The sequence below is a fragment of the Abramis brama genome (assembly GCF_963993115.1).
Source record: "Abramis brama genome assembly, chromosome: 10".
Taxonomy (NCBI): Eukaryota; Metazoa; Chordata; class Actinopteri; order Cypriniformes; family Leuciscidae; genus Abramis; species Abramis brama.
Window position 1 is genome coordinate 25636121 of NC_139972.1, and position 121975 is coordinate 25758095.

General features: G+C 37.4%; 8 protein-coding genes across 10 annotated transcripts; 4 read left to right on the plus strand and 4 right to left on the minus strand.

Moving 5' to 3' along the window:
* The first annotated feature begins 13681 nt into the window (after positions 1–13681).
* Positions 13682–17663, plus strand: hdac12 (histone deacetylase 12). Its single transcript, XM_084127188.1, has 8 exons — positions 13682–14004; positions 14127–14270; positions 14365–14524; positions 15195–15391; positions 16419–16569; positions 16718–16834; positions 16940–17082; positions 17500–17663. The coding sequence occupies exons 1-8, from the start codon at positions 13876–13878 to the stop codon at positions 17521–17523; spliced, it is 1065 nt and encodes a 354-aa protein (XP_083983314.1). The 5' UTR covers positions 13682–13875; the 3' UTR covers positions 17524–17663.
* Positions 17664–18479: 816 nt separating this feature from the next.
* trmt9b (tRNA methyltransferase 9B) lies at positions 18480–31681 on the minus strand. The gene is made up of 4 exons (XM_084127187.1): positions 31442–31681; positions 24601–24791; positions 24005–24178; positions 18480–20145 (listed from the first exon to the last, which is right to left on the minus strand). The coding sequence occupies exons 2-4, from the start codon at positions 24752–24754 to the stop codon at positions 19187–19189; spliced, it is 1287 nt and encodes a 428-aa protein (XP_083983313.1). The 5' UTR covers positions 24755–24791; positions 31442–31681; the 3' UTR covers positions 18480–19186.
* Positions 31682–34931: 3250 nt separating this feature from the next.
* Positions 34932–80930, minus strand: pds5b (PDS5 cohesin associated factor B). Its single transcript, XM_084126992.1, has 34 exons — positions 80627–80930; positions 68992–69118; positions 68152–68355; positions 67671–67757; positions 67481–67578; positions 64356–64482; positions 63341–63421; positions 62624–62764; positions 59589–59704; positions 59382–59476; positions 58865–59010; positions 57480–57631; positions 51605–51718; positions 49674–49755; positions 49516–49564; positions 49251–49390; positions 49039–49154; positions 48854–48959; positions 48015–48175; positions 47652–47775; positions 47317–47475; positions 45966–46034; positions 45563–45699; positions 44493–44616; positions 43466–43670; positions 42704–42818; positions 42306–42438; positions 41975–42094; positions 41447–41509; positions 41220–41362; positions 39499–39966; positions 36409–36507; positions 36210–36318; positions 34932–35746 (listed from the first exon to the last, which is right to left on the minus strand). The coding sequence occupies exons 2-34, from the start codon at positions 69097–69099 to the stop codon at positions 35711–35713; spliced, it is 4227 nt and encodes a 1408-aa protein (XP_083983118.1). The 5' UTR covers positions 69100–69118; positions 80627–80930; the 3' UTR covers positions 34932–35710.
* Positions 80931–81671: 741 nt separating this feature from the next.
* Positions 81672–87757, minus strand: n4bp2l2 (NEDD4 binding protein 2-like 2). 2 transcript variants are annotated; one of them, XM_084127191.1, is made up of 7 exons: positions 87635–87757; positions 87437–87507; positions 86343–87322; positions 86009–86133; positions 83108–83196; positions 82808–82884; positions 81672–82474 (listed from the first exon to the last, which is right to left on the minus strand). In XM_084127191.1, exons 3-7 carry the CDS (start codon positions 87320–87322, stop codon positions 82351–82353), a joined length of 1395 nt encoding a protein of 464 aa, XP_083983317.1. In that variant the 5' UTR covers positions 87437–87507; positions 87635–87757; the 3' UTR covers positions 81672–82350. The 2 variants fall into 2 exon arrangements, with proteins under 2 accessions (XP_083983317.1, XP_083983316.1); XM_084127190.1 differs by lacking the exon at positions 87437–87507 and having other exon boundaries at positions 87635–87750.
* A 1264-nt stretch (positions 87758–89021) lies between these two features.
* Positions 89022–92887, minus strand: mmp13b (matrix metallopeptidase 13b). Its single transcript, XM_084125551.1, has 10 exons — positions 92632–92887; positions 92307–92545; positions 92074–92222; positions 91845–91970; positions 91114–91269; positions 90910–91030; positions 90657–90790; positions 90089–90248; positions 89907–90010; positions 89022–89809 (listed from the first exon to the last, which is right to left on the minus strand). Exons 1-10 carry the CDS (start codon positions 92725–92727, stop codon positions 89709–89711), a joined length of 1386 nt encoding a protein of 461 aa, XP_083981677.1. The 5' UTR covers positions 92728–92887; the 3' UTR covers positions 89022–89708.
* Positions 92888–97300: 4413 nt separating this feature from the next.
* Positions 97301–108113, plus strand: inpp5ka (inositol polyphosphate-5-phosphatase Ka). Its single transcript, XM_084125550.1, has 13 exons — positions 97301–97434; positions 97704–97787; positions 99799–99903; positions 100020–100128; positions 102236–102352; positions 102450–102625; positions 102823–102934; positions 103081–103190; positions 105330–105558; positions 105657–105794; positions 105969–106052; positions 106139–106243; positions 106971–108113. The coding sequence occupies exons 2-13, from the start codon at positions 97714–97716 to the stop codon at positions 107049–107051; spliced, it is 1440 nt and encodes a 479-aa protein (XP_083981676.1). The 5' UTR covers positions 97301–97434; positions 97704–97713; the 3' UTR covers positions 107052–108113.
* Positions 108114–108378: 265 nt separating this feature from the next.
* tekt1 (tektin 1) lies at positions 108379–117007 on the plus strand. Its single transcript, XM_084125552.1, has 8 exons — positions 108379–108462; positions 109050–109243; positions 109451–109616; positions 110211–110339; positions 114521–114658; positions 114801–115026; positions 116381–116577; positions 116686–117007. The coding sequence occupies exons 2-8, from the start codon at positions 109054–109056 to the stop codon at positions 116843–116845; spliced, it is 1206 nt and encodes a 401-aa protein (XP_083981678.1). The 5' UTR covers positions 108379–108462; positions 109050–109053; the 3' UTR covers positions 116846–117007.
* Positions 117008–118197: 1190 nt separating this feature from the next.
* LOC311090733 (sialic acid-binding Ig-like lectin 10) lies at positions 118198–120540 on the plus strand. Of its 2 annotated transcripts, none has more exons than XM_084126221.1 (7): positions 118198–118269; positions 118419–118479; positions 118747–119079; positions 119190–119480; positions 119578–119856; positions 120002–120092; positions 120198–120540. In XM_084126221.1, exons 2-7 carry the CDS (start codon positions 118425–118427, stop codon positions 120307–120309), a joined length of 1161 nt encoding a protein of 386 aa, XP_083982347.1. In that variant the 5' UTR covers positions 118198–118269; positions 118419–118424; the 3' UTR covers positions 120310–120540. The 2 variants fall into 2 exon arrangements, with proteins under 2 accessions (XP_083982347.1, XP_083982346.1); XM_084126220.1 differs by having other exon boundaries at positions 118213–118269; positions 120201–120540.
* The last annotated feature ends 1435 nt before the right edge of the window (positions 120541–121975 follow it).

A 121975-nucleotide genomic window follows, 5' to 3' on the forward strand; every position in this document is an offset into this window, starting at 1 on the left:
AAAATTCATGTGGAGTTTTTATATTTATAACATATGATACAGTTAAGCAACATCACACGACCAAGAGTGCTGAATATCACGATTGAAAATATGACATTGATTTAATGACAGTTCAATAAACAAGAAATTCATATTAAGTCACTTACATTTTAGATGCTATATGTTCTATTTCGATGACAACGCAGTGCTGAAGTGCCAACTAGTCTCTGCCTATGGAGGATCCCTTTACCACTCTACAGATAAAGCGTTGTCGGGAAAATTCGTTTCGCGTACCTAAACCGAAGTGACAAAATAAAATAAAATTCTGTATCAAAATTTATAAGGAAAGACCAGTACTTTGTTTAGGCTTGGTTTGTAGGGAATTACAAACCTGCGCACATATATTCAAACGCACATACCTATAGAACCAATTCTTAATGTCCATGTGAACGCCATCAGCGTTTTTCACAGGTTCGCGTTTAAAGTCTGTGTAGAGAGAATGGTGTCATCTTAGAGGCCCCTAATTTAATAACAAATGATCGTTGCGACGGAAGCGAATCAATCAAAACTATCTTTATCTGGAAAATAACTTTATTAAAGAATAAAGCCAAAACAATCTCTGTTACCTTAAATTGTACGCTTATCTCTGTAAAGCTGCTTTGAAACAATCTACATTGTTAAAAGCGCTATATAAATGAAGATGACTTGACTTGACTTGACTTGAATCTTTGACTCAACCGATTCGTTCAAAATGCTGAATCATTCAGTAAAGAAAACACAGTTATGTGTTCCTGTGAGAGGCTTTATGGTTCTGCTGTGATCTTTGTTTGGAACTATTTTCACTGCTGAAATAGAACATATAGCATCTAAAATGTAAGTGACTTAATATGAATTTCTTGTTTATTGAACTGTCATTAAATCAGTGTCATATTTTCAATCGTGATATTCAGCACTCTTGGTCGTGTGATGTTGCTTAACTGTATCATATGTTATAAATATAAAAACTCCACATGAATTTTTTTCCGCTGTAAGTTCATGGAGTTTCTTTGTGTGAGATGCCCTCATTTGTTTTCATTTCTCCTCATGATGCGCAAGCCTCAAAAGCACAACCTTGTTACAGCCAGACAGTACAGCGGCTCTTTGCGGATTGGTTGGCAGTCCGAAAGTTGGCAGATATTTTTTTACCGATAATAGTTGACAAATTTAATTACATTTTAAATGAACAAATATTGTAAGTAAACAACAATAGCCCAAGTTTAGAAAAACATTTATTATTAAGACCTTAAAAAATATTTCTGCATAAATTTTTAGTCTCACATCATTTACTTGAATGTATTTGACATGAAAATGAATTGTTGCTCATTGTGACGACTTCTTATGACATATTTTCATGTGAGTCAGAAGGCTTTTTTTATGTCTCTTAAGCTCTTCTCTCACTGAGTACAGAAGTACGGCTTCTCTCCAGTGTGAACTCGCTCGTGATCTTTCAGGTTTCCAGACAGAGTGAAACTCTTGTCACAATATGAGCACTTGTAAGGTTTTTCTCCAGTGTGAACTCGCTCGTGATCTTTCAGGGTTCCAGACTGAGTGAAACTCTTGTCACAATATGAGCACTTGTAAGGTTTTTCTCCAGTGTGAACTCGCTCGTGATCTTTCAGGTTTCCAGACAGAGTGAAACTCTTGTCACAATATGAGCACTTGTAAGGTTTTTCTCCAGTGTGAACTCGCTCGTGATCTTTCAGGTTTCCAGACAGAGTGAAACTCTTGTCACAATATGAGCACTTGTAAGGTTTTTCTCCAGTGTGAACTCGCTCGTGATCTTTCAGGTGTCCAGACATAGTGAAACTCTTGTCACAATATGAGCACTTGTAAGGTTTTTCTCCAGTGTGAACTCGCTCGTGATCTTTCAGGGTTCCAGACATAGTGAAACTCTTGTCACAATACGAGCACTTGTAAGGTTTTTCTCCAGTGTGAACTCGCTCGTGTGATTTCAGGGTTCCAGACTGAGTGAAACTCTTGTCACAATACGAGCACTTGTAAGGTTTTTCTCCAGTGTGAACTCGCTCGTGATCTTTCAGGTGTCCAGACATAGTGAAACTCTTGTCACAATATGAGCACTTGTAAGGTTTTTCTCCAGTGTGAACTCGCTCGTGATCTTTCAGGGTTCCAGACATAGTGAAACTCTTGTCACAATATGAGCACTTGTAAGGTTTTTCTCCAGTGTGAACTCGCTCGTGATCTTTCAGGTGTCCAGACTGAATGAAACTCTTGTCACAATATGAGCACTTGTAAGGTTTTTCTCCAGTGTGAACTCGCTCGTGTGATTTCAGGTTTCCAGACAGAGTGAAACTCTCGTCACAATATGAGCACTTGTAAGGTTTTTCTCCAGTGTGAACTCGCTCGTGATCTTTCAGGTTTCCAGACAGAGTGAAACTCTTGTCACAATATGAGCACTTGTAAGGTTTTTCTCCAGTGTGAACTCGCTCGTGTGATTTCAGGTTTCCAGACAGAGTGAAACTCTCGTCACAATATGAGCACTTGTAAGGTTTTTCTCCAGTGTGAACTCGCTCGTGATCTTTCAGGTGTCCAGACTGAATGAAACTCTCGTCACAATATGAGCACTTGTAAGGTTTTTCTCCAGTGTGAACTCGCTCGTGTGATTTCAGGTTTCCAGACAGAGTGAAACTCTTGTCACAATATGAGCACTTGTAAGGTTTTTCTCCAGTGTGAACTCGCTCGTGATCTTTCAGGTTTCCAGACAGAGTGAAACTCTTGTCACAATATGAGCACTTGTAAGGTTTTTCTCCAGTGTGAACTCGCTCGTGATCTTTCAGGTGTCCAGACTGAATGAAACTCTCGTCACAATATGAGCACTTGTAAGGTTTTTCTCCAGTGTGAACTCGCTCGTGTGATTTCAGGTTTCCAGACAGAGTGAAACTCTTGTCACAATATGAGCACTTGTAAGGTTTTTCTCCAGTGTGAACTCGCTCGTGATCTTTCAGGTTTCCAGACTGAGTGAAACTCTTGTCACAATATGAGCACTTGTAAGGTTTTTCTCCAGTGTGAACTCGCTCGTGATCTTTCAGGGTTCCAGACTGAGTGAAACTCTTGTCACAATATGAGCACTTGTAAGGTTTTTCTCCAGTGTGAACTCGCTCGTGATCTTTCAGGTTTCCAGACAGAGTGAAACTCTTGTCACAATATGAGCACTTGTAAGGTTTTTCTCCAGTGTGAACTCGCTCGTGATCTTTCAGGGTTCCAGACTGAGTGAAACTCTTGTCACAATACGAGCACTTGTAAGGTTTTTCTCCAGTGTGAACTCGCTCATGATCTTTCAGGTGTCCAGACATAGTGAAACTCTTGTCACAATATGAGCACTTGTAAGGTTTTTCTCCAGTGTGAACTCGCTCGTGTGATTTCAGGGTTCCAGACATAGTGAAACTCTTGTCACAATATGAGCACTTGTAAGGTTTTTCTCCAGTGTGAACTCGCTCGTGATCTTTCAGGGTTCCAGACTGAGTGAAACTCTTGTCACAATATGAGCACTTGTAAGGTTTTTCTCCAGTGTGAACTCGCTTGTGATCTTTCAGGTGTCCAGACTGAGTGAAACTCTTGTCACAATATGAGCACTTGTAAGGTTTTTCTCCAGTGTGAATTCTCATGTGTGTCTTAAGGTTTCCTTTATTTGTGAAACTCTTTCCACACTGAGTGCATGTGTGCGTCTTTTTGGCTTTTGTTCTCTGAATTTTAAAGTTATGATGTTCCTCCTCCACTTCATTCAGTTCTTGTCTTTGCTCTTTCACTCCCACCTGGTCTAAAATACACAGAAATACAGTTAGAATCAGTTCAAGTGAACCCTGATTTAATATCAGAAAGCAAAAGAGAAGAGGTATAAGATATTTTATGTGGCAAAGTTTTGTTCTGTCATTCACTTGTTAATATAGTTAAAATATGTTTGACAACTGCTATATACAAGGTTATGATTTAGATGCATTTCATCATTTATCATCCATATACTGCTTATTAATTCACATCTACCAAAGCAGTTAACAATGAAGAATCAAGAATGGACACCAACCTATTTGTTCCTCAGTATCTTCATGTTCTATTCTGGATGGTTCTGGATCACTCATGTCTTCAATCTCCTCTTTAATAAACTCCATCTTTAACAGTCACACAGATTTCAGTTGCTACTCCTGGAGTTTGAAACTGAAATTTCACTTCAGTTCTTGTCTTGGCTCTTTCACTTCTACTGGGTCTGAAATATATTAAAACATTAAGTTGTTAGAATGAGTTCTGGAGGATAAATGTGAATTTTCAAGTGAACCCTGATTTAATAACAGCAAACAAGTGAGATCTGTTTATCAAATATCATTTTTGATGTACCAAAGGTTAGATTTGCCATCCTCTTGTTAAAGGGATAGTTCACCAAAAACTGAAAATTACCTCATGATTTACTCACCCTCAAGTCATCCTAGGTGTATATGACTTTCTTCTTTCAGACGAATACATTCTGAGTTATAATAAAAAAAATATCCTGGCTCTTTCAAGCTTTATAATGGAAGTGAATGGCCATTTCTGTTTCTAAGATGACAGAAACTGTTCTGCCTTTAATGTTAAAACAGAGTCAGACAAAGATGGAGAGACTCAAGAAGTGACAACATGTAGAATGAAAAAGGACGTCTCTAAATGGTTAGTTGATGAATTTATGTTGCTGATGTGGAGTTAACTATCTTCAAATAGCATATTCTGTCATGGTAATCTATAAATCGCTCGTATAGGAACTGTTTTAAGATGCACACAGAGTGACTTTCTATTGCATGTGAAAAGATGGATGCTAAAGTTTGAGCTGACTCACAAATGTACAACAACTTTTCCTCTTCTCAACATGGACTGCGTGTTCCCGGGGGCGGGGTTTATGTACATTTTAGGGTTGGTGATGTCACTAACCCTGGAGGAATGTCATGTAGTCCCCTACCAGCCATTTGTTGTAGTCCTTTAATTTCTTTAACCCTCTGGGCTTCTTCGGGCTAAAATGACCGAAAACTTGTACGTTTTGAATTGTTTAATTTTTTTGCTTCATCGGAATGGGATGACACTTGGTGACTTTTGTTGTATTAGCTATGTGAACACAAAAATATCGGATATGTTAAAGGGTCGTAAAAAAAATAGTCACACTTGGCTTCTTCTCGTCCTAAAATGACCGCCATATGAAATGAATGGGAAATGCGAAAAAATACGAAAACTCAGAGAAACTTTTGGTGGTACAAACTACAAATCAGCCACTGTGCAGAAAAAAAGTGCACAGCAATGAAGGGGTGACACTCTAAAACATCAAGGGCCCTATCTTGCACCCAGCGCAATTGACTTTGTACACCGACGCATGTATCATTCCTATTTTGCACCCGCGCAAAGCGGACTTTTCCCTCCACAGACGCACGTCGGTTAACTAAGAAATACACTTGCGCTCCTCGGGGCGGTTCAGCACAAAGAGTAGGCGTGTTCCGGCGCAAACGTTCCCTCATGCTATTTTACAGGTTTAGAAAACAATTCCGCCACTGACCGAAAAAAAAACTGTTTAAAGTCAGTGGCGCGTTGCACATGTTATTCATATGCTATTTTAAGGGCGCATGCTTGGCCTTAATCAATGTAGCGTGTGCTTTAAGTGTCACAAGCATACACTTTGATTCTCTCAGCTACACACAGACGCAGCAGTTATAATTTTTGCAAATCATACATTATTACGATCGATAGATAGATAGATAGATAGATAGATAGATAGATAGATAGACAGTTTATTATAAAAGCATACATCTAGCTTACACATTTACCCAAATTATCATACGCCTGTTTAACCGAAGTTAATTTGGGTGTGTTTCTCCATCCACAACGTCCCTGACGAGAACGTCCTCGGCTGTGAACCGCTCCTCACGTGCGCCAGGCAAATCCGCCGTTACAATAGGAATCCGCTTTAGAACAAGCGCGTCTGCTCTTAAAGGGAATGTGAGATGACGCTCTGATTGGTTTATTTCACGTTACGCCCAAACCACACCTATGAATAATGAAGCTACTTCAGACCAACCCATTTTAGATTTGCGTCGGGCGCAAGAGTCATTTATCCCGCCGGTATAATAGCAACAGCGCCCAAGACCCGCCCACAAAGTTACTTGCGTTTTGCGCTTGATACTTGAGTTTCAGATCGTTAAAATAGGGCCCCAAGAGTGCAAATAAGACACTCACCCCACACACACCCACACACACATACACACAGAGAAATGAACTGGTAAGACTGCAACAGCAAATTTTGCTCCAAACGATATAAAAACTATATAATCATAACTCCAAAACTATAGCAAGGAGAGTCAAAAGGTAGGTATCGTTTGAAAGAACACTTTTTAATTTTTTTTGAAAATATAAATTAGATTACATTTGGACATTGTCCTGCCGAGAAACTGCTGATAAAAGACAAAATATATATTTAATTTTTATTATGATTTTGCATATCTTTCTTATTTGTCATGGAATAACTCAGGAAGGAAATAAGGTAGGAGGAAAATTCTTTTTTGGTGAAGTCATGTAGGGGACATTTTAGCTGCATCTGGATAAAAAACAAATTTGGATAAAGGAATCAAAAGTTACAGCATTTGGAACAAAGATAGCCTTTTTGTACAGTCTTTGACGCCCCCTCATGGGCAATTGTTTCTCCATGAAGAATATCTTGTCATAAAAGCAATAGATTATGTTAATTTTGGGCTCATTTTAATTGTAATAATATGCTGTAAAAAATGAAGTGCCATTTTCAATGATCTGTGAATGTTTCATGAGATGTATGATGTTTTTGACACATTGCAGTACATATTTTATAGATTATGAGAAAAATAAATTCTATTTATCAGCAAATAACTCAGCAATACTTAGGATTTTTTCAAAGTGGCTACACTGTAAAGTTCAGACTCTAAGCTTTCAAATGACATCAACTTTGTGTTAATCAAGGCAATATTTTTGAAAAATATGATAATTAATATTTTCGCAGCCAGGTGGCGCCTGCTGGTGGTACACTCGGTTTTAGAGGGATTACGCAGCACTCGTTAGGATTTCATAAAATGTGATTAGATGCATTAAAAAGCTGAGATTCTAAGCTTTAAAATGATATATATTTTGTGTTGATTCCTTTCAGTGGTTGCTTAGTAATTAGATGTGTTTCTTTCCGAATGGAAATCAAACAAATAAAATAAATAAATAATATTAATTCTAATGAAAAAAAAATAGCTCATAAAAATTGTATAAATATTGCATAGTACCATAGAAACCTTTCAAAATTTTAAATAATAATCAAAAAATATTATTGAACAAAAATATATTACATTGGTTTTCCTGAAAAAAAAAAAGTTAAATTTTAAGGCTTCGTCCCTTTTAGACTGAGAAGAAGCCAAGTGTGACCTTAGGGTCACCTTAGTTCAAAGCAAAGGAAGATGTTTGCTTCTGGGCTTCTTCGTTTAGACCAAGCGTGCCGCACAAGCCCTGAAAAGTGAAGCCAAAACGTCTCGATCGCCCCCCGGTGACTGGTCCTAGTATAGGTCATAAGCCCCGCCTCCCCGTGTTATTCAACGGGACGTGAGACCAACTAAACAATTAAATTACACTTCAAATATCTTTTTTCCAAAGGTGGTTTCTTTCATTTGCTGTCGTTTTTATCACGCTGATGTAAGTTCAAGTGTCTGTTTCAAAAATAAGTTGTTTTTTAGTTAGTTACGTGATGCGGTGGTGTAACGTCATGACTGACAGCTGTGATTGACAGGTTCTCTGAGCGAAGTAGCCACTGAAGCACCAACGGACATTTTTTCGGGATCTTCGGAGGACTGAGGAGATTTGTATTTACTTTATTTTAACAAGCCTCTTGACGTACTGCAATCAATTTTTAAAAAAGTGTGCAGAATCCTCTCTCCCTGAGTGCATTCTGCGAGAGTGAGGGCGGAGTGTTGATTTCGCGGCTTTACTTCCTGCTCACTACTGCGCAGGTCTGGTCCCGAGATCGCTACTGCGCAGACTCAAGTTACAATATGTCAGCGCCATATCGGGACTCTGGCGGCTTCGGTTCTCATCAACGGAAGAGAGCGAAGGGGCGTCGTCCATCTTTTTTTACAGTCTATGGTTTAGACGAAGAAGCCCAGAAGCAAACATCTTCCTTTGCTTTGAACTTTGAGCGTTGTAACTTTGCAGATGTTGTTTATGCACAAACAGCAACATTTCACACTAACTAAAGTTATAAAAGTGAAATCATAACCACCCCTTTAAGAGGACCAAATCTGAGGTATGGTCATATTTTGGCTTTTTCAAAAGTCCTGAGTGAAACTTAATCGAGGATGGTCACTACAATAAACACTTCAAATCTGCCGAGTGCCGAGTCGTCTTGTGTGACCATCACCCACTGAACGCAAGGCAAGTTAACTTTGACCTCAAGGGGGGTTAACTAACAATAACCTAACCAAAATTACGTCTGGGAAATAATTGGGCACAAAATGTTGTTTTGAGTTGAAATATTTTATCTCACTCACTTGAAATAAACGTGAAGCTTCTGCGAAGAAATGTTCGCAGCAAGTGGCTTTGAGCCAAAGACAAACGATCAAGTTCAAACAAGACTAGAATGACAAGGGGTAATACTGTATATCATTGTACAGTACACTTATTACACCGATTTTTTTTTACCACATAATTACGGGGACAAATTGAACTGAGATTAATGTTTTAAATCTTACCTGTTTGTAAATACATTTTGTACAGCATGCAAAACAATCGTCCAAAAACTGAGACGCAAGACGGCAAGTTGTGAAACGAGAGAGCGCGTCCGTTGCGATACATGGATGTGCGCTGTGTTATAATGCGTTGCTATTGACGACGGTCATTATAAGGAAGAAAATGCCACAGAATATGATCTTGCTTTAAAAAGTGCATAGAGCTGCTAGTTGTATTTGTTGTTTGTTGATTTTCAAATATTGAACTGTTTTTAGTGTGAGCATCAGTTCTTTTTGAACACTTTAATCTCGTTTTAACAAAACCATGATAATATTGGTCACTATAATCGTGACATGAAATTTTCATACCGTCCCATCCCTATTCTGGAGGGACTGTTAAAGGGACCACACCTTATTTCCACTCATTACAGATTTCCCCTCAGCCAAAAAAAAAGGCTGCCCTCAGCCATACAGAGCAAAGGAAAACTTCTATTTAAAGGAACACGCCGACTTTTTGGGACTTTAGCTTATTCACCGTATCCCCCCAGAGTTAGATAAGTCCATACATACCTTTTTCATCTCTGTGCGTGCTGTAACTCTGTCTAATGCACCACCGCTAGCCTGGCTTAGCACAAAGACTGGAGGTCACAGCTAGGGGTGTCGCAATATACCGGTGTTGACGATAATCGTGATATTCAAAGCATGAAATATTGACATTGTGTTAATTTCAACCTGGTCTCACAGAATTCCGTGAAATGAACACGGCCCCTTAACTCAAAATCTGTGGCAGTTTCATGGAATCGCCGAAAATTCTGTGATGTGCCCACGTAAGTGATGCCTATGTAAGTCAATGACAGGCAGCATCCGTGGTCCATACACAGACTCCTTGTTCCAACACCTGCGCTCCCCCATTTGACGTTGTTTTATAATTTGGAAACGTATCGCTTTAAATATTCTGAGTTTACTTAAAGTACTTCACTTTAAATATTTAGTTTTAAAGTGATTTTAACTTGATATTGCATTGTTCTGTCGTCGTTTGATCGCTAGGATAACTTCTGGTCACCCTGTTCCGTGATGTTACCACGGAATATTCAGTGGTCGCCACAGATTATTTTGACACTTTAAGTAGGCTATTCAAGTTTCAAGTCTGTGATTGCAATGCAATGTAGCCCAATTAAACTGTGAACCTCTTATCTCCCCTGATCAGTTTGTATAGCCTTTTGCTTATTGTGAAATTCTGTGATGGCACCACGGATTCTTCCGTGGTGGACACATGGATAACCGGATCATTTGCGCTCCCCCAATTGACGTTGTGTTATAATTTGGCAGCGTACGGCTTTAAATACTCTGAGTTGTGGGTCACATTAATAGGGTTTAAAATATATAAAAAACTTAAATCAACCCTAAATGTATTCACAAAATAAATGGGCAGCTGTTTCTGCAACAAAACCACAAAATGAGCAAGTTTCATCAATATCAAAATATTTACAGATAGATGAATTAAACGTGTTGTTTGTATCTTTTAAAGGTATTGCAGAGGATTTTCTTTTTCCGGGTGGATCATCAAGACTATTGGTCCTCCTAGTTGTCAATCATTCTGGTGATATGTTTACGTAAGGCCGTCGTACGTGCTCGTCCCTATGTATTTTTCGCTTTCTTTCACTTTCGGGTGTATGTGTGTGGTGAGCTACGGTTTCAGCCATTCATTGAAGCTTGTCTCACCGGGTTTGTTCAAAATGTCTGAGGGTCGCAAGAGAAAAAGTGTCTACGAATTGTATGACAAGAAGAGAAAGGCCTCTGAAGAAAGAAACAATACCAGAGTGTTTTTGGGAGAATATTTCACACACTGGCGTGCGCTAAAAGCTCAGGTTGGGCTTCCCACTGATGCCTCAGTCGCGAAGTTTCTACTCGACAAGTAAAGGAAAGTAGGCTTGTATGAGCCATGCCAACAGCAACTTGTAAACAGAGCGTGCACGAGGAGAACTAGGCTCGTGCATGCTCTCTCGTGCACACGTTTAATAGACGTTCCCTCTCGGGAGCAGGTAGGTGTTGTGCATGTGCATTTTTTCAAAAAGTGGAGAGGGCGAATTTTAATTTCTAAAATTCGGGAAAATCCTCTGCTATACCTTTAAGTTGTTGCGCTTGTGATAACACGTCGTAGGTCACATGATAACGTCAACATGGCAGATGTCGGATTGCATTCATACTTAAAGGAGAACTCCTGTCAATTTTTAAAAAAAATTGTAAATTTGGAGTGCTGTCAATAACAACGACAAAAATCGGTGTTGCCTACACTGTGTTATCCTCTTTTTAAAATTTGCACCCTGTTGACTTCAATGGGGCAAGTTTTAAACCTGCTTTTAGCCTCTTAACATCCTTGATGTGTCATTACAAGTGCCCAGCCATGTGAGTGATTGCAAATTTTTAAAAAAGGATAACACGGTGTAGGCAACACCGATTTTTGTCGTTGTTCTCTGTATTGACAGCACTCCAAATTTACAAAAAAATGAGCTCAATGTTAAAATTGACCGGAGTTCTCCTTTAACGAGATATATATAGTAGGCTACCTACTCTTTTAGCGCTTGTTAACTAAGTAGCCTACTTATTGAAATTAAGTAGGCTACCTACTCATTGATTATGCGGTTTCGAACGCAGCAAGGTCTTCCTCAACATTAAACGCTAGAATGAGACGGTATAGGAAGTGTGCATGGCTACGTCATAAATGTTTCTGCCCCGGGGTCACCGCACGAAAATATTATTTGAACTTAATTTAAAAAAAAATACTTTGTATTACAAATCTTTATATTAACTGGCTTTCTATTAATACAGTACAGTGTATGATAACCGTAGGTGGTCTTCCAGTGGCTTACATTATGTCAGTTTAGTTTTAGTGCAGCAAAACAAAAGATAACATCTATACTTAATGTCCGAAACGTTATTGTTGTCTTACATTTCATAATAAACTCAGATGATCTCAGTACCGACTCGGTTTCCATTTGTTTATTTTCGTGAATTTAAATATGTGCAGAGAATTGTAAAAAGAATTGTAATGCCGCGAATTGTAAAAGAATTGTAATGCCGCGAGGATACATCCGATACGTCCTTCAAAACAGGCCAAATGAAGGACATGAAATGAAGGCTGCCTTCCAAGGATCCTTCAAATTGAGATGGCCTTTAGCAATGTTTGATGAAGTGGCAGCCGAGATTGCCTTGCTTCCTTTCCTCGGGTCTTAGCTCCACCCAGGGAAGGATACACCTGTGTATACACTCATGCCTCCTCAGGAAGCTTCCTCACTTCTCATTCACCTACACTTTTCTAGTTTAACAAAATAAAAAAATAAAACAATTGTTATAAATTTACCTTGGGAATTGAACTTTGAACTTAAATATACTAATTGTAATAACTGCAAACTAATTTATATTACAAAATGTAAGTTAAATTAATTGAAATTAAGTTCACAATACTTAATACACAATACAATACTTTAAAAGGGTCCTGCTTTTCCACTTTTTCAACTTTAGTTAGTGTGTAATGTTGTTGTTTGAGCATTCAAGCAAGGCTCAAAGTTAACTCCAAAGGGAGATATTTTATTTAACAGAATCCACTTTCCAAGAATTACAACGAAAGACTCGTTTGGACTACAACGTGATTTTACCGGATCTTATGAAGTCACAATGGTACTCATTTAAATAAACCCTGCCCACTGAATACAAAAAAAAGGGGACAAAGCCTGGTTGAGCTGCATTAGAGAAGTTGTCGCTGTCAAAGAGCCCCTGTTTTTTCACAACATTTCCAAAACTTATTGGTTTTACCTTCCTAAGGCTGACGAACTTAGAGTGGTTAAAACTTATTTTTAAACACTGTTCCTGAACACTTAAACCCAAACGTTTATCTTTGCGCTGCACATGTCATGGAGAACAGCTTGTTTTCTGTTGCTTTTCTGTAAGTGCTCGCTTTTGTAAGACGGTTCACTGTTTGTACTGTTCGATCACTGTTCGATTACTTTTTGTATTACCTTAGTTTTCTGACAAATATCACGATTAAATGGTGGATAACATCGTATCTATAATGTAGTATAAGAAAATGACAAAAAACATACCACTCTGAAATTTCCTGTGAAATCCCTGCTTGAAAAGTCTGTGTATTGAATCCGTTCTGCACAGTCCACAGTTAACATTGTCAGGATCTGAATCGGGCTCGAATTGGTTTGAAATTGATGCCATCCTTTACTCTAGAGAAGAACCCCACAGTTAGGGTAGGGTTTAGGGGTGGGGTCGGGTGAAGGGCATCATTTTCATTGCATGATTTATAAACACTCACCAGTTTGAAAACACCCAAAAATTTAGAAAAGCCCACTTTTGTTCTGCAGAGACCCCATAATCGTTATGAAGGGGCGGGACATTTCCTGAACGTGCGCTAATTGGTGCCAATCACAACACACTGGCCCAACTGACCAATCACAGCACATTTCATATTTCGGAAGGAGGGGCTTCATCGAAAGCGGCGTTTTCTAGACAGACTGGGGAGAGCTAAATTCTGTAATATTGTAAAATATGTGAAAAAATAATGCGTTTTTTGAACAAGCATGAAAACATTTTCTAGCACACCCCAAAATCAAAATCAAGACTTCATAAAAGGGCATAATAGGAACCCTTTAAGGCAACCAGTTTCCTATGATTTTTTTTAATAAATTCAGCATATCCAGATTTACAGACTAAGCCAGTACAAGACCCCATCCTGTCAGTACCATGTATTTAGGACACTTAAACTTGTGTTTGTTGTGCTCATTCTCTCCTTCAAGTGGACAATATCCTCTTGAATAAATGTAGAATAGAAAAAAAAGAAGAAAAAAAATGCACTATGACAAAATGACTCCACCACATTTGATGTCCTGTTTGTTGATGTCTCACTCCTCAACAGAGGGTGGCAGTAGCACACTTCCATTACAACAAGAAAAATGCAAGTGTCTAATACACACACACGTGACGGGCTGATGAGACTGTATTAATTTCTTACGTGCGTATCTTCAATAACATTCAGTCTGATTCAGAAAGCGTTTTAAAATGTCATGTATCTCTTGATCGTTATTTAATAGTTGCTGATTGTGTAACTGCACGCGATTTGCAAACAAACAGTTGTTACGTAGTAGATTGTAAGGCAGCAATGTTTCATTTATGTCAAAAATCAACTTATAGAGCAACTATTAAATGCAAACATGTGGTCCAAAATGAAACACTTCTGAAACGAAACCCAATGCATCGGGCATGGAGGAGGTCTTTCAACGCTGAACATGTAATGTTTCCTCGATATTATCACATTCAAACCCCCAGAGTGTAAAACTAGTCCAGACATCACATTTACTAACAGTCCATTGCAGTGAACTTCTGCAACTCATTTGCATCCGTTTTTCTCAGGTTTGCCTTGAATCAAGAGCACTTCCTTTAGTTCATCATGTCAAGTACATATGTGACCTCCCTGAAAACCACAGGTTTCCCATGGGAAAGTTCCCCAAAGTCCTGGAGAGTCTGTTCAGAGATCAAGTCATAACAGATAAACAGGTTGGAAATATTTAGTGAATCTGTAACTTGCATTAATACACATATTTTGAATATACTTGTGGAATATTAATAGGCTATTTGACCCATCTTGTAGGTGTGGGCTCCTAAGATTGCCTCCAAAGGGCTTCTGGGATGTGTGCATACTGAGGAGTACCTGTCCAACTTTATCGGTGGAAAAATCAGTGAGAAAGATCAGAGGCGGACTGGATTTCCTTGGAGTTCTGGTTTAGTTCAACGCTGCAGATATGAAACGGGTATGTCATTTAGTATGTGCTGAAACAGTGGAGTGAACCTCATTAATGTCAGGATCATTTTACCTCGAAATACAAATGTGTATATATTTTTGTATTATTTATATATTATTATAGCATTTATTAATATTTTGAATTAGGTTTTAGTTTAATCTAATATTTATATTTTATTTTTGCAGCTTTGTTTAACAGTTTTAATTTTGTTAACACTGATATATATATATATATATATATATATACATACGCACAATTCCCTAATATATATAGTTTTCCCTAAATACACATTACTATAAACACTTTTTTTAAACAAGCATATATTAAATTCATTACAAGAAATACTACTGTGACATACATTTAAAATTATACTTTACAAATTAACTTTAAAATGTAGTCATCTTGTAATATTTTTATTTTTTGCATTACAGTAGACCCTTTTTGTTATGAAAATAATGTCACAATGGAAGAAATCTTAATTTTCTTATGCAAAACACTTTTTCTTTTTGATTACGGGATGGAATATTGGACTTTTTTTGCACTATGTGTTGATTAATCAATTCATTCATTTTGTTATTGAGTACTGAAGTCGCTACTAGATTTGTAAAGCTACTGTATATTGATATCCAGTTGCCATCTCATCATGTAATGAATTTCTCTCATCTGAGATGTGGTCCAGGTGGCACTGTGCTGGCAGGAGAGATCGCCCTGCAGAGGGGACTGGCGTGCAGTACAGCCGGAGGGACCCATCATGCCTTCCCAGGCTACGGCGCAGGCTTCTGTCTGCTCAATGACTTGGCTGTGACCGCCAAACACTTGATGGGTGAGTCCGCATCCAAGAGGAAGATTCTCATCGTAGATCTGGATGTACATCAGGTACAAAATTTCTTTTAGTCACCATAAAATAAAATAAAAATTGACAATTCGTATTTTTATGGAATATTGCAGTATTTATTATAAATTATTTATCCGTACACTTTTTTTTTTTTCCATGTGCCCTCATGATCTTACAGTGACAGCTCTTCTCTGATTAATCGATTAAAATATCACAATCTCCATTAAAACATCTTATTCCTAAATGACAACGATTCAGTAATGACAACATCATACTGGAACATTCAAATCTGCATTGGCGCTGCCTCAGAGAAAACAGTTGTCAAGTTTAGGTATGAAACAGCTTCACAAACAGTCATTTCGGATAGGTTATAACAGAAGTACTGGGATAAAATTTCTAATTCGGATATAAACACTGATGTCTACAGTAGCGTAAAAATTGAGCAAATTGAGTAAATCACCTTTTGAAAGTAACATGGCGCTTTAATGATGGTGTCCATCACATCCTTACACCAGTAGGTGGTGACAAGTGAAACATTTATTTGTCATTGAATCATTCATTCAAAAGATTTGTTCAAAAACTTGAATGATTCATTTATGAGTGATTCATTCATTCAAACCGATTTTCTTTAAAAAAATTCATTCAAATTAATAAAACATTTTTAAATAGATTGCAGCAATTAACATTTTGTCAGAACCTCTAGTAAATTACATGTTATTTTGTTTGTTTGTTCAGAATCGTTATCTGTATTTGAAACCAAAATAATTGTGATTCTCAGTTTATCCAGAATCGTGCATATTCTCTGATGTGTTTACTGTCGGGGCAACCTGTCACTTACATCAGATCGACCAATAGAAAACAGCAGCAATCCAACCAACTAATCAATTCCTGATGGACAAAAATCAAGTCCCGCCTTACATTCTTTCTATTTTGAGAAGCCCTTTCCCTTAGATATATGTCACAATAGGGAAGGAATGTCTATAACAACTCCCATCCCAAAATCTTTTTTTGTGCTGACCAAAATGCTGTTGAATTATTGCAGATGTTTTCCTTTCCTGCGTTCACTAGGGTGATGGCACAGCATTCATCTTTAAGGACGAACCCAATGTTTTCACCTTCTCAGTGCATTGTGGGAAAAACTTTCCTTTGCGAAAGCAGCAGAGTGACCTAGATCTCAGTTTAGAAGATGGCACTGAAGACAAAGAGTATCTTTCCAAAGGTACTGTTTATTACACTCTGACTCGCTTTGCACCTACACAAAAACATAAGCAGATCAGTTTTGACTTTTGAATACATTTCAATACATTAACATAAATAAGCCTATCTGTGGTACTATGGTAAAATGCATTAAGTCATTTCCTGTACAGTCCAGGAACACCTCCCTTGGTTACTGGAGACATTCCACCCGGATCTGGTGCTGTTTGATTCTGGAGTGGATCCACACTGGGAGGATGAACTTGGAAGACTTCGTCTCACAGATGAAGGTCAATCATTCCACTCTATTGTGCACATACATCATATATCATAATAATCAAAGCAGTACTTTATGTAATTGACCCTTCAATGTCTGTGCATTTTACCCAACTTAGGCCTTTACCAGAGGGATCTTTATGTACTTCAGACAGTCATAAAAAAGGGCATCCCTGTGGCCACTGTCATTGGTGGAGGCTATTCAAGAGATATTGATCGACTGGCACGCAGGCACTCAATAATTCACAGAGCTGCTTCAAAGGTGAGCTCGCAGAATCCATAATGAAAGTAACATGGTATTTAACGGACCTGAGTGAAATGAACATGGATATTATTGGTGCCTTGTACCAATCTATATAGAGTGTTTATTCATATTATTTAACTTTGTTTGATCTATGGAGTATTTTAATTGTTTTATTATAGCTTGCTATAATTTTTTTTACAATTGTTTTTCTCTTGATTGTGAGAAAACAGTATGTTTTGCTATGATTTTTATGACTGTAATTGTTTTTGTTTTTTTGTTCTTTAAAAAAAAAAAAAACAGGGAAAAACGGCACATGCTATGCTATGTTGCCGTTTTTTTTGTTGATGTTATTATGAAACAGGTGCTTTCTATAATCAGCAGGATTGCACTGTCAGAGGTTTATATGCTTTTAATGGTTCACATTTCTGCTTTTAGGTTTGGAGAGAATATGGACTTTAACTCCAGGATGGAAATGGACTGTGGATGTTAAACAAACTGAGATCATTGGGTGCTGAGAGGGACCATATGAACATTTTGCTGTGCCAATGCTATTGGATGCAATAGATTTCATGAATAAAAACTAACATTTTTTTCAAAGATTTTCGCTAAATTATGTTGGTCCTCATTTAGTATATATATATATATATACACTGTAAAAACAAAACTATTTTATTGCAGGAATACATATAGAAATTTTACGTAACGCAACACTTTTTATGCGTTTTGGCCGTTCATTTACACGGCAACGGCGTTTTTGGCAGCTGAAAACGCAAACTTTTGAAAACTGGTTTCAAAGTGCAAGTCTTTGAAAACGGTCTCTGTAAACAACAAAAACGCGAATCTGTAAAAACTGACGTCCTGCACATGCGTATTACGTGTTAAATCTATAGTGTTTCATTGCCATCTAATGGCTTGGCAGCAGAATACAGCGTTTTTAGTCATTATTGCGGATCCGTGTGAACGAGGATTGTTTTGACAAACGTTTTGCATCTGTTCGTGGAAAAAAACGTATTTTTAATTGTTGTAAACATACCCTTAATTTGAGCCTGTGGGTCAGATAAAAACAGTGCTTTTATTATTTAATTTTTTTATAATAAAAATAATTCTTAATAATGCAGTTTCCTATAAGCTGTTTCATAAATTATTTTATAAAATACTTTTAAAATACCTTTTCACTAAAAAGTCATTCATTTTTGTGGGTCTGATTAAAACAAAAATGGTTTTATTATTGTTTTTTAAATCACTTTTAATACATGTATTTTCAAAAAAATAGTATTCTACAAAGTAGATAATTAGTTACTTTTATGAGTAATTACTTTTTTGGCTCATTATTATTAAGAAGAAGAATTAAAATATTTCAAGCAACTGTAAAAAATTACCACTCTTTTACTAAAAAGACAAAAGAAGCCAATAGGTCAGATAAAAACAAAATATACTGCATTTATTATATTTAAGTCAAAAATACACATAAAAATGGTTCAAGTTTAAAGGAAAATGAAAGACTTTTGTTGTGACATTGACATGGTCAAGTTACACAAACAAATACAAACACAATTCACAACAACACGGCACAAACATGTTTCAATTGTTCAAGTTTTCGAGATGGAAATACATGTGCAATCGATTAATAAGCAGCCAACTAGTTAAAATCTTGTTTAAAAGCTTCAGACCACAACACAACTGCTTCATGGTAATACTAACCACACAACACCTACACAGACAAACTCGCGAAGAGCGTTCATTAGAAAACTCTAGTTATGTGCTCACATTGTTTGGTTCAGAAAAATTATGTGCTATGCTTTCTGTTCCAGGCAGGCATTGCTTAAGACAGTTAACAGTGATACACCATTAAAATCAGTGCAAGTTAAGTAAATTATTTGTAACTTTAAACTGAATGCAACAAAACTAGACTAATGCCAAATTTAGTACAACTAGCTTTAGTGTTACATTATGGACCAACACTGGTCACATCAGGGCATCAATACCTCGCTTGTTATTGCCATTGATACTGAACAGCTAATATTTAATATTAGCTCTCTGGTCCAAATACTTAAAATCTCAAACTAAAATGTTAAAAGACATCAAAAAAGATATAAATTAAACCAGACCTTTAAAATGAGATTTAAACCTTCCAGACGTGGACCTTCTCAGCCACCACGCACCAGTTGGCATGGTCCAAGTATGTGTGCAGAACATGGAGCTCATCAACATGGTTTTGGATCAACTGCGTCAGTTCTCCTTCCCTGAATACATGGTAGTACCGCAGACAAGAGTCCTTCATCTGTTCGCTGCTCCGTCCATTCATCCCCTCAGTTTCCAGGAGAGACGCTGTGCTTTCCTGCCTTCGCAAGGGCTCTTGTAGGCTTGATTTTCCATCTAGCTCCTCGTGTCCTTCAAGATTCGACTGATCCCTCTGGTAGGACACCAAGTCGGGCAGTGGAACTGAGGAACAGTCATGGACAAGCTCCACAGGAACAGTCTCATTTCCATTTCCAACACTTCTGTTGTTGATTTTATGGACCCGTTCGTGAGCGTCTGAGATGAAGACGTCTTCTTCTAGACTGGTTCTGGAAGAGGAAGAAAAGAGGCTGGACATCTGCCTGAAGAGGCCTCTACTACTAGCTCGTCGGCTTCTGCTTTCCGTCGCTTCATCGACAGGAGTTTGTAAACTGCTGGAAGAGGAGCGGGACATGGCCAGGCTGCCGAAGTCCAGCACAGAATCCAAAGATCTGGAGAAGAACCAAAGCCTCGGTTGTTTCTGCTGACTGGGGCTGATCAAGTCGCCCTCGTCCACCATGGAGGATGTGCTTTTCACTTTCCTGTGCTTGTCGCTTGAAGCGCTGTCGTCGCTGATGCTTTGGGTTCCGTTGACTCGCTGTCTGGTTCGGCCGAGTGCTCTGAGAGCAGGAGATAAAGGTGGATTGGGGTTCCAGGGAACGAAGATGTCCTGCTTCTCAAACTTGCGCCTCTTCTGCTCCATGGCCCAAACGTAAATCATGATCCGCCCTCCCACACGCAGGGTGCGAGCCATCTCTTTTATTGCTCGGATACGCCGTTCTTTGGTGGACATGTGGTGGATGACTAAGCAATTGAAAGAAATTGTGGTTATACTTTATTTTTGATGGTCCACATTTTACTGACCATAGGTAACTTTGCAACTACATGTCAACTAACTCTCATTAGAGTATTAGTAGACTGCTAGGTTAGGTGTTAGTGTTTAGGTTAGTAGAATAAGTTGACATGTACAGTAGTCAACATTTGAAGTGTATCAAAACCTTTCATCAAAGTTATACATGAATTTTGAACAATACCCATTCTTGTCTTAGGACAACTTTGATTAACTTTTTTGATCCACTTCAAATGTTGGCTACTGTAGTTGCAAAGTTACTTCCAGTTGGTAGAATATCTGTTGGGGAAGCATCATAATAAAGAGTTGGCAGATATTAAGCAGACAGTCTATTAATCTCAAAATCACTAGACTGTATATCCATGACTTAAGAATATCATTTCGGTGACACTTTATTTTGATAGTCCACTTTAGACATTCTGCTATAAGTAACTTTGCAACTACATATCAACTAACTGTCATTAGAGTACCAGTAGACTGTCTGCTTAATATCTATTAACTCTTTATTATGATGCTCCCCCAACAGATATTCTACCAACAGGAAGTAACTTTGCAAATGTCAACTTATTCTACTAACCCAAACACTAACACCTAACTTAACCTAGCAGTCTACTAATACTCTGAGAGTTGGTTGACATATAGTTGCAAAGTTACTTATAGTAAAATGTCTAAAGTGGACCATCGAAATAAAGTGTTACCGAAATGGTATTCAGTAGGGATGGTAAGATTAACCGATTCGCATCGGTGCATCGGCATAAAAGCTAACGATGCGATGCATCGATTTAAATAAGTGTGCATCGGATAAGTTGGCATTTGTATCGCGATGCATCGTTTCTAACATATTTGCATCGGTAAAAAACGATTTATTCATTTATATTTATTAGTAGATGCGCTATACTTCTACTATTTAGAAAGTAAACAATCATTTGTGACCAATATTTTATTATGTAACTGCTGCGTCCACAACGAACGCGAATAGAGCGTCTGGAGCTAGTGGTTTCCATGTTAAAAAGACGCGTTGACGCGCGTCTGGTGGTCTTGCGGCGCGATAGACACGTTTAGCATGGCGCGATGGACGCGATTTCCCTCATTCGCGTCTCATCACCATCACTCAACTGTTGCTCAAGCGCGTTCTCTCATCACCACTGCTTCAGCTGCTTCGTGAATATGACGCATCACAACACTACGGAGTGCGAGGCGTGTCATGAGAGTCACCTACAACCTTAAAGTAGGATATATATATTTGCATTTGAATACAGTTATGAACGTTTATTTTTTATTATTGTTTGTTAAAACAACATTTCAGCTGAAAAAAAAAAACTTTTTTTTTGTGAAAACCAAATCTTTTGTTTGTGAAAGAGCCATTAAAAGTCAGGCACTTAAGCTACTTTATGATTTGCTGTATGTCTGATATTTATTTTAAAATAAATAAAAGTTAACTATCTATAATTGCATAGCATCATATTACATTGAATCGCATCACGCTGAATCGCATCAAAATCATATCGCACCGCATCGTAATAGTAGTGAATCGTATCGCATCGCATCGGTAGCTGCTTATATGTATCTTTAATGTATCGTATCGTTGGCTATGCATCGAGATGCGTATCGTATCGGCCTATATATGGAGATGCCCATCCCTAGTATTCAGAAGTCATTGATATCCAGTCTAGTTATTTCGAGAAAATTACATTTTGTTATTTTGTATTTCTAAATGCTTTTGGCATATATGCAATACATTTTGTGAAACAATGTGTTATTTAGTCGAGACATATTTATGTACTCTTTTTAAATAATGTACTGTATCTTATTAATGTATAATGTAACTGTTGGGTTTCACAAAGTAGATAATTAATTACTAGTCTGTTGGTATTACATTTTTGTCTCAGTATTTACTATTGTAATGAAGATGATTAATAATAAAATAATAACAACAATATATTTTAATTAAACTAATAAAATATTATTTTTTTTAAATTATTATAAATAGTGAAAAGGGTCATTATTTGTCAGTTTTATTTAAAAAACAAAAATATATTGATTCATTAAATCAATTCCGTCTTAAAATATAATTCAATTCATTTAAATTAATCATTTTATTATTATTATCATCATCATTATTTTTATAATTATTATAAATAGTGAAACAGTAATTATTTCAGAGTTCATTTTCAGTTAGATATCAATTTAAATATATAATTTATTATATCATTTATAATTTATTATAATTCAATATTAAATTATAATAAAGTCAATATAAAGTCAATATTGTCTCCATTTACAAATTCAATAATAATAAGCAGCAATATTGTGTTTTTATCAAATGCAACGCAAGTCAAAATATAAATTTACAAAAAAAAAAATTAAAAAGGAGAAATAAAGTAATAGAGGTTTGGAACATTACAGTGACTAAATAAATTTTGGGTGAACTAACAATTAAAAAAAAAAAAAGATAGAAGATAGTGCCTCTATGAAGAACATATCTCTGAAAAATGTAAAACCAAAATCAATGCAGAAAGCCCAGTTCATAGCAGTGGGCTGTTTCGTGTGTTTAGAATGGGCTTTCAGAGTGTTTAAACCATTATGAGACTCTGATATCACCAAATGGCCACATGAATCTTCTCTCTGGGGATTGAGAGAGGTTGCCAGGTGACCCAGCAGTAAAGCCTGACAACAAATACTCCCAGGCCTCTTCCAAGAACCACTGATCTCCTGTAGCCTAGTAACACCTCTTGTTTCCTCCACCTCATAAAGCTTAAATAAACCTATATAACTGCTCCATTTTGAGTTAATAGCAGCGTTACCAGCAGATTGAAATGAAATGGTTTGATCATGGAAATACTGGTGTGTTAATGAAATGTGCTCCTATGAACATACATCCTCATCGATCATTATGCTAATGATCCCAACTCAGATCTTATCAAGCTGTAATGTGCAGAAAATGTCTGCACTAGATGTTCCTTTTAAAGCAACATGACCTTTTACAGTTCCAGTACATTCTGCACTAAAATAAAACGGATCTGCATAAAAAAATATATTTTAATAAAATGTGAAATTTATAAAAGTTAGGAATGTAATAATTTTTACAATTACCAGACCTACTCTCAGAGTCTATGGCATGGGAGGCGGGCATGCTAACAAGGACACTAAAGACCGCAGCCGCTAGCATCAGTTGAGTCTCTTGAGGCCAGGGGAGTGAGGTTTACATGCACAGCTCTTACTGGCCTATGTACGTTACTCTGGGATGGGAATTGAGAACCATCTTTAAAAGGAAAAAAAATATGGAACTGAATGCTTCTCGCTGGTTGCACACAACAACAAAAATTTATTGAAGGTATTAAAGGGTTAGTTCACCCAAAATTTTTAATTCATAACTCATTTACTCACCTTCATGTCACTCCAAACCCATAAGACTTTTATTCGTTTTTAAAACAAAAATGAAGTTATTTTAATGAAATCTGGGAGATGACGCTTCAAAAAGTGACGCTACTTTGACGCTTCAAAAAGTTCATAAAGAGATCCATATGAATTTAGCGGTTTAGTTCAAATTTTCTGAAGAGACACGATCGCTTTATATGATGAAACAAATTGAATTTAGGTTTTTATTTACATATAAACATTTATCAACTCAAACATCAGTTGTGGTAAATGGAAGTTCAAGCATGTTCACTTGACGAGCGAGAACCAATGAGGTTCATTCTCGTGTTACGCAGCACGTTTGAGCTTCAGCAAGAACCAGTGAACTAAATCATTAAGTGGAATCAAAATAAGAACCCACCTGAATGTTTTAGGACATTAATGTTGATGCCTTACCTGCAATGGAGAGCACTGAGTCAAAACAGCCGTCTCTGTAGGGTAAACGCAGGCCATCGCTGAGCTGCACCTCGTGACCTTGACTCCATGCAGAGTCCACCAACGGACGACACACGTCACAGCCCAACTTGAAGATTTCCTCATTGATGTGCAGATATTTGCCATTTCCACATCCTGTAATAATTTTAAAAATAATCAGTGCATGTCATAAAATAATTCATAAAATTCATAAAATAGTTCCTCATGGATGATTAACTGGGCTGTTTTTCCAGTGTCGTACTGTAATAACTTTGGTGCTCATTCATCCTTATTAAACTTTAATATGAATAATTGCATTTCCTTTCAGGCAACGGTGAAGTAAAAGCTGTTGACAAAGTCTCTGTGATATAACGGGCCATTACTCACACAGAGTTTTTTTTTTTTTTTTTTCAAGCAAAAGAATAAAGACAAGATTAAATGGGTCTCTTTTAGCAGTAGGAGTGCAAATCATCAGATAAAACGTGACAATGGTCGTTTACAAAGCAAGCGGGGCTGTAAAATGCTTCTGAGAGTTTTAGTTCTCATTTAGAAAATAAAGATCAAACATGAAGCCTTACCGATGTCAGCCACGATGCTGCCGGGCTCCTGCTCTAACAGGAACTGTTTGACCTTGGGCCAAGCTTTGTAGCGGCTGTCGTTGAAGTAGGGTGCGATCCTCTCGTACACGCTGTGAACATGGTCTCTCTCCAGCTGGCTGGCAGCCTCGTCCATGCTGCTCTCTATTAAACCCCACCAAGCATCTTCACCACTTAGCCAGACAGAGACAGAAACAGAGAGGGAGGAGGCGAGACACATAATCAGACCTAAATATTGAGCCACCCTGGGTTTAATGGTTTAGTTCTGCAGCCATTTAAAAAAAAAAAAAAAAAGAAAGAAAATGAATCCAATATGCCACTTTGATTGGTTGCTTCTATACAGCAGCACAATCTTATATTTATATATACCTGGGTGAACAACATGAAAACTGTCAAGAATTGTTATATTTCACCACAAAAAAAAGAAAGAAATAGGGCCATAAAGATTTTTTTTCTTTTTGCATTGAGATAAATAACTATCTCATTATAAAAATTAAATTCTAAATGTAAAACAAATTATGATGTATTTGTTACCATTTCAATTATAAATGCAAAAAAACAGGAAATGGAACACTGGAAAAACAGCCCAGTGAATCATCCATGAGGAACTAGAAGGAAGGAAGGAAGGAAGGAAGGAAGGAAGGAAGGAAGGAAGGAAGGAAGGAAGGAAGGAAGGAAGGAAGGAAGGAAGGAAGGAAGGAAGGAAGGAAGGAAGGAAGGAAGGAAGGAAGGAAGGAAGGAAGGAAGGAAGGAAGGAAGGAAGGAATGGATGGATGGATGGATGGATGGATGGATGGATGGATGGATGGATGGATGGATGGATGGATGGATGGATGGATGGATGGATGTGGTTTTCTGATTTTGATACCAAGCAAGAGTCTGTGAAATTTGGCTGAAACTGAAATGTTTCTGATTAATTCTTTATTTTCCTCCTTTTCAAGTAAAATGGTTTTGCAAATTGTTGCCCTTCTGCCACTTCTTCACAGCAGCACATCTGTTACCAGATATCCAGTACAACAGCATCATGCTTCACAATCAACACATCATATCCCCACCTCCAAACACACACTACACCTCCCTCAACAAGGACCTCACAAACAAAGCTTTGAAGAAGAAAGAGTCAGAGATTTCTGTGCTTCTATCACATCCCGTAATTGAAATGCAGAGTGGACGCCTCTTTTCAAACCGCGTTGCCCCCTCTGATCTGTTTACAAAGCCTTGACTGTCATATAACCGATACTCCTGAAACTAAAAGCATCAGCTTTTCAGGTTTTGTTTATTCATTTATTGTCAAGCATGTGACATATGGCATCAGATGAATTTGAAAAAGGGATGTGCTCAGCTGTAAAAGTAGACTAATTGCCTTTCAGAAGTGAAGTAATGGACCAATAAAAGAACATTTCGAAGCAAATCCACATACAATGCCGATCTACTCTTCTGCATTTCAATTGGCAAGGTTCAGTCAATAATCACATGGTCAGGCCAGTAAATGAATGAGACCTTCATGTGGGCCGCCAGAAGGGTTAGGACATGTCTGCAAAGAACGAATGAAGGTTTTTATCCCATTTTCACAATTACAAAAATGACCAGAATCTATAAAGGGTGGTTTTTGATTGTGTAACAAAGCCATTGTGAATAAGTAATTCACCTTTTGAGATACTTTAACGAAAAAATGATTATCTTGTTATTTATAATGCCTCAGTGGTTTGGTGTAGTCTGATGAGTGTTATGTAAAAACAGAAAGGCTCTTCGGTTGAATCACAAACTGCCCTAAAGGGGAAACTCCACTGCTGAAATCACAGATGAGCCATAAGAGAACACAGCAGCATGTGGGCTGATCGTATGTGTGTGCGATTTGACAAGAGGGTGTGTGATTTGCTGACTGAAATAAGGAAATTAAAACAGAAATGGAAGAAAAATTAGCAAGCAAGAAGATGGTTATTTTTGGAAGTGTCTTGGCTTGCATAATGTATCTTTTAAAGCCATTATAAATTCACAATGCAATTTCGTAATGCATGTTGTGAACTTATTTCCTCCGGAAATAAGTCAGGCCTCAAGGCCTCAAGTCAGGCTAACATCACAAGTTCCTCATAATTTCATCATTCAAAGCGAGAAAAATCAAGTGCAACTCACAGAACCATCAAGACTTTCTCCTGAGACTGCATCCGGACACGCGGTCAACGGCATTGCATGTATTGTACATTTAACAAACTAAACAGAGGTTTAGTAGAAGTTGTAGACACCTTTGTTAAAAAAGATGTTTTGATATAAATAAAACTGATGGTTCTTTCAGGTCTTTTTATAGCTTCATTCACCTGTTCTGTTCCAGTTTCATTCACTTTCACTTTTCCATATCCAATGTATGCGTGATTTGTGTGTATGCGTTTGTTTAGATTAGTTATGTGTTCGGGATTTAGTTAATAAAACTTGTGTAAATTCAAACAAGTGTTGATTCTGGTCCCTGCTAGTAAATCAACTTCAATTTAATGATGTGATCACAGCTACATGCGAAGAAAGAGTTATTTTTATGTGGTCACGAAAAATATCCTTTCTGAAAGTTAATAGACGGTCGATTAATCTGTTTTTAATCTGATTAATCGATTGATCAATTGGACAAACAGATTCATTGAGCTAATTTGAATTAACCTTTTGAGCTAATTTGCTACACAAAATGTTCCCTATTATGCTTTTTCGGATATTACCTGTCATGTAATGTGTAATATAGCTGTTTGTTAATGTCAAAATCTTCCAAGTTTAAAAATATATATAAATGCTGAGGAAGCTCCTGAGCAGAAATCAGATATGGTAATGAGCGTTTCATTTCCGAGACATGCAGTAAGCGGTAGGCCGACTGGCCAGACTGGCCGACTGACTAGCAGAGTAGGCTTGTTTGAAGAGACCAAATCCTTGATTGAACCGTTTCAGACACTGAGAAAAGAGGTGATGCTGCAGTGTATATAATTAATAAATTAAAGTGTTTTTTTGACCTTGGATGCATCTAAACCTATTGTAGGAGATGTCCAAAAATACAATTAGAAGCCTTTAAAATAGCATAATAGGGGCACTTTAATAGAGCCCTTTTAGAAATGAAACAATAACTGAAAAAGGCTGCATTCACATAGATTCTCTCGCCATGGCAAAATATCCGCACGACAGTTGCTTTCTGAGCAGTCGTTTTAGACTCTCTGGCCTTGAGAGTCTTGTCAACAAGCAAGCAATATTAAAGGTCGTCCAGCACACGCTGCATCAAATAAAGAGATACTCGACGCCGACCTTAAATGTCACCTAACTGAAAGATGTCAACTAGTGTCGCTCCAACACACCTTTGGAAAATATCAAACCTCCATCAAAGCAAAACCGTTTCCGTGACTTTCTCAAACCCTTCCGTTCTGAGCATTATGATTTCACCTCTCTTAGGACCCTGCACCGTTGAGCACTCTGAGGGTCCCTCATTACGAGACTATTTTAAGATCACACCCGCTGACAGAAGGATGGGAGAGGAGCGTTACGGCGTCATCACCTCGCACAGACGAGACTTAGATTGCATCATATTGTCCCTTCAATTCATTAAAATGCTCAGCTCGACAGGCCTTGTTTAAGCAGCTGCAAGGGGGATGTTTTCAGCATACTGAACAGCAGCATCTAAATTTAGAAACAGGCAATACCCGCCTGACCACTATTCTCTTACAGAGAAACAGCGGGTCTGGCTCATGGAATGAACGATAAAGAGTTTTATTGTTCAATAATATATCCGCTGATAGATTTACTACTCCATGCAAGTTTCCCATAACTGATGATTTAGAACTTAAAAAGCTCTGTCAAGATAAATCTAAGCATTGCTTTTTCTTATAAGATAAGAACGCAATAGTATATTTTTAATATACAGCAGTGTAGTACGCCTGTAGATACTAGCCTGAGTGTGCATGTCATTGTCAAGCCTGAGTAAGATGTCAGGAGCTGAACATGACGAGGCTGAACGCAGCAATATTTCCCAACTGTTCAAAATAAAAATGCTAAATAGGGTGGCCATCTGTCCGGTTTTAGGTCGCACAGTCTGGTTTTAAAATACCATGTCCTTCTACCGGCACACCTTGAGCCGGACACTCATTTGTCCTCATAAGATCATCACTATTTAAAACTTTATTCAATGGTGTATAATTAATCAATTAAAATGTAATAATTTAAAACATAGACCAGGCTAATATATGTGACGTACATTTTAGACACAATATCGTCAAAACTGAGTGTTTTGCTCCAAAATAGTTTCAAACGGAGTCAGAGCAAAATGTTTGCATCTCTGATCAACACAGTTGTGTTTCATTGCTAAAATGAGTCAGTCAATGATTCAATGACCCAATCATAAAGATATTCACTTGCTTCGTTCCTGAATGAATCAGCTGTTTTGAAACAATCGGTTGAATTAATCATTCCCTGCGTCTCAATGTCAATACTGTCCATCCTAAACAGTATGTGAGATTAAAATAAGTGTGTCCCAAACAAGCGTGCCGCACAAGCCCTGAAAAGTGAAGCCAAAACGTCTCGATCGCCCCCTGGTGACTGGTCCTAGTATAGGTCATAAGCCCCGCCTCCCCGTGTTATTCAACGGGACGTGAGACCAACTAAACAATTAAATTACACTTCAAATATCTTTTTTCCAAAGGTGGTTTCTTTCATTTGCTGTCGTTTTTATCACGCTGATGTAAGTTCAAGTGTCTGTTTCAAAAATAAGTTGGTTTTTAGTTAGTTACGTGATGCTATAAAAATGGTGGTGTAACGTCATGATTGACAGCTGATTGACAGGTTCTCCGAGCGAAGTAGTCACTGAAGCACCAACGGACATTTTTTTCGGGATCTTCGGAGGACTGAGGAGATTGTATTTACTTTATTTTAACACGCCTCTTGTCGTACTGCAATCAATTTTTTAAAAAGTGTGCAGAATCCTCTCTCCCTGAGTGCATTCTGCGAGAGTGAGGGCGGAGCGTTGATTTCGTGGCTTTACTTCCTGCTCACTACTGCGCAGGTCTGGTCCCGAGATCGCTACTGCGCAGACTCAAGTTCCAAGATGTCAGCGCCATATCGGGACACTGGCGGCTTCAGTTCTCACCAATGGAAGAGAGCGAAGGGGCGTCGTCCATCTTTTTTTACAGTCTATGGTCCCAAAGCATAGTATGTTGAAAAGAGTATGCCAGAAGTACCCAGATGGCTATTTCCGGTGGATTTTCAAAGTGTGGATCCGTGCTCACTATAACAGCTAATATTGCCCACAACCCATTGCACTTTGGGGGAGGATTTGGTTCAGAACTACAAACACGAGTAAAAAGTGTTCAGAAAACTACAAAACATGGCAGATGTGCGAGAACGACGGTTAAGTAGAGAGGTTTAGATAAAGGAGTTTGAGTGACTAATAATCAACATTTAAGCTGATAAAAAAATATTTATTTAATGTTATCCGTGTTATATTTCAACTGCAACAACAACGTGAACTTTTATAAAGATCCGTTTGGCCAATAACTTTTAAATGATTTCCGCATGAAAGACCCGGGACAGCAGATCAACGTGCTTCTGCATTTCTCTCTAATACAGTAGGAAATTTAATTAAATGGAGGATTTTATCTTTGACAAGATGATTGACAGGTCAGTTTACGTGACAGGATCTAAGCGACAGAGAGCAACCGTTAAAGACGCTATTTTATGACATGATAGTATGTCCCAAAGCTTGTCTACTCTTTTGCTACACACTCTTTTCTTCACAAAAAGAGAACATACTTTTAGGGCGTAGTATAAGTAGGCCTAGGTGAATTGAGATGCAGCAAATTAATTAATGATTCACTTATTAAGAAAGTGACTTGTTGCCACCTACTGGCGGTTTTAGTTTAATATTTAAATTATAATAAATATTCTAATTGCATTTATTTATTTATTATTCATTTTACTAAGCACAAAAAAATATTTATTTCAGTAAAAAAAAAAAAATATCATGTTATATTTTTAAGTAAGTGGTGTAAAAATTACTCCGCGCAAAACGAACCATTGTGTTAAGTTTGGTGTGTTGCGGACCGGGTACCGTGGTCCGCTCTGTGGCAGAAAGTCCTGGGCCACTTTTTAGTCCCAGTCCACCCCTGCATATAACATGTACAGCAATCAGCAAATGTACATGATGTCATCAGTATTCTCAAAAGTGCTTGATTAACATAAGTGTGTGTGTGTGTGTGTGTGTGTGTGGCCTGGTAAACCCTACATTATGGGGACAAAATGTCCCCACAAAGCGAAATCCTTCTCCTTGTGGTGACATTTTTTGGTCCCCATGAGGAAAACAGCTTATAAATCATACTAAGTGATGTTTTTTGAAAATGTAAAAACTCAGCAAGTTTTCTGTGATGGGTAGGTTTAGTGTAAGGGGATATAATATACAGTTTCTACAGTATGAAAATCATTATGTCTATGGAAAGTCCCCATAAAACATGAAAACAAAACATGAGTGTGTGTTATGCGAGTGATGCACATATGTTTATACAATACACATGCGCACATATTAATGTACATGATCTCTCAGTTAAATAACAGGAAATCAGGTAAGTTACTTGATAATTCATTCATTCATTCATTCATGTTTGGGAATCATTATGATATGGACACATCATCATGTTGATTCCTGACGAACCTGTATGACTAAAGTTTAAACGCCAACAGAAGAGCTTCTTCAGGAAGGTAATTTTCAGGGATAAGGGATAACAATCAATGCATTTGTTCCAGTCGAAAGTTTTATCCAATGTATATTTGCAACGCAAGAATCAGAGCCGTACATTCTATGAATCAAACCTACCTTTCCCCTCTCAAGGCTGCAGTCGCAGAGACATCAAAACCGACGGGAGGTTGTTCCTGTAATTCGCCACATATTATTCACGTGAAAATAAAACACAATGGATAAAACATCGACACCCCACACAGACTGTGCAAACGACCGGCTCAGGGTGCACACTGAGGATGTGTTAATAAATACATGCTCACTACACTCGACCCCTAATCTGGAGTCATGTCCGATTCGCGAACAAATAGGAAATTCATATGAACCGGTTCTTTTTAATGATTCGGTTGAACCGATTCTCAAATGAATACATCTCTTACATGAAAAGTTCCTGATTTTTCGGGAAGTTACTGAATAAAGTGTGAATAAAATGGTTGACTGACTAAGTGGTTGATGCAAATTTTGGCACAATATTACTCAAAAAGGTTGGAAAAACACTTTTCAACACCAAACTGGAGCGCACAGATAGCCTACTAAACTAAAAGCTCAAACCCATTCAAAAACTTAGCCATACACAGAAGCATTTAACTATAAATGTCACTTGTGGGAATTCCGGGAACAATGTGATTAATCAACGAATTGGATAATTTCAACAAACCAAACGAATCGACTCGTTTAAATGAATCGAATATCGCTATGTACTACTAGACGGATGAGGGAATTTAATGAGAGCGCAGGGAACACAGGACTAGTGCGCGGCGTAATATCCCCCACTCCGATTGGTTAGCACAGTCACGTGACCCCAACACAACAATACACACTGTGACACATGGCAAACGATTGAGGCTAAGCAGGATTTTCATTTACTTAAGGATGATTCAGACTTTTACTACAGTGTGTTATGCGAGACAAAAGACAAGTGGTGTAAATAAATAATAGTTAAACAGCTAAAAAAAACTAACTGTGATTTGCAGGCTACATACTAAAAGCTGTAAAAGGAAGGATAGATAGATAGATAGATAGATAGATAGATAGATAGATAGATAGATAGATAGATAGATAGATAGATAGATAGATAGATAGATAGATAGATAGATAGATAGATAGATAGATAGGCAGGCAGGCAGGCAGGCAGGCAGGCAGACAGACAGACAGACAGACAGACAGACAGACAGATAGATAGATAGACAACTGCCAGTGTGTAAATGGCTGTTAAGAGCCTTTGCTTAAACCAACACTGAATTGTTTGTCTTATTTACTTAATTCTCATTTGCAGTTGGCAGCAAGTAGAGTTCTTCTTACATAGTGTGGGTGTATAAATGCATGCAAATGACAGCCCTGCACAAAGCTGTTATAATTGTACAAAAAGGCTTCATGTTGCTAAGTTAAATGCAGTCTAATAGATTTCCAGTTTTAAAGTACCGGTAAATGCCACACAGCAGCTGGTAAGCAGACGGTGGGTGCGTGAAAAACAATATTTGTTACCTCTTACAAAAACATGTTCTGAAACGGTTTGCTTTTAACCAAATGCTCAAAAAACTTGAAATGATATGTAAGCAGACTTACAGAGCAACGAAAAGGCAGTTGAAAGCATAAGGTTTATATCATTTGCATTTGAAAAGATGGATTTCGGATTGAAACAGGTTTTGCCTAATAAGAATTTACACCATGGACAGTGGCCTAAGTTTCAGTGGCCAAACAACTCAGTACCTGTACATTCTGTTTGACCTTATGATGTACTGTATGTCTTCATTTATTTGAATTGCCTCAGTCAATATATATATATTTTTTAATCTGGATCTTCTGGACAGATGTTCGCGCGTCACAACACACACAGCACGCCAGTTCTCTTTTGCATCTTATGGCGCTTGAATGGTTTAACCCTAAAACTGGCAATGTGATCTGGGTGTAACATAGTTTTTGTCGTCTTTTTTGGGGTGTAAGAATGATTTTTTCATCAAATCCTTTTATCATTTATCACAGCCTGGTCTGTCTTGAGTATGCTGGTCACATGATTTGTTTAAAACATTTTGTGATTAATTAGTCAGCCTGACCTAAATCCAACATGGCTGCCAGTGGTGCATGACATTCATATTTTGAGATAAGTTAATATTAATCTTACTTTTCTTTTGAAAAAATAATACTAACACTGCTAACATTAATTATGAACATTGTCTTAAGGTGCTGAAAAAGAAAATGTATAAAAATGTTGTTCATGTTGTTATTTAGCACGTTTTGAAATATGTTACACCTGAGTCACATTGCCACTTTTGGGTATAAAAAAGGGATTAACTTTGTATTCATTTTTGTAACAATCTTTGTATTCTGAGGTATTTTTTTTTTTTTACAAATTATAAAATGTACAGGTTAAACTGATACAGCCTGTCTGTCTTGAGTATGCTGGTCACATGATTTGCTTCAAGTTATCTGTGATCAATTAGTCAGCCTGACCTAAATCCAACATTTATTACCATTATACCCAATTTTTTTAAACCATTTTTATGGTAACGCAAGGTCCGATTTCAAAACGGTTGAATCTTGAGTTTGTAAGCTTTCCAATGATATATAATATGTCAACATTATATGAGTTGAAGTATAGGATATAATTGTTTTAAACATGCAATGGCAGTTACAGTTATAGATTCGGTCCTTTTTTTATACCCTGAAGAGGCAATGTGATCTGGGAGTCACAACTCATAAAATCCAAAATACATAACATTTTTCAAAAATTCTTTTGGATATGATTTCCAGATGATATAAAAAATGACATGAAATTATTTGTTGCTTATCATTTTCTACTCTTGCCAGTTTAAGGGTTAAAAGCACTTGAATGATGCCAAATAAATGATTGGCTGATCATAAATTTGGTTTACATGTGGACCATCCTCGGTCGGTCGCTCTCTCTCACTTCGTAGAACCCAGATAGCGTGATCTTATACTGTAAGGCCGTTCACACCAAGGACGATAACTATAATGATGAAGATATAGTTCTTAAAATCTTTATAAGTTTAAAAGAATAGCAGAGTCCACACCACAACTATAACGATAACTGGCACAGAGGATATGTATCGTTGGAATCACCATCAGAACTACTTTAACCAGCTTATGAATGATAAAAACATTGACAGCCAATCAGAATTCATCCTGCTTTAAAGAGCTCGAGCATTTTAAGACACAAACGACAAAACTGCAGCACGTGCTTATAATAAACAAAACGTTATCTTGTGTTGGTGTAGAGTAGACGCTAATATAGTTATGGTTATGTTATCCTTAAAGACGTTAATCACAATTAATTTATTCCATTGCCAGCCATAGTTTTGCATCTGAGTTGAAATCTAAAAGTACTCTAAGGAAAAAATTATAACTATATATTTACCAGATCATATTTTACTAAATATAGCCTACTTATACATTTTTTTTACAGTATGAAAAAAACATTTACATGAAAATATATAGCAATTGTATTTTAGAAAGATGATTCCTCAAAAGGGACTCATAATATTTTGAGGTCAGTGGCATACAAGTTTGCCTAAATGAACACTACATTACCAATAAACAAATACGCAAGTTATTTATACAGAATATTTTATTGGTTCAGCAGACTGAAAAACTGATTTTGGTGGTGGGGGAAAAATCTTCAATTGTTTCCCAACACGGCCAATATTAAAACCAATGCTCTGTACCATCTCCTCCCTGTTTCAAACACTGATAAAATCAATACTGGGCTGTAAAATGTAACAAATACATGAATTTAACATCAGACCAGTGTTTCTTTTATCTGCAGAGGCACATTTGCACATGCACAACCATATGCACACAAGAATTACACAAATGAGTAGGGTTAAAAAAAGGAAAGGATAAAATGACGAACAAATAATAAAAAAGGGACCTACAAAATGGTTATTCATGTAGCACAGTACAGAATGATATACAGAAGACACACAGGACACTTACAGTACTGCTAAAAGTTGTTCAGATTTTTTTTTCCTTTACTTGGACAGATCAGCTGGTGCAATATATTTAAAGCTGGAGGTAAAAGCTATACAAGTTGCCTCCCTAACCTTGGGTGGGTGGGGGGTGGGGGAGGGAGTAAGAGCCCAAAAACTATTTACACTTTCTCATAAGATTAAGATCACATGGTCGGCACACATAACAATGGAAAACGAACCACAAGGCATGGTGGATAGGTGGGGCAGAAGCGTACGGCAGAAAAAGACGGCAAAATACAGCTGAAGCAGATGCATGGCTCCAAAGTCCAAACTTTCCACAAGTTCACTCCTCTTTTTGGGACTTTTTCCTTAAGTATAGCAATCTCCAATCAATCTTGTGTTTTGTGTCTGTAAGCACTCATCTTCTGTCCCTTCTTCCAACCTTCCGTCGCACCTATAAAACATGTCATTAGTACATATTCTCAACAGTTTCAATGTTTCTGAATAATGAATTCCCATGACATTTATGGTCATTCATGACTACTAGATACACATTTCTGGAGCGTATTTCTACACAGAAATAATAGAGTTAAATAGTTATACATTTCAAGATTTCTGACCAATTAATTTATATGACCAAGTTATTCATGATAAATATCAGATTTATTATTTATTTTAATTGTCATTCAGATTTCTGGAGTGGATTTCTATGCGGAATTTATATATTTAAACAATTATTACATTTCTGGTACGAATCTCCAGTCTCCAAACCGAAGATCTTCCTAAGAAGATCATCCTAAGTGTTTTAAGGATAGACTTTTAAGATGTTTATCTTCCTTGCCTAGATACCTAAACGTTTTTAAATCAGCTAATTGGGCTTTCTATGATTGTGAGAATTCAAGCGAAAGGAAACTCACTTTAGGTGAGTCCATTGACTCATCCTCTTCCTCTTCACTCTGTTGGGCTGTGTCCATCTCCTCTTCAGACTCCTCTTCCTGGTTGGCGGCAGCTTTTGATCTCCCACCACTGAAACAGATTATATGAGTCGAATGAAAACCATGAAACAGACCTAGACACACATGTAGACTGAGCTTTTAGCAACATGGGTCTGTGTACCTGGCTTTCCTAGCTGCTGTCTGTGTCTTTGGAGGTCTTCCTCTCCTTTTCTGAGGTGTGGATTCCACAGAATCACTGGCGGCCTCTGATACCTCCGCTCTACGAAAAAAACATTTTAAACACATGTGTTAAAAAAGGGTTTGTGGGTATTCAGGAAGTTCCAGTAGCAGTTTTTCCTACATTATCCATAGTACAGACTCAATTTGGTATGCAGTTCATGAATACTATTTAGGGCTTATTTAGGACAGTGGCAGGGTGAGTTAATGCAAATATCTAATCAGAAAATCACATGGCAGCAAATCAATGCATTTAGGTATGTAGATCAAGACGATCTGCTGAAGTTCAAACTGAGCCTCAGAATGAGGAGGAAAAGTGACTTTAAAAGTGGCATTGTTGCTGGTGCCAGACGGGCTGGTCTAAGTATTTCAGAAACTGCTGATCCACTAGGATTTTCAGGCACAACCATCTCTAGGGTTTGCAGAGAATGGTCAGAAAAAGAGGAAATGTCCAGTGAGCGGCAGTGTGTGAAAATGCCTTGTTGATGCCAGAGGTCAGAGGAGAATGGCTAGACTGGTTCGAGCTGATAGAAAGGAAACAGTAACTCAAATAAGCACTCATTACAACCGTGCCGAGGTCTGCAAAAGACTCCTGTCAGCTGAGAACAGGAAACTGAGGCTACAATTCACACAGCCCACCAAAATTGGACAATAGAAGATTGAAAAAACGTTGCTTGGTCTAATTAATCTAAATTTTAAGCTAGGTGTACCTAATAAAGTGGCCACACACATATCAGTAAATAATGGTAACCTAAATAATATAAGAAAGTTGAATAAATAAATAAATACATTTGTTTTATATTTCCCCACAAAGATAAATGCGTCATCATAAATAGCACTCTGAGAGAGATTTGGGACACGAGCAGGACAGATACCATCTCTTGTCTAATATCTTCATGTCTTAAGACTCCATTTTTCTTCATTCTCCTGAAGTTCCAAAGCAAATGACACTTGTTGTAAAAGGTATGAAGAGTTAATTTTATCTTCCGCAGGTGAGAGACATTTAGCTATAGCCTATTTGATGTGCTGCCAGAGAAAGCAAAACTAAATCAGGGCTCCAGACTGCGACCAATTGGTCGCATTTTGCGACCATTTTTCCTGCCGGTGCGACCAAATATTTATTTAGGTCGCTCTGGCGCGACCATAACGTTGGCGAGCAGCGAATCCAAACAAAATGAAAGCGGAACGAAAATGCGCTACTCCTTTATGCTTCACGGACCGTTTATTAGTTCGGACCAATAATAGACAGCGCAGCGCCCCGAACTTGCCAGTCGCGGGCCGATCTCGATCACGCGACACTGTTACTAGAAGAAATCCATTGAATTCGCCTCAGAATTAATAACATAATCGCTGCGAGATCCAGTGAGAAACATTCCGATTCGCCGCAGAGTTCTCTGTTATAAACCATAGATATCAGATCAAACAGCGCTGACGTGAAAACCAGGAGAAACACTTATAGAAGGCTTTCAGTCCACAAATCAGCAACATTCACCATGGATTTAATGTAGTAACTGTAACCATAATGTGACAGAAATAGTCAAACACTTACAAGTACTAACTGTTACTCATCTTTTTCCAGCACTTCAAAACTATCATATATAAATGTTATTTTTAATGTGATGACCAACATATTTTTTGTTCATCCTTCAAAAATTTTCTTATTTAAACTCTTATTTACACACTTATTTAAAAATAATAAAATAAATAAATTACCATTGTAAACAGTAGGATGCTTATTGGCTATTTTCACTCCCTAATATATATTTTTTTTCACTCGGTTTGCTTTTTAATTAATATTAAGACATTATGAATGATAATAATTAAAGTTAATTTCATCTACACCCTAAATTAAGCTTAGTGCTTTATTGTCAGCCCCAGTGCTACCAGATATTTTTTTGTAGAACTCAGTGGCTCCGGTGCCGCTGCCCTCAGATGTTAGTCTGGAGCCCTGTGAACTAAAACTGCACATTGTAATATCTGTACGTTAAGTCTATTTATTATTAAATAATCTGTCAGTATTACAGTTATTTTGGGGGAAATTTGAATAATTGCATTGCAAGCTGATTTAAGGTGTGCCCCAAAATTTTCTGCTTGCACTCCTAAAATTTTCAGTAAGGGGCTACAGCGCTCCTAGTAAAAAAAGTTAGTCTGGAGCCCTGTAAATTACAGGGATGTGATATGTGCTACACAAATAAACTTGATGTGCCTTACCAAACAAGCACAAACTGTTAAACAGATTTTGATGTACAAGTAAAGGCCCGTTCACACCAAGAGCAATAAACATAAAGATAACTATATTAGCGTCCACACCAGCGGATGATATTGTTCTGTTTATTCTAAGCGTGTGCTGGTCTGTCACTTCCTCGAGCTTGTTACAGCAGGATGGATTCTGAATGGCTGTCAATGTTTTTATCATTCATCAGCTGGATAAAATCGTTCTGAAAGTAATTTCAACGATATTGTTTCTCTGTGCCATTATTGTTATAGATGTGGTGTGAACTCTGCTATTCTTTAATACTGAGAATGATTTTTAGAACTATATCTTAATCGTTATCTTTATAGTTATCGTTCTTGGTGTGAATGGTTTTTCTACTTGAAATTCGTGGAAAATTGCCAGATCACAAAACAGAATACAAAGCCGACAAATGGCTTAAAATGTATGGGCTCATGTGCCTCTCATTCAGCACGAATCCAAATGTTTCCATGGTCGCAACCTCTACTTTCTTTTGTAAACAAAGCTTTGTGCTTCCCTCGTGTTGTAATATTCATGTAAAACAGCATTCACATACAAAAAAAAAGGTGTTTTGTCGTACCATCGCTAGTTGCTTTGCAACATTCATGGAGCAACCAATAAAAACTTCCAATATTAGGTTGAAGTCTATATAAACCTTCAAGTCTTGTCAAAATTCTTCATGTCTTCTAAAGTCATGTGTTCCAAAGCCACTGACACTTGATTGTCATATACAGTATATATGATAAATGATAATAATAATAAGATGAAGAAGAACAGAAGTGCATGCAGGCAGCCACTCACCTTGGTTTCCGTCCTCGTCTGCCTTTGGGCTTCACCTCCATATTCTCACTGCCTGCGTCATCCTCTTCCTCCTCCTCTTCCTCTTGCTGCTCTTCCTCATTCTCCTCATCTACAGGTGGAGCAGCCTTCCTGCGACCCCTCCTGCCCTTGCTGGGTGTCTCGTCCTTTGCGGCTGCTGATTTGGGCGGCCGTCCTCGCCGTCCCTTCTTGGGTGGGCTGTTCTGTTCGTCTTCGGTCTCCATGGTCGGCTCTGCCATGCTGCTGTCCTCGCCCCACTGGTCCTCAGCATCATCAGTGCTCGTGTTGGCTGCTTTCTTCCGGCCCCGCTTGGGTTTGGACTCCTGGCCCTTGTCGTCTTGGCTGGCTGCTGCGCCTCGCTTGCGCCCCCTGCTGGGCTTTTCTGTCTCAGATGGGCTCTTCATTGAAATGTCTTCATTCTCACTGTGGTCCACTTCAGCCGAGTCCAGTCTGGAGTGAGAAAAGAAGTGCACATGTAGTGCGAGACAAGTTACTCTTTGAATTTTTTTTTATAAATCTCGTTAAAGGCCATGAAGCTACTAATTGAAGAATGTGAAGAAACCAATAATAAAAGACTCCAAGAATGACAAACTTCAAGGCATCTCTCATCAGTTAGTCTTGGTCACATTATAAAGACAGCTGCGAGTTTGGCCATTGTAAATCTAGAGGGACGGCATGAGTCATCTCAATGCCATTGAACAGTACATCCCCAGAGTGCTCTTTCAGTGTAGCACAGGTAAAAGGAAACAGCAATTATTGTGCCTTCGTGACGCAGACACATAAAACACACCATTCAAAAGAATCTCAATGACACCTATTCAATAACCCAGTAACTTGTAGACAGCCACCGCACACCTACCTTTCCTGCTTTCACTCGTGTGGATGCTGAAAGGCGGTATGATTACAAAGCACTGTGACCTCATTAGAGCTTGTTTAGTCCACAGCAGGATGTTAATACCACAGCCAGACTGCAGTATGACAATTTGTGTTAATAACATAAAATGGATTCAGATGAGGCTTGAGATCAAACTGCAGGCAGCTCAGTGTTTACAACGATATTACAGTTTTAAGAGAGGGAGTGTGTCAAATGTTATTTATAACGCTTGTGTATTTATGCACACCACCATTGGTTTTACAGGACATCTGGATCAAATTTATGCTACTGAACAGATCATGCAACAAATATGTCGTTTTTAGGAATGTGCTAAACTACATATTTTCAAAATCGCCGGTTAGATGTGTTGTTTCTTGCATTCAGAGCAAAAGCTATCTCTAGCCATGATATGGTGTTTTCCCCTACAACCTATAGTGAGGTCAGATTACAAACAAACTGCTTTTACATGGGTTGTTAATTAATTGGTTTAAACAAACTGCAGAGCGTTTGTACACTTCTCAAATATAAGGTAGACTACCCAGACATGGCGATGAACAGTATTTTTGAACCAAAAATTGTTTACTACAAAAAAAGTACATTAACTGTACTACTTTTGTGTAATCTGCATGCAAATGTAAACTGGAGAATCGTTTTTTGAATTGCTTCATCAAAAACAACACACTGAAAAAACGAACTTGATGAATGAGAACGAATGACACTTCCCATCTCTAGTAGAAAGGACGATCTTTCGTAATCCCGTGTGCTGCCTTGCCTTCCTCCTCAACACAAACACAATTAGCTCACATGTATGCGTGTTTGTGACACTAACCGTCCTTTACTGCGGCCGGGGGAGCTGGGGTTGGAGTTACTGCTGGCGTTGCTGATGGTCTCCATTCGTGAGAGTTTGGTCTGCAGTTTTCCTGTGGCGGACAGAGGCTTGTTCACGGCGCCCAGCACGTTTGCTGCCTTAGGCTGCGGAGAGAATCAGGCAGTCAATCTCACAGTCCTATAGGACTGAAGAAGGCTAAAAGCACAGAATAGAAGGCAAATATGTACCTTTCCTGGGGTGAAGAACGACTTCATCTCAGGAGGCAGATAGTTTTTTGTGTTACTGAAATTCTGAAAGGCAGCGAGGACATTGAAAGACAAAGTGAACGAGTGGGAGAAAAATCATTTTGAACAGACATTTTTTTTAAACTGATATAAAGTTTGTACCAGCAGCAGGTCTTCCACACTTGCTAACCAATCAAAAATTAATGACTTCTGACTAGATAAAGATGTTAAGCTTTTTTGTTCTTTTTTTTTTGAGATGCAAAAAAAGCTCAACAAGAACATTTATATACAGTACAGACGTTTCAATTACTCTAAGATTTCATACATTTCTGTGACTTTTCCACTCCAGGGTAGAAACGTGTATTGTTTATGGGAGATATGGGTTTAAATCCAGTCACAATCCTATACTGACATCCACTTTCCTAGCAAAAACATTCCCATAATACAAAATTTTTTAATAAAATAAAAATTCCCTAGTATTTCTACAACTAAGTCCTGCAGCAGTTCAACAGAAAAGCAGCAGTTAAGCACCTTGTCCGGTTGTGTGAAGTAGCGTGCAGGCAGTACAGGATCTTTAGGCGACTCGAGACTGTATGTGGTGCTCTTGGAGATGACGATGTTCATGGCTACATCACACACTGTGTACAGTTTCTGGAGGACAGTGTAAATAAAAACATTTATATAGGCATGAGCGATATAACGATATAAAATATTTATAATGACTATAGACATTTACAAGTTTTGTTAGTACTTCATAAATGTCCAGTTCTGAAAATAATTTACATTTCTAAGGTTTTCCCTGTTAGAACAACTTATGAATAGCCACATGAAAAAAGCAAAGCATCCTTCAAACAAGACGGACCTCATTAATCTTGGGATCATCCGGACACTGTCCATCTTTTGTCTGTTTTATGTTTTCCACCATTTTCCTGATAAACGCATGGCTGTTGTTTTCATTTTTGGCCATTAGGATTTCCAAAACAAACCATAAAGCCCTGAAGGGAAAGAGAAGATATGAAAGAGAAGATATATATGAGAGAGAGAGAGAGAGAGAGAGAGAGAGAGAGAGACATCATTTTCAAGATTAAAGGCAGATGGCAACTCTGGAACACCATTTATCAGTGTTTTCGGCAGCCAGCCAAACATCTAACAAGCTGCACATATTGGTAACAAATATCTCATCCAAAGCTTGAAATGACAACCTAATGAAGAGATAACCGTTCTCAGATTAAAGATGGAAGAGAGCTTGTGTGGACTCACTCTTTGATGTCTTTGAGCTGCTCAATGTCCTGGACTTTCACATAGTCTGGGTCATGGACCAAAAGGTGAATTGCATATGGCACCACATATTCCGGCAGGAGTGATATCAGCTTCTCTGCAGTACACACACACACACACACACACACACACACACACACACACACACACACACACACACACACACACACACACACACACACACACACACTATGTGAGTATTATAAAATCCTGGGCATTTTCCAGGTCCCTCAATATTTTACAATAGCATGGGTTTGTACTCTGGTTCATGAATATGAATTACAATTGGAAAAGGTTCACATTCTCAAAGGGTCTGAAACTAACAAATTAAAACAAAATGCTGACATGCAATGAATTAATTCCAAAAGCAACAGATGAAGAAACCAACACGACGGACTGGAAAATCCACCTGACAGGACAGACATAACAACAGAGTCTTTCTGCATAATGACCCTGATGAACAGTTCAGCAGAGCATCTCAAGATTTCAGTGTGCTGGACGTGTGAATATTAACTAATAAAGATCACTAGCACACAAACACACCACGTGTGTGCCTCTTTAATAAGGAATTTGATTCTGCTTCTGATTCCGGAATGATTCTTTTAGCTTTTAAAAGTGCCCTCACGCCCTCACCTCAAATAATAATTAATAATTGTAAATGAACCAAATACGTGATGCCGAATAAGAACAGTTTCTTGATTCTAGCTTTATCTTTAGAGCAGGATTTAGACGGACTGTCCTTACCGCTGACTGCTGCGTGCTGTTTCAGGTACTCCCTGCGCAAGTTGATGTTTTTGACCAGGCACTGACGGGCGTGCGCCCTGCGCTCCTTCACCGGGTCTTTGGCACACAACGTGAACACGGCCAGGTACTCGAGCGGCAGACGCAATCTGCACAGGCCTTTGTGCAGCTTCTGGGCGAAGGCCTGTCGCACCTGATAGCACTCGTCCTGAGAAAGACAAGCGCACTCATTAGTTCCTAATAAGTCATTTAGCTGATGCTTTTCATCAACAGTTTACAAAACACTCCAGGAACAATAACCTTGCAGCGACCTAGGGTTAAGTGCCACCACCAGGTTTGTGCAACGCTGTCCATTCCTGCAGGGTTTAACCTACAACGTTTTGTTTCCTGTACAGATCAACGTGAAATCAAAATGGACCCCCAATTAATTTCTTAATACACATATTTAGACTTGCTGTGAAAGACTGATTGGTTTCTTCCTCTGAAACCGCTTTATTTTTCTTCTGATGTCACTTTTTGGCTGTCAGTTAGCAATATTATCTAACAGCCTGCACATCCCTGCTTAAGCTTTGGTTTTGGTCAAAGATTTGGTCTGGCTCAATTTTAATATGAAACACCCACTTTCAACAATCCAATTAATTCCCACCCTGTTTTTTTCTGCTTGAACATCCAGTTGTACTCTGAAATAGTCATCCATCTTATAAAAGTAAAATGGATTGTGAATGAACATTCATACTGAGGCTACATCTGCAATAAGAGAGGCATTATTTGGAAGCTGACTTCTGATTTTAATGGTCGGTTTGCAGCCAACCGTTAAGTGACCCTTAGTGAGGCTTCCTCAAAGATATGTTTGTCAAAACCTGCACATCTGATAAGACTTCAAAGCGTGGCGGGTGACCAGGAATACAGTGAATCACTATAAAACCAACCAGCCTGTTAGTCAGAGCAGAGTAACCCATTAAAACAATGTTTTGATTTTTTGACACTGGACCAATATGCAGTCAGATAAGGAGCCGGCGATGGGTCTTACGTTGATGACGAGGGCGCAGAGCTGGTACTGCTCCAGGGTGATGATCTCATGGTAGCACGGCTCCTGAGCGAGACGAAGAATCGCACAGCCGGCTGCTAGCCGCAGACGAGACATGTCCGGCTTCCTGTACACCCACACACAGAAAGCCAGCACATAAAATCACTCCCACATCACAACATACAAATAAAAGAATCAGTAATGTTTTGCTATGTATGCCATCATTTTCCAGCCAAAGTGTTCATGAATTTACTGTGGTGTTGGAGTTTCCTATTAGAATGAAAGTATAATTTCCAGCCTTTTTGGTAAAGCACATGTAACAGACTGGGCTCCCCCAGTATTAGTGTGGGGGGGGGGAGACTCATTTTTTGTGTGCATACATTAAAAACAATACATTAAATTCTAAACAAAACCATACATTTTAACTTTTGACGATTTTATCTTACACTACTGTTCAAAAGTCAGTCAGTCAGATTTTTAAAAAGAAAAAAAAAAGTAAAAATTAAATAAATAAAAACCTGAAAGAAATTAATACTTTTATTCAGCAAGGATGCATTCAATTCATCAAAAGTGACAGCAAAGAAATGTATAATGTACAAACTGTTTATATGCTGTTTTTCTATTCACCAAAGAATGCTGAAAAATGTATAATGGTTTCCATAAAAATATTAAGCAGCACAATTGCTTTCAACATTGATAATAAGAAAAGTTTCTTGAGCCCAAAATCAGCACATTCGAATGATTTCTGAAGGATCATGTGACACTGAAGATCACATGAATACATTGTATATTAAAATATTTTAAAATGGAGAACAGTTATTTTAAATTCTAATAATTTCACTATTTTTGATCAAACAAATGCAGGCTTGGTGAGCATAAGACTTCTTTCAAAAACAACAAAAAAATCTTTTGAATGGTAGTGTTTATTTGTTGGATGTAAATGCTCTGTTTTTCAGTGCTCTTAAAACCATGAAATTTACCTATATATTTTTTTTTACATCACAGCTCATGGTAGTCACTAGTGAAGGGTTTGGAACTATGCATTTAGGGCATTGACTCAAAGTGCCACTCACCCCATCTTGCCCTGCTCCGTCAGATCGCCATCGCTGCTCAGGATAGCCGTCAGCATTCTCAGAGTGGAGTTGCCAGATTTACTCTGGTTGTTCTTCACGCCGAGCAGCCACCTGACCATCAGTTTCAGACCCTGAATCTGAAACGCACAAAGACAGAGGAACATTAAACTCATAATTTACTCGCTAGTAACTAGGATCTCCTGTGACTAAGTTTAGGTGTCATTTATTTCAAATATAAAGGTGAAAAAAAAAAAAACTAAAAGAAGAAAAGAACCTGTCTAGCCATATCTGTTGGGAATCAATGCAAAACAGGCTGAGATGTGATTTACTCTGGGAAAATGAATAATAAATGGTAAAAGACAAATCTTAGCTGAAGTTGTGATTTATTTACTGAGCGTCTCACCTTAGCCAATGTTTCAGGAGAGACTTCGTCATCTGGGACCCACAGCTTGGTGGTTTTCTTGCCAGCAATCTTTGCAGCAAACAGAAAATCTAGATCAGTATCAGATGCCTCAAAAACCAGAGCGTGTGGAGAACCCTTTATTGCTTGGTCTGAAAGTTTGCTAACAAGGTTACAACTAAAAATAAGCACACTGCTTGTAATAGAGGTGAGGAGACAAATGATGTGTCACACGTCTGTGTGTATTAAAGCACACGACTATGATTTAAAACTGCTGCAAAATTAAATAAATATGTGCATACAAGGTCAATCAAATGAGATCAGTAAACGGGTTCTCATCTGTTTGATACATTCTGAACTTTCTAAGGCATTTACTCTCATAATTATACTGGGTTGATTTGAGCCTTAAGCAAGCACACACCCATAAAATCACATTAATTAAATGAGTTTAAATTAGTTCATGCTACAGGCAAATAAACAACACATGCATATTTAATGCTGCTCTCTTGACCGGCTATGATATTCATTATCAGCAGTGCTTTCACGATCATGAAACTTTGGCTGATGATTCATTGTTATACAAATAATTGTGATAAACAATTTAAATGTCTAATGTTTTTGTTATTTTTTACCCATGTTAGTTCACGTTCATACTGACCTTAAGAACAGTCATTATTTATACTGAAGTTAGAACACACACAAAAAGATTTCCCTTGAAGCTTTATCAACAAATATTAACATTTAATCATTTAATCATATGAATATTCTATTTATTTTTGCCATATTTTTTCAGTAACATTTCAATCCAAAATATACGAAAAAGTACACAAACTATATTATAAATGTGCGTGTGTGTGTGTGTATATACAGTGTATATATAGTGTGTGTGTGTGTGTGTGTGTGTGTGTGTGTGTGTGTGTGTGTGTGTGTATATTTAATATTGGCATTATGATATTGGAATATATTGTTTTTTAAAATTGGAATATTCTACATTGGAACAGTAAAATATCCAAGTCAAAAATATATTTACTATAATTTATTTACTTTTAATTTATATCACATATATTCTATTTTTATAATTTATGCCCATCCTGTAATGGCCAGAAAATAGACAAATGTTTATTTACAAAAAAGAACTTTGGGTTCATAATGTATGTTACAGTGAAGCAATCCAGAGGCGTTTATACATCAAGTTTCTGAGTTCATTTTGAGTCCTCGCATTCTGCACTACTTCACCAGAAGGGGAGATATAAAAATGTGCATTTCTATGCAGTGCATCACACTGATTGCTGTGTCCTCTCATCAAAATTCAGGCTTTATTGCGGAAACAGTAATGAGCAGTGCAGTAATTTACCCGGTCGTTCATTAGCAGGTCTTTAACGATGAAATTGGCCACTAAAGATTTGAGCGGAGCTGCAAACTGTTCCGGGGCCAGCATGGCCAGGTGTCCCAGTGTCGTTAAAGGGGTGATGAGCTGTTCCATGTTGTCTGTGTCTAGACTCTTATACAGAGGCTGTGGCAGATAGAATTGGTTAGAGTGTCAGGCATCCAGGTAAAATTTTAAAGTGAACATGTGAAGGCCTCGGTCACGTTAGCCAAAAAGGAAAGTCATTTCAGAGGAACAGCAAAGTTACAAAAACATTATTCCAGATATATTTTAGACACCAAGACTATTCTTCACAATCTTACCTCAAATATCTGTGCAAAGTGTGTATCTCTGTTGGAGAACATGGCATGGATACAGTGGATGGCATATTTGGCCTGGCGTGGAGGACCCTTCTTTGCTTTCTGCTGCAGTACTGGTAACAGGACTCTAGGGGGCAAAAAGTAGTAAAACAGGCAGAAGTGAATGGCAACATCCACTTTATGGATGACTGTACAGCACAATAGAAAATGGTTTTCCAATTTCAAGTGGCAGAGCATCTCAGAAAATCACTAAATGAGAAACAGTCTTCAATAAATATAAGTATGATTAAAAGCAGCATCACTCTTCTAGAACGAAAGCCCAGATGTGCTCTTCTGAACAGGTCCATGAGACAGACTCAAACTTACGATTTAATGTGTGGGAAGCTCTCCTCCAGTTTGTTGCCAGTGTTTTTGAAGATCTGCAGTGCGGCCTCTGCAACCTTTTCATCGTCCATCTTCAGACAGCCCAGCAAAGACTCGAAGGTTTCGGCAGAGTGAAACGACACAGGGTGGGTGAAGGACAGGACCTGAGGGGCGTAAAGACACTTCAGTATAGCAATGAACACATACCAACAAACTAATAATAAAAAGAGTTTACATTCTATTAAATGTGTATATTAAAGGCTGAGTGATATTGTCTGCTGGCATTTTTTTGGGCCATTAAGAATTCTAAAGATGGTCTGTTTCTCATTTAAAATACAGTAGTAAAAATGCTATAGTATTGGCAAGTTTGACTCAGTACATGAATAGGTGAATCAAGTTTTAATCAATTAATTGAAACAGTTTGCACAGATTCATGGTAACGTTACCAGATGTATCAAAGTGATTTAATTTTTATATGTAACATTTTGAATCAAACAATAACTGTTTGGTTGAATTAATGGTTCATCTGAATCGGAGGAATAAAATAAAAAAATAGAATACAATAAAATAAAAATAAAATAGAAGACCATGGCGCTAGCACATAAATTGATAAAATGTACCCTTAAATTCAATGTAAATTGCTTTGGATAAAGAAGACACCAAATGAATTAAAAATAAAAATAAATAAATAAACCCAGTAGCTATACTGGAGCAACAAACTAACGAAACAATTTTGACTTAATCCAAATATTGACATGCATGTATGTTTCTGTGCTAATGGGATTTAACAGCAGCACGGACACAGTCCAATGCGGTAATGGGCCTAGTAGAGGTTTATTTACTTTCAGAAGCTCCAGGCCGGCTCTGATTGCTTGCTCAGTCGGGACTCCCTCATCTTCATCATCAGCAGTTCCTTCTATAGATTTGTTCACTTGTTTGATAAGTGCACTGCAGAAAGAGAGGAAGCAGTGAGACAGCGTGCAAATGATGGTACATTTATTCCCGGTATTTAAAAGTCTTAATGTACCTGATAGACTCTGTGTCGATATGAACGGGTGCTATCCTCTCCAATAAAAACTTCACCATCTCTAGGAAAGGGTTGCTGGGCTGTTTGGGGCTGCCCAGTTTTTTGGTGATTTCTTTCTGTGGAGTGCAAACACAGACACAAACTGAGACAACTTAAACTACAAAAGGTAAAAAAATTGATTTTTCTGCAAGGTGAAGAAATACGGTTCTTACCACGCAGACCTCGGCCTGCTTACACGAGCAGGATGGGCTCACGAGAGTCTCCAGCTGCTTTCTGATCTTCTCGTCCTCCTCAAGAACCTGAGCGAGCTTCTTCACGAAGTCCTGCGTCTTCCCCGGGTCTGGCAGGTTTTCTTTAACACAGAGATGGAGATGGAGAGATGTTTCCCCCTCAGTGAACGTTTTTCTTACACAAAAAGCTGATTGCATTTGACAGGAGATTAATCTAACAGCACTGCAGAGAACAAACACGACTTACTTGTGATAACCATGACCTTTGAGAACACGGCCTTGTTGTAAGAGTCAGACTGGGGGGGATAAAGGAATTCAAGAATGTTCAACCAGGAGTACAACATGTAATATAGAGAAATCAGAAAAGCTATAACCAAAACCAAACAACTGAGAGGAAAAACCAACTTTTGGCTGTTTAACAAGATCCAGAAGATCTTTGACATGGTGTCTCAGCATGTTCTGACACTTCCACATTTCATTCAGAGCTCTATAGGAGAGATAGACCACAACAACCACAATCAACATTCCATGCCTGCAAATACATCTTCATAAACTCTTTTCAGACCCACAAGCAGGGGCGGTTCTAGAGGCGGGGCCACAGGGGCCCTGGCCCCTGCTGAAATCTGATTGGCCCCTGATTGGCCCCCGTTCCTAGGGGTGGGGGGAAAATCGATTCTTAGATGCATCGCGATGCGGACGTGGACGATTCTGAATCGATTCACAAATGTCAAAAATCGATTTTCTAAAATAAAAAATATATTTTTTTTCCTAATAACTTAATATTGACGGAACGCAAAAGGCGGAACTCTAAAACGGACGTGCAGTGCGCGGACAGTCTGTGGCGCGCACATAACAGAGTCGCGCACATAACAGAAGCATGATGGCTGAGCGCCAAATTCGAACGGCACCCTCTTCGTTATAAGCTAAGAAAATTGGCAATTTCATTGTTACCTATTTAGTATTTTTTTTTGTATGAGAGCTGCTTTCTGTATTGTTTAGTTTTCATATCAATATGCTGTAAACCGATCTGTTATACGTACGTTATACACTGCCCTGCAATATGTGCAATGTCAGTCACAAAAAGTTACATTTTGACTGTGCTCTCTGCAGATGTTCATTCACTTTTTTTGTATTATAAGCTGTTTTTGATTGTGGTATACAGCAAACATTTCAAGTCATAACTATTATTTAGTTGTGAATAAGAGCGGCTTTGTATGTTACTAATTATTCAGAATATGCGTAAGTCCACAATCATTATGTTAGTATGAGAGCTGCTGGTACATAATCCTATATTTTTGAACGAAAACTGTTTGTGAATTTGCTACAGCAAAATGTTTTTTTTTTTTGTCTGAAGGATTATATTGCTCATTGGAATTTGGAAATAACAAGAGGATGTTGGTTAGAAGTTTATTATTAAATGCTAGAGATTCAGAATATGCTGAAGTTTGTATTAATTTACTACAAGTATGCTGCTAGTACAGGCACACATTTATTTTCCTGTTGGTCCTTTGCAATGTTGGGACATATGCTGGCAAATGTAACCTTACAGTTGACTTGCCAAATCACTTCCATTTGTTTTATTAATAAAATTAATATAGGAAGTATTGGAAGTAAGTTAGTTATGGGTCATCATAAATATTTGCTTGAAAAGTACCAAGTAGTAAAAAAAAAAAAAAAAAATCGTTAATAATCGATAATCGTTACCCTCTGAATCATAATCGAATCGTGAGGTGCCTAGAGATTCCCACCCATCAATCGTCGACAAGAAGAGCAACCGGAGAATTCTTCTCAACGATCACAGATGCAATTCCACCCCCGAACAATTAACAATAATTTACTGTTTATAAGCGACGACATGATTATGATTATGAAACTTAAAAGATGGAATTCAGAAAGAAGTGCATTGTGTCCTTTATGCACAGTATAAATAAATGAAAAAAAAAATCATTAAGAACTTTACTGGCTCATAATTTTTTATTAGAGCGTTTGAAAAAGGAATGACTGCCGAAATGTATTTGCACCGTACTGAATAAATTATTTTGTGTTCTTGAATGTACCCTGTATTTGGCCCCTGAATGTAACATGTGGCCCCTTAATGGCCCCTGTTACAGAAAAATCCTAGAACCGCCACTGCCCACAAGCACCTTATAAAATCCTATTTTCCATTAAAAACATCATGAAACAATTTTACTTCCATAACATGATGCATTTCTAAATTAAACAATGTTTATCAGAATGGGGCTTTTTGTTTGCAGGTTGCATGGTTCAAAATCATCGACTCAATTTCTGCACGAGCAGATGTTTTAGATGAATAAAACAAGAATTACTGCACCTACTTGACAGCATTTCCATCCAATGTGGCGTACAAGTAATATAGGCACTTCATTCGCTCTGTAGTCTCTAGATTGTGAGGCACGAGATATTGGGCGAAGATCCTCTCCACAAGCAACCTAGCGAAAAAATCAAATCAGATTGAATCTCTTATATGTCCTTTCATTTTTTTTCATTTACATTCTTTTGAGATTGCATATTTTCTTTGACATGTCATTACCCAAATTTAACTGAGCTTAGACAGCATTCAAGTGAGCTCAAATCTCAAATTGATGACCCAATCATAAAACGAAATTGCATTTGCAAGCAGTTGTCATCGCATGCTTTAATAATGCAATAACATTATAAACCAGCTCATCAGTGAGGAGTTCAAATGGGTAATCTGAAAAAGCTGCATGCAACACGCCATGAAAGCTTGAAAATGAAAAGTACTTTGGTTGCAGAGCACAAAAAACATCAACAAGGTCAGAAATGATTACAAGACGGGATAAGGAATCATGTTTCAAACAATGATCGCAAATTAACTCAGCATGTGCATTTAAATTTGAAAAGAAGTGAAACAAGTTGTGAGCCCGAACTGCGAGACCATCTCTGCATTTCATCCTGTGGCTCCATTCTTGGGTTTAAAGTGAAGAGAATCTGTGGTCATCTTTGGTGGATTTTTGCAGCCGATACAGACTACTGATTTCTTGTCATCATGATCAGCCAATACCGATAATTCAAGCTTTACATAAGTGACTTGTAAGCTCTCTGTTGACTAGCCCAATGAAGGCATTTTTAATGATTGCATGTCTTATTCAGCAAAGACATGTTAAATTGATCAAAATGGTAAAAGAAAACCATTTCTGTTTTGCTGTTCTAAATGCTGTTGTTTTCCATTCATCAAAGAATTCTGAATGTATTATGGTTTCAACAAAAAGGTAACGCTTTAGTTAAGGGTCCAATTCTCACCATTAACTAGGTGGTTATTAACATGCATATTACTAGGATATTGGCTGTTTATTAGTACTTTTAAAGCACATATTAATGTCTTTTTCTGCATGACCTTATTCTACATCCCTTAATCACACCCAAATACCTAAACTTAACAACTACCTTACTAGCTATTAATAAGCAGTAATTAGAAGTTTGAGGCAAAAGTTGTAGTTAATAGTTATAGTGAGAATTGGATCCTAAACTAACGTGTGAACAATGAAAATATTAAGCAAGCAACACATTTTCAACACTCATAATAATAATGTTTCTTGGGCACTGTGGGATTACAAATTTAAGAATCTGTTTAACATCTGCTGATTTTATATGTCCTTACATAACAAAACATGAAAAACGAAAGCAGAGTACCTTGAATTTAGCATTTAAGGTCGTCAGTCTGGTGCTTTGTCTCCATTTCTATGCACTGCCTCATACAATCTATATAAAACTACAATGTACACTGCCTTAGTTAGACTTGATGACTGCAGCTACCGACAGCTCGTCTTCTCAATAAAGAATCCTGCTGAAAATTCAACCAAGTCTCCTGGTCTTCGCTTCGAGTTTCCTACAGCACCAAATCAGCATATTAGAATGATTTCTGAAGGATCGAGTGATACTGACAACATTACTGGACTGTATTTTTCTATTAAATAAATGTAGCTTTGGTGAGCACAAGAGACTTCTCAAAAACATTGCAAAAATCTTACCAATGCCACATCTTCAAGATATAGATAAGTAGCTGATTAACCAAGATCAAGTTTGCAAGTATGATTTTCAATTCTCTTTGAACAATTATTTTGAATGGTATGGAAATAAAATCAATAAGCCCTTATTTTTCAGCAAAAGAGTTTATGAATATAGTAATATTACCATAGTAATATTATCTGTATAAATTTTAGCCATCACTGCAAATTAAAAATCTAATAATTTAACTGCTGTAACAATTTTACCAACTATAATTAAAACCCTTTATAAAAAGACAATGCATTAAAATCTGTAAAATATTCACATAACCCACAATGTGCAATATAACAGCTTTATAATGCATTATATAAACAGGCACCGAGCAATGCGTTACTGAATCTGTGTTAGCAAGCGTCTGTCTGGTGACATCACTATTCTTTCTTTATGACTGGCCTTGACTTCAGCTCTGCAGAATCACTCAACACAGGTTCAAGCTGAGGATTTTCACAGTCCTCTTGTTTGTAGCCAAAGCACACAGACTCTCAGAGGTCATTTTTCTATGTTCTCATTTGAGAAACATGCCCACTGACTGTCAATGAATCTAAAAGTCGCCTCAAGCCTTAAAACATGACTGGATATTTAATGTCGAGGACGTGCCACGGCATCAGTACCGTCGAAGAGGTTTCTCTGTAAACTGCACCATCTCAAATCCTCTGTCCACCAGTGGTCCTTAAATTCAAACAACTTGCAAAATATCTTATAAAGTTAAATTACCCAGCAGAGCTCCTTCATACAGGAGATCCAGCTTTATAACAAGCTCTTACTGTAGACTTGCTGACTTGGTATTACCAGTGTTACAAGGTGGTCGGCCATACACGATTACATTACTTGGCCACTGTGGCACCGCCCCCACTGTCTTTTTGCTTTTTTATAGAAATAAAAACCATTTAGTTCAGTTGTATAACAGACACTACAATTTTAAACTGAAAGCGCCTGCTCTGCTCCATACAGTAAGAACTGCAGAGTCAGATTTCACTTATGTGACGAGAGTAAGGAGAGATGACTGACAGGACAATGGCGGAGGATTTGGTGCGCAACATATCCTGAATGTCATTGACTAATATCTTGTAACATGTGTGGTCAGTAGTACCGCCGCTATACACAGAGTACGCGTGATCGCAAATTCAATAGCGAAAGTGAAAAGCGAGTGCGCATTCAAAACACCCCCTCCCCCGATGTTATCGGTAATTCCAGTGTTGTGTTGTCGCAAGTTTAAATTTCCTCACTGTGACATCCATATCATATATATATATACACATATACACACATATATACATATATATACACATATATATATATATATATATATATATATATATATATATATATATATATATATATATATATATATATATATATATATATATATATATATTAGGGGTGGAGCCGAACCCGAATACGGTATTCGGAAAGGCACAAATAATGTGTTTTTTACGAATACTTATTTCGAACAAATACTTAAAAAATATTTGTATTCGGGAACAAGAAAAACTTTATATCAAAAAGCTGCGTTTCCTCATGAGACATGGCGACCGGCGGCGCTGCTGATGTGGTGGATGTAAATCCACACATACGTCGTTCACATAGCGCGTTTTTTGCGCGTTCAGATTTCAAATGTAGGCGCGCGGCAAGCGCGCTCATAATAGAAGCGAGCGGCGCGCCTATGTCCATGGTTACATAGCAACGACAGACGTACGGGAGAGCAAGCGCTTGTGGAAAGGAGAAAGCGGTGCGAACTGCGCTCTCCATGATGACGAGGAAGTATCAGCAAATAATTAATTGTTTTCTAGCCCTTGCATTAGCTTTAGATATATTTATGGAGATGAGAAATGAAATAAAAAGCCGTCATTAATATCAGTCCATCAGAAAAGCAGTTCTAGGCTTATTCTTGGCTGGATAACTCTTAGCAGGTTTAAAAAGCCCTTTTAAAATTAAATATGAATGCAGTTTTGGATTAAATAAAAGTACAGTCAAGTCAAATAAAACACGTTTAATCTCCTGTATAGTTTGGTAACACTACAATAAGATACTATTCATTAACATTACTTAATGTGTTATCTAACATAAACACATTGAGTGAACAATATATTTTTACAACATTAATTAATGTTTGTGAATGTTATTTAATACAAACACTTGATTGGTCATGTTTGTTCACTTCATTCATTGTGCATTAAATAATGTTAACATAAATAATAATGTAAGTAATGCTAAAAATGTATTTTTAAATTAACCCCAAGGAGAATAATTGCAACAGTATATAACTATTGTTTATTGTTAGGTCATTTTATCTAATGTTATCTAACAAATGGAATCTTATTGTAAAGTGTTTTTAATACTACAGTTTCCATCTTTGTAACCGTGATATACACTTTAATATATGTAAATTTAATCTAAATTAAGCTTTGGTACCGAAATTGGTACCGAGAACTGTGGATTTTCACTGGTATTGGTAACGAATACTGAAATTTTGGCACCGTGACAACACTAGTAGCTCTGTTAGCTCGGTAATTTAGACAATAGGCTGTTGACAGAGTAACGTTAACGTAGGTAATGGCTGTTATGTTATTTTCTTTTTAATGACGTTCCTTGTTACATGTTCATTGCTGGATTTATAGAAAAACATCAACCAATATTGCATATCCATAATTATTATAATGGATATAATTAAAAAATATAACGTAAATTAGAAGTGTAACGCAAAAAACTGGATTTTTACACCTATTTTGAATTTTACTCGAATACAAATACAAATACAAATACTTTTCCCTCCTCAACAAATACAAATACAGATACAAATACCGGCTGCTTTGCACACCCCTAATATATATATATATATATATATATATATATATATATATATATATATATATATATATATATATATATATATATATATATATATATATATACATACACACACACACACACACACACACACACACACACACACACACATATATATATATATATATATATATACACACACATATACATATACATATATATATATATATATATATATATATATATATATATATATATATATATATATATATATATACACGCATATATATATACAGTGCGTATGCGGTGCGTATTTTTTCTGTACCCATTTTAACAGGTTAGAGCTTTCACACTGCATGCGGTTGCGGTCCATTTATCTGTTCCAGTTGCGGTGCGTATATAGGCTACAGCAGTGCAGAGACCGTTTCCGCACAGAGTCTATTTTTGCTGTGCTGCAAACGCTGAATTAAAGTGACAGCGCATGTTTCGTGGTCAAAATGAGCACAGATTGACATAAAAATGTAGTAATTTCACCATAAATGCGTTTAATTAAATAAGTGTATTTAATTTAATTCTACTATTTTCCACAGTCATCTTTTTACTTTAAGACCGGGGTAAAGCAAGGAAAACTACAATTTACCTCAACAAGGCGACATAATGAACAACACTTGTCTCATTCCTGGAGGTGGAAAAACAATTTCTTTGTGACCTGCAATTGTATTCTGTATTCTCAATAAAAGGCAAATTATTTATTATTTTTGTTGATTTATTTGAAACTTAATAGATATCATGTAAAAAATATCTAGTATTGAATTGTATTGAATTGTATTGAATTGTATTGAATCGTATCGAATCGTATCGCGGGGAATTCTGAAGTATCGAAAATAATCGAATCGTCTGCTTAAGAAATCGGTATCGTATCGAATCGTCATGAAGGCTCCGATTTACACCCCTACCGTCAAGTGTGCATGAGTGCGAGCACGAACATCAAGGTTCTGGCTGCAGTTCACTTATCGGTAACCGGTGTCTTTAATAACAAGGGTTTCTGAATTCTACATATAGCCCCTTTAAGATTTGGGCTATTTAAATAAGCATTGAGAACATTTCAATAGTCAAAATTTTCAATCAAAATCTGAGTCAATTACTTAGAGCAACAAACTATGATTTAAGGCTTAATTATTTACAATTACATTACCATAGATTACCATGTATATAATCCATCAAAGACCATTTTTGACCAAAGAAAATCGAGACTTATTTGCCAAGTACTGAATGGAAGCAGCATTCACCATTGACATAATATATAAACCACTTGAATTTAAAATAGCCATGGACATCATACTAATATTAAAAGACCTCCTGCTAATCTTTACTCACCGGTCGTCGATGCTGTTCTGGTAGTAAATATGGAGCAGTTTGTCTTTGATCCAGGAGATCTGCTTGGCTGCCTCTTTGCCGGCCTCCGCCTGTAATGCGTACTTCTTATAGATCTGAGCCAGGCCCATCATAGCCTCCTTACGGACCCGCCACTGCAAGATAACACACAACAAGAAACTCTACTCAGTGAGATTATTCTACTCCCGTGTAAAAATCATACCCTAGAGCCAGCAGCAATAAAAACACCTTGGTCAGCAGCCCCATTTAAGTCAGAAAATATATTTTACAGGGACAAGATGTTATTGTTTTTTATGCATTAAAAAAATAATAAAAAAATAAAATAAAAATAAAAAACTTTACATTTTACATTTAAAAAATAAATAAAATAAACTATAACAAGTCTCTTATGCTCACCAAGGTTGCATTTATTTGATCAAAAATACAATAAAACAGTATTATTGTGAACTATTAGTATCAAAATTAAGTGTTTTCTATTTTAATGTTTTTTTTTCAAATGTAATTTATTCCTGTGATGGCAAAGCTGAATTTTCAAAATCATTACTCATTATTCAGTGTCACATGACCATTCAGAAATCATTCTGATATGGTGCTCAAAAAACATTATCATCATCATCATCATCATCATCAAAACATTTACTGACCCCAAACTTTCGAACCATCTGGAATTCATAAAAGAATCTATAGCCAATTATGATTAAAAATTTTGTCTTGGTGGGCAGCTCACTACATTTTGGAACACGACTACAGTAAAACAGTAAAAATGAATACAATAAGAAAGAAATCATATTTAATCTAGCCTGTAGTCACATTTTGCCTCAGAGAAATTACTGCTTTTAAGGTTTTACCAAGTCATAAAAACATCCATTTAGCTACAGCTGAATCTAAATAGCCCGATATACCCATTCCTGCATATAAAGCCACAGCTTATGTATGGCAAGCTACAGAAGCAAACAAGGTGTAATAGGATGAGATGGAAATACGCCTTGACTACTGCGGTGTCATTTGTCCAGGAACACAGGGGGCTCTTCGATTAAATTTCTCCCTGAAAGCATTTTGAAAAGGCTGAGAAATGGTTATAGTCCAATTTATATCATTCCGTCCCCTCCAGCTCGGGTGGCTAAAGGAGACTGCTGATTAAATTATAGGGAGAAGAAATGGAGTGTGTCTGGAAAGAAACAAGAAGCTAATGTATTCCAGCTCGACTCTGCCCTGAATGCGAAGATGTCAAAGTCTCTGGTTCATTTGGGGTACTAATGGGAGAAAAGGCCCTCAGATATTATGCATGAAATAAAATGACCTCAGCACTAATAAAGACTGTTTAGGAGACAGCAAACAAACATGCACAAAGAGTGCGTGGCGCTTACCCGTTTATCTAGAGTCCTCTCCTTCACAAAGTTCAGCAGGTGATCGTTGACGAGAGCGAGGTCCTTTTTGGAGGCAGTCACAATGGACACAATGACGTCGTGTCGAATTGCCTCCTCTGGGTCATGTGACCTTACTTTCAAATACTCTGCAGAAGAAATAATTACATGCACAATTTGGTTTAATGTGCATTCACATAATTTTCCTTGCAAATTTAAGTGAAATTTTTAAATAATAAATTAACAAATATACACAAACATATATATATATTTTTAAAATATATTTAAAAAAAAACATTGCAAAACAAAACATTGTGTGATGCATTCAATATATTAAAAAAGATAGATAGAATTCAATATATTGTTAAATGTTTGCAGTGGATGGATTTCTTTTTTTTTTTTGTTATTATATTTTAATATAAATATGAATTAAAGGAGTTCCATTTCGGTTTCGTGTTGACTTTAATGCTCATTTGTGAAATAAAAGGGTTGTGAAAGTTAGTACGGGAACAGTTTGTACCAGTGAGATCTTTTGCCAGGTCTGGATGGTTCATCAAGCAATGGCTGGCAAACTTCACACATTCCAGTCGAACAGGGACGTGGATGTCATTAAACCTAAGGAAACATAGATGGTCAAAATCGTTCAGCTTCGTCTTGCTGTTGAAATGTTTATCAGTTTGTGTAGAGAAAGAAGCAGGTAATTGGATGTGTGGTGTGTGAGCTGTACCTCCCAAGGTAGCACTGCCAAAGAGGTTTGTTCTGTGAAGCGAGCTCTGAATCTTTCGCACCAAACATCTTAGCCAGGAGCTTCACAACTTGCAGGCGTTCATCGTTATCATTACTCTACAAAACAGACATGAGGATTTCCTGGTGATATAACTGCAGAAACAAGGCCCATGGCCATTAATTATAACACAAAACCCCCCAGAATAAACCCATTTAGCCTCGTCATCATTGTGCTTTGCATCAAAACAAAAGAATAAAAGCATGACGTCAAATACGGTACGTTGAACAACAAGCCCCTAACAGACCGAAAGCATTCATTCATACGCTAATCACAAACTCAACCTGCTTTTGTAAGTGTGTACAAGTTTAATAACATGACACAACACAATAGAAAGTAATCGCCTTCGCTAGTTTTTGAAAAATGCTGTGCTTTCAGGCCACGCTGGATTAAATCTCATGTGAAAGAAAATGAAAGAAAAGACCATTGACTTGGCTGAAGTGTAATCACGTTCACGCAGCATGTCAGCATCTTTTCACTCGGGAATGTCAAGTCCATATTAGATGTGGGTTTTATTGCTTAAAAGTTTCTATTAACTTCCAGTTAACTCACAAACAACTGAGCTGAATTTTCCATTTGTGAGAATAACACATTTATTCTCAGGTAAGCCACAGAAGGCAGAATTTATTTGGTCATTTAAACACTTCTCCATATGTCATCAGGTTTTGACCACAGTTAATACACACAAGGTTTTTGACCCCCACAGGCCACAAGAAAAGTTGTAAACAAGCTTCCGTGGTGTTGTGAGATGTTAATCATGAGCTATCAAAGATGTCCTAAAGGCTCAATTACAGGGCTACCATGCTCCAAAACTAGACCAATAAGCAGCCTGACATTAGAAGGGGAAAGAAAGATTTAGTAGTTCAACTTTGTCCTAATCTAACAAGACCTTCAATAAATAATACCCAATAATATAGTTTCTACTACTACTACTACTACTACTACTACTACTACTACTACTACTACTACTACTACTACTACTACTACTACTACTACTACTACATAATAAAAGTAAATATAACAAAAAGTAAATATAACAAAAACTTTAAATATCGTCATCGGTCGACAAGTTTTTCTGTTCGGCCGATGTGTTGGAAGCGGGACTTTTATTTTGACAGACCAGATGCAGGTCCAAGTGACCTGATCTGAGTTCAGCTTTACTGGACAGTAGGGCTGTCACTTTTGTGAAAAAATCCTGTTCGATTTTTGAGACATAAGTGTTCATTGAATCGATTGTAAAATCGATTTTCCATGTCTAAAGACATTTCCATTTTAAATGCCAAATATGGGCAAATCCACGGACAACTAACAGGCATTAGGACGAACGTAAAGAGGGCGCTTGAGACGCGCACAAGTGAGCAAATATTCCTGATGATTTATTGGCGTGAAGTTTCGTGCACAATGACAAACTGGAGTGCAACATTCTCGAAAAACAATAAGCAGAGTGGACTGCCATAACATCAATGAAAAACATTACTGCAGTCATCAACATGGCTGCGTTTACGATTAGAAATATCAAACAAATTTTGCCTACGTAGGCGATTGTAGACTGTAGCCCGAATCTGTATCTGTATGCATGAGACTGTCTGCATACCGGCAGAATTCACAGTTTTGTTGTAAAAAGAGACACATTATGCAGAAGTATTATTTGCTGTTATGCGTGTTTGTCAGAGCCTGCAGTTGCTGTGTGACGCGCATTCGCTGCGGGCGTATCGTGACGAGCTGGACGTGCTCCGAGAAAATACTGTTAAAATCGATTCCCTATTTTCGTTTTCGAAACTTGCGTTGGTTGGTCCGATCGACTGTGCAATCGATTTTCGAACGTAAAGTGACAGCCCTACTGGACAGGCATGATCGTCAAACTTTAAACCCTTGATTTCCAACTATGCTGTGCTATATTCAGTTGCCCACTATGTCATATTCCTGTTACTTTCATGGTGTGCTGTATGTAAAATTAGTTACAGCTTGTCTTAATTTGAAAAAACATGATTCATTGCGCACAAACTTGCCATATTAGGGTGTCCCCAGTTGGTTACAGTGATTACTTTCTTTTTATTCATATTAAAGAAAGAAAAAAGCAATTTGTGAAAAATACGGTAACACGATTACAGAATCAAGAAGTTGTCATCTAAAGTAAGTCTGTTTCATTTTTAGATTTATTTTTTAATATATTTTCAAATTATATGTTGTTAAATATTAATTCAAATAAATATAAATCGGCTTTATATCGTTCTAAGATCCTGCTCTAAGATATCGGCAATCAAAAAAAAAAAAAAATGTATCGGTCAAACACTATTTATTAGTACTTATAAAAGCACATATAAATAAATGCCTTATTCTGCATGTCCATATTCTACATCCCTTAATCCTACCCAATACCTAAACTTAACAACCGTACTAACTAATAAGCAGTAATAGTTTGAGGCAAAAGTCTTAGCTAATAATTAGTTAAAAGTGAGAATTGGACCCTAAACTAAAACGTGAACGTTTTTCCTGCTGTACCGAACTCATATCGAACATGACCCCAAAACCAAGGTACGTTCCAAAACGTGATTTATTTTCTGTTTACCATTAGACCCCTATCTAAATAAAACCACACACTGAGCCCAAAAAAGTTATTTTCAAATAGCTAATGCCAGTATCAAGAAATCAAAGGTGCCACTGGCTGATATAATGTATAAAAATTGTATCAATAAGCAAATTAATAATAATAATGAATGAAAACCAAAAATGGGGGAAAAAACACTTTTCTCTGCACACTATTTCGCTAAAATGTTTTGTAAACAGGAATTATACATTCATAATGGCTGTTGTTAGATTTTGGAACAGAGAAATAGATCTTTTGAAAAACTCAAAATGGCCAAATATCAGTCTAACAATTATACACAAGCAAAAAGACCTCAAGGCACAGACAGACAGTTGTATCGGAGATCCCCAAAAACAGCATAATGCCATGTATCGTTAAAAAGCCATCTTACCTTAAGCTTGAACTCCAGCTGTGGCAGGACGGACAGCAGTAGATGGCTGTCGATGTTGTAGAGCTCCAGGATTAGGTCAAAGACATGTTCCGACAGATCGCTGACTGAAGTCTTCCCCAGCATCAGCACCTGGTTAAAGAACTGAGACACCAAACTGCACATCACACACTCGCATCCATCAAAGTCTACCATGCTGCATTGGAGAACCCTTTAAAACTCACTGCATATCCGTCTGGCAGCAGCTCTTCACATGCTGTTGATTAGAGATTAGTTTGAGGAAGCTGGTATTAGATCAAAACAAAAAAGTAAGTGGCTTCATCTTTGGGCTGGAGGGGCCGTCTCCAACAGAGCGCAGATGTATGAAATAGAAAGAAAATTAGGTCTTTCTGATCTATTAGAGTTATTGAGAAGGATTCTCCTCTGGTAAGGACCTCCGCACTATCTCTGGCACTTTTAATGAGCACTGCAGGGAATAAGGTTCACAGCATAAGAGCGTTGCATGCTCCTGCGGGTGCTACTGATAAATGTGTTTAAGCTCAACACTCCGGTTAATGTTGCAAGCCTCAACATGGACGTTCATTAGGGATTATTCACGATTTAAATAAACGAGAAGAACTTACTCGCACCCTTGTAAGTCAGCATGATTTTGGCACAGCTGACAAGAGATAGGGTGTATGTTTTATGCAAAGTTAACTATTATAAATCACGTTTACTCACGTTGGTAATGTATGGCTCTATGGCCTGAGCGGTTCTCTTCAGCAAGGCTTTGGCCAGATCGTACGCTTGCTTATTGAGATTCTGCAAGACAAGATGAAGGAAATTAAAAATTAAGGTATGTGTGTGAATCTCATGAAACCTGTCAAGAACATGTCCTGGTCTTATTTTAAATAACATTAAATTAAAAAAATAATATTAATAAATTAAAAATACAATTCAAAATTACAGTAAAATAACTTGAAGATAATCAAATCAACATTGAAAATAATCATTTAGGGGTAAAGTGTGCTAATTGACATGGAAATTATTTAAAAAGCCTTATTTTCTTTACGTAAATATCATTATAAAATTAAAGATAGTTAAAACATGGTATAAAAACATTTAATTTAAATCATGCATTAAAATGTGTTACATTTAAATATGCACTAAACAAAAACAACATTAAGTTTACTTCAAACAAAACTAAACCCAAGGAGCTAAAGTTCTGCTAAAAGCTTCATTGTATTATCCACATTAAAATTCATTATGTAAAATTAAAATGTAACGTAAAGTACATGACTGTTCATAAGTAATGACTTTTTAAATGGCTTTGCAATGAACGCAACAAATTATGTAAATACATTAATACAGTATTATAGACATGCAATTATAGGCGCGTGTGTGTGTGTGTGTGTACTTGTACAACTATCTTTGTGAGGACCAGTTTGAGTTTTAGACCAGTGGAGTGAGGACAAAGAGAGTAAAGTGAGGACATTTTGGCTGGTCCTCACTTTCTGAGACCCCTTTAAAGGCCTGTTTGAGGGTCAAGACTTGGTTTTAGGGATAAGGTTATAATTAGGTTAAGGGTAGGTTTAGGGTAAGGGTTCGGGTTAGGCACTTGGTTGTGATGGGTAAGGTTAGGGTAAGCAGCTACAGATTGCATTGTGTCAATGAATGTCCTCATAAAGATATATGTACAAGAATGTGTTTGTGTGTCTTTTTTTTTATGAGAAACAAGTTTATTTGTTATCTGTACCTTGTGTGCTGGGACCAGGTTAACCAGAACAGTATCCAGGAGTTCCTGCGAGACAGAGTCGCCCTCGCAGACAATTGAGCTCATGAGATCCACCATATGCATGTGGACTTTCTGGTTGTGTCCATTGCTAAAAATAAATAAATAAATCATGGTAATATCAAGAACTGACCTAAAATCAGGTGCACCAGGCAATCAAAGTGAAGAAGCGCAAGATGGGAAGCAAGCGCAATGGGGCAGAGAAAACAGAAACACATCTAGGTTTTTCCATTTACACATGAGAGCAGAGCGCTGCAGTGTCCCGCTCATAGAGGACATTTCCGACTGAGTGAACATCAGTGGCTGAGATGAATCGCCCCATATGCAGCCTTTATAGCGCACATGCAATGAAGGGTTTCCACCTGGGATTCGCACGCATCATTGTCATCTGAACGAATGCAGGGAAATAATATCGCCGAGCAGGAGGCTGACAGTTCATTAGGACATAAAAAAATAGGCTGCAGCTTCACATTTGCATTTCAAACAGAAAACAGCAAAATAAGGAGGTGCTTTACTGAATTATGACAGTTGTTATTGAAAGATTCAACGTTGCACTCTCTAACCAAATGGCAGCACTATTACAGGATTACAAAAACTACTGGGTCATGTAATTATATATATATAAAAAAAATATAAAAAAAATTAAAAAAAAGCAAATATCACTCAAAACATCAAAAAGTTTCCCAGAAGTCTAAAATATCTTAATTTTCTAGGTAAAAAATATATGTTTGTAAGTGTGTTTGTTCATATGTCCATGCATTTTCATATTTAAATGAAATTTAATTTTTTTATTAATTTTCATTTTATGTAATATTCACCCTTAATGTTACCCCCAGATGATAATTTAGAGTCATCGTTGTGTTAAATGTGAAAAGCATCAAACAGACCATGATTTTTAGATAAATATATCCTTCGCTTTCGCTGCCTTTGATATCCCACAATCCTGTGCTTTCCATTCTGTGACAGTTCAGCTAAAAATTAAAGATGGCATCTGAAAGTTGCGGTTGGAGGTCAGTTTGTGTAAATGCACATTTATGACCAACGTTTTCCACTCTTGACGTCATTTCTAGCGATAAATTACTACTGTAGAAATTAAATATTTGCTTGGTTTTCCCCAAAGCTTGCTCCATTTTGCTGTGGATCATTCCACCGTTACGCTGCCTCCGAAGTCTGTCCGAAATCAGTTTCGTCAAAGTCCCTTTCAGGCAAGTCATTTCACTCGGTGGCCAGCTTTGATTTTTTGAGGATTCTGTGTTTTATGATTTAATACAAATTTAAATAAACTTTTAACAATTTAATCAAGCTTTTAAAATGCAATAAAAAAAAAATTTGTCAAATCAGATGCTGTATAAATTTAAAACATGGATGAAAAAATATCTGGGTTGTTTGATATTCCTTAGAAATAATAATATTATTACTTCGAGAAGTTAATTTTAGTATACAGTAGTGATATATTTCTGTTATTCTTAAATTTTATTTTGACGGTTTGTCATGAAGATCTTTCAGTTTTAGTTTCACTTTCAGTGTGTATTTGACGGTAGTTTTTCTCAAATGAAACGGTCAAAAGCTTCTGAAGTGACTCAAAGCAGCTCTGGAGATGAAGTTCATATGTTCATGTCCTCATATATTGAGACGGCAGACGCTGAAAGCACTGTGAGATTCACATGTGTGTGTGAGTTTGTGTATCAAGCGCCATTCATTCACACAGAGACAAGCAGAAATCACTTATTAGCGACATGAACTGTATGGCTGTTGTTGCATTTATTTCTGCTGTGTGATAGGCTATTAGATTAATCCATATCGTGTAAAAATGTCCAGAGCTTATTCGATCACATTCTCGATATGAAATCGTTTATCGCCCAGCCCTATTTTCCCAATTGGTGACTGGCTCTTTTTTAGAAGGCGGGACTTACCCCGCATTGGGCAGTGCACTTTCTCCCATTCAATACGAGTGCACTGTCTTTGTACATCTAAAGCAGTGATCTCAAACTCAATTCCTGGAGGGCCACAGCTCTGCACAGTTTAGCTCCAACCAGCTCCAACTCACACCTGCAAGGAAGTTTCTAGTAATCCTGAAGACCTTGATTAGCTGGATCAGGTGTGTTTGATTAGGGTTGGAGCAAAACTGTGCAGAGCTGTGGCCCTCCAGGAATTGAGTTTGAGATCACTGATCTAAAGTCTTCGGTTTTGTGAGGTACCTTTGTGCGCTGCCTACAAAGTTATTGCCTGAAAGGCAGTGAGGAAACAAGTCAGCTGCCTACATTTTCGGACACACCCACTGAGTCATTCATTCGATTAGTTCAAACAGCTGATTTATTCAGGAATAAATGGCGCTTTTCCATTACCAGTACCAGCTCGGCTCGACTCGACTCGACTAGACTCGCCTCGCCTCGGCTTGGCTCGCTTTTCGCTCCGTTTTCCATTGCAGATAGTACCTCCAAAATAGTACCTGGTCGTCATAGCGACGCCGCAGGAAACTGCCGTGACTTAATCTTTTACGCGAGACGCGCGAGACACTCGCTACCCACACACACAGGACAATGGAGGAAATCGAGTGTATGCTGTTTTTGGATGTTTTTGTTTTTGCTGTTTTTTATTCAGGATACTCCGTCTGGCGCGTGCAATGATGGCGCAGTGAATAGTGACGATTCTCTCTGACCAATCAGCAGTCTGCCGTGTTTTCACGTCACATTTTAGTATCGCCTCAGCTCGCTTAGAACCTCGCCGGAGGTGGTACGAAAAAAAGTACCTGGAAGCAGGTACAGGTACAACTTTTACACAGTGGAAAACCAAACAGAGCCGAGTCGAGTCGAGCCGAGGCGAGCCAAGGCGAGCCAAGGCGAGCTGGTACTGTGCAAGTAAATGGCTCTCTTTATAAATGGGCCATTAAATCATTGGTTCACCCAATTCTTCAAAACATGGATTCATTCAGAATTTAAACACCGCTGTGTGTTACTCGGAGATGCACAATTGTTCAGCATGTATGTGTATATATACACACACTCAACAAAGAAAATGACAAAATACTAAGATATAATTTTCTTACTATATTGAATGCTTCAATGGTTAGATGTAAACAACAGACTCACTTGATCACTTGAAACAGTGTTCTGTAGAGCTGAGTAAAGATCTCATTACTGTCCTCCAATTCAAAGCAGATGTTGTAGGACTTCACCCAAGCGATGTTCTAGGGAGCCAGAGGGGGAAAGACAAGGTCAGATACTGGTTGAAAAACCATTGTAAGTCCTTGCTTCAGAGTACATTAATTAGGTGCCATACCTCCAGAAGATAAAAATATCGATTAAACTGGGCACTCTTAGTGTCCTCCAACCCTTTCAGCTGTCGAGTTATGAACATGAAAATATCCTGAGTGGAAAAGAAGATAATATTAATATTTTAAGCACCTGCAAAGGCAAGACTTCACAATGCATGAGAGACCGCAGTGTTATTTTAGTATTTTCTGCAGAACAACTCGATCCCTTGCTGTCTTTTGTTTAAGGTGAAGAAAAAGACACATGCACACACATAAATATCACCCTCAAAATTTCCATGTATTTTTAATGTATGCCAAATTACAATCTAACAGTTCTTTCCCAAAATAAACCAGAAATCACAAAAGAGTATTAGACTTGTCATGTGATCTCACCATGGCAACCACCATGGAGGGAAATTAAAATGCAATCATAGATATAAACATTTATAGTTCTTCACTGATATATACAATAACTAACATGGTATTCAATAGACTGAGTTTTCCAACCTTAAGTTTATCAGGTGATGTGTACGGTGCTTCGGGGGCGTAGATGCGAAATATATCTGCAAGACAGCAGGCCACGAGCAGTCTGACATCTTTGTCTGGGTGTTTGAGGAAAAAATCTGAGGCGAGATGCAAGGCCAAGTTCAGATAGAGCTCCTTCTCCTCCTCCGAGTCCTGGTCCATATCCATGAAGGTTTTCACCACCATCTGAGGTCGAAAAACACCATAGAGCCATGTGTCAACCACGCACCCAACTAACAGTGTGATGTAAGACACTCTAATGGGGAACACACTTTCACTTGGCAGTCCTACTTCAAAATAGACATAAGTGACAAAGCCACAGAGGGAGGAAACTGCATCTACAAGCTGTAAAAAAAGGCTTGAAATACGAGCATAAAAATGCTAATTTCATTGTGTCTGATAAAACTACAGCTGAGGTTTCCGTTTGTGTATCTGTGTTAAGTGCCCTGTAGAGAGCATTGCAGGTTTCTATTTACAACTGTTTTTTGCAGCCTTGAGCTTTATAGCCAAATCACAGGCATGTCTGTTGAGCATGTGAGTTAGTGACTAACTAACTAACTGAAGTAAAAAGGGGTGGGGTAGTTAAAAAATAGAAAAAAGGAAAAAAGAATCGTTAGTTCCAGCCCTTGCAAGTTAATGTTACAAACGGTTTCTGCAGTTTTTTTTTATTTTTATACATGTACATCCATTGTATATCTAACTGAAGAGTGGTGCAGATATGCTTTAGTACCCATTATTCATTGTAATTACATGGGGAAACATATATTTTCACCACTAATCATACACTCTTTCCACTTTGATGAATGACAGATTGTTCCTCACCTTCAGTCTCCGAACCATCTCCTCCTTGGAGATCTTATCGGAGATCTCCTTCACCCCCGGCGGGTAGGTGATTTTGCCGTCCGTGGCTCGATTCTTGGAGTGAGCCATGCTCTCCAATCAGTGATTGCTGAGAAAGAGAGAGAGGAAAAAAAAGACATGAATATGAACACTTATAAATGAACAGGGAATTAACATTGATTACTCTTTTGGAAAATGTGCTATTAAAGAAATGATCTAATGGATTCTGTATAAATCCTGGATCTCCCCCCAAAAAAAGTTAAGGCAAAATCTTTTTTTCTTTTTTTTTTAGAAACTTGGGAGGATGCTGGCCAAAACCTCACCTCCTGTGGATGGTTAAATATTGATGACTCTAAAAAAAAAAATCCATTTTAGAAAGAGCAGTCTTCATGCATTTCACTGCCACATAGACATTTAAATTCAAAGAAATGCTACACTTTCAACTCAAGCTGATGTGCACAGAGGTTTTGCCGATTATCCAACTAAAACACTACACCCACATATCAACTTAACATCAAGCGTTCTAAATCTAAATAGACAAGTCAAAAATGCAAATGAATCTAACTGCATAAGTGAAGTGGTGTGCATGTTCTTCAGCTGTAAGAGATGTTATAAACAAGTTATAAACAGCACATTTAAGCCTACTGGCATAATGAAGAGTAAAGATTAGGCTAAATAAGGAAAGACACTAATCAAATGCTTCATCAAGTTTTTATCCAAGTAACAAGATGATGGAGAAAGATGCATCACTTGTAATTTTTTTAAAGGCAAATACTCTTTACTTTACATCACAACGATTAAAGGACAAATCCAGTGAAAAATGAACCTAGGGGTAAACACATGGTTACCGAGTCAATCGTTCCCTGCGATGCGTTTTCATGAAAATCGAATGTATAGAGTTTTATCTTTAAAAACAGATTAGCTCATAACACTAGTATATGGGGCACAGAGTAAGTAAAAGTAAATCGCTAGTTAATACCACTAACAAGGCTCAAAATAGCCTCACACTAACACGGTAGCATAATGAGGGTCCCTACATGCAAACCGAAGCATTGAGAACTGTTTTCCAAGATGACGCCTGTCTGTAAACGCGTAATGTACTGTCTTTATAAAGTATCTTCTTATTAAACTGTCTGTACACTTACAAAGTTCTCAATGCTTCGGTTTGCATGTAGGGACCCTCATTATGCTACCGTGTTAGTGTGAGGCTATTTTGAGCCTTGTTAGTGGTATTAACTAGCGATTTACTTTTACTTACTCTGTGCCCCATATACTAGTGTTATGAGCTAATCTGTTTTTAAAGATAAAACTCTATACCAGTGTTTCCCCTACCATTATATAAGGGGGGCGCCCCGCCCTCCTAACGGCTCCCCCCGCTCCCTTGAAGTCAAGTAAATTTGATTTGATTTTCTTTATAGCGCCAGATTACAATTTGTTATTTTATTAAAAAAACTAAATAGCCCTTAAGTAATATGTTATTTATCTTATTTCCACGATGGCATGTCTTTTCTGTCTGTGTTTGCGCGTTTACAATTATCCCAATGAGTGCGCAAGCGCGCACACTCACACACAAACAAACACTTGCGTCAAATACAGATGAGCACTAGCGGACAGAGCGCGCGGCGGGAAATATGTCGCTGAACTGAAGATGGCAACACTCGCTCTACTGCGAGTAGCAGCCGGAGTAGCTCTCCTGCTCCAAGTCTACGCCCGTTTCACACATATTTCGTTTGCAGTGCGTGTGCGGTGAGTATTTTTTTCCGTACCCATGTTTACAGAGCTTTCACACTGCACGCGGATGCAGTCCGTCGATGATCGATCCGTTCCAGTTGCGGTGCGTACACAGCAGTGCAGCGATCGTTTCCGCACCGAGTCTACTTTTGCCGTTTATATACTGTCTATGATTTCTGCTGTGCTGCAAACGCTGAATTAAAGTGACAGCGCATGTTTCGTGGTCAAAATGAACACAGATTGACCTGAAAATGTAGTAATTTCACCATAAGTGCGATTAATTAAATAAAATGTAGTAATCTCACCATAAATTTATTTAATTAAATACTACTTTTTTCACTTTAAGACCGGGGTAAAGCAAGGAAAACTACAATTTACCTCAACAAGGCGACATAATGACATTCGTGGAGGTGGAAAAATAAGTTCTTTGTGACATGCAAGATTTATTGTATTAAAATTTAAATGCAAAAGATTTTAATATAAATACATGGTTAAATATTTTACCACTTGCTTGAGCAACTTAATATATAATTATATAGAAGTAATGCATTGAATAATACATTGTTTAAATTGTGTTTAAACGTGAACGCGCGTTCACAGCAGTGCTGCGTCTGACAGGATTATTCTCTCCAATAAATGCATCATAGAAATAAAAACTTCTCACAAAAAAAGCCCATTTAAAATTTGTTTGTCATATAAATGTATTAACTAACATTAACGAACAATGAATGAGCAATATATTTGTTAGTATTTATAAATCTTTTTTTAGTTGTTAGTTAAAAAATAAAACTATTTAAGCTCTGGTCCATTAATATTAACAAATACTTCTATAAATTTAACAAAGGTTATTTGCAAAAGTCAATTTTAAAAAGATTTAAATATGTTTTTTTTATTTTTTTAAAGAGATATCTTATGTTAACATTTTTTTTTTACATTTGTGTTTTATGTTAACTTTTACAAAGTATTACCCTCCCAGACAACCAATTAATGTGACAGATAGATAGATAGATAGATAGATAGATAGATAGATAGATAGATAGATAGATAGATAGATAGATAGATAGATAGTGTCTGTGTCAATTTTCCCCAACCAACCAACACAACCAATTTTCACACCTATAGATTGTTTGTTTTGTTCCGAAAAAGGGACTAGGCCTAATTTGTTACAATGTTACAGTTTTTTCTTGGTACGGTTCGCTTTCACGAGGCAAACTTTCAAAGCATACCAAAATGTGTTCACGCAAGTCACATGCGAGAACAACTGACTCTTATTGATCAGAGTTTCCTCTGCGTCATCCATCAAGATGATTGACAAGTTCGCTTCCTGAGCTTATTGTGGCTCTATTTGTAATTGTCGAGACACGCAAACACTATATGAATGTAGCCGTCATTGCCGCTGTTAAATTATATACTAAATTCGTATTAATACTACAGCAAATTCAAACAGGCTCTCTCTGGATCTCCCAGCGCTGTCTAGAGGTTAACAGTGTCAAGACACATGCTGACAAAATACGAATGTTATAATGCAGCTAGAGCAGGAATCAAGGCTTTATCGGGACAGCATTCTCACACAGAGAAGCGCAATTACACAACATTTTAAGATGAAGAGGTGCTCTTTTGGTTTTCAACTGTGATAACTAATGTGCTCACTCACAGAATCAGACACTACTGCTATTTATATAGCACATTTCCCGTTATGAATTATAATACCATTTGTTTCGTTGGTCCATTAGGATTGCTTTCACACCTCAAGCAAAACGCCCCAGAGTTCGTTTGTAATCGTTCCAAGACCACCTCATACAAGCGGTGGTTTTGGTGTGGATCCGAGTGTGATTGCCATGTTCACATATGCCTAAACAAACCGAACCAAGGGAGAAAACGCACCAGGTTCCGAAACAAAAGCTCAGGTGTGAAAGCACCCTAAGAGAAAGGTTTTTGGGGGTAGGTCTAATAGTATTCAGAAATACTACAAACACAGTAAAGAAATCAAATGTAAAATAACACTGGATAGTTTTTTTAGTCCTGTATAAATCAACATTTAAAGGTGCTCTAAGCGATGTCACGCGTTTTTAGGCCAAAACATTTTTTGTCACATCCAGGAAACATCTCCTCACTATCCACTAGCTGCCTGTCCCCTGAATACACTGTAAAAAAACACGGTCTCTATAGACAGACCAGGCTCCACAAACGGCAAGAAAAACAAACTGGCCCAGCCTTGGTCACGAAACATAAGCAGTGTTCCAGCCAATAACCGACAAGAATGATTTGGGGGTGGGGTTGGGGGGTTTGTGCACGCTGTTTGTGCATGTCGTCACCGTCATTTGACGAGGCCTGGGGCCATAGTCGCCAAGCATACCAGTAAGTCTGGTATATACAGTCGAGCCGCCGCCAGGCTGTCCACGATGTCCACGAGCACATGGTAAAGTCGTGACCTGCACCACAATCGGCGCGTGTCTAAAGGAACGAGGCAGAAGCTCACGGCTCTGTGCGCATGCCCCCCGTCGCGGAGACCGTTCATCTCTGAGCGCGGATCTCAGCTTGCAGTCCAAGCCATGCAAGTTCACGGCTCATCTGGCTAAAAAAAGAAAGGCTCCAATCACTCCCTCCGGCCTCCTTGGTGATGCTGAGCATTTCTCTGAAGCGCAGAAGCGTGAAGGCTATGAGTCACGAATATTGCCCCATCGCGGTCTCTCTCTTTGTTGGCACCCTGTCCCGGGGGGCGGGCTGCTCAGCCGGATCTTCGCCGTAGGCAGTGGGCAAGACCGGGAATGTAGCGTCACGGACCACGGAAAGTGCCATCCTCGGCTGCCAAGCCTTCGTCCTACGGACCATCCAAAAGGAGGAGAGAGTTTGTTGGAGGCCCCGCCCCCAAGCGCCGTGTTCTGCATTATGTCCCCTCTGTTCCTGTAGGCGACATTTGCAATGTTGTGTGCTGTTTGTGTGAGCTCCACAATAAGAACACATATCCCTTCACACAAAGGGCTGTTTCCTCCTCATACACTCAACACTGTGGCACTCACCCTGCCCCGAGCAGTCCATGCCTATATTGGCCTCCCGATGGAAAAACGCGAGAGTGCCAATGTCCCCCTCCCGTGCATGACACCACTCGTGCCCGATCGGAAGCCAGCCTGGATGGGGCAGGGCTCCAGTCTAAAAATGGCGGCCATAGAACTATATATCATTTTCTAGACACGTTATTCCAGGCGTTTCACCTTGGCTACTGGGGATCATTCAAAACAGGTATTCTCTTCAGTCCAGACGCAGACCACCCTGCGTCAGATGTGGGTCCGTCACTGACTTTGCCTCAAAACCCCCCGGTCTGAGAATGGAAGTGCACAGCCGCTATTTCATTGTGCCCAAGAGGGATGGAGGACTCTGATACTGGACCCGTCTGATACTGGACCCGAGACCCATCAACCGAACACTTCACTAGTGCACGTTCAGGAGGAAAGACTCCTCTTAACGTGAGCTCACTCGTCGAGGTCTATCGCCTCTTCATGGGCCATGTATGCGCGTCTTTAGGATTGTATGTTTTGCAACCGGCTGATCTTCACAGAACAGTACTTTTGGTGAGTGATTATCTCAATTATCTCCTAGTCCTGAGTCTTGACTACGGGTTTGCGCAGTTGTTGCCGCTTCTGCCACTGTGCTTATGTATACTGATGTGTTTATGCAGTTATGTTGCCCTGTATCCTTCAGTGCAACTGGCTATTCTGATCTAACTACGTATCACAGTTGTCGTCGCTATGGCCGCTGATGCTGTGCTTATGTACTGATATGTGTATGCCATTATGTTGCCCTGTAGTCTTCAGTGCAACTGTCTATACTGATCTAACTGCATATATTCACAGTTGTCATCGCTGCGCCCAATGACGCGGTGCCTATGAGTAGTGGTCGACCGATATATCGCCAAGGCCGATATATCGGTCGATATTTGGCATTTTTGAAATATCGGCATTGGCCGATAAGTTTTTCTGATTGGCCGATGTGTTGAAAGCGGGACTTTTATTTTGACAGCGCTCCGGACTTTTATTTTGACGGGCGGCGCTGAGAGAACACCAGCGCCAGAAGAGAACGGCAACGGCAGCTCCTCAGATCAAACAGTGCTCACTCACATTCTCCGTCTTCATTAATTTACGATCTGTCAGTCATATCTAATACTTTGTTAGACAGAACTGGTAAACAAAGTAAGTAAATGGTAACTTATGCGAAGTAAGTAAAGTAAAGCGTTTGCTTTTATATTATTTGTAACAGAAAAGGCAAACAATCAGGCTAAAATACTTTCTCATTTGCCCTCAACATTCAGCAAATGCGCATCTACGTCATTTAAACAAATCTCCAAATATCTAATAAACATTTAAATTCACAAACCTTGCAGATTTAATTGAATCCAACTGTGATATCCTGTGAAGTGTGCATAAAGGCCTCATTATACTTCTGCGTCGGACCTACGCCGGAGCCTATACGCCGTAGGCAACGTGTTGGTTTTAATTTATACTTCTGCGTCGTTGTCCGCCTTGACGCGCACCTAGGGAGCATGTGAAACCCCGAGGGAGGGGTTCTGGCACACCAATCACAGCGTTTGCGTCCGCGTAGAATTGACGCGTTGTTACATTTTTGGAGAGGTGCACGTCAGGGTACGCCGTACGGTACGTGCGCTACACACAGCCTACGACGTAGCTACGGCGGCAGTTCGACGCAGAAGTATAAATAGGCCTTTACTGTCTGCGAGTGACGGTCCGTGCGAAGTGAGTGAATGCGAACAGAAGATCAGCTTCAGGAGACGCGATCGAAAAACTTTAAATCCTTCATTTTAAAATATGCTGATATATAACCAGTTGCCAACTGTGTCATATTCATATCGTTTTCACTGTGCTGTATGTAAAATTAGCGTTACCTTGTCTTTATTTGAAAAAATATGATTACCAGCACGAAATTACCAGAATACTGAGAGCCCTGTTACAGTGTTTACTTTATTTTTATTCACATATTCATATATTTCTAAACAATTACTTTGTGAAAAATACTGTAATAGGATTGCAAATTTAAGAAGTTGCCATCTAAAGTATAAAAGCATGTTTATTTTAAAAATTTGTTTTATAATTTATTTATAATTTATTAAATATTGATTAAAATAAATATATATAAAAATATTGGCTTTATATCGGCCATCGGCCACCCTGCTCTCCAAGATATCGGCATCGGCCATCAAAAAAACAATATCGGTCGACCACTACTTATGAGTTTATGCTGTTATGTTGCCCTGTATTCTTCAGTGCAATGGCTATTCTGATCTAATTACGTATATTCACAGTTGTTGTCGCTACGGCCGCTGACGCTGTGCTTATGTATGATATGTGATTATGCTGTTGTGTTGTTATGCTGCTCAGTATTGCTCAGTACAGCCTAAGATTCTAGGTGATATGCAATTCTGGTGTACTTGAGCTGAGCAGCTCATTGGTCTGGCCCTGCCTATCAGCTGTGAGCACTCCCAGAGGAGTGACGCTATTGGCTGTTGTTCTACTCTGTGATTGGTATAAATGGTGCCAGGATACTGGCGTTGACCCGGTAGTTCCCCCCCGTGTCGGATGTTTGGTGCTTCCTGCAGCACATACTGGAAAATAATGTGAGTGCACCCACGCTGAAGGAATACGTGGCAGTTACGGGCAATCGATCGGAAGGCATGCTCTAGTGGTCAGATTCTCAGGAGAGCGAGGAGATTATGTCCTTCACGGCCGCCTTCAGTGCCGCCGTGGGATCTAGCTCTAGTTTGAGGGCTCATTCTCTCCCGCCTTTCGAGCTCTTGGTTTCGAGTGCTATCAAGGAGCTCTCCCTGAAGAAAAAAAAAAAAAAAAAACCCAGCTCTGGTCCATGCCCTTGCTTCAGCTAAGCGCATTGAAGACTTAAACGTGTTCTCATGGACGGTGATATTATCCGTTTCAGACCGGCAACTGCAGTGTTACTCTCCGGCCGAGGCGGGGCTAGGTGCCTAAAGCACAGGATGTTTCTCTGCCCGCTTATCTGCTGAACTGTCATCAGCGCTGACGCGCAGAGCACTGTTTGCCCTGTCAGGGTTTTGCGGATGTATGTGAATCGCGCAGCCGCCTTCCTTCAGTCAGGCCAGCCTTTCATGTGCTTTGGTCGCTGTACTAAGGGAAAGACGTCAACAATCTCAAAACAGAGACTTTCTCACTGGATTGTGGACGCTGTCGCGCTGGCTTACGCGTGCCAGGGGAAGGTTGTCCCTAGGGCTGGGCGATAAATCGATATTATCGATTAACTCGAATGTGTAGTTTATGTCGATTTGTTTGAATGAAAATCGGTTTTCTCTTTAACATTCGCCGACGCTCCCTCTGGGCTCCCGTAGTTCCGAAAGGGCTCAGCCCTCCCCCCGTGCGTTTGCCACAGAGATACACAAACAACATAGCAAATGACCACGGCAGCACAAGCACACCCGCCAAAAAACAACCTACAATCTTACAAACATTTACAAGCTGAATCCACAGGGCTGCCAACTCTCACTCATTCAACCGTGAGACTCACGCAATTGTCTCTTTTTACACGCTCTCAGTCTCACGCCACACATCCATTTTCTCACGCAGAGAAAAATCGTGAAGCAAAGAGGACACTGACACCGACAGACAAGTACTATTGCAACGAAACAAATTCTCAGCTCTCAGATTCTGTCAATTTAATTACAAAATTCAAACAATAAACACCGTTTTGGCGCTTGTAAATGAGACGTGACAGATCTCTGACAGAGTTCAAACGGCACGTGAACGATCATCTGTTACTCTTTACTAGTTAATAGTAGGCTAAATAAACACAAATGATCAGTAGGTAATTTGAAAGTTAGGTAATACAGTTCAGCTTACCGAAATGAAATAAAATAGGTCGATCAGTGTTTTTCAACCGCGGAAAGAGGTCCATAAAACAGCTGGAGAACAATGTCACGTAGGCTAACGTTACATTCACCTCTGGAAAGCCATTTAATGACCATAACACATTAGTTGGACTTAAATAAGAGGGGAGTATTTTGCTAAATATGATAACTATATTACATATTTATTATATTTGTACCTATATCATTAAAATATTATAATGTTGTTATAAAAAACCTGCATTATATTTATGTTATTTTTAACCTTTAATAATAATACCAACTGACAGGGCTCTGTTTGTTTACAGCTTTAGGTGAGATTTTAATTTTTTACTTAAGACATAGCTTAAACATCTGACAAAGATACTCACAAAGACGGGCATTTGACTGTGTATTTGACTGTTCAAGCCCAGTAAGATAAATACTCGGCTACTCGCACACTGTATGAGCAGCAGCTTTATGTGTATAAAATTATTTTAACAAATTGTATAAAATTATTTTATTTACAATTTAAAACTATTTCTATTTACCCTAACCCTAACACGTGTCATGTTTGTGATTATCATTTGTCATGTAGCCATAGGATGACCAGACTTGCGATTTTTACATAATTTTATTAATTCAGATACAGAAGTAACATGTTTTTTGTGTATACCTTTATTTTGTCAGCAATCAGCATTGAAATCTCAATAGCCTTACTTAATTTTTTTTATTTTTGACGAGCTGCAGAGATTTTCAAGATGCTATATTTTCCTCATCCATGCATTTGAACCAAAACTTTATTATATTATTGAATTGTAGGCTACACATAATACAATTATTATTTATTAACAAGTGTCACTTCGTTAGACTATTTAGATAATTACTTAATCATCAATCAATATTCAGGTGCAGTTGTATTTTTTTAATAGACTGTAGATTGAAAAGTTTACTTTTAAACTAATAATGGGGTAATGGGAATATTATTTTTAAAATGTGAGATAACCATCTATTCCAAATTCATACTCTGTATAAATCTTGCTGCAATTAGCTGTCACTCTCACAACTTAAAAATTTGCATTAGAATAACTCAAATATCAAAGTTGTCACTTAATACAACCCCACATTTTATGAAGACTAAACATAACATTAAGGCAGCATGAACACTTACTTTAAGAAGAAACAACCGTTTTGTTACATTGTAAAGAATGCAATTTGATTTTTTCATCTTCAGATCAAAAAGAATAGCCATTTTAACTTGCAACTTTAAAAAATAAAAGGAACATAAAATTAAGATGTGTAATCATGAACCAAAAATATATTACAAAAATAAGGATGATGTTTGAGAGGTAATGCATCTTTTTCTTACCAAATACCAACAGTAATAAAAAATATATATATAAAGAATTTAATAATATGAATATAATAGGCTAGATTAATTAAATGTACCATTGAACATTACAGAGAAACGGTGCTTGAACACCATGAACACTGATGCTTTACATAAGCTAATTATGTCATGTAACCACATTTATTTACGTTAAGCCCTTTTTTCTATAAAAAAAAGCACTTCCAAACAAATTTTTTGCAATATTTGAAGCACTGATATAGAATTTATGCACTTAAAACTTTAATGGAAACTTGGCTATTGACAGTCAGAACCAGCTGGTATTAGGGGGAGGGGCATTCTCATTCTAGAAAGCATCTGATTGGACAAAAATATATACCAATATTTTGGTTACATTTTTTCCAGGAGAAAAAGACTACATTTAAAACGTGTTATATTAAATTTAAATCCGCTAAAAGACCATTTCAAATGTTTACATTAAAATGAAATCTGTTAAATTTCCATGAAATGGAAGTAGCGATAGATTTACACTCATGCTAAATACAACAACACAAAATTACAATACATGTATTTTTATTCTGCAATAATTGCTAGAATTTTGTGTCAAAAAATATGTATAATGTAATACTACAAATAATGTACACTAACACCATAGACTATTTAAATAAACAGTACGAATAAATTTGTAAAAATGCATAAGTGTTTTCCATTCCCAGTGCGAAGTTATAACAGCATAATTATGCAAGAAATTTATAATGCAAGCTGAAGTGAAAGTAGCTGTCCATTCTAAAGAAGGATCAAGACAGTGCAGGTGTTTCAAACTCCCTGCAAACACCAAACGCATTTCGCAACACCTCTATGCATGCAATTACTAAACAATGCAACACATTTAAAGACACAATTACAGCCTTACAATGATTTTGCATGCAAATAAGAGAGGCTTACACTCTGACAGCAGGTTGGCTTTCTCAGCTGATGTCTTTGTGCTCCTTCACTGCTTTTCTACAGCCACAACCAGAACAAAATACCGTTTTGACCACACATCAGCTGTCATTTCATTCCTTTGACAGTGGTTTATCCCGAGCAAACCCAGATAACAGCCCTAAGGGGGTGTTTACAGGCTAAAATTCATTGCACACCACTACAGATCCTCCGTTACTATCTAGATCCAGTGCATAACAGCGCGTCCGATCTCAACACGCAAAGGACTATATTAACCCATAACAAAAATGAATGCTAACTGCAGTAGTAGAATCTGAAATAGGTTCTGAATCAGATTTAAATAGAGGCTGAAGCGGTTTACGAGCAGCTAAGCTAAGCTAGCAGAGCTAAAACACAAACACACTCATATGCATGTAACGTTACACATACACGAGGCATCAGAAAAGTGCACGGCCCTCTTTTGCAATGAAAACGACCACGATAACACATGTTACACGTAAACCAACAACAACTGCCCTTGCCATTGGGATTTTGAGTTAAGAACGAACAGATTTGGGGGGAAAGACAGTGAGAGTCAGATGTCCTCGCATGGGTTAACAGAAGAATAGACAACCAACCGCCGAAAAGGGAAAAAGCACATACTAAAACAGCCACGAAATGACAATTCCCATTAACGGACTCCAATCGGCGGAGGTCGATTCCACTCGCGAGCGATTTAAATTTAAATAGTCGTTTACCTTTTTGGAAAAAGTGCGCGCTCCACTCGCTTCTCCCACAACTGTGATCCTCCTGTCGGCTTCAAAATGGCGCCAATTTGTCCCTATCTGCACCAGTCAGTGCAGCTCCGCTCAATACAGACCCTTCACTTCCCTCCTCCACTCGAGTTTACTTATTTAAGTGCATGACTGTTTTTTTTTTTTGTGTGTGGTAATATTGCGGTATTGGTTAGGAAAAACAAATAAACTGCTATAACAATAATGTAAATGGTCAGTGCATAAACGAGCGTTTATGTTGAGTCGCTTAGCAGGCTGGAGAGTGTGTGGTGTAACAGCGACATCTATAGGTCACGAGCAGGACGACAGTCAGTCTCCGCCTTCATTCACACACATTTATGACAGCTATGGATGCAATCAATGCAGTGTGCACCAGTGCTGCTATTGTTGACTAAACCCCAAAAAATGTTCCCCGTAATTGAAATAAAGCTGAAATATATATATATATATATATATCAATTTTATAATCAATTTTATATATATATATATCAATTATATATATATACATATATATGTGTGTGTGTGTGTGTGTGTGTGTGTGTGTGTGTGTGTGTGTGTGTGTGTGTGTGTGTGTGTGTGTGTGTGTGATGAATATATATCCATAACTGATACTGTATATAACTAATGAAAAGGACAAAAGCACATAACAAAAAGTCTAAAAACTAAGATTAAAACTGAAAATCTAAAATTGCTAAATACTGTAAAATACACTAGTAAGTGATTCTGCATTGAGTTACTGCCAAGGCCACATTTATAATATTTCGAGGTTTTACCATTTATTTTTCTGAAAGAGGTTTAAATGCTGCTTTGGGAACAGGAAAAAAAGTTTAAAAAAAAAAATATATATATATATATATATATATATATTATGAGTTATAAATAGATCAAATGAGTTTTAGGCTCAAAGCTGTGAGTAAATTAAATTATTTTTTAATCTTTTCATATTTTGAATAACCCCCATTATAAATGCCACATCTTATATTGAGTGGAAAAGCATGCAACAGCAATGTCCCTTGTGCATTCTTTAATTTAAAATGAATTATTGGCATCATATAAGAAAACAGCATTAATTTACAAAAATATCAAGCATTTAAGAAAAAGATATTTTGTTCAGTACATTAGCCATCAACAATGTACAGCACCATAAATTGCAAACCCTGAGATTAGATCAGTGTCTAGTAAGTAGATCGAGCTGCTGGTCTTTGGAAAAATAACAGAGAATGCTTAAAAATACATAGACTGTATGTACTGCTCCAAATTCATCATGTCACTACAGATTTTTTTTTTTTTTATTCTGCCTTGGAATGTATCTGAAAGCTCAGCACGAATTGTATGTGCCAGACTGCGTAAAAGGCAAAGGCTTTATCAGACTCTAATGGTCTTATCTTACCAATGGTCGACACTTATCAATGTGGTGATTTAGACGATTTACATTTCTATATTACAATGGGAAAAACTAGGACGGCAAAGAACATTTTCATATGCACACTAAGCTTAAGTACAGAAGAAAAGTGATACTATTTAAACAGGCATTCTGCATTGTTCTCAAAGTTCATTAAACCATTAAAACCACCACACATTCATTAAAACACCCTTAGCTGCATCAATATTAAAACGAAGAAAATAAACCTATTATATTCTAAAAGACCATATGAAAATGTTTGTCTTTCAATAATAGCGGTTCTCTGTTAATGGCCTTTGTTTTTATGGGGCGGCACCACAGAATTCATCACAATGTTAACGTTCATCGGCCACTCGAAACCATCCAGCATCTTGGCTATTGTTTCTCGAGGGACTCCGTGCTTGTTCCTCCTGTTGATTAAATTAATAGACAGGAAATTACCAGGTTATCCAAGCTCTATTAGACTGCTATACAAAGCCTGTCGTAAATTAAACAAATAAAAGAAAGTAACAATGTCTCTTAATCCAATCAAAGTCAGCTGGTATTATTCACGAGGATTTGAAAGATACTCACTGATCCTAGATTATAAAACATTTTATCCACTTAAACACAACTGAATTCCGAACCTCTGTACCGTAAGCCAAAACTTGATCCAAAGTCAATGGTCTTTCTCATTCAGTGAAAAAGAAAAAGTCACTGTGTTCCTGGTTTGACATGAGAATCAAAGCTATTATCAGACTTACTTTTCTAACTGGGCAGGATCATATTTCCAGCAGGTATCTGGCTCAAAAAAGTCCACTCTGTATCCGTTCTTTAAAGCCTGTGTGAAATAAAGGAAAATAATAAAAATGTGTTACTAAAGAGAATCCTCTTTAAGAATCATAACGTAATGTAATGCAAGATATCTGGATTCAAACATATGGAAATGTTTTTAAAGCGGTTGGTTGCATTTCAGACCATTTCCAGAGTCAGTTTAAAGCATAACTTGTGTTTTACAAAAGTATTTTTCACTCCAATCCCAGGCATTTCTGACACCAACTCACCAAATCAACATAAGGCTTCATCTCCCAGGCTTTAACATTAGTGTTGTCGATGATAACAGGTGAGCGGCCCTCCAACATCACCTGTTCAGCTTAGAAATGACAAAGACATACAAAAAAAAGGTTAAACTTCATGCTCTCTCTCAAAACATTAAATGCTCAAATTTGCGAAAGTTTCCATTCTTAAAATTGTCTGAATAATTTCGTAAACAGACAAATCTTACAAAAATGCCCTGGCCCCCCAAAAAATAAATTATATTTTGCATGAATATTATTATTATTATTTTTTTGCATTGTTACATTATTTTCATGACAATTAAGCTATTTAAATATAGAAATATAAATCCCTGCCTTTTCATAATTCAAATGGCATTATATGTATTTGTATATCATTGATGTTTGATAAATAAATAAAAACACTTATTCAATCTTTATTTAATCTTTGTTTTACTGTAATACAGTAAAAATGACTGTACTGCAAAAGTGAATCACCACTGAAAAGAATTACAAAAATAATAGTCCTAAAACTGATTTACTTTATCTAGTTTATTAAAACTTGATTTATTTATTTTGGGCTGAAATATGGACATATTTTCATAAAAGTTCATCAATTAATGTTAAAGGGGTGGCTGATTATGATTTCACTTTTCTAACTTTAGTTAGTGTGAAATGTTGCCGTTTGAGCATAAACAACATCTGCAAAGTTACAACACTGAAAGTTCAAAGCAAAGGAAGATATTGTAGCAAGTGTAAAGACTGTTTATGTTCAATATCTAGATGCATGTATTTTCTCTCATGTATTATGTGTTCTGGTTGTGTGGGGCTTTAAGGCTTTAAGTTTGGGACTGTGTGAGGCGAGAGCATCGGCCACACAGGTGCTCACGTTAATAAAAGAGCATTAAAACTGTTAAGTGAGTCTATCATTTTCTCCAGTGCTACAATATTTGCTTTTAAAGAAATTGCTTTTTAAGGACTACAACAAACGGCTGGTAGGGACTACGTCGCTTCTTCTTGAGTCTCTCCATCTTTATCTGACTCCGGTTTGAACATAAAAGGCTAAAAGTTTTAGAAATTTTCAGTGCATGTCTGTGTGAGGTAATCGAAGCTCCGCCCTCTGTGCCTGGAGCAGCAGCTCATTTGCATTTAAAGGGTTTTTGCTCACCCTCAAAAAGTGACAATTTGAACATGCTATATAAAAATATCTGTGGGGTATTTTGAGCTAAAACTTCACACACACACTCTGGGGACATCAAAGACTCATTTTACATCTTTTGAAAAGGGCATTTTACCACCCCTTTAAATAAACATGTAATATAATCACATGATAAAAAAAATAAAAAAATAAAAAAAATTATATATATACAGTGAGGAAAATTTTGAACAGTATTTGAACACCCTGCTATTTTGCAAGTTCTCCCACTTAGAAATCATGGAGGGGTCTGAAATTGTCATCATAGGTGCATGTCCACTGTGAGAGACATAATCTAAAAAAAAAAAATCCAGAAATCACAATGTATGATTTTTTAACTATTTATTTGTATGATACAGCTGCAAATAAGTATTTGAACACCTGAGAAAATCAATGTTAATATTTGGTTTTGGCCCACTCCTCCACACAGATCTTCTCTAGATCAGTCAGGTTTCTGGGCTGTCGCTGAGAAACACGGAGTTTGAGCTCCCTCCAAAGATTCTCTATTGGGTTTAGGTCTGGAGACTGGCTAGGCCACGCCAGAACCTTGATATGCTTCTTACAGAGCCACTCCTTGGTTATCCTGGCTGTGTGCTTCGGGTCATTGTCATGTTGGAAGACCCAGCCTCGACCCATCTTCAATGCTCTAACTGAGGGAAGGAGGTTGTTCCCCAAAATCTCACAATACATGGCCCCGGTCATCCTCTCCTTAATACAGTGCAGTCGCCCTGTCCCATGTGCAGAAAAACACCCCCAAAGCATGATGCTACCACCCCCATGCTTCACAGTAGGGATGGTGTTCTTGGGATGGTACTCATCATTCTTCTTCCTCCAAACACGTTTAGTGGAATTATGACCAAAAAGTTCTATTTTGGTCTCATCTGACCACATGACTTTCTCCCATGACTCCTCTGGATCATCCAAATGGTCATTGGCAAACTTAAGACGGGCCTTGACATGTGCTGGTTTAAGCAGGGGAACCTTCCGTGCCATGCATGATTTCAAACCATGACGTCTTAGTGTATTACCAACAGTAACCTTGGAAACGGTGGTCCCAGCTCTTTTCAGGTCATTGACCAGCTCCTCCCGTGTAGTTCTGGGCTGATTTCTCACCTTTCTTAGGATCATTGAGACCCCACGAGGTGAGATCTTGCATGGAGCCCCAGTCCGAGGGAGATTGACAGTCATGTTTAGCTTCTTCCATTTTCTAATGATTGCTCCAACAGTGGACCTTTTTTCACCAAGCTGCTTGGCAATTTCCCCGTAGCCCTTTCCAGCCTTGTGGAGGTGTACAATTTTGTCTCTAGTGTCTTTGGACAGCTCTTTGGTCTTGGCCATGTTAGTAGTTGGATTCTTACTGATTGTATGGGGTGGACAGGTGTCTTTATGCAGCTAACGACCTCAAACAGGTGCATCTGGATAATAAATGGAGTGGAGGTGGACATTTTAAAGGCAGACTAACAGGTCTTTGAGGGTCAGAATTCTAGCTGATAGACAGGTGTTCAAATACTTATTTGCAGCTGTATCATACAAATAAATAGTTAAAAAATCATATATTGTGATTTCTGGATTTTTTTTTTTAGATTATGTCTCTCACAGTGGACATGCACCTACGATGACAATTTCAGACCCCTCCATGATTTCCAAGTGGGAGAACTTGCAAAATAGCAGGGTGTTCAAATACTTATTTTCCTCACTGTATAGGCTTTCCTCACCTCTCTTCTGATTCCAGTCGTGTGCGTCCCCAAGAAGAGCAGAATCAAAAACATATCTGTTGTCTTGGAAAAAGTAGTCATCTGTGCTCAATATTACTCCATTGGGACCAGTGGACAGGAGCTCTCTAAAATACATGCAGTGTAACATTAAAAAAATCAGTTCTCTGCTTACCTAAACTAATCAAAACATATGTTACAATGTTAGCAGAACTTAACAAATCAATACAAGTATTATTTGTAATACGTCTTTAGTATTTAATCAAAAATTTGGCCATTGATTTGGTGTAGAAAAAAAACAATGACGTCTTTTCTCTACATATTTAGTTTTACTCACCTGGCCAAAGTGGATTTTCCAGATCCTGGGACTCCCCTCAACAAAATGAGCTCCAAATGTTGATATTGGTCTTTTTCACGATCGTGCTGCTGCCAGTGTGATAACGGTGTTTCATATCCCTCAGAGAATCTATGATCCTCCTGTGACTGGAAACTGCTACGTTCATGCCATCTGTTTGAAGCTAATGGTGGTCCTTCCCTTGGGCCCCAGCTGTTATTTTTGTTGTTCGTATGAAGACTGTGGAAGTTCTCCTGAGGTCTCATCTCTGGAGGATACATGATTGGACCTCCAGAGGTTGGGGGAGGGAAGAACTGAATCCTCTGGTCTGGAGGAACCCATGGTGGAGGTGGATACCTTGGCTCTGGATGTCCTCTTTCACCAAAGTCATCCGTATTCCATTGTAAGTGAGGTCTCCATCTCTTTGGATCTTTTTGGTTGCGTTCATGTGTATCCGGGTAAGGTCTGTAGGCTCTGCCATGATCAGTTACGACAACAGGACTGTCCTTCCTGTTTGGTAGGTTGCTTTCGGGCTTCCAGGATGCGTCGACCTTATCTACTTCCTCAAGCTCTTTGTAAAATTCACAAAGCTCCTGCTCGATACGAGGTTCAGGGCGACACGCAGGCCCAATAAATGCAGTACTAGTGACACCTAACCTTCTAACGACACGGTTTCTGTCTGTTTGGCTTGTACTCTCAATAGAACATGTGTTAACTTCTTTCACATTAGCGTCTGTTTGCATTTGTGTTGAAGGATCCAGTTTTCCCCCATTTGGATCGACATCCTGTTGTGTCTTGAAATAACTTTCAGCACGTAACGTTAAATAAGCAGATTTAGTGTGGTTAATCGTCTGATTATTGGATGATTTAGACACTGGAGTCACTCTGACATCTGAGTGAATTTGTGTTGTGGTTTTATATGGTTCCTCTACATTTCCACCATTAGGTGGAGAAGTAGATTTACTGGTGTTCACATCTGGCATCTGTGAAGAATAATAAAACTATTAATAAATAAAGACTTCACATAGTAAAGCAATATTGTGTACATTTATAGGTTCACTGATTATACAAAGATTAATAAATCAAAGCAGGCCAACCTTTTAAGCATCAGATCACAGATAACATAAGAATGTATAGACATATCTGTCTGCTTGACAACCATCTTTTACTAAAACAACACAGAAGCAGTTTCGATAGTCAGGTTCATGTTTATGACTATCATAGTCATGACTAAGTATTCTACGAATGATCTTTTCTGAAATCGATAATATTGCGCTGAAAAGCTTTAACGTTACCTGAAGTGTGGAAAAACGTGTAAGCACAAAGGTTAATTAAACGTTTTGGTTATCGACGTATATCTGATAGTACAGTAGAGGGAAGCCAGCCGCCTAGATACACTCAACAACACCACAAAGGGGAAATAAAAAGGTTTCAAAATAAAAGTCGTTAAAAAATAAAATAAAATAAAAAAATATTTAAAATGTACACATGTATGCAAACATATATTGTACCGTTAAAAGGTCTGTTGTTATATTGTTTTTTAATCTTACCCCAAACTTTTCAACGGTAGTGTGTGTGATATAAAATAATATAATATGGCTTATGTTGTAATTTATATTACGGTGCATGTTTCATTGTGGTAGGATTGGTTGGATATTGTCAACAAGAAGTAATTACAAATTTCCCTCAAAGCTGAAGTGTGCTCCTCCAGTTTTACCACAAAATGTGTCAGTCACCACTTCCTCTTCTGTGAAGAAATGTGAAGTTCGAGTCTACACAGCTAGCACTTTTTTGCAGCCTAACTTATTTAATTCATCATTGCCAAAACCATATTTTGTTTTGAAGGATGACCTATACAAAATACACATAAGGAAGTAGAATCTTCAGATCATCCTGTAGACTGCTGGTAAACCGCTGGAACTAAACCAAAACTGCATTTTGAGTAAGTTGAGTCAGTCCCCCTGCAGTCAATCATTTTATCCCCTAAAACTCATCTTTGATCACCAAAATGACACATAAACGTTTTCTCTTGAAAATAAATTTCTTCATGCCATAAAATAGCTTGAATGTAACACACCGCCTTATTTAGTACGGGTTTCTATGAAAATGCAGACTAGACCCGTCTACTCACTCACACCAGCTCAGAGATCCACTCCCTGATCACACGGTGATGTGATTGGTTACAAGTTAGTTTGTGACGTCTAAAACACCAGCGATAAGCTTTAAGCTGTTTGGAGTTAATGTGGTATAATTACAAACGCATGATAAAATATGCTATTTTATCTCTTTTTAATAACGTTTTAAATGCAGAAATACCCATATTTGCTAAACACTGAATATACATACAGAAATGTTGCTAAACTTAAACTTCTCAAATTCAGCTACATTTTTTATAACCACATAACCACCAAAGCGACCATCAAGGAACTGCGTTTTCTTATAAAATCCCCAACTAAGCTCACAACAGGATAGGTTTGGCAGGCTACATCAGGCACATAAGCAAACGTGTGGTCACATGTGGGTTTTAACTGAAATCCCCTGTAAACACTTGAGGCAGCTTGGTAGGAGTAATTCAGAGCAGCCTTTGAGAATGTTTTCAATACATAAATGTCATCTCACTTCCAAAAGCATTTAGTCATAGACAGGGTCAGATGGAAAAGAGAATAAAAACAAAACGTGTGTCCATGAAGGGACTGGCTTTCATGTTTATTAGTCATGACAGAGACAAATGATCCTCTTTGGATTGCAATTTGTGATTACATGCATATTGTTCTTCTTCTTTTTATTTTGTATGAACGAAATGGTATTAGGTGTAATTTACATGTTTTTTGTTTGTTTGTTTGTTTGTTGCTGATTTTACAGTCAGATCACTTCAATTCACACACTACTTCTAATCATTCACTTTAATTCATTTAAATATCCATTATTTATTGTTTATTCACTGTATTCATTTACTTATGCATTCTCTGTACACATAGTCTAAAAATAAATCTGTCCATTAACACTTATGTGACAAATTCATACTAATAACTCAACATGAAAAACAGTTTTCATTTTTCTGTTTATTTTTTAATTTTTTAACAGTGGTATTGTAGAGGGCATAACACATTTACAGTTTTTAGTTCAGTCAATATATATTTCACTTTCTTTGCTCCCAATTGGATGTATATAAAGAATCACACAGAAGTTAATTTTACCAAAATATCCCAGACACGATTCCAGAATCATGGTCTATAAATAAATGAGAAAATAATGGAGACTTTCTACTGATTTACCAGCTCAGTAGTTGAAAACACAGAAAAAGGAATGCTAATTTTCACAGCAGTTGATAACAATTGACAGTTTATGGCACATCCACATTGTAAGTGCTCAACAGTTGAGTATAGAGTTGGCCCTCATGATGCGCATGACTTTCCGTGAGCTGTAACTGTATTCAAACTGAATATGCTCATGGTAGAAATACAAAAATCCTGTTAAAAAAGAGAAACGACAATTAGTTTCATTAAGTCATTCATGCCTTAGAGAATCGGTTCAAATACATTAGTTATGCAACTAATTCACACATACCAAAATGATAAGCAGCGGCATCCACTTCATCTCCAATTCCGGGAAAGTCTTCCTCAATTGATCGTGGGTATCCACTATCCATGGTGCCTGTCTGCTCATCATAACTGGAGAAGAGATGCAGCTTACATTAGCTTTTTAGCATTCGGGTATAGTATTTTTGTCCTCAGAATATTGTAACATACCTCCAGTATTCCTCTTCTACAAAAAGTAGAGTCTTGCCCGTATCTCGGATGTTTACAGCTGCGTCTATTTTGCGGACTGTCTTCGGGAGACCCAGTTTGTGGATGTATTTTGGATAGCCGTCAACAAGATTGTAACCATTGAGAGCCCACATTTTGATACCTGTAATATTTGTCAATCATGAAAACATTAATATGAGTTAGTTTAATCTAACTCAAAACTGCATCTGTAAGTGTGGCAGTGTTGTTATTGTTAATTTTAAAAAGGCTAAAACTATTAAAAATGGTTTCCGTTAATTGAAATAAAGCTGAAATAAAATAAAATATAGATATTAGATGTAAAACCTATAAAAATGTTGCCCTGAAGTACTAAAACTGAACAAAAAATGACTAAAAACAAATTAAAATTAAAATAAAAACTGATACTATACTGACTAAGCTAATTTAAAATATTAATAAATACTGTAATAGTATTTGATAAATAAGGTTTGTAAATAAAACGTTCACAATAAGTTGAGCAAAATAAAGATAAAATAACATGATCATTTGACATTTGAATCTCAAAACTAACCGCTGAATATGATGACAACATCTTTCTCTGGGTTCTCATAGGCAGCATCTACTTTGTTTGGTATGTCAGGCCAGGTGCTTTTAATGAGGGTTTGTTCAGGCTCAGGCATTTGTGTATGTAGCCGCCAGTAAAACCTGCCAACAAAAATATTATCAGGAACCCTATTAGGTTATATAACACAGAGTTTTAAAAATGTGCTAGTGCAGCCAGGGACAGTTATATCAAAACAATGAACTGTGGACTATTTTTGCACCTGTCTTTGAAAATGATTGTCTCTCCACGGAGTTCAGTGACGGCATCAAAACTCAGTTCAGGGTCACACTTGCTTGGAGCGTCGGGTTTGGGCTTGACCCTTCCATGGTTTGGGTTTTCACCTTTGATTAACCCAAAAGTAGGTAGAATCAGGACTATGAAGACTTCTAGAAAAATCTATTGGTCGAAATGGTATATTACTCACCATAGAGAGACTGGATCCCCTTAATGTCATCCTCAGAGAGCGGGTAACCCTCGCCGTAGGAGTACACCGGGTACATCAGTGACCCAGGGTCAGAGGAATGGGCCATACCGAGAGCATGACCAAACTCATGGGCCGCGACCAAGAAGAGATTGAATGCTGCAAAGAACATAGTGAAGATTACTATGATTAGAAATCAAGACTTTTTATATACACTACTGTTCAAAAGTTTAGGGTCAGTACATTTAAAAAAAAACTATCAATTAATACTTTTATTCAGCAAGGATGGATTTAATTGATCAAAAGTGACAGTAAAGACATTTATAATGTTACACAAATATTCTGTTTAAATAAATGCAGGTTTTTTAAACTTTCTAGAATCAAAGAATTTCCACTAATGTTTCAAGAAGGTTTCCACTAAAATATTAAGCAGCACAACTGTTTTCAACATTGATAATAATGCTTCATGAGCATCAAATCATCATATTAGAATGATTTCTGAAGGATCATGTGACACTGAAGACTGGAGTAATGATGCTGAAAATACAGCTTTGACATCAAAGGAATAAAATATATTAAAATAGACAACAGTTAAAATGTAATAATATTTTCACTGTATTTTTGATCAAATAAAAGCTGCATTGTTGAGCATAACAGACATTTAAAAAATAGAACCGAACCCAAACTTTTGAAAAGTGGTGTAGCTACTGCATAAATGTGGTATTTGTTTGTACCATGAAAGTCTTTGGTCCATGTTTCGTCCTCATCAAAGTGTGTATCACCACCGATGCCATTTCCAGGGGGGTAAGCATGAGCAAGAAGCCCCTCTGGTCCATCAAACGGGTTGAAGTCTCCATGTTCTGTCATTTGCATTCGAAAAAAGAATGGAAATTGATAGAAATAAACAGGAAGAAATAGCCTTCATTTAATTCCCACTTCAACGAATAATAAAAATGGTGGTACCTTTTGCTCCAAAGCTGATCATTATGTCAGCATTTCCCACGTGCAGTTTCTTAAACCTCAGTGGAGTCACACGGCTCCAGACGTTTAAAGCATTTCGGATGGCTCTGTCCACATCCGCCTTCTTCAGGTCAGGAGTGTAATTCAGAATCCTGAAAGTGAATAAAACATATTTTGAAAATCAAACTGCCACTTTTCTTTTATCGTATTCAATTATTTAATTGACAAACACAAACCTGAAGGTCACATCTGTGGTTTTCCATTTGAGGTCATTTGGAAAGTGATTATATTCGGCCACATCTGGAACTCCGCAGCGAGCCATTTCCATTATCTCCAAAGTGTCGTCGTCCAGCTTTCCCGTAACGTCCAACCTAAAAAACTCTTGCATCTCTTGAATTTTCTTGTGCATGACATCGGATGCTTTTCCTTCTCCATGTAGACCAGCCGGCATGCCATAGAACCTTCGAAGATATTTCTAAAAAAATAAAATCAATGAATACAATTTAAAGAACAGAAAATGAAGAAGCAAAGATTCATCCCACAGAAAAATGCTCTCCCTACCTCAGCTAATAACACCTCGTCTTTCTCCTCACTTGAAATAGGTTTTGCTAAAGCGTGTGCAGCGATCACCAGCAATACCACAGCTGTGAGCTCCATGTTGACCGGATGATGTTCTGCTCGGTCTGACAGGGTTCTTTATAGTGCTCGCTCCTATCAAAAATTGTTTGTGAATCATGTAAAAAGTACCTTGGCCAATCCACCACTTCCTCCACAGCAGAATGTGGTTAAAAACTGCCTTTAGGACACCTGAGTGAGCAATGATATCACTGCTCCGGTGCTACTTTTAGCTTCAAGTGATTTGTTGACTCATTTTGGTAACGGACATGAGTAATGAAAGGTTATGAACTCGTGTTAGTGCTTCTTGTTTTGATTGTTTTTTTTGTGATTTTAGGGTTTTAGAAGCCCCAATAGTACATACCTCTCAGACTTTATTAAAAAAATACACAAGAAATCTATTTTAAGGCCTAAATGATGGCAAATCATTATGCCAACTTCATTTCAAGAGAACTATTAATATTTCCAGACTGCTGGAAAGGATTGTGAATCATAGCCATTCAGTTTTGACTAAGAGCTGGCATATGACTTCAAAACCTGTAGATGATAAGACAGCTAGTCTAAAGACACCAAAGGATGCAGTCAACATCATTCTACACAATTCCCAATAAATTAAATTAATCAAAAGCGACATTAAAGACATGTATAAAATTCCAAATATTTATTTTTCTAAATAAATACTGATCTTATATCCATTTATATCCACAAAAGTACACTGTAAAAAAATAAATGATAATAATAAGTTGCTGCTTTAAATTTTTAAGTACAATAAACTTGGATGTTTAAGTCATTTCAACTTGAATTACATTAAACTGACTAAAAAATTGAAATTGAAAATTGCTTAACTTATTTTGATGAGTTAAAGCAATGTAAAAACATGTCATAACATTGATCATACTTTTTTTTACAGTGTATTAAGCAGCATAACATTGATAATACTAACAATTGTTTCTTGAGCATCAAATCATCATGTCAGAATGATTTCTGAAGGATCATGTGACACTGCAGACTGGAGTAATGATGCTGAAAATACAGCTTTTGCCATCATAGCAATAAATGACATTTTAAAATTTATTCAAATAGAAAACAGCTATTTTAAATTGTTATAATATTTCACTGTTTTTAAAATAAATGTTGACTTGGTGAGCACAAGAGACTTTCAAAAACATTTAAAAATCATACTGACCCCAAACTGAAAAACAAAATGCTCTGCATGTTTTGCACAGCTGTTATAGGGGCTTTTTTCCAGCTTTGCAGCATCATCACATGAAAAACACTCAATATGTTTGTTGAACCCATAGGACACTGTTGTGAATGACTGTTAATAATAGATTGACTATTTTTTCATATTTCCATTTGTTTGTCTCTAATTTTGTTTTAAGAAAAAAAATAGTATTAAGATATATTATTAAGTCCAAAGTTTCAAAGAGCAAAATATTTCCAGGGCTGCAAGCGTGGGCATGTCCTGTTAATGGCAGCTGTCTCCCATATAACGCAGTGTAATGGAGTGACAGAATTCTTGAAATGTGACTTTGCAACTCCACACCTCTGTAAAGTACACACATTATTAAGCAGACAAGTGTTTCTAATAACACAGATTTACTTGAGGTTTGTTTAGAAAATCGCTGCTCAAAAGCACTTGGTACACATACATTTGAGACATAATGACGCACAGAAAACGGTTTTACAGCACAATATACTTCATGTAATTTTCGCAATTATAGGTGATTAGGGCGGTATGTAAAAATGAGCACTGTGGGCATTTTATCATCTGATGTATTGTCTGCCAGTTACGTGAGAGAACAATATTAGGCAACAGTGGAAACATAAAATACACACACACACACACACACACACACATATACATATATATAATTGACAATAATTGACATAATTATAAAGTGTGCACTATTTTCTGTGCAAAATTCATATATATATATATATATATATATATATATATATATATATATATATATATATATATATATATATATATATATATATATTCAATTTTTGTGATAATAAATATATATTGTTTGTGATTTTCTTCAAAATGAGCAATTAAATCTTTTAGAAGACCATGATGTCTCAAATACTGTGCAAGGGAGTTAATGAAAGGAAAATGATTTATATATATATATATATATATATATATATATATATATATAAATATATATATATATTAATCATTTAAAAAAATGCAAGGACAAACTGACCAATTAAATCCTTAAATATGATGATGTTGTGATGATAAATATAACTGATTTGGCTATATAATAATATAATATTTTTTTCGAAATTAAAAAATGTGTGTTTTTTTATTGGTGTAGCCAACTGTAGTCAGGTTGATTTCGTCCTAAAATCATATTTCTGACTTGATTACAAATCATTTTTAGATTTTAAGGTTATTTCAGTGCCATAATTGATTCAAAATTTCATCTGTTTTAGTAAGAAGCAAGCAGAGACATGTAAAATAAAAACACTGACTATGAAAAAGCACGAAATGTGATGGATGTAATTCATAACCTGGGGCCAAAACCGTGGGGCTTTTCAACATTTCAACAAAGGAGATGCAATGAAGTCCTACACTTTCCTCAGATACTGTAGATGATGGGCACCAATCAAATCCAGGAGCTGAGATCAGATCCTTTAGTCAGTGGAAATACCCTCAAGTACAAGTTGAAAAAGGTCTAAATTAATCTGTACTCTCAATACTTATTGTTAAAGAATGCATCATGGTGCTCTCTATTCTTAAAAACTGTGGTTGTAAATGACATGATGTTTACGAATAAATACGCTTTTCAAAATTAGCCATGAAAATGATGACATCCTTGGGACAGTTGAAAAGGGAGCAGGAGCAAAAATATAAATTCAGATATGATGAATGAGTGTGAATCATGTCAGAATGAGGCCATGGGGAAATTCCCAGGTTCATAATGTGGATCATATCCCACATCTGCCGTGAAAATATGAAGAAGACGATGTCAGGACTCAGGAGAGCAGCTGCCACTATACTGAATAACTTGTGATTAGAGTGCCATTTACTGGATTAAACTGTTTGCTTTACATTTACATTTATTCATTATACTAGACGCTTCTATCCAAAGTGACTTACAGTTGAGGAATACAACAAGCGATTCATCATAAAAAAGCAAGAAGTGCCAGTAATACAAAGTTTCAGTCATTGTTCAAAATAAGATGAAACAGGAAGGGATTAAAGAATAATGAGGGTCGCTGTGATTTTGCCAAGCAAGACATGTTCCTGGATCAACATATTTTGTCAACATTCCTGTTCAGAAATTAAGTCCTAACCCTATCCGTACCTCTAAACCAACTTCTCCTTAAAGGGATAGTTCGCCCAAAAATGAAAATACTGTCATCATTTACTCACCCTCAAGTTGTTTCAAACCTGTATGAATTTCTTTCTTCTGCTGAATACAAAAGAAGATATTTTGAAGAATGTCGGTAACCAAACAGTTGATGGACCCCATTGACTTCCATAGTAGGAAAAAAAAATACTATGGAAGTCAATGGGGTCCATCAACTGTTTGGTCATTTGCAGGGGTTTGATTGCACATGTTGGAAGTCCAGCCAGAAGAGCATTGCAATAGTCCAGCTTAGAAATGACAAGGGCATGGAAGTGTTGCATGCTCTGTAGGAAGGGCTTGATCTTCCAAATGTTGTGCAAAGCAAAACTGCATTATCATGCTGTTTTTGCAATGTGATCCTTAAAGGTCAGCTGATCATCAAAGATTACTCCAAGATTCCTGGCTGAACTCCTGGATTATCAATGAAGAACTTAGCTGGATATGCTGTATGACTGAATGGCTGGGAAGATGAGAAGCTTTGTATTATGTTAAGTTGTAGGGGATGTTCTTTCATCCAAGATGTCTGAAAAAATTAAACATTTCCATGGACCCCCTAACACTCCCCTGCAACCCCTGGGGGTCCCCAGGAGGACCTGCTTTAAAGTTTAACATTTACTTAGTTTAAAATTTGGTTTAAAATATTTAGTTTAATATTAGTTTATTTTAATAAAAATATATCTCATAATTTTTTTTTATAAAAAATATATAAAAATAATAACAATAGCCAACAATTAGGCCTATTATTAAGTACAAAAAGTTAAACAAAATTTTAATTATTTAAACAAAATTGTTGTTATCAGTTGTTTCTTACAATTGTTCTTGAAGGAACATTTTGCTCAACAAATGCAATCTCGTTTTTCATAAAAGTAACAGACATTTTACAATTGGCTCCTTACATTAAAATATTTTTTCATTAGAATTTTTTTTTTTTTAAATGCATGCATGAAGCACGTTTATTGTTCACTTTATTTTTATTTATAATTTGTTTTTATAAAATATATATTTAAAAAAACGATTAGTTGATTACGAAACACAAGTTTCATGCTATTTCATGCTAAAGATTTCATGTTAAATTCACATAATTGCAAAGTTAAACGGTTAAATGCACAGTATAAAATATTTAAATTCGATGAATGAAAAGAGTAGGCCTATTTTATTACCTTTAGTACCTCGCGTGTGTGGTGTCGCTTCAGGACTTTTATTTTAACTTTCCAGCAGCCATGGATGGCTGAGTTTTGTTGTGTGTTGTTTCACACACCCTCTCTCATGTAAATACAGTGCACAGTTCGTGATGTTACAGGATATTTTTGTCTCCACTAATTGTTGAACACCACAGAGGCTTTGAGACTACGGAAGCGAAGACAAACGAAGTTTGTACGAGGTAGTTTTAATACGGTTTTAAACGTATTCACGTTTGATTTTGTCATTGTTGCATTATTTTAGATATTTCAGTATGTAAAGTGATATAAGAAGTGAATCTGTACTTTTATTAAAGAATATTGCATGCAACATTTGACATTGTATATAATCCTGACGTCATACTCTTGACTTCACAATATTATAACGGAAATATTATCTTACGATGCATTTTGATGCACATGAGATGCAGAACAGGTTCATGAGATACTAACATGTTCTTACGACTGACAGGTTGGCGAAGATGGAGGAAGATTTGTCACGTGCTTTGAATTCTGTCACCCTGGACCCTAAAGACCGTAAAATGGACACTTTTGGGTAAATATTCTTATTTTTAATTTAGCACATGACTCATTTAATTTCATTTTTACTCTCTTATCAAAAGTTATTGATATTGTATTTTGCCATTGCAAGTGGCTTGTTCACGCACACATAGTGATCAAGAATCACCCCATCTGGAGTTTATATCTATAACCTTTGGATTTCCATCAAACTCTTTTAGCACTAAGCCACAAAATTATACTTTTATCATATATTCTCATTATGTGAATACACAGATATTGATAAACAATGATCCACTTAGAGTTTCTTTAGAGCACAAACATGTATTATAATCATTATAGATGTTGAAATTTTGTCACAAGACTGTCGATTAAAGACCTCGAGCGCTTTTTATGTTTCAACATCCAGAATTCTCAGACAAGGTGAACAGTTTAGTCTCTTGTTTACTGAAATGGTGAAAGAATAAAGCAGGGATAAGCACAATAGGATTAGCTTTCTCAACACACGTACATGTGGGGGTTTCAGTTGTTAATGGAAAACCAAATCGTTTTACAGTTCTATAATTTGGCCACTAGTTTCGGATTTAAATATGCAAATGCTTAAGAGTCTATGACTCTTATAGATTATTTTTGGAGTGATTATTATGTTTCTAGCATGTTATATGTTTGGCAACAGTTCTTCTAACCCTAATTGATGGAGTGTGTAACTTTTCATTTCTTAAACAACCATGTAGGAAGACACATCATGGCCATATTTCAGGAAGACAATGTCAAGATTCATCTTGCTCAAACTGTGAAAGAATGGTTTGGAGGGAGCATGAAGAATAATTTTCACACGTGAACTGGTCCAGACCTTAAATTCAGTGAAAGTCTTTGGGATGTGCTGGAGGAGACTTTACAGAGTGCGTTGTCAATACAAGATCTTGACCAAAAATTGATGCACCTCTTTATGGAAATAACATCACAACATTTATTTCCATCAAGAGTTGCATCAATTTTTGGTCACAAATTTTGTATTGACTGCAAGAGTCAAGAACTCTGTAAACTTAATTGTACACTGTATATAATTAAGAGCGGGTATTCCATCTTTCACAGCAGCGCCATCTTTGAGGTTGTGAGGAATAGACATGCATCCCTTCAATGGATTGTGCTGCTATTTAATGTGTTTTTGGATTGTTCTGCTGACGAAACACTGCAAAGAGTCAAGTTTTCTGTTCATTTGGGAGGTTTCAGATGCAGTTCAGTTGCAACAATACCTCCATTGCATTGGGTAAATGCAGCATTGAGGTTTCCTCTTGTTTAAATTGAATGTGTTGGAGTGGGCCATGTAAGCCCTTGATAAACCAGATTAGGATTTTAATCTAAAAGTCCGCCTACGCTTCCACCTCCTTCTACTCCCCCCTACAGCCTATATCTCACACTTTACTGTATTAATAATTTCTGGAATAACTACCTTTGCTTCCCTGGTGCTCAAGACGAAATACCTGTCAAGACAATTGAGTGCTATTTTCACGTGACCAGCATGGAGGAAATAGCTGATTATTTGAATGAAAAGCTGCAAGTGCGCTAAACTGCACGTGCAGGTGGTTAAAACGTTAGATGGGGCTTTTCAGATTGCGGGCCGACCTGAGACAGACCAGTTCAGGTTTTGTCTTTCACTTCTCTTGTTGTCGTGTCTGGCAGATCTAAACCCGACTGCTGGTTTCTAGTTTGGTTTTGTGGCAACTGAACACCTTGTCTCTGTTTTTCCAGAGAGGATCTTGTTTCGTCAGTGATCTTCAGGGATGAGATATTTTGAACTTTAGATTCCAGTCTGTAGTTCTTAAAAATAGTTTGACGGATCGAGATGTTTAAGATGTTAATCTGCAATTTGATATGCTTAAAATTGCTCGGACCAATTAGTTGAAATGGTGTTATTGTTAATCTGAGCAGTTATGTGAGGAAAGCATGGAGATTTACTTGGAGGTTTTCCAAACGGATTACACAAGGAGAAGGAATTAACTATTGTTTTATTGAACTGAATACATCTTTCTTTCTTATACCCACAGGCTGTATGTCGTCACGTGGAACGTGGGCACAGCTGAGCCTCCTGAAGATGTGAACTCTCTGCTTCAGCTCAGCTCCCCGAAGAAACCCGACCTCTATGTGATCGGGTGAGTTTTTATATCTTGAGGTCTGCGGACCCACATAAAGTAAACAATTATAGGTATCTGACCTCAGAAGTATGTGGTCTGAATGTCCTAATGTCTGTGATGCTGCTCTTGTTCAGTCTCCAGGAAGTGAAGGCTGCACCTCTCAAGTTTGTCACGGATCTGGCCTTCGAGGACTCCTGGAGTCAGCTCTTCATGAGCACTCTGGCCCCTTTGGGTTATATCAAGGTGCTGATTCTGTCCGCCTCATACTAACATGCTTTTGTTCATATGCTAATCATGTGATTCACTATGAACCAGTGGATGATTGGTTTCTTAGTCATTGAGCACATACATATATATACAGGTAGACATGCATGGGAAATTTTTGTTTTAATTGATTATAAATTCATGATAATGATATATATATTCACACACACATTATATTTTATGATAATTACAATATTTAAATTTAAAACAATATATTTATTCATATATTTCATATAATTCATATTATAATTCATATAACTCACTCACTGACTATAATTCACTCACACTTTAATTATATATTGAATTATATAATTACAATTATCAATTATATATATATATATATATATATATATATATACACACACACACACAAACTTTAATTAAATATTGAATTATATAATTATCATGAATTTATATTAAATTAATAAAAATAATTAATAGCTACAATTAACCGTTTATATATTTATCTATATATTAAATATAAATCAGATTATAAATATAAATTCAGAATATATATCAGATTATAATTTATATAATTAATAATTCAGTCTTCCTTAGATCAAGGGTTAGTACCTGATTTGTGGAAAAGTATTTTTCTAATACTTAAAAAAGCTAAGCCAGACTCCTTGAACGACTACCGTCCTATTGCCTTGACCTCTTTAGTTATGAAGCCGTTGGAAAGAGATCAAGAAGTATATAATGACAGTTGCTGGACCAGTCTTAGATCCGTTGCAGTTTGCATATCGTGCTGGTAGATCGTAGATGATGCAAAACTGTTTTTAGTAAATGCTCTTTGTCGTCATCTGGAAAATAGTGCGGCTTTTGTTTGTGGACTACAGTCTGCATTTAATTTTCTGCAGCCTGTTATTTTAGGGTAGTAACTTGTCAATCAGTTTAATTTTAATCATGGTTTAGTCTCATGGATTATGATTTTTTTTTAACAGACAGGCAACAGAGGGATAGAGTTAATGGGGCTTTATCGGATATAGTAAATATTTCTACGGGTACACCACAAGGATATGTGCTTTCTCCTATTTTGTTTATATTATATACAAATGATTGTCAGAGTTTACAAGATAATAGTTATTTGGTAAAATATGCATATGATACTGTGCTGCTTTCCTTGCTTTCACATTCAAATCAGGAAACGTGGTTCGGTTTTGTACGATTTTATTTCTGGGTGTAGTAGTATGAAACTAGATCTGAATGTGTCAAAAACTAAAGAGACAGATAGATAGATGATAATTAATTTTAGTAGGAGAACACAGTCTGGCACTTCAACCTGTGGTCATTAATGGCACACAGGGGGATATAGTACAGGATTATAAGTACCTAGGAGCGTTTTCTGATAACAGGTTAAAGTTTGACCAAAATTCTGATGCAGTTATTAAAAAAGTCACACCAAAGATTGTCTGTGCTGAGGAAGCTTAATTCTTTCAATGTACAGATAGTTGTTCTCAGGTCATTTTACAATTCATCTTACATCTTATTATGAACAGCAAATGTTGAGGATAGCTCACAAAATAATAGGAGACAGTACACACCCGTTGCACTTGGACTTTGAGTGGATGCCCCTGGGGCGATGTTTAAGGACAATCAGATGTTCTACAAATCGCTTTAAATTTAATTTTGTGCCTGAAGCAATTTATGTAATAAATTTAGTTGATTGTCATTGTTATTATTATTTTATCCCCCCCCCCCCCCTTTTTTTCTCTCTCTCTCTCTCACTTATTATTATTATTTTATGTATTTCTGTGTAGTTTTGAGTATTTGAATGTATGTGTTAAGTGTTATATGTGAATCACCATGACAGTTTAAACTAATTGCCCCATGAGGATTAATAAAGCTCTAAACTAAAATATAATTTAGATAATTTTAACTGTTGGCCAAAATCTGGAACTGAAAAAAATGTTTGGTTTTCCATTTGACTGAACAACTGAAACCCCCACATGAACAGAACTTGAATCTTGAAAAGAAAAATGTAATAAATAAATATTCTTGCAAATTTATAATATAGGCTATATATAAATAGTGAAAATAGTGCAAAATAGTGTCTAATTTTACTGTTTTACTCTGGCCCATTCAGGTGTCCTCCATACGGATGCAGGGTCTACTCTTGATTTTCTTTTCCAAGCTGGAACACGTCCCCTTTATCAGAGACATTCAGGTCACTTACACCCGCACAGGTCTCTACGGCTACTGGGTAAGACCATGGAAATGCAAATACTTCAGCGAGCAGCTCTTGATATACCTACTGAAAATTGCATCTTAATTTCATCTTAATTTTCTTCAAATAAAAGGGTAATAAAGGAGGCGTGTCTATCCGTCTGTCCCTCTACGGTCACATGCTCTGCTTCCTGAACTGTCACCTCACCCCTCACATGAACTACGCCTCTCAGAGGGTGGATGAGTTCGAGTATATCCTGGATGCTCAGACCTTTGACACCAAAAACACACCACACATTTTGGACCACAAGTCAGTCCATCATGATATTTTTATAATATAAATAACAGCGCATAAAAAGCATACTGCATATTTCTTAAGCTTTACCTTCTTATTTTGCGTATTCTTTTGATTATGTTATGTATTTTCGATTTTATTGATTGTCATGATGCCTTATCATTTTTGTATTGCTCTTTATTGCATATGAATTCTCTCACCTCATTCTCTAGGGTTGTGTTCTGGTTTGGGGATTTGAATTTTCGTATCGAGGACCATGGTATGCTCTTTGTAAGGAACTGCCTCACCAGTCAGCGTTTCAGTCTACTTTGGCCTAAAGATCAGGTACTGATCACTCTTGAATCTTTAGTAGTGACATAAATTATATGACACTTTATTTTAGATGTAGTAAAGATGTCTATACATGTAAATGAAAAATGTATTAATGTATGAATCATCTGTTGCCTCTGTGCATGTCAATATCTCACCAGCTCACCATGATGAAACAGAAGGAAGCTATTTTGCAGAAGTTTGAAGAGGGACCTCTGGACTTTCAGCCCACCTATAAATTTGATTTGCACTCTGATAACTACGACACAAGGTAAATTAACAACTTCTTTCAATATATCCTGCAGTATAGGGCTGTCATGATTATTGATTAATTGTACGATTGTGGTTATTCTGTCTAATCACAATTATTTGAGACAAGCACAATAATTGTGCAGTTCAAATTTCAATTACATTTTGTAAATGAAGTTTAGTAAAGTAAAAAATAAAGTACAGAATAAAGAAAATAAAAACACTGTTATTAGGTACACAAAGTTAGTCGAAGGTCTTCCTTTATATGAAATACAGGCTTGTGTGTTTAATCAGACTGCATTATAATATAATTTAATATAATATAAGCATTAAAGTAAATCATATGGGCTAATATTATTATATTTTGTATTATACAGTTCAGAGTAAATAAAATTAGGCTTACACAAGTGACATGAACAAAACAGAATTAAATCATTAATCGCTATTATTTGTATGACATTGCATTGTCATTATTTTTGTGAGTCATTGGTTTTTAAGGTTAACGTGAAATTAAAATGTCTTAATGCACATTCCTAGTCTTACTAAAATAAAGTCCTATAAGGATAAAATCAAGTCCTGCTCATTTTTTGTTTTATAAGAAATATTTTTTGATTATTAAAATAATCAATTATATTATTATATTAAATTATTAGAATTGATTTCATGTTTACTTCACATTTTCTGGATAGCTGTGAAGGAAACGGTAATCACTACAATATCCTGAATCTCCCTCAGCTCCTCTGCGAGGGCTGTTTTTAACTGTCAGATGTTCACACGTGCTCTCTTTTCACCCCTGCAGGGTACAGAAGACATGGTTTGGTTTTAAGTAAGCTTTAAATTCCCCATGTGCTTCTTAACTTGAACCTTCCTCCCCTGCTTGTCTAAGCCTTCTGTCAGCATTCCTTGAATTTTTTCATAATTGTAGCATTTCCGTCAGAGAACGGAAATACTTTTTTTTTTTTTTTTTGCACAAGAGCTGCTAGACCTCATCCACACTTTAATGCAGACCAGTGCATTGTGTGTCACCCATCCCGTCCTGTAACACCCATTCATCTACTGCTGAAATGAAGCACCAGAAATAACTATTATTAACATCCATGTACATCCAGTCTGTGTTCGGACTTAGTTGGTGTTGTGTGTTGCAAAGAGTTTTCAAGTATCAGTCATGTTATCTATGTTTCTATGCTGTCATTTCTAGTAGCTGTTCAGATCTTTGCATGTGGACGACTCGGCTCACTTTAGTGAAAATGCTTTTTAAAAAAGCATTTAAATTCTGTATATATATTCTTTATATATATGTCTTTCTCTATATATAGCCTGTATTTATAGACAATTATATATATAAAAAAATTATATATATATATATATTAGGGCTGTCAAAAGATTAATCGCGATTAATCGCATCCAAAATAAAAGTTTGTGTTTAAATAATATATGTGTGTGTACTGTGTATAATTAAATTTGTATCTAGAAATACACACACATGCATGTATATATTTAAGAAAAATGTGTTATTTATATATAAAAAATTATATTTATATATAATATAAATTATATATAAATATATACAGTATATGTATGCAAATATTTCTTAAATATATACATGCATGTGTGTGTATTTATATATACAAAATAATTATACACAGTACACACACATATATTATTTAAACACAAACTTTTATTTTGGATGCGATTAATCGCGATTAATCTTTTGACAGCCCTAATATATATATATATATATAGCCTATTGTAATAGAAATTGTTATTAGAATTATTTTCTATTAAATGTTTTTTATACCTTATTAGAATATGTAGTATATTAGAATATTACATTATTCAAATTAATTTATTTTTTTTGTAGCACTTGTAGGAATAAATCTTGTTTCAAACAACCGTGACATTTTTTTCATAAACCTATATGCTATTTTTGTTTTTTATTTGTTGCTGTTAAAATATTTTTCATAAAATCCTTTCATCTTATGACTTTCATAGTTAAAAGCATGCCACATAAATTCATTTTCACAAGATGAATGATGGCTGCACAGAAAGATACGCCAATGTTCTTCCAATTGAACAAATCAGGAAAAGGGATTCAAATCCACAAGTTTATTCTATTATATATTTGATGTAATATTGTTTTCCTCTCTTTGTGATTGGCTAGTGCTAAGAAACGCAAGCCTGCGTGGTGTGACCGGATCCTCTGGCGAGTGAAGCCCAAGTCCTCGTCTCCAGAGGACACTCAAGAAGACAATGAAGATGAGCCAGAGAAACAACTGGAGGGGGAAGATGACGATGAGCTCCCTCTGAAAATGACCCAGGAGTATTACACGAGTAAAATGGAGTATGGCGTTAGCGACCATAAGCCTGTCATTGGCATCTTCCGCTTGGAGGTGGGGAATCACTGAGTTTATCTAAAACAATAGTCATTAACCCATTGTGCTATAAAATAAAATACTACAAGAATGACCATTTGTTAATCTGTTATCAGTTGAGAAAGATGTACGAGACGCCTCTGGTGCAGGTCTGTGCTGAAGGAGAGTGGAGTGCCGACTTCGACGCCCTCATAACCTACAGACTTCTTCAGTCCTTTCCCTCCAGTGCCTGGGACTGGATCGGTTTATATAAGGTGAGAGAGGTTCCCAAAATGTGCTCTGTTCTGATGGGGTCACAGACTGCAGGTCAGACAAATGCATATTAAAGTATATTATTGTGTATTGTTACAACAGTAATAGTAAAATATTGTGAACTAGATTTTATCCAGGGTTTCTTTAATATAGAACTTGTGTTTGACACTCCACAGGTTGGTTTTAAAAGCATTTCGGACTATATCACGTACACTTGGGTGAAGGATGACCAGGTGTCTTTCAATGATGAGCTCTTTCAGGTTTGTAGCATTTGCTGTCAGCGTTTATTGTTAAATAAAGTTTTTTTTTTAGTAGATTAGGAAATTATATCGTCTTTTTTTCACAGGTTTATGTGAACAAAGATGAAATTCCAGTTCGTGGGGGAGAATGTGTGCTGTGCTATTATAGCAGCAACCTGCAGTGCATTGTGGGTATTAGTCAACCTTTCAGGGTGAGTAAAATTTTACTTCTATATTTTGCTATAATCATAATCAGTGTTGGGTAAATTACTCTAAAAAAGTCATTAATTACTAGCTATTAAATCAATTTTCAACAGTGTAATTATTACTGTACCAATTATTCTCTCTATAAGTACAATTTCTTGAACTGACCAAAGTTTTTAAAGGGAGAAGGTTAAATTAAAAGGATACATTTTATCATTAGATGTTAAATCCTATTTTGTTTCATATAGAATCGTTCTATAGTCTATACAGTATTTAATGCAATTACATCAGAAGTAACTGTAATTAAATCACAAAGAAATTTAGAGTAATCTCTTACTTTGCTTTGTCAAGGTAAAAGTGATTAATTGCTTAGTAATGCATTACACCCAAAATTGCACATTATTTAAATGCTTTAATTTTATTTATGGTTACATATAATCACCAGATATATAATATATAAATATAATTTATTTACGGTAATACATATGGCTAGTCCAGCTTTTATGCAAGTAATTATTTTTAATCACTGACTTCAGCTGAACAACAGCCAAATTGCATAATTTTCCCGGTTATCTCTGTAAAGCTGATTTGAAACAATCTGTATTGTATAAAGTGCTATAGAAATAAATTTGACTTGACACTGTTATGGCTGTATGTTTTGAAAGGCATATTTTCAGTTGGCTTCGGTGTTTTACATCTAGTTTGGTATAAAAATCTAATGAATGTTCACTTCAGGTGCAGGGATCCAGAGTGGCGATTGAAGAGGGTTTAGTGTCTGAAAATATCAATGGACTTGATGAAACGGTTGCCAGTTAAGACCAAGACCAAGATGTCAAACCAAACATTACCTGTGGATTTAAGCAAGTGCAATTGTAATCCAAAATTTGAGCTTATATTGGTATGTGATACAGTAACTACAATGTGGGGTTTTTTTTCCCCTTTTTTTTTTCTTTTAACCAAGAAATATTATAAATCGCAGCCAGTATATTTTAAATTGCAGGCAGTTGGTGGGACCCGTCCCAAATAGATTGTGGTATTCTAAGTAAGCACATTTAAATTGGTACTGAATTTATTGAAATGGATTCAAAAACAGTTAGAAACAGTAAGAAAAGCGAGCCAGTAATGTAATTTATTTAACTATTTAATTAATGAATTCACACCACAGCCTTACTATTACCACATTCTTTTAAAAATCATTTAGTCTGCATTTAACTTGTAATATATTTTCAAACAAATGTTTTATTAGTCCACTGTACATCAAAATGTCAATGTTTACTGTTAGCGCTTATGCTGCCCTTGTTTTCTCATTCCATTCCAAATTAATGCAGACTGTTACACTGTCAAGAAAAGGCTGCTTTTGCACAATATATTTGAGATCTTTTATGGCACATGTTTACTTTGTTGATCTATTTATGACTGTAACTCATACTGAAGTGGTATTATTATATTATTTGTGTCTCACTGAAATTGAGTGCGAATAACTGAAGGATGTGATGTAAATACTTTGACCAATTCTATTTTTGTGGTCAGTACAATTTGATATTATTTTCATGTTTCAAGTATAAAGCGATTAATCGATAGTGCTTGTACGTATTAGGCGAACCAAATATGCACTTTTTTGGCTTAAGAATGTTTTTGTTTTAATGTTAGACTAAAGCTAATGTATAAATAGAATACATTTGTATCAAATTTTACTGTATAAAAGGTAAAAGACTGTAAGAAACCAATTTCTCTTCTCTATAAACAAAGAGTTTATTTTCTAAACAACTACGTAAATGCATACTGATGACATAAAATAAATGTTATTTAAATAAAAAAAATGTCTTGTTAATTTTGATAATGAAAATAATAATAAAAAACAAGGTTGTGGGGGATAAATGTCTGTTTCTTTTTTAAATCGTATTTGCTTGTTTCTTTTTTTATTTTGAGTATGTCAGGGAAATTTTTGCGAATATGTAAATTGTTTTGTCATTGTTGATCGACATTTAGATACACAGTAGTACAATAACACCATCTCTGGTACAATCCATTCCACTCAAAGCATATATATATGCTATGTAAGTGTCTGTGTATAATATGTGTGTGTGTGTGTGTGTGTGTGTGTGTGGCATCTACCACCCCCTAGCGTTGAAACGGTTATGTTGCCATAGTAACTGTGTGTTTACTTGCCGGCAGAGTGTCAGCACAGCAGTCCTGTTTTATAGTGATTTGAATTTATATCTGACAGGTAAGACACCTTATTTTCACTTAATGCTTTAATTCTAACTATTTACAATGTTTATCTTATTTAAAACACTGAATAGATTGTTTAAGACAAGAATTGATGGAGAAAAATGTTTGTTTTATAACAGGGAACTGATATCCTAACATGGTTAACTTATATATCTGAATTTGGTCACACTTTAACTTAGATTAGGGTCCAATTCTCACTTTTAACTACGACTTTTGCCTCAATAAACTCCTAATTGCTGCTTATTAATAGTAAGGTAGTTGTTAAGTTTAGGTATTGGGTGTGATTAAGGGATGTAGAATAAGGTTATGCAGAATAAGACATTAATATGTGCTTTATAAGTACTAATAAACAGCCAATATCCTAGTAATATGTTAATAAGCACCTAGTTAATAGTGAGAATTGGACCCTAAACTAAAGTGTTACCCTGAATTTTTTTTTTGGTAATATATTGTAGTGTTAGTTGTTTTTTGGCAACAGTATGACTTTAATACAAGTGTTTAAAACAATAAAATAACTACATATTTGATATTAGTTATGACCTAAATTATTTAAGAAACCAAAGAATGACTTTGTCTCATTAGAAAAATGTCTAGGCTGATGGGACCCCCTGATAAGTTTCTGCCATCCGAGTGGAAGCATGCAAACCAGGTGCACTTCAGGAGTTCGGAGGCAGAACGAGCGCACTCAAAGAAACTGACAGCAGAGTGTCAGAGACTCATAGAGGAGAGCAACAAATCTACCAAACACATGCAACAGGATGCACAAAAGAAGCTGGGTATGCAACGCTCAAAATGCATGAAACTAGAGGCCTTGCATGAGATGTGCAGTAAGACAGGAAGTGTAATGATGACACTTAACCTTTTAAAGATAAGTGATAGAAATTAGGAAAAGAGGAAGTTATTTCAGATAGGGTTATATTGATTTCCTTGATAAAGACATGTAACGTTAGTTGTTAAACTGTTCTAGCCTACTTCTTCTTCAGAGCAGAGAATCCTGGACATTAAATTCTGGAGGCAGGAACTGGAGAATAAGTTTGAGGAGATGGTGCAGGAGATCGAGACCCTCATCATCTTCAAGAGCCGTGTGGAAAAGGCCTTGGAGAGCTGCTCTCAGCCTTTTCAAGTGACTTTGCAATGTCTGACTGAGAGGTACTTCTAACCGTAGAGCACAACCAGAGGACAATTACTGAAATCAAGTGTTGAACTACATGACCAAATTGATCAAAAGTGACAGTAAAAACTTTTACATATTTCAAATAAAAGAACCCTGAAAAAAAGTATCACGTTTTCCACAAAAAAGTATTAAGCAGCACAACTGTTTTTAACATTGATAATAATAAGAAATGTTTCTTGAGAAGCAAATCATCATATTAGAATGATTTCTGAAGGATCATGTGACGTGACAGAGTTATGATCCTGAAAATTCAGCTTTACCATCACAGGAATAAATGACATTTAAAAGTATAATAAAATAAAAATCAGTTATTTTAAATTGTAATAATATTTAACTGTATTTTTGATAAATGCATAGCCTTGAGCATACGAGTTTCAAAAACATTAAAAAGTCTAGTGACCCCAACTTTTGAATGATAGTGTAATCCTAAATTAGGGGTGGTTAATTTGGCTTATAATTTACTAACCACCCCTAATTTAGGATTAGGCCGACATCATTCATTACAGTTCAAACCTTTCACAAGGTCTCATTGGTTGCCTAATCATGTGATATTTACGGGACATCCTCAGAGAGAAGCGTGTGGCGATTGACCTGGTGCATGATGGGGTGGAAGAGGAACTGATGAAGGAGAAGGAGGTGATTGAGGGTGTGATGGTTCTTCTACAGCGAACACTGGAGCAGATCAACGAGCAGATCAGGTCAGTGACAAAACTCCAAGGACTAACTTATAAGGAATTCAATTGTCCTTGATATTTCTGTCCGTCAAACCTGTAAACGTTACAAATGATATAATAAAACAATTTATTTTTCAATGACAATAATAAGAATTCAATAAATAATAATTGAATAAAACGTCTCGGTTATGTATGGTAACCCTCGTTCCCTGAGGAGGGAACGGAGACGTGAGTCAGAAGTGATTCTGATGAATGGGGATCGCTTGCAAGAGCCTATCTAAATGAGCCAATGCACATTGGCATGCGATAATTGCACCAGCTGCCGTGCATCACGACGCGAGCATATAATGAGCAGCAGGTGCCTCGCATCCTTGTTTTTCCGCTGAGGAGCCGGACCTGTGACTCGGCCGTACAGAGGAAGCTCAGCAACTGTGGCGAGGGGACTCACGTCTCTGCTCCCTCCTCGGGGAACGAGGGTTACCATACATAACCGAGACGTTCCCCTTTGTGAGCTCACTATGACGTGAGTCAGAAGTGATTCTGACGAATGGGGATGTCTACCAAAACGCCACGGCTGCTGGCCCTTTCAGCGCTCCGCTTGAGCCTCCTGGCCTGACCAGAATGTTGGGCAGAAGTAGGAGCTCTAAGCAGAGAAGATCAGTCACTGCTGTTCCGCAAGACCCACTCAGTGTGACTTATTGGATAACGCTGGGAAAGCATGCCCTTGGGGAAGAGAACGCTGCGGAAGCCACATCCTACCCCGGAGGGAGGCACTGTGACGGTTACACATATGGACTAGCCAAGCAGGGTAGCACAACATATGGCAGTCTCTGGGGTGGTTCCAGCCTAGTTATAGGGGGGAAAGAACACCAGCAGAGACGATAGAGCGGGCTCTGTCTAGGGAAAGACACGGGCTCGTCCACAGAGGAGCTGATCGTGGAGGAATACACATTGAGGCAATTGATGTGCCAATGCAGTTGAGGCCCCGTCCACAGACCTGAAACTGCATGCCCGTTGTATGTGGCCCGCCAGCCGGTGGCAGAGGCATCCGTGAAGACCACAGCATGCCTGGACACTTCTTCTAGGGGAACATCTGCCCGTAGAACAATGGCTGCCTCCGCAACTTTCGTGAAGACATGGGGCGACAGGGACAGCCCGAAGGTCAGGACTTTGTACTGATATGCCCGACCCTGGAACGCAAACGTGCAGAGTACGTGTCCTTCAGGTCGATCGCTGCAAACCAATCTTGGGGACGGATACATTCGAAAATGCGTTTCTGCGTGAGCATCTTGAACGGGAGCTTGTGCAGGGCCCGATTCAAGGTTCGCAGGTCCAAGATTGGCCGTAACCCACCGCCTTTCTTGGGTACAATGAAGTAGGGGCTGTAGAACCCTGTCTTCATATCGGCTGGAGGAACCAGCTCGATCGCGTCCTTCGCCAGACAGGTGTAGTGGATGTCCCTGAACTTGGGAGGGCGCTGGGCGAACTGAATCGCATAGCCGAGTCTGATGGTACGGATTAGCCAACGAGACGGGCTGGGAAGTGCTAGCCAGGCTCACAGACACCGTGCAAGCGGGACCAACGGGACCACAGACGTACCTGGTGTGGGGCAGCGAGGTGGAACACAGGGACTTGGCTCGGGAGTTACTGAGGCTGGGTGCTGCTTAGGCTGAGCAGGGGCAGAGGCGGCCGCAGGGGGGCGCCCTCGACGATGAGCAGACGGAGTGGGTGGAGGCAGCAGCTGGTCGTCGGGGCAGGATGTGCTTAATCGCCTCCGTCTGCTTCTGTGCTGCGGAAAACTGCTGGGCAAAGTTTTCCACAGTGTCGCCGAAGAGGCCGGCCTGGCAGACGGGTGTTGAGGAACCGCACTTTGTCGGGTTCAGGGTTCAGGATCCGCACTTTGTCTGGGTTTTTGCCAGGTTCAGCCACAGGTGCCGCTCTTGGACCACTAACGTGGACATCGCCCGACCCAGGGCGTGTGCAGTGACTTTCATCGCCTGGAGGGCGAGGTCCGTCGCTGTATGCAGTTCCTGCATAACCCCTGGGTCGGAACTACCCTCGAGCAATTCCTTGAGCGCCTTGGCCTGGTAGACCTGCAGGAGCACCATCGGATGCAGGGCGGAGGCAGCTTCTCCACAGGCTGAGTAAGCCTTGTCCGCGAGAGCGGACGAGAACTTACACGCCCGGGAGGGGAGGCGTGAATTTCCCCGCCAGGAGGTAGCGGTCTTGGGACACAGCTACATCGCCACAGACCGCTCCACCAGGGGGATCCCCATGTAACCCTTCGCCGCTCTGCCGTCGAGGGTAGTGAGGGAGGAAGAGGCACCAGAACGGTTTCGGGCTGAAAAAGGTGCCGTCCATGCTCTGGTAACCTCTTCATGCACTACCGGAAAGAAAGGCACAGAGGTGGGGCCGCCCCAAGATACCAATCGTCCAGCCGCGAAGGTTCGGGACACGGTGTAGGGTTCCACTCGAGCCTGACACTTGCGGCGGCCCAGGAAAGCATAGCCGTGGGCTCTGGGTCTGACTCGCAATGAGAACATGAGTCATCCATGAGCGCCATTTCAGCTTGCCTATAGCCCAAGCACGTGATACAGCGATCATGCCCGTCAGCCGGAGTCAAACATTGGCCGCATCCAGAAACACGCGATCTGAATGACATCTTGAAAAAGACGCAGACAAATCGTGTTCGCTCTTTTAGAAGTGCTCTGAGGTGCTGAAACGCACAGGGAGATAGCCACTACACACCAGAGCCGGTTGCACCAACAGGGCTTACGTCTGGTCTTAAGGTAAGTAGGTCTTAACTCAGCATTCTAAGTCCGACCTAAAAGTTACGACAGTTGCACCATCCAGGCTTAAATCCTCTTCTCACTAAGACCGGACGTAAATCTTACGCCTAGTCAGTAGCAGGCGTAAATTCAAAATCTAGGCATATAATAGTGTTAATAGCCGTTATCCGACAGATAGTGTTTCTATAGTAACCACTTGATAACTCAGCAGTAAAGACATAGCGGGCTTTTAGACGGGAGAGAGTTTTTTTTTTTTTTTTTTTTTCGTTTTTTTTTATTATTATTAAACAAAAAGCACAAGGGATACATGTATCAATCACAAAAAATTAGACGGGAGAGAGTTATTAGGGACAGAAGCAATCCATTGGACATTTACATTGTTACAATGAGGTTTCGATTCTGTCAGAGAGATAAACGGTTACAGTTTGTGTCGAACCACAACGCAGCATTGACACCAGCAGTACAGCTGTTAATAGCGCTATGTTTTTATGCAAATGGTGCGTTTCAAAACACTGTTGGAGACATGATTAATGTCCACAAATCCACCGTGTGTCGATTGATACGGCTGCAAGTTAACAAAACAGCGGAAGATAGTTTACAGCGTAACCTAGCAACGCACGTTCCGTGGTCATTCACATGAACGCGCAACGCTAAGACCAGGCGTAGTTAAGCCTAGGCTTAAGTTTGGTTGGTGCAACTGACGTTAAGTCAACTCTAAAGACTGGTCTTAACTAAGACCTACTTAGCAATTAGGACCAGGCTTAGTAAAGCCCTGTTGGTGCAACTGGCTCCAGGAATGCAACCCAGTGTGAGCACTCACTCTCAATCATCACACCCACCGAACCGACAAAGCTGTGAAAACAGCTGTTTATGCTGAGAGAGAAGACGCAGAGATATCGCGACCCTCGCTGTCAGCGCCGTCACACCAACACCACGAACCAGAGATTCTTCTTGGCAGAGACACTCAGAAGATCTTTGCAGGAGATAAGGCAGGAGATAACAGCATATACTGCTCATTATATGCTCGTGCCGCGATGCACGGCAGCTGGTGCAATTATCGCATGCCAATGTGCATTGGCTCGTTTAGCTTCACTTCAAGTAGATAGGCTCTCGCAAGCGATCCCCATTCGTCAGAATCACTTCTGACTCATAGTGTCATATGAGTCATAGTGAGCTGACGAAGGGGAACAATATTTTGTTTCAAATAATAAAAAATGTGTATGATGTAGCTGCTTTAAATTTATTTGCAAATTAAACTAATTGCAACATACTGTAGCAATTGATGAGTAATTCAAAAGTGTTTAAAATATGGCACTGAATCCTTGAATTATATTGTGTTGTTCAATAAAATTCTCTCTAGTTATATAAACGTCAATTTACTCAAAACTAAATTGTAGTTATTCCTGTGCTTTTCAGGCTTATTCGTTCAGTGAAGTACTATCTGGAAAAGGACTTGCAGGACAAATTTCAGGCCGAACGCATCGATGATTTCTGCTCTCTTCTCAACAACACATCGCCTGATTTAAAAGAAGGGAATTCAGACTTAAGTGTTGGGTAAGATAACATGTTTATGATACAGTATTTAAAAATCTAATTCTGTTTTATAAATATATTATCAGACTATTCAAATGTTAACAGATTTAGGTTTTCCAACTTTTTTTTCCCTTTGCAAACCTATTTTCTTTACCGTTTCCAGAATTGCAGTGACTCCTGAGGAATGGGAGAGCCTCTGCAACTTAAACATTAGCAAAGCTGAGAATGAGAAGAATAACTCTCTTTCTCTGAGAGCTCTTGTGGCAAGCTTGCTAAAGCAGACATCTGCAGACATGCGCAGACAGTATGAGGCTACGGGAAGGGCATTTGAGCTGCGCATACAGGAGACCAAAACTGCCAAAACACAGCTTGAAAACCAGCTCAATGAGGTTGGTTGCACTGTGAATTGAAGGGATAGTTCACCCAAGATTTTAAATTCTCTCATCAATTATTTACCATCATGCAATCCCTGATGTATATGACTTTATTTCTTCAGATAAGCACAAACAAAGATTTTTAGGGAAATAATCAATCTCTGTGAGTCCATATAATGCCACTGAATGTGTGTCACTCAGTTGACGCTTGAAAAACCACACACAGCGATCGTGCTGGTAATCCATACGACCCCAGTGGATGAATCTTGCAAAAGTAGTAGGTCATCCAGTTAGTTTTCGTCTACTGTTTTTCAAATGTATTCGGACATACTATTCTTTTGGCATACTGTTTTTCGCATACTGTATAGTAGGGAAGTATTCGATTTCAGATGCAGCAAATGGCTTGAGTTGGTACTTCTTTTGAATAAGTAATTACGTCATGACCACTAAAAAAGTATGTTCTATATTATATGAATGTGTGTAGTATGAATGTAATCTGGACGTACTACTTTCGCCATGTTGTCAGTATCATATAGTAGGGAAGTATGCGATTTTGGATGCAGCCAATGACTTCAGAAGTTAAACGATAGGTGTGTGTGTGTCTCACCCCACCCACCTCACCCCATGATCACTCGTATGACAGTAGACCAGAACACAATAATTCGTAGTTAAAAAAAGTATTTTATTTTAGTATTTTTCTTACACACACCTATCGTTTCATTTCAGAAGACATTGATTCATCCACTGAGGTTGTATGAATTACCAGCACGATCGCTGTGTGTAACTATGACCACCCATTCAATGGCATTATATGGACTCACAGAGATTGATTATTTTCCTAAAAATCTGAAAAAAGTAAGTCACGAATTTGAGCAAATGATGAGGGAATTTTCATTTTTGGGTAAACTATTCCTTTAAGGCATCATAACATTATAATGAACAGTAAAAATTTATATTTACATTGAGATATGTTAAAGATTATATTTAACAGTGTCATTAAATATGTGTTTTTTTCAAACATCAACTTTATGCAGTGTTAGATGATAGCAAAGGTAATCTTAATGTAAAAATAGGGAAAATAATCATGAACAGTTAAAGAATAAATACAGAGAACATATATTGGCAGAAATGATAAATTAAAATCATTTAATATTATAATTAATAATATTTGCTGATAATATATTGTGGATTCCTAGCTATACTGTAATAAGCTGATAATTAAAAATCAAAAATGTATATTTTAAGTAAAACATTATTTATTAATTTACTTACTATTTAGTTTCTATTAAGTTATCTTTAGGGCTTCATTCTAGGTTTTGTTGTTGTTGTTATAATTTGACTAGTTTTATATGTCTGTGCTCTCTCAAAGCTGCTAGCAGAGACAGCAAATCAAGAAAAGAATCTGGAGGCTCTAAAAGTGGCTATCGCAGAGAAAGAAGCTCCACTGAAAGTGGCTCAGACACGACTGTCCGCTCGCAGCCAAAGGCCCAACGTTGAGTTCTGCCACGACCCGGCTCAAATCCGACTGCTGGCAGAGGTCAAGGAGCTCGCTAACAACATTGAGAGGTAAAGGAAAGGGTTTGGATGTTACCAAACATGTAACATTAATTACATGTCCTAATATGCTAGTATGTCCCCAATAAAAGCATTTTCCCTCTGTGGTTTCTGCATTAGACTAGCCGAGGCATTGCAGCTTTCAGAGATGAAACTGAAAGCTCTAGCAAGCAGCCAGTTGAGCCTGGAGGAGGAGATCCAGGTGAAGACCAACTCTCTGTACATAGATGAGGTGATCTGCCTTCAGCAACGTCAGCCTGTTGTTATTCACAACTTCTGAAAAGCACTCATGTACGACATTACAACATGTAATGTCTTTAAAAATCCCTACTGAGATGTTTCCTCTTAGAATCTGTTTGTTGCACACAGCCCATTTAAGGAGATGTTTTGAATGTCTTTAAAAAAATGCAAAATTAAAAATACTACTGTAAAATGCCAGTGCAAAATCTGTTTTTGTGTGTGTTTTTAGTAATTGTTGGTTTTGTGTTTAAGTGCTCATTGTTACAATTACACAGCAAAAGTTCAGTGACATTTTTATTTGTGCATGGTAGAAAGCACAATGTGAACTCAGAGAAAACGCTATGCTTGAGCAAACAGTTTGTGAATAGGCAACTACAAATGATGCCCATGATAGAGACTGTGAACGCATTGAATAGGATATGTTTAGTTGGTGAATAGCATAGGCTACTATTACACAGTAGCGATAATGTTAAGCGCACCAGAATGAAATATAATATTCAGAAGTAAACAGCATAGCTGACTTACAGATTCAGATAACATCCACAAATGAATAAGTGCGCCGTCGATTCAGGGAGCAGTGCAAAATCAGTTTTTGTGTGTGTATTTAGTAATTGTTGGTGTGGTGTATTTGAGTGCTCATTGTTACATTTACACAGCAAAAGTTCAGTGACATTTTTATTTGTGCATAGTAGAAAGCAAATACTGATACTGACATAATGACATACAATAAATGTGGAAAATTGAACTACACGATTCAGGGAGCAGGCTACACAGTGAACTCAGAGAAAACGCTACCTTAGACCCTCTCTGTCTCTGGTCCTGGGCTGTGCTCACTCAGTTTCAGTGTGAGAGGGGGAGTGGCCAGCGGCTAGAGCGGCAAAAGCCTGTGTGTGCTTCTTTTACTGATATATATTTAATGATATCTTTTGCATTTCTAATCCAAACAATGTCAAACTTGGCACTTCACTTACTCATGCCCATAGCAAGACACCTGTCAAGTTTGAGATTTGCGAATAACACACACACACACACACACACACACCGACAGAAAGACGTTCGGTAATTTATATAATATACAGAAGTAAACAGCGTTAGGTGACTTACAGATGCAGTTAACATCCACAAATGAACAAGTGTGACGATTCATGGAGCAGACGACAGACGTCTCTGTAATTTATAGATAGAAATAAAAAAGATGATCCCAAGTTACTTGGTTCTAGTCTTAAAACATGAATTGATGGTTTATAAAAATAAAAAAATGGAATCCTCATAATTCATTATACAGAAATGAACAAATAATAAGGTATAAAAAAAATCAGTTTTTTTAGAAAATAATTTCATCATCATGGGAGGGGTATCAAGTACACACACCTCTATGGTAATGATAAAATCAGTCAGACCAAGTAAAAAGCACGAAACAGATCTGAAGAAAAACTGCTGTCACATCAGCTCTTCAAGTATTAGGTAAGCGACCATTTTAACAGTTTTGAAAATAAAGGTGCTGTTGTTGTGTCTTTTTTGTAACTAACGATGTCAAATATGACTGTATTTTTATTATTGTCATAGTTGTACTTTAAACAGTCATGATTTCCGTATTTCTCTCATTATATTAGTCTGAGATGCTGCAAACATTGCTGTTCATCTTAACGGTCGTTCAAATGACAGACTGTTGTGGTGAGTGTTAACTTGTGTATTGTAATTTCATCATGGATTTATTACTCGATTTATAGAGAACAAGTAACTGGGTGTAATAAGTGAAAAACAAAATAATCAATTAATAATGTCAATAATTTAAAAATGATGTTTGTCTCTTTGATATGAGCCATTGATTTTAATACCATGTTGTAAAAAAAAAAATATATGAAAATACACTTGAAAATATTACATTTAATAAAACTACAGTATCGCAAAAGTTTTTTTTATTTTTGTTTTTCATTTCAGACCCTGATAAACCGACTAACTTCTCCATTAAAGTAGGAGACAACTTCAGTGGAGAGGCTTGTTTGTGCATCAGAGTATTCTGTTTTTTCACTGTCCCTCAAAGTGTCTCAGAACCCATTAGAAGTATCTGGTTCAAAGGAGATCCACAAAACCCAACTGTTGAAGTTCCTTTTAGGGCCTTTTCTGCTGGACTCTTTTGTGGTGAGAGAGAGTGCAGCTTTATGCTGGAAAACTTGGTTCAGGGTGAATCTGATGGTGAATACAGATTGAAACTGGAATGGGAACAAGGGAAAGTGTATATCTTTCCTCAGACAGTAAAAATTACTGTAAAAGGTTGGTTGTGTGTTTGTATGTATGCAGTTTTAACACAGAAAGTTACACACACATCCAGATTAATTTATAGCATTTCTGACTCATTGACTGACTCAAAACATTGTTTTTAGAGCTCAACCAGAAACCAACTATAAGCGTCCCACAACTCACAGCGGGAGAGAAGGCAGAGATATCCTGCAAAGTTCCAGGAGATTGCATGAATCCCTTAGCAGATATTGTTTGGACAGGGGTTGAGGCTGATGAAATTAGTCGTAGAGCTTCTGGAGTTCCTGGCAGTGTAAAGCACTATTCGGTATTGACTTTTCATCCTGAGCCTGAACATCACAATACTAAGCTCACCTGCACAGTCATTTTTCAAAAAAGCATACAGACCGAAAGTACTGTGATCCTTAAAGTAAGACGTATGTATCATTTCACTTATAACACATCATAATTTCAAATTTTAAGTAAGGTGATGAAGACCATTTTTTAAATAAACTTGTTATCATTTTTCTTCAGATGCCCCTAAAATCCTAAATAGCTCCTGTTGTTTGGTGGGGGATGATGAATTGATCTGCATGTGTGTCAGCAGTGGTGTGCCATTACCCCAGATACACTGGACGATTCTGGACGGTGAATATTACAGTACTGCTTCAGCAACGAACACCAGCAGCAGCATCACCGTATCCATTGCTAGTTTCAGGAACCTCAAAGCTACCATTGAATGTGTCAGTAAGAATCTCATTGGTATGGCAGAAGTGGAAATCCAAGTGCACAATCATGCTGAGAAACCCAAAGGTAGGCAGGACAAAATCATACGTTTTACAAACATTTGACAATTTCTGCCATAGTGACAAACATCTGTATGAATTAACTATCTTTCTGAAGTTGGCTTCTTGTATGAAATTTCCTTTATTCTTCTCTCATTTTTCTCATGTTTTAGTAAGTTGGAGTTTGTCCACCCCTTGGATATTTTTTACCCTTTCAGTTGTTGTAAATGTCATCTTCATTTCCTGTTTGACTGTCATCCTACGGTAAGAACTTCATAAACTCAAGAAAATTCTGTTGGCTGGCCATTTAGTGTTAAATGTTTGCATTAGTCACTAATGCCACACATTCTACCATTACCATTTTGACAGAAGGAGAGAAAAACATAAGGAACCAAATGATGACAACCATGTCTACATGACTTCAATGAAGAGAGAGGAATCTGTGTATGAGACTGTTAAAATGTCTTCAGAGAGATCTTAGTGGTTTGATAAACACATTACGGTTGAAATAGAGCTTTTTGTTCAGTTTATACATCAAGTGGCCCTTCTTACACATTAGCATAATGTGAAACAGCATGTATTTTAGCATTGTCCTAAAATCCCAAATTTAACATTTGTTTTATGTCCTTTTTACTTCATGCCGGCAAAATGTTTTAGAAAAGATTTGTAATCTTTGTTAAGACTTTAATTTTAATTAAAAGTTGTGATTGTATTCAAAGGTCTTGTGTTTCAATACATTTCATGCCTTTAAAAATGATGTGTTCCTTTAGTGTTTTACTGTTAAAGGGATAGTTCACCCAAAAATGAAAATTCTGTGATCATTTACTCTCCCTCAAGTTGTTCCAAACCTGTATGACTTTCTTTCTTCTGCTGAACACAAAAGAAGATATTTTGAAGAAAGTTGGCAACCAAATGTCTGATGGACCCCATTGACTTCCATAGTAGGAAAAAAAAATACTATGGATGTCAATGGGGACCAGCAACTGTTTAATTACCAACCTTCTTTAAAATATCTTCTTTTGTGTATAGCAGAAGAAAGAAAGTCATACAGGTTTGGAACAACTTGAGGGAGAGTAAATGATCACAGAATTTTCATTTTTGGGTGAACTATCCCTTTAAGGATAGACGGTGTAACGCAAGTATTGTGCAACAATAGACATCACCGCTGCTGAAACTGGAGACAGATCAAGATCAAGAAAAACAGCACCAATCTGATCGCAATTAATACTGCAGTCACATCAGGTTTTATGAGCTCTTCAAATATTGGGTAAGTGATCATTGATTTCGACATCATTTTAACAGTTATGTAGAAGTGTAGAAGACAATTATTAAACTTAAGTCCACAGTCTGCCTGATCTCTTGCTTTGATTTTGGTTTTTCTTTTCAGACCCTGATGAACCGACTAACTTCTCTATTAGCGTAGAAGACAACTTCACTGGAGAGGCTGGTTTGTGCATCAATGTATTCTGTTTTTTCACTGTCCCTCAAAGTGTCTCAGAACCCATTAGAAGTTTCTGGCTCAAAGGAGATCCACAAAACCCAACTGTTGAAGTTCCTTTTAGGGCCATTTCTGGTGTAAGCTTTCGTGGTGAGAGAGAGTGCAGCTTTATGCTGAAAAAAAGGTTCAGGGTGAATCTGATGGTTAATACAGATTGAAACGGAAATGGGAACCAGGGAAAGTGTATATCTTTCCTCAGACAGTAAAAAATACTGTAAAAGATTGGTTGTGTGTTTGTATGTATGCAGTTTTAACAGAGAAAGTTGCACACATCCAGATTAATTTATAGCATTTCTGAATCCAGTAAATCATTGTTTTTAGAGCTCAACCAGAAACCAACCATAAACGTCCCACAACTCACAGCGGGAGAGAAGGCGGAGATATCCTGCAAAGTTCCAGGAGATTGCATGAATCCCTTAGCAGATATTGTTTGGACAGGGGTTGAGGCTGATGAAACTAGACCTAGAGTTTCTGGCAGTGAAAAGCACTATTCAGTATTGACTTTTCATCCTGAGCCTGAACATCACAATACTAAGCTCACCTGCACAGTCATTTTTCAAAGAAACAGACCGAAATGGATTACTGTCGTGTTCATTTTGCGTGGTTTTTGGAAGTATCAACTTTCAGGGATCTATCCACTTGAACTGCA

Excerpts from the sequence above, each read along its gene's own strand:
- hdac12 (XM_084127188.1), top strand. The coding sequence starts at position 13,876 with ATGTTTCATTTATGTCAAAAATCAACTTATAGAGCAACTATTAAATGC. Across the intron at positions 14,271-14,364 it reads AAGTCATAACAGATAAACAG|GTGTGGGCTCCTAAGATTGC; the intron begins GTTGGAAATATT and ends CCCATCTTGTAG. Across the intron at positions 17,083-17,499 it reads TTCACAGAGCTGCTTCAAAG|GTTTGGAGAGAATATGGACT; the intron begins GTGAGCTCGCAG and ends TTCTGCTTTTAG.
- trmt9b (XM_084127187.1), bottom strand. The coding sequence starts at position 24,754 with ATGGACGAGGCTGCCAGCCAGCTGGAGAGAGACCATGTTCACAGCGTG. Across the intron at positions 24,179-24,600 it reads CAGCATCGTGGCTGACATCG|GATGTGGAAATGGCAAATAT; the intron begins GTAAGGCTTCAT and ends AAATTATTACAG. Across the intron at positions 20,146-24,004 it reads CTCAGTGCTCTCCATTGCAG|TCATCCACCACATGTCCACC; the intron begins GTAAGGCATCAA and ends TCAATTGCTTAG.
- pds5b (XM_084126992.1), bottom strand. The coding sequence starts at position 69,099 with ATGGCTCACTCCAAGAATCGAGCCACGGACGGCAAAATCACCTACCCG. Across the intron at positions 51,719-57,479 it reads CAGAACAGCATCGACGACCG|GTTGCTTGTGGAGAGGATCT; the intron begins GTGAGTAAAGAT and ends TTTTTTCGCTAG. Across the intron at positions 42,095-42,305 it reads ATGATCCCAAGATTAATGAG|AAACTGTACACAGTGTGTGA; the intron begins GTCCGTCTTGTT and ends ACTGTCCTCCAG.
- n4bp2l2 (XM_084127191.1), bottom strand. The coding sequence starts at position 87,322 with ATGCCAGATGTGAACACCAGTAAATCTACTTCTCCACCTAATGGTGGA. Across the intron at positions 82,885-83,107 it reads TGAAGCCTTATGTTGATTTG|GCTTTAAAGAACGGATACAG; the intron begins GTGAGTTGGTGT and ends TATTTCACACAG. Across the intron at positions 82,475-82,807 it reads GATCCTGCCCAGTTAGAAAA|GAGGAACAAGCACGGAGTCC; the intron begins GTAAGTCTGATA and ends TTTAATCAACAG.
- mmp13b (XM_084125551.1), bottom strand. The coding sequence starts at position 92,727 with ATGGAGCTCACAGCTGTGGTATTGCTGGTGATCGCTGCACACGCTTTA. Across the intron at positions 92,223-92,306 it reads ACCACAGATGTGACCTTCAG|GATTCTGAATTACACTCCTG; the intron begins GTTTGTGTTTGT and ends ATTCACTTTCAG. Across the intron at positions 90,791-90,909 it reads ACAATCATTTTCAAAGACAG|GTTTTACTGGCGGCTACATA; the intron begins GTGCAAAAATAG and ends TTTTGTTGGCAG.
- inpp5ka (XM_084125550.1), top strand. The coding sequence starts at position 97,714 with ATGGAGGAAGATTTGTCACGTGCTTTGAATTCTGTCACCCTGGACCCT. Across the intron at positions 105,559-105,656 it reads TTGGCATCTTCCGCTTGGAG|TTGAGAAAGATGTACGAGAC; the intron begins GTGGGGAATCAC and ends ATCTGTTATCAG. Across the intron at positions 106,244-106,970 it reads GTATTAGTCAACCTTTCAGG|GTGCAGGGATCCAGAGTGGC; the intron begins GTGAGTAAAATT and ends TGTTCACTTCAG.
- tekt1 (XM_084125552.1), top strand. The coding sequence starts at position 109,054 with ATGTCTAGGCTGATGGGACCCCCTGATAAGTTTCTGCCATCCGAGTGG. Across the intron at positions 114,659-114,800 it reads AATTCAGACTTAAGTGTTGG|AATTGCAGTGACTCCTGAGG; the intron begins GTAAGATAACAT and ends TACCGTTTCCAG. Across the intron at positions 116,578-116,685 it reads CTCGCTAACAACATTGAGAG|ACTAGCCGAGGCATTGCAGC; the intron begins GTAAAGGAAAGG and ends TTTCTGCATTAG.
- LOC311090733 (XM_084126221.1), top strand. The coding sequence starts at position 118,425 with ATGCTGCAAACATTGCTGTTCATCTTAACGGTCGTTCAAATGACAGAC. Across the intron at positions 119,080-119,189 it reads AGTAAAAATTACTGTAAAAG|AGCTCAACCAGAAACCAACT; the intron begins GTTGGTTGTGTG and ends CATTGTTTTTAG. Across the intron at positions 119,857-120,001 it reads TCATGCTGAGAAACCCAAAG|TAAGTTGGAGTTTGTCCACC; the intron begins GTAGGCAGGACA and ends CTCATGTTTTAG.